The 121,896-nt window shown below is 41.9% G+C and overlaps 5 protein-coding genes across 7 annotated transcripts; 3 read left to right on the forward strand and 2 right to left on the reverse strand.

Annotated features, from left to right (window-relative positions):
• The first annotated feature begins 56,103 nt into the window (after positions 1-56,103).
• grap2b (GRB2 related adaptor protein 2b) lies at positions 56,104-61,331 on the forward strand. Of its 3 annotated transcripts, none has more exons than XM_084366187.1 (7): positions 56,104-56,221; positions 56,828-56,915; positions 57,732-57,823; positions 58,360-58,482; positions 59,411-59,573; positions 59,700-59,780; positions 60,537-61,331. In XM_084366187.1, the coding sequence occupies exons 2-7, from the start codon at positions 56,838-56,840 to the stop codon at positions 60,720-60,722; spliced, it is 723 nt and encodes a 240-aa protein (XP_084222313.1). In that variant the 5' UTR covers positions 56,104-56,221; positions 56,828-56,837; the 3' UTR covers positions 60,723-61,331. The 3 variants fall into 3 exon arrangements, with proteins under 3 accessions (XP_084222313.1, XP_084222315.1, XP_084222314.1); XM_084366189.1 differs by having other exon boundaries at positions 59,703-59,780; XM_084366188.1 differs by lacking the exon at positions 56,104-56,221 and adding an exon at positions 56,301-56,368.
• A 1,487-nt stretch (positions 61,332-62,818) lies between these two features.
• On the forward strand, positions 62,819-73,515 carry fam83fb (family with sequence similarity 83 member Fb). The gene is made up of 5 exons (XM_084343436.1): positions 62,819-63,385; positions 69,793-69,960; positions 71,103-71,224; positions 71,367-72,115; positions 72,354-73,515. Exons 1-5 carry the CDS (start codon positions 62,870-62,872, stop codon positions 72,398-72,400), a joined length of 1,602 nt encoding a protein of 533 aa, XP_084199562.1. The 5' UTR covers positions 62,819-62,869; the 3' UTR covers positions 72,401-73,515.
• A 2,408-nt stretch (positions 73,516-75,923) lies between these two features.
• cyth4b (cytohesin 4b) lies at positions 75,924-88,093 on the reverse strand. Its single transcript, XM_084376398.1, has 13 exons — positions 87,994-88,093; positions 85,029-85,111; positions 84,849-84,913; positions 83,572-83,638; positions 82,678-82,796; positions 82,199-82,279; positions 80,952-81,064; positions 80,564-80,712; positions 79,474-79,585; positions 79,020-79,096; positions 78,422-78,493; positions 78,113-78,267; positions 75,924-76,954 (listed from the first exon to the last, which is right to left on the reverse strand). The coding sequence occupies exons 1-13, from the start codon at positions 88,010-88,012 to the stop codon at positions 76,873-76,875; spliced, it is 1,194 nt and encodes a 397-aa protein (XP_084232524.1). The 5' UTR covers positions 88,013-88,093; the 3' UTR covers positions 75,924-76,872.
• A 2,527-nt stretch (positions 88,094-90,620) lies between these two features.
• On the forward strand, positions 90,621-106,952 carry rac2 (Rac family small GTPase 2). Its single transcript, XM_084342771.1, has 7 exons — positions 90,621-90,700; positions 99,315-99,386; positions 101,083-101,200; positions 101,659-101,721; positions 104,471-104,630; positions 105,457-105,590; positions 106,334-106,952. The coding sequence occupies exons 1-6, from the start codon at positions 90,666-90,668 to the stop codon at positions 105,585-105,587; spliced, it is 579 nt and encodes a 192-aa protein (XP_084198897.1). The 5' UTR covers positions 90,621-90,665; the 3' UTR covers positions 105,588-105,590; positions 106,334-106,952.
• Positions 106,953-110,507: 3,555 nt separating this feature from the next.
• On the reverse strand, positions 110,508-118,098 carry LOC311272802 (kallikrein-6-like; the record flags this gene model as incomplete). The annotated part of the gene is made up of 9 exons (XM_084379488.1): positions 110,508-110,678; positions 110,770-110,927; positions 111,778-111,830; positions 112,265-112,459; positions 112,619-112,796; positions 115,512-115,626; positions 116,681-116,702; positions 116,811-116,867; positions 118,073-118,098. The coding sequence occupies 9 exons, from the start codon at positions 118,096-118,098 to the stop codon at positions 110,508-110,510; spliced, it is 975 nt and encodes a 324-aa protein (XP_084235614.1).
• Between the last annotated feature and the right edge of the window lie 3,798 nt (positions 118,099-121,896).

A 121,896-nucleotide genomic window follows, 5' to 3' on the forward strand; every position in this document is an offset into this window, starting at 1 on the left:
TCATGAAAAATGGCCCCCTTTCACTAAAATATTCACCAAAAATACAAATTCCACCCGAATTCAATGCGGACTGCTGTGTCTCGTTCAGCCAGTATAGGGCCACGTTTGGGAGAAATTTTGAGTCAATCGGACCAAAGACCTGGAAGCTATTGAAAAAATCGGCCGAGGACCACGTTTGGGAGAAATTTTGAGTCAATCGGTCCAAAGACCTGGAAGCTATTGAAAAAATCGGCAGAGGTTTTCATGAAAAATGCCCCCCTTTCACTAAAATATTCACCAGAAATACAAATTCCACCCGAATTCAATGCGGACTGCTGTGTCTCGTTCAGCCAGTATAGGGGCATGTTTGGGAGAAATTTTGAGTCAATCGGTCCAAAGACCTGGAAGCTATTGAAAAAATCGGCAGAGGTTTTCATGAAAAATGGCCCCCTTTCACTAAAATATTCACCAAAAATACAAATTCCACCCGAATTCAATGCGGACTGCTGTGTCTCGTTCAGCCAGTATAGGGCCACGTTTGGGAGAAATTTTGAGTCAATCGGTCCAAAGACCTGGAAGCTATTGAAAAAATCGGCAGAGGTTTTCATGAAAAATGGCCCCCTTTCACTAAAATATTCACCAAAAATACAAATTCCACCAGAATTCAATGCGGACTGCTGTGTCTCGTTCAGCCAGTATAGGGCCACGTTTGGGAGAAATTTTGAGTCAATCGGTCCAAAGACCTGGAAGCTATTGAAAAAATCGGCCGAGGTTTTCATGACAAATGGCCCCCTTTCACTAAAATATTCACCAAAAATACAAATTCCACCCGAATTCAATGCGGACTGCTGTGTCTCGTTCAGCCAGTATAGGGGCATGTTTGGGAGAAATTTTGAGTCAATCGGTCCAAAGACCTGGAAGCTATTGAAAAAATCGGCAGGGGTTTTCATGAAAAATGGCCCCCTTTCACTAAAATATTCACCAAAAATACAAATTCCACCAGAATTCAATGCGGACTGCTGTGTCTCGTTCAGCCAGTATAGGGCCACGTTTGGGAGAAATTTTGAGTCAATCGGTCCAAAGACCTGGAAGCTATTGAAAAAATCGGCCGAGGTTTTCATGAAGAATGGCCCCCTTTCACTAAAATATTCACCAAAAATACAAATTCCACCAGAATTCAATGCGGACTGCTGTGTCTCGTTCAGCCAGTATAGGGCCACGTTTGGGAGAAATTTTGAGTCAATCGGTCCAAAGACCTGGAAGCTATTGAAAAAATCGGCCGAGGACCACGTTTGGGAGAAATTTTCAGTCAATCGGTCCAAAGTCCTGGAAGCTATTGAAAAAATCGGCCGAGCTTTTCATGAAAACCGGACTGCTGTGTCTCTTTCAGCCAGTATAGGGCCATGTTTGGGAGAAATTTCGAGTCAATCGGTCCAAAGACCTGGAAGCTATTGAAAACATCAGCCAAGGTTTTCATGAAAAATGGCCCTTTTTCACTAAAATATTCACCAAAAATACAAATTCCACCCGAATCCAACGGGGACTGCTGTGTCTCGTTCAGCCAGTATAGGACCACGTTTGGGAGAAATTTCGAGTCAATCGGTCCAAAGACTTGGAAGCTATTGAAAAACTCGGCCGAGGACCACGTTTGGGAGAAATGTTGAGTCAATCGGTCCAAAGACCTGGAAGCTATTGAAAAAATCGGCAGAGGTTTTCATGAAAAATGCCCCCCTTTCACTAAAATATTCACCAGAAATACAAATTCCACCCGAATTCAATGCGGACTGCTGTGTCTCGTTCAGCCAGTATAGGGCCACGTTTGGGAGAAATTTTGAGTCAATCGGTCCAAAGACCTGGAAGCTATTGAAAAAATCGGCCGAGGACCACGTTTGGGAGAAATTTTCAGTCAATCGGTCCAAAGACCTGGAAGCTATTGAAAAAATCGGCCGAGCTTTTCATGAAAAATGGCCCCCTTTCACTAAAATATTCACCAAAAACACAAATTCCACCCGAATTCAATGCGGACTGCTGTGTCTCGTTCAGCCAGTATAGGGGCATGTTTGGGAGAAATTTTGAGTCAATCGGTCCAAAGACCTGGAAGCTATTGAAAAAATCGGCAGAGGTTTTCATGAAAAATGGCCCCCTTTCACTAAAATATTCACCAAAAATACAAATTCCACCCGAATTCAATGCGGACTGCTGTGTCTCGTTCAGCCAGTATAGGGCCACGTTTGGGAGAAATTTTGAGTCAATCGGTCCAAAGACCTGGAAGCTATTGAAAAAATCGGCCGAGGTTTTCATGAAGAATGGCCCCCTTTCACTAAAATATTCACCAAAAATACAAATTCCACCAGAATTCAATGCGGACTGCTGTGTCTCGTTCAGCCAGTATAGGGCCACGTTTGGGAGAAATTTTGAGTCAATCGGTCCAAAGACCTGGAAGCTATTGAAAAAAAAGGCCGAGGACCACGTTTGGGAGAAATTTTCAGTCAATCGGTCCAAAGTCCTGGAAGCTATTGAAAAAATCGGCCGAGCTTTTCATGAAAAATGGCCCCCTTTCACTAAAATATTCACCAAAAACACAAATTCCACCCGAATTCAATGCGGACTGCTGTGTCTCGTTCAGCCAGTATAGGGGCATGTTTGGGAGAAATTTTGAGTCAATCGGTCCAAAGACCTGGAAGCTATTGAAAAAATCGGCAGAGGTTTTCATGAAAAATGGCCCCCTTTCACTAAAATATTCACCAAAAATACAAATTCCACCCGAATTCAATGCGGACTGCTGTGTCTCGTTCAGCCAGTATAGGGCCACGTTTGGGAGAAATTTTGAGTCAATCGGTCCAAAGACCTGGAAGCTATTGAAAAAATCGGCCGAGGTTTTCATGAAGAATGGCCCCCTTTCACTAAAATATTCACCAAAAATACAAATTCCACCAGAATTCAATGCGGACTGCTGTGTCTCGTTCAGCCAGTATAGGGCCACGTTTGGGAGAAATTTCGAGTCAATCGGTCCAAAGACTTGGAAGCTATTGAAAAACTCGGCCGAGGACCACGTTTGGGAGAAATGTTGAGTCAATCGGTCCAAAGACCTGGAAGCTATTGAAAAAATTGGCCGAGGTTTTCATGAAAAATGGCCCCCTTTCACTAAAATATTCACCAAAAATACAAATTCCACCCGAATTCAATGCGGACTGCTGTGTCTCGTTCAGCCAGTATGAGGCCACGTTTGGGAGAAATTTTGAGTCCTGGAAGCTATTGAAAAAATCGGCAGGGGTTTTCATGAAAAATGGCCCCCTTTCACTAAAATATTCACCAAAAATACAAATTCCACCCGAATCCAACGGGGACTGCTGTGTCTCGTTCAGCCAGTATAGGACCACGTTTGGGAGAAATTTCGAGTCAATCGGTCCAAAGACTTGGAAGCTATTGAAAAACTCGGCCGAGGACCACGTTTGGGAGAAATGTTGAGTCAATCGGTCCAAAGACCTGGAAGCTATTGAAAAAATTGGCCGAGGTTTTCATGAAAAATGGCCCCCTTTCACTAAAATATTCACCAAAAATACAAATTCCACCCGAATTCAATGCGGACTGCTGTGTCTCGTTCAGCCAGTATGAGGCCACGTTTGGGAGAAATTTTGAGTCCTGGAAGCTATTGAAAAAATCGGCAGGGGTTTTCATGAAAAATGGCCCCCTTTCACTAAAATATTCACCAAAAATACAAATTCCACCCAAATTCAATGCGGACTGCTGTGTCTCGTTCAGCCAGTATAGGGCCACGTTTGGGAGAAATTTTGAGTCAATCGGTCCAAAGACCTGGAAGATATTGAAAAAATCGGCAGAGGTTTTCATGAAAAATGGCCCCCTTTCACTAAAATATTCACCAAAAATACAAATTCCACCCGAATTCAATGCGGACTGCTGTGTCTCGTTCAGCCAGTATAGGGCCACGTTTGGGAGAAATTTTGAGTCAATCGGTCCAAAGACCTGGAAGCTATTGAAAAAATTGGCCGAGGTTTTCATGAAAAATGGCCCCCTTTCACTAAAATATTCACCAAAAATACAAATTCCACCCGAATTCAATGCGGACTGCTGTGTCTCGTTCAGCCAGTATAGGGGCATGTTTGGGAGAAATTTTGAGCCAATCGGTCCAAAGACCTGGAAGCTATTGAAAAAATCGGCAGAGGTTTTCATGAAAAATGGCCCCCTTTCACTAAAATATTCACCAAAAATACAAATTCCACCCGAATTCAATGCGGACTGCTGTGTCTCGTTCAGCCAGTATAGGGCCACGTTTGGGAGAAATTTTGAGTCAATCGGTCCAAAGACCTGGAAGCTATTGAAAAAATCGGCAGAGGTTTTCATGAAAAATGGCCCCCTTTCACTAAAATATTCACCAAAAATACAAATTCCACCCGAATTCAATGCGGACTGCTGTGTCTCGTTCAGCCAGTATAGGGCCACGTTTGGGAGAAATTTTGAGTCAATCGGTCCAAAGACCTGGAAGCTATTGAAAAAATCGGCCGAGGTTTTCATGAAGAATGGCCCCCTTTCACTAAAATATTCACCAAAAATACAAATTCCACCAGAATTCAATGCGGACTGCTGTGTCTCGTTCAGCCAGTATAGGGCCACGTTTGGGAGAAATTTTGAGTCAATCGGTCCAAAGACCTGGAAGCTATTGAAAAAATCGGCCGAGGACCACGTTTGGGAGAAATTTTCAGTCAATCGGTCCAAAGTCCTGGAAGCTATTGAAAAAATCGGCCGAGCTTTTCATGAAAACCGGACTGCTGTGTCTCTTTCAGCCAGTATAGGGCCATGTTTGGGAGAAATTTCGAGTCAATCGGTCCAAAGACCTGGAAGCTATTGAAAACATCAGCCAAGGTTTTCATGAAAAATGGCCCTTTTTCACTAAAATATTCACCAAAAATACAAATTCCACCCGAATCCAACGGGGACTGCTGTGTCTCGTTCAGCCAGTATAGGACCACGTTTGGGAGAAATTTCGAGTCAATCGGTCCAAAGACTTGGAAGCTATTGAAAAACTCGGCCGAGGACCACGTTTGGGAGAAATGTTGAGTCAATCGGTCCAAAGACCTGGAAGCTATTGAAAAAATCGGCAGAGGTTTTCATGAAAAATGCCCCCCTTTCACTAAAATATTCACCAGAAATACAAATTCCACCCGAATTCAATGCGGACTGCTGTGTCTCGTTCAGCCAGTATAGGGCCACGTTTGGGAGAAATTTTGAGTCAATCGGTCCAAAGACCTGGAAGCTATTGAAAAAATCGGCCGAGGTTTTCATGAAGAATGGCCCCCTTTCACTAAAATATTCACCAAAAATACAAATTCCACCAGAATTCAATGCGGACTGCTGTGTCTCGTTCAGCCAGTATAGGGCCACGTTTGGGAGAAATTTTGAGTCAATCGGTCCAAAGACCTGGAAGCTATTGAAAAAATCGGCCGAGGACCACGTTTGGGAGAAATTTTCAGTCAATCGGTCCAAAGTCCTGGAAGCTATTGAAAAAATCGGCCGAGCTTTTCATGAAAACCGGACTGCTGTGTCTCTTTCAGCCAGTATAGGGCCATGTTTGGGAGAAATTTCGAGTCAATCGGTCCAAAGACCTGGAAGCTATTGAAAACATCAGCCAAGGTTTTCATGAAAAATGGCCCTTTTTCACTAAAATATTCACCAAAAATACAAATTCCACCCGAATCCAACGGGGACTGCTGTGTCTCGTTCAGCCAGTATAGGACCACGTTTGGGAGAAATTTCGAGTCAATCGGTCCAAAGACTTGGAAGCTATTGAAAAACTCGGCCGAGGACCACGTTTGGGAGAAATGTTGAGTCAATCGGTCCAAAGACCTGGAAGCTATTGAAAAAATTGGCCGAGGTTTTCATGAAAAATGGCCCCCTTTCACTAAAATATTCACCAAAAATACAAATTCCACCCGAATTCAATGCGGACTGCTGTGTCTCGTTCAGCCAGTATGAGGCCACGTTTGGGAGAAATTTTGAGTCCTGGAAGCTATTGAAAAAATCGGCAGGGGTTTTCATGAAAAATGGCCCCCTTTCACTAAAATATTCACCAAAAATACAAATTCCACCCAAATTCAATGCGGACTGCTGTGTCTCTTTCAGCCAGTATAGGGCCATGTTTGGGAGAAATTTCGAGTCAATCGGTCCAAAGACCTGGAAGCTATTGAAAAAATTGGCCGAGGACCACGTTTGGGAGAAATTTTGAGTCAATCGGTCCAAAGACCTGGAAGCTATTGAAAAAATTGGCCGAGGACCACGTTTGGGAGAAATTTTGAGTCAATCGGTCCAAAGACCTGGAAGCTATTGAAAAAATCGGCAGAGGTTTTCATGAAAAATGCCCCCCTTTCACTAAAATATTCACCAAAAATACAAATTCCACCCGAATTCAATGCGGACTGCTGTGTCTCGTTCAGCCAGTATAGGGCCACGTTTGGGAGAAATTTTGAGTCAATCGGTCCAAAGACCTGGAAGCTATTGAAAAAATCGGCAGGGGTTTTCATGAAAAATGGCCCTCTTTCACTAAAATATTCACCAAAAATACAAATTCCACCCAAATTCAATGAAGACTGCTGTGTCTCGTTCAGCCAGTATAGGGCCATGTTTGGGAGAAATTTTGAGTCAATCGGTCCAAAGACCTGGAAGATATTGAAAAAATCGGCAGGGGTTTTCATGAAAAATGGCCCCCTTTCACTAAAATATTCACCAAAAATACAAATTCCACCCGAATTCAATGCGGACTGCTGTGTCTCGTTCAGCCAGTATAGGGCCACGTTTGGGAGAAATTTTGAGTCAATCGGACCAAAGACCTGGAAGCTATTGAAAAAATCGGCCGAGGACCACGTTTGGGAGAAATTTTGAGTCAATCGGTCCAAAGACCTGGAAGCTATTGAAAAAATCGGCAGAGGTTTTCATGAAAAATGCCCCCCTTTCACTAAAATATTCACCAGAAATACAAATTCCACCCGAATTCAATGCGGACTGCTGTGTCTCGTTCAGCCAGTATAGGGGCATGTTTGGGAGAAATTTTGAGTCAATCGGTCCAAAGACCTGGAAGCTATTGAAAAAATCGGCAGAGGTTTTCATGAAAAATGGCCCCCTTTCACTAAAATATTCACCAAAAATACAAATTCCACCCGAATTCAATGCGGACTGCTGTGTCTCGTTCAGCCAGTATAGGGCCACGTTTGGGAGAAATTTTGAGTCAATCGGTCCAAAGACCTGGAAGCTATTGAAAAAATCGGCAGAGGTTTTCATGAAAAATGGCCCCCTTTCACTAAAATATTCACCAAAAATACAAATTCCACCAGAATTCAATGCGGACTGCTGTGTCTCGTTCAGCCAGTATAGGGCCACGTTTGGGAGAAATTTTGAGTCAATCGGTCCAAAGACCTGGAAGCTATTGAAAAAATCGGCCGAGGTTTTCATGACAAATGGCCCCCTTTCACTAAAATATTCACCAAAAATACAAATTCCACCCGAATTCAATGCGGACTGCTGTGTCTCGTTCAGCCAGTATAGGGGCATGTTTGGGAGAAATTTTGAGTCAATCGGTCCAAAGACCTGGAAGCTATTGAAAAAATCGGCAGGGGTTTTCATGAAAAATGGCCCCCTTTCACTAAAATATTCACCAAAAATACAAATTCCACCAGAATTCAATGCGGACTGCTGTGTCTCGTTCAGCCAGTATAGGGCCACGTTTGGGAGAAATTTTGAGTCAATCGGTCCAAAGACCTGGAAGCTATTGAAAAAATCGGCCGAGGTTTTCATGAAGAATGGCCCCCTTTCACTAAAATATTCACCAAAAATACAAATTCCACCAGAATTCAATGCGGACTGCTGTGTCTCGTTCAGCCAGTATAGGGCCACGTTTGGGAGAAATTTTGAGTCAATCGGTCCAAAGACCTGGAAGCTATTGAAAAAATCGGCCGAGGACCACGTTTGGGAGAAATTTTCAGTCAATCGGTCCAAAGTCCTGGAAGCTATTGAAAAAATCGGCCGAGCTTTTCATGAAAACCGGACTGCTGTGTCTCTTTCAGCCAGTATAGGGCCATGTTTGGGAGAAATTTCGAGTCAATCGGTCCAAAGACCTGGAAGCTATTGAAAACATCAGCCAAGGTTTTCATGAAAAATGGCCCTTTTTCACTAAAATATTCACCAAAAATACAAATTCCACCCGAATCCAACGGGGACTGCTGTGTCTCGTTCAGCCAGTATAGGACCACGTTTGGGAGAAATTTCGAGTCAATCGGTCCAAAGACTTGGAAGCTATTGAAAAACTCGGCCGAGGACCACGTTTGGGAGAAATGTTGAGTCAATCGGTCCAAAGACCTGGAAGCTATTGAAAAAATCGGCAGAGGTTTTCATGAAAAATGCCCCCCTTTCACTAAAATATTCACCAGAAATACAAATTCCACCCGAATTCAATGCGGACTGCTGTGTCTCGTTCAGCCAGTATAGGGCCACGTTTGGGAGAAATTTTGAGTCAATCGGTCCAAAGACCTGGAAGCTATTGAAAAAATCGGCCGAGGACCACGTTTGGGAGAAATTTTCAGTCAATCGGTCCAAAGACCTGGAAGCTATTGAAAAAATCGGCCGAGCTTTTCATGAAAAATGGCCCCCTTTCACTAAAATATTCACCAAAAACACAAATTCCACCCGAATTCAATGCGGACTGCTGTGTCTCGTTCAGCCAGTATAGGGGCATGTTTGGGAGAAATTTTGAGTCAATCGGTCCAAAGACCTGGAAGCTATTGAAAAAATCGGCAGAGGTTTTCATGAAAAATGGCCCCCTTTCACTAAAATATTCACCAAAAATACAAATTCCACCCGAATTCAATGCGGACTGCTGTGTCTCGTTCAGCCAGTATAGGGCCACGTTTGGGAGAAATTTTGAGTCAATCGGTCCAAAGACCTGGAAGCTATTGAAAAAATCGGCCGAGGTTTTCATGAAGAATGGCCCCCTTTCACTAAAATATTCACCAAAAATACAAATTCCACCAGAATTCAATGCGGACTGCTGTGTCTCGTTCAGCCAGTATAGGGCCACGTTTGGGAGAAATTTTGAGTCAATCGGTCCAAAGACCTGGAAGCTATTGAAAAAAAAGGCCGAGGACCACGTTTGGGAGAAATTTTCAGTCAATCGGTCCAAAGTCCTGGAAGCTATTGAAAAAATCGGCCGAGCTTTTCATGAAAAATGGCCCCCTTTCACTAAAATATTCACCAAAAACACAAATTCCACCCGAATTCAATGCGGACTGCTGTGTCTCGTTCAGCCAGTATAGGGGCATGTTTGGGAGAAATTTTGAGTCAATCGGTCCAAAGACCTGGAAGCTATTGAAAAAATCGGCAGAGGTTTTCATGAAAAATGGCCCCCTTTCACTAAAATATTCACCAAAAATACAAATTCCACCCGAATTCAATGCGGACTGCTGTGTCTCGTTCAGCCAGTATAGGGCCACGTTTGGGAGAAATTTTGAGTCAATCGGTCCAAAGACCTGGAAGCTATTGAAAAAATCGGCAGAGGTTTTCATGAAAAATGGCCCCCTTTCACTAAAATATTCACCAAAAATACAAATTCCACCCGAATTCAATGCGGACTGCTGTGTCTCGTTCAGCCAGTATAGGGGCATGTTTGGGAGAAATTTTGAGTCAATCGGTCCAAAGACCTGGAAGCTATTGAAAAAATCGGCAGGGGTTTTCATGAAAAATGGCCCCCTTTCACTAAAATATTCACCAAAAATACAAATTCCACCAGAATTCAATGCGGACTGCTGTGTCTCGTTCAGCCAGTATAGGGCCACGTTTGGGAGAAATTTTGAGTCAATCGGTCCAAAGACCTGGAAGCTATTGAAAAAATCGGCCGAGGTTTTCATGAAGAATGGCCCCCTTTCACTAAAATATTCACCAAAAATACAAATTCCACCAGAATTCAATGCGGACTGCTGTGTCTCGTTCAGCCAGTATAGGGCCACGTTTGGGAGAAATTTTGAGTCAATCGGTCCAAAGACCTGGAAGCTATTGAAAAAATCGGCCGAGGACCACGTTTGGGAGAAATTTTCAGTCAATCGGTCCAAAGTCCTGGAAGCTATTGAAAAAATCGGCCGAGCTTTTCATGAAAACCGGACTGCTGTGTCTCTTTCAGCCAGTATAGGGCCATGTTTGGGAGAAATTTCGAGTCAATCGGTCCAAAGACCTGGAAGCTATTGAAAACATCAGCCAAGGTTTTCATGAAAAATGGCCCTTTTTCACTAAAATATTCACCAAAAATACAAATTCCACCCGAATCCAACGGGGACTGCTGTGTCTCGTTCAGCCAGTATAGGACCACGTTTGGGAGAAATTTCGAGTCAATCGGTCCAAAGACTTGGAAGCTATTGAAAAACTCGGCCGAGGACCACGTTTGGGAGAAATGTTGAGTCAATCGGTCCAAAGACCTGGAAGCTATTGAAAAAATCGGCAGAGGTTTTCATGAAAAATGCCCCCCTTTCACTAAAATATTCACCAGAAATACAAATTCCACCCGAATTCAATGCGGACTGCTGTGTCTCGTTCAGCCAGTATAGGGCCACGTTTGGGAGAAATTTTGAGTCAATCGGTCCAAAGACCTGGAAGCTATTGAAAAAATCGGCCGAGGACCACGTTTGGGAGAAATTTTCAGTCAATCGGTCCAAAGACCTGGAAGCTATTGAAAAAATCGGCCGAGCTTTTCATGAAAAATGGCCCCCTTTCACTAAAATATTCACCAAAAACACAAATTCCACCGGAATTCAATGCGGACTGCTGTGTCTCGTTCAGCCAGTATAGGGGCATGTTTGGGAGAAATTTTGAGTCAATCGGTCCAAAGACCTGGAAGCTATTGAAAAAATCGGCAGAGGTTTTCATGAAAAATGGCCCCCTTTCACTAAAATATTCACCAAAAATACAAATTCCACCCGAATTCAATGCGGACTGCTGTGTCTCGTTCAGCCAGTATAGGGCCACGTTTGGGAGAAATTTTGAGTCAATCGGTCCAAAGACCTGGAAGCTATTGAAAAAATCGGCAGAGGTTTTCATGAAAAATGGCCCCCTTTCACTAAAATATTCACCAAAAATACAAATTCCACCCGAATTCAATGCGGACTGCTGTGTCTCGTTCAGCCAGTATAGGGCCACGTTTGGGAGAAATTTTGAGTCAATCGGTCCAAAGACCTGGAAGCTATTGAAAAATTCGGCAGGGGTTTTCATGAAAAATGGCCCCCTTTCACTAAAATATTCACCAAAAATACAAATTCCACCAGAATTCAATGCGGACTGCTGTGTCTCGTTCAGCCAGTATAGGGCCACGTTTGGGAGAAATTTTGAGTCAATCGGTCCAAAGACCTGGAAGCTATTGAAAAAATCGGCCGAGGACCACGTTTGGGAGAAATTTTCAGTCAATCGGTCAAAAGACCGGGAAGCTATTGAAAAAATCGGCAGAGGTTTTCATGAAAAATGGCCCCCTTTCACTAAAATATTCACCAAAAATACAAATTCCACCCGAATTCAATGCGGACTGCTGTGTCTCGTTCAGCCAGTATAGGGCCACGTTTGGGAGAAATTTTGAGTCAATCGGTCCAAAGACCTGGAAGCTATTGAAAAAATCGGCAGGGGTTTTCATGAAAAATGGCCCCCTTTCACTAAAATATTCACCAAAAATACAAATTCCACCAGAATTCAATGCGGACTGCTGTGTCTCGTTCAGCCAGTATAGGGCCACGTTTGGGAGAAATTTTGAGTCAATCGGTCCAAAGACCTGGAAGCTATTGAAAAAATCGGCCGAGGACCACGTTTGGGAGAAATTTTCAGTCAATCGGTCAAAAGACCGGGAAGCTATTGAAAAAATCGGCAGAGGTTTTCATGAAAAATGGCCCCCTTTCACTAAAATATTCACCAAAAATACAAATTCCACCTGAATTCAATGCGGACTGCTGTGTCTCGTTCAGCCAGTATAGGGCCACGTTTGGGAGAAATTTTGAGTCAATCGGTCCAAAGACCTGGAAGCTATTGAAAAAATCGGCCGAGGTTTTCATGAAGAATGGCCCCCTTTCACTAAAATATTCACCAAAAATACAAATTCCACCCGAATCCAACGGGGACTGCTGTGTCTCGTTCAGCCAGTATAGGACCACGTTTGGGAGAAATTTCGAGTCAATCGGTCCAAAGACTTGGAAGCTATTGAAAAACTCGGCCGAGGACCACGTTTGGGAGAAATGTTGAGTCAATCGGTCCAAAGACCTGGAAGCTATTGAAAAAATTGGCCGAGGTTTTCATGAAAAATGGCCCCCTTTCACTAAAATATTCACCAAAAATACAAATTCCACCCGAATTCAATGCGGACTGCTGTGTCTCGTTCAGCCAGTATAGGGCCACGTTTGGGAGAAATTTTGAGTCAATCGGTCCAAAGACCTGGAAGCTATTGAAAAAATCGGCAGAGGTTTTCATGAAAAATGGCCCCCTTTCACTAAAATATTCACCAAAAATACAAATTCCACCAGAATTCAATGCGGACTGCTGTGTCTCGTTCAGCCAGTATAGGGCCACGTTTGGGAGAAATTTTGAGTCAATCGGTCCAAAGACCTGGAAGCTATTGAAAAAATCGGCCGAGGTTTTCATGACAAATGGCCCCCTTTCACTAAAATATTCACCAAAAATACAAATTCAACCCGAATTCAATGCGGACTGCTGTGTCTCGTTCAGCCAGTATAGGGGCATGTTTGGGAGAAATTTTGAGTCAATCGGTCCAAAGACCTGGAAGCTATTGAAAAAATCGGCAGGGGTTTTCATGAAAAATGGCCCCCTTTCACTAAAATATTCACCAAAAATACAAATTCCACCAGAATTCAATGCGGACTGCTGTGTCTCGTTCAGCCAGTATAGGGCCACGTTTGGGAGAAATTTTGAGTCAATCGGTCCAAAGACCTGGAAGCTATTGAAAAAATCGGCCGAGGTTTTCATGAAGAATGGCCCCCTTTCACTAAAATATTCACCAAAAATACAAATTCCACCAGAATTCAATGCGGACTGCTGTGTCTCGTTCAGCCAGTATAGGGCCACGTTTGGGAGAAATTTTGAGTCAATCGGTCCAAAGACCTGGAAGCTATTGAAAAAATCGGCCGAGGACCACGTTTGGGAGAAATTTTCAGTCAATCGGTCCAAAGTCCTGGAAGCTATTGAAAAAATCGGCCGAGCTTTTCATGAAAACCGGACTGCTGTGTCTCTTTCAGCCAGTATAGGGCCATGTTTGGGAGAAATTTCGAGTCAATCGGTCCAAAGACCTGGAAGCTATTGAAAACATCAGCCAAGGTTTTCATGAAAAATGGCCCTTTTTCACTAAAATATTCACCAAAAATACAAATTCCACCCGAATCCAACGGGGACTGCTGTGTCTCGTTCAGCCAGTATAGGACCACGTTTGGGAGAAATTTCGAGTCAATCGGTCCAAAGACTTGGAAGCTATTGAAAAACTCGGCCGAGGACCACGTTTGGGAGAAATGTTGAGTCAATCGGTCCAAAGACCTGGAAGCTATTGAAAAAATCGGCAGAGGTTTTCATGAAAAATGCCCCCCTTTCACTAAAATATTCACCAGAAATACAAATTCCACCCGAATTCAATGCGGACTGCTGTGTCTCGTTCAGCCAGTATAGGGCCACGTTTGGGAGAAATTTTGAGTCAATCGGTCCAAAGACCTGGAAGCTATTGAAAAAATCGGCCGAGGACCACGTTTGGGAGAAATTTTCAGTCAATCGGTCCAAAGACCTGGAAGCTATTGAAAAAATCGGCCGAGCTTTTCATGAAAAATGGCCCCCTTTCACTAAAATATTCACCAAAAACACAAATTCCACCGGAATTCAATGCGGACTGCTGTGTCTCGTTCAGCCAGTATAGGGGCATGTTTGGGAGAAATTTTGAGTCAATCGGTCCAAAGACCTGGAAGCTATTGAAAAAATCGGCAGAGGTTTTCATGAAAAATGGCCCCCTTTCACTAAAATATTCACCAAAAATACAAATTCCACCCGAATTCAATGCGGACTGCTGTGTCTCGTTCAGCCAGTATAGGGCCACGTTTGGGAGAAATTTTGAGTCAATCGGTCCAAAGACCTGGAAGCTATTGAAAAAATCGGCCGAGGACCACGTTTGGGAGAAATTTTCAGTCAATCGGTCAAAAGACCGGGAAGCTATTGAAAAAATCGGCAGAGGTTTTCATGAAAAATGGCCCCCTTTCACTAAAATATTCACCAAAAATACAAATTCCACCCGAATTCAATGCGGACTGCTGTGTCTCGTTCAGCCAGTATAGGGCCACGTTTGGGAGAAATTTTGAGTCAATCGGTCCAAAGACCTGGAAGCTATTGAAAAAATCGGCAGGGGTTTTCATGAAAAATGGCCCCCTTTCACTAAAATATTCACCAAAAATACAAATTCCACCAGAATTCAATGCGGACTGCTGTGTCTCGTTCAGCCAGTATAGGGCCACGTTTGGGAGAAATTTTGAGTCAATCGGTCCAAAGACCTGGAAGCTATTGAAAAAATCGGCCGAGGACCACGTTTGGGAGAAATTTTCAGTCAATCGGTCAAAAGACCGGGAAGCTATTGAAAAAATCGGCAGAGGTTTTCATGAAAAATGGCCCCCTTTCACTAAAATATTCACCAAAAATACAAATTCCACCTGAATTCAATGCGGACTGCTGTGTCTCGTTCAGCCAGTATAGGGCCACGTTTGGGAGAAATTTTGAGTCAATCGGTCCAAAGACCTGGAAGCTATTGAAAAAATCGGCCGAGGTTTTCATGAAGAATGGCCCCCTTTCACTAAAATATTCACCAAAAATACAAATTCCACCAGAATTCAATGCGGACTGCTGTGTCTCGTTCAGCCAGTATAGGGCCACGTTTGGGAGAAATTTTGAGTCAATCGGTCCAAAGACCTGGAAGCTATTGAAAAAATCGGCCGAGGACCACGTTTGGGAGAAATTTTCAGTCAATCGGTCCAAAGTCCTGGAAGCTATTGAAAAAATCGGCCGAGCTTTTCATGAAAACCGGACTGCTGTGTCTCTTTCAGCCAGTATAGTGCCATGTTTGGGAGAAATTTCGAGTCAATCGGTCCAAAGACCTGGAAGCTATTGAAAACATCAGCCAAGGTTTTCATGAAAAATGGCCCTTTTTCACTAAAATATTCACCAAAAATACAAATTCCACCCGAATCCAACGGGGACTGCTGTGTCTCGTTCAGCCAGTATAGGACCACGTTTGGGAGAAATTTCGAGTCAATCGGTCCAAAGACTTGGAAGCTATTGAAAAACTCGGCCGAGGACCACGTTTGGGAGAAATGTTGAGTCAATCGGTCCAAAGACCTGGAAGCTATTGAAAACATCAGCCAAGGTTTTCATGAAAAATGGCCCTTTTTCACTAAAATATTCACCAAAAATACAAATTCCACCCGAATCCAACGGGGACTGCTGTGTCTCGTTCAGCCAGTATAGGACCACGTTTGGGAGAAATTTCGAGTCAATCGGTCCAAAGACTTGGAAGCTATTGAAAAACTCGGCCGAGGACCACGTTTGGGAGAAATGTTGAGTCAATCGGTCCAAAGACCTGGAAGCTATTGAAAAAATTGGCCGAGGTTTTCATGAAAAATGGCCCCCTTTCACTAAAATATTCACCAAAAATACAAATTCCACCCGAATTCAATGCGGACTGCTGTGTCTCGTTCAGCCAGTATAGGGCCACGTTTGGGAGAAATTTTGAGTCAATCGGTCCAAAGACCTGGAAGCTATTGAAAAAATCGGCAGAGGTTTTCATGAAAAATGGCCCCCTTTCACTAAAATATTCACCAAAAATACAAATTCCACCAGAATTCAATGCGGACTGCTGTGTCTCGTTCAGCCAGTATAGGGCCACGTTTGGGAGAAATTTTGAGTCAATCGGTCCAAAGACCTGGAAGCTATTGAAAAAATCGGCCGAGGTTTTCATGACAAATGGCCCCCTTTCACTAAAATATTCACCAAAAATACAAATTCCACCCGAATTCAATGCGGACTGCTGTGTCTCGTTCAGCCAGTATAGGGGCATGTTTGGGAGAAATTTTGAGTCAATCGGTCCAAAGACCTGGAAGCTATTGAAAAAATCGGCAGGGGTTTTCATGAAAAATGGCCCCCTTTCACTAAAATATTCACCAAAAATACAAATTCCACCAGAATTCAATGCGGACTGCTGTGTCTCGTTCAGCCAGTATAGGGCCACGTTTGGGAGAAATTTTGAGTCAATCGGTCCAAAGACCTGGAAGCTATTGAAAAAATCGGCCGAGGTTTTCATGAAGAATGGCCCCCTTTCACTAAAATATTCACCAAAAATACAAATTCCACCAGAATTCAATGCGGACTGCTGTGTCTCGTTCAGCCAGTATAGGGCCACGTTTGGGAGAAATTTTGAGTCAATCGGTCCAAAGACCTGGAAGCTATTGAAAAAATCGGCCGAGGACCACGTTTGGGAGAAATTTTCAGTCAATCGGTCCAAAGTCCTGGAAGCTATTGAAAAAATCGGCCGAGCTTTTCATGAAAACCGGACTGCTGTGTCTCTTTCAGCCAGTATAGGGCCATGTTTGGGAGAAATTTCGAGTCAATCGGTCCAAAGACCTGGAAGCTATTGAAAACATCAGCCAAGGTTTTCATGAAAAATGGCCCTTTTTCACTAAAATATTCACCAAAAATACAAATTCCACCCGAATCCAACGGGGACTGCTGTGTCTCGTTCAGCCAGTATAGGACCACGTTTGGGAGAAATTTCGAGTCAATCGGTCCAAAGACTTGGAAGCTATTGAAAAACTCGGCCGAGGACCACGTTTGGGAGAAATGTTGAGTCAATCGGTCCAAAGACCTGGAAGCTATTGAAAAAATCGGCAGAGGTTTTCATGAAAAATGCCCCCCTTTCACTAAAATATTCACCAGAAATACAAATTCCACCCGAATTCAATGCGGACTGCTGTGTCTCGTTCAGCCAGTATAGGGCCACGTTTGGGAGAAATTTTGAGTCAATCGGTCCAAAGACCTGGAAGCTATTGAAAAAATCGGCCGAGGTTTTCATGAAAAATGGCCCCCTTTCACTAAAATATTCACCAAAAACACAAATTCCACCGGAATTCAATGCGGACTGCTGTGTCTCGTTCAGCCAGTATAGGGGCATGTTTGGGAGAAATTTTGAGTCAATCGGTCCAAAGACCTGGAAGCTATTGAAAAAATCGGCCGAGCTTTTCATGAAAAATGGCCCCCTTTCACTAAAATATTCACCAAAAACACAAATTCCACCGGAATTCAATGCGGACTGCTGTGTCTCGTTCAGCCAGTATAGGGGCATGTTTGGGAGAAATTTTGAGTCAATCGGTCCAAAGACCTGGAAGCTATTGAAAAAATCGGCAGAGGTTTTCATGAAAAATGGCCCCCTTTCACTAAAATATTCACCAAAAATACAAATTCCACCCGAATTCAATGCGGACTGCTGTGTCTCGTTCAGCCAGTATAGGGCCACGTTTGGGAGAAATTTTGAGTCAATCGGTCCAAAGACCTGGAAGCTATTGAAAAAATCGGCAGAGGTTTTCATGAAAAATGGCCCCCTTTCACTAAAATATTCACCAAAAATACAAATTCCACCCGAATTCAATGCGGACTGCTGTGTCTCGTTCAGCCAGTATAGGGCCACGTTTGGGAGAAATTTTGAGTCAATCGGTCCAAAGACCTGGAAGCTATTGAAAAATTCGGCAGGGGTTTTCATGAAAAATGGCCCCCTTTCACTAAAATATTCACCAAAAATACAAATTCCACCAGAATTCAATACGGACTGCTGTGTCTCGTTCAGCCAGTATAGGGCCACGTTTGGGAGAAATTTTGAGTCAATCGGTCCAAAGACCTGGAAGCTATTGAAAAAATCGGCCGAGGACCACGTTTGGGAGAAATTTTCAGTCAATCGGTCAAAAGACCGGGAAGCTATTGAAAAAATCGGCAGAGGTTTTCATGAAAAATGGCCCCCTTTCACTAAAATATTCACCAAAAATACAAATTCCACCTGAATTCAATGCGGACTGCTGTGTCTCGTTCAGCCAGTATAGGGCCACGTTTGGGAGAAATTTTGAGTCAATCGGTCCAAAGACCTGGAAGCTATTGAAAAAATCGGCCGAGGTTTTCATGAAGAATGGCCCCCTTTCACTAAAATATTCACCAAAAATACAAATTCCACCAGAATTCAATGCGGACTGCTGTGTCTCGTTCAGCCAGTATAGGGCCACGTTTGGGAGAAATTTTGAGTCAATCGGTCCAAAGACCTGGAAGCTATTGAAAAAATCGGCCGAGGACCACGTTTGGGAGAAATTTTCAGTCAATCGGTCCAAAGTCCTGGAAGCTATTGAAAAAATCGGCCGAGCTTTTCATGAAAACCGGACTGCTGTGTCTCTTTCAGCCAGTATAGGGCCATGTTTGGGAGAAATTTCGAGTCAATCGGTCCAAAGACCTGGAAGCTATTGAAAACATCAGCCAAGGTTTTCATGAAAAATGGCCCTTTTTCACTAAAATATTCACCAAAAATACAAATTCCACCCGAATCCAACGGGGACTGCTGTGTCTCGTTCAGCCAGTATAGGACCACGTTTGGGAGAAATTTCGAGTCAATCGGTCCAAAGACTTGGAAGCTATTGAAAAACTCGGCCGAGGACCACGTTTGGGAGAAATGTTGAGTCAATCGGTCCAAAGACCTGGAAGCTATTGAAAAAATCGGCAGAGGTTTTCATGAAAAATGCCCCCCTTTCACTAAAATATTCACCAGAAATACAAATTCCACCCGAATTCAATGCGGACTGCTGTGTCTCGTTCAGCCAGTATAGGGCCACGTTTGGGAGAAATTTTGAGTCAATCGGTCCAAAGACCTGGAAGCTATTGAAAAAATCGGCCGAGGACCACGTTTGGGAGAAATTTTCAGTCAATCGGTCCAAAGACCTGGAAGCTATTGAAAAAATCGGCCGAGCTTTTCATGAAAAATGGCCCCCTTTCACTAAAATATTCACCAAAAACACAAATTCCACCCGAATTCAATGCGGACTGCTGTGTCTCGTTCAGCCAGTATAGGGGCATGTTTGGGAGAAATTTTGAGTCAATCGGTCCAAAGACCTGGAAGCTATTGAAAAAATCGGCAGAGGTTTTCATGAAAAATGGCCCCCTTTCACTAAAATATTCACCAAAAATACAAATTCCACCCGAATTCAATGCGGACTGCTGTGTCTCGTTCAGCCAGTATAGGGCCACGTTTGGGAGAAATTTTGAGTCAATCGGTCCAAAGACCTGGAAGCTATTGAAAAAATCGGCAAAGGTTTTCATGAAAAATGGCCCCCTTTCACTAAAATATTCACCAAAAATACAAATTCCACCAGAATTCAATGCGGACTGCTGTGTCTCGTTCAGCCAGTATAGGGCCACGTTTGGGAGAAATTTTGAGTCAATCGGTCCAAAGACCTGGAAGCTATTGAAAAAATCGGCCGAGGACCACGTTTGGGAGAAATTTTCAGTCAATCGGTCAAAAGACCGGGAAGCTATTGAAAAAATCGGCAGAGGTTTTCATGAAAAATGGCCCCCTTTCACTAAAATATTCACCAAAAATACAAATTCCACCTGAATTCAATGCGGACTGCTGTGTCTCGTTCAGCCAGTATAGGGCCACGTTTGGGAGAAATTTTGAGTCAATCGGTCCAAAGACCTGGAAGCTATTGAAAAAATCGGCCGAGGTTTTCATGAAGAATGGCCCCCTTTCACTAAAATATTCACCAAAAATACAAATTCCACCAGAATTCAATGCGGACTGCTGTGTCTCGTTCAGCCAGTATAGGGCCACGTTTGGGAGAAATTTTGAGTCAATCGGTCCAAAGACCTGGAAGCTATTGAAAAAAAAGGCCGAGGACCACGTTTGGGAGAAATTTTCAGTCAATCGGTCCAAAGTCCTGGAAGCTATTGAAAAAATCGGCCGAGCTTTTCATGAAAAATGGCCCCCTTTCACTAAAATATTCACCAAAAACACAAATTCCACCCGAATTCAATGCGGACTGCTGTGTCTCGTTCAGCCAGTATAGGGGCATGTTTGGGAGAAATTTTGAGTCAATCGGTCCAAAGACCTGGAAGCTATTGAAAAAATCGGCAGAGGTTTTCATGAAAAATGGCCCCCTTTCACTAAAATATTCACCAAAAATACAAATTCCACCCGAATTCAATGCGGACTGCTGTGTCTCGTTCAGCCAGTATAGGGCCACGTTTGGGAGAAATTTTGAGTCAATCGGTCCAAAGACCTGGAAGCTATTGAAAAAATCGGCAGAGGTTTTCATGAAAAATGGCCCCCTTTCACTAAAATATTCACCAAAAATACAAATTCCACCCGAATTCAATGCGGACTGCTGTGTCTCGTTCAGCCAGTATAGGGGCATGTTTGGGAGAAATTTTGAGTCAATCGGTCCAAAGACCTGGAAGCTATTGAAAAAATCGGCAGGGGTTTTCATGAAAAATGGCCCCCTTTCACTAAAATATTCACCAAAAATACAAATTCCACCAGAATTCAATGCGGACTGCTGTGTCTCGTTCAGCCAGTATAGGGCCACGTTTGGGAGAAATTTTGAGTCAATCGGTCCAAAGACCTGGAAGCTATTGAAAAAATCGGCCGAGGTTTTCATGAAGAATGGCCCCCTTTCACTAAAATATTCACCAAAAATACAAATTCCACCAGAATTCAATGCGGACTGCTGTGTCTCGTTCAGCCAGTATAGGGCCACGTTTGGGAGAAATTTTGAGTCAATCGGTCCAAAGACCTGGAAGCTATTGAAAAAATCGGCCGAGGACCACGTTTGGGAGAAATTTTCAGTCAATCGGTCCAAAGTCCTGGAAGCTATTGAAAAAATCGGCCGAGCTTTTCATGAAAACCGGACTGCTGTGTCTCTTTCAGCCAGTATAGGGCCATGTTTGGGAGAAATTTCGAGTCAATCGGTCCAAAGACCTGGAAGCTATTGAAAACATCAGCCAAGGTTTTCATGAAAAATGGCCCTTTTTCACTAAAATATTCACCAAAAATACAAATTCCACCCGAATCCAACGGGGACTGCTGTGTCTCGTTCAGCCAGTATAGGACCACGTTTGGGAGAAATTTCGAGTCAATCGGTCCAAAGACTTGGAAGCTATTGAAAAACTCGGCCGAGGACCACGTTTGGGAGAAATGTTGAGTCAATCGGTCCAAAGACCTGGAAGCTATTGAAAAAATCGGCAGAGGTTTTCATGAAAAATGCCCCCCTTTCACTAAAATATTCACCAGAAATACAAATTCCACCCGAATTCAATGCGGACTGCTGTGTCTCGTTCAGCCAGTATAGGGCCACGTTTGGGAGAAATTTTGAGTCAATCGGTCCAAAGACCTGGAAGCTATTGAAAAAATCGGCCGAGGACCACGTTTGGGAGAAATTTTCAGTCAATCGGTCCAAAGACCTGGAAGCTATTGAAAAAATCGGCCGAGCTTTTCATGAAAAATGGCCCCCTTTCACTAAAATATTCACCAAAAACACAAATTCCACCGGAATTCAATGCGGACTGCTGTGTCTCGTTCAGCCAGTATAGGGGCATGTTTGGGAGAAATTTTGAGTCAATCGGTCCAAAGACCTGGAAGCTATTGAAAAAATCGGCAGAGGTTTTCATGAAAAATGGCCCCCTTTCACTAAAATATTCACCAAAAATACAAATTCCACCCGAATTCAATGCGGACTGCTGTGTCTCGTTCAGCCAGTATAGGGCCACGTTTGGGAGAAATTTTGAGTCAATCGGTCCAAAGACCTGGAAGCTATTGAAAAAATCGGCCGAGGACCACGTTTGGGAGAAATTTTCAGTCAATCGGTCAAAAGACCGGGAAGCTATTGAAAAAATCGGCAGAGGTTTTCATGAAAAATGGCCCCCTTTCACTAAAATATTCACCAAAAATACAAATTCCACCCGAATTCAATGCGGACTGCTGTGTCTCGTTCAGCCAGTATAGGGCCACGTTTGGGAGAAATTTTGAGTCAATCGGTCCAAAGACCTGGAAGCTATTGAAAAAATCGGCAGGGGTTTTCATGAAAAATGGCCCCCTTTCACTAAAATATTCACCAAAAATACAAATTCCACCAGAATTCAATGCGGACGGCTGTGTCTCGTTCAGCCAGTATAGGGCCACGTTTGGGAGAAATTTTGAGTCAATCGGTCCAAAGACCTGGAAGCTATTGAAAAAATCGGCCGAGGACCACGTTTGGGAGAAATTTTCAGTCAATCGGTCAAAAGACCGGGAAGCTATTGAAAAAATCGGCAGAGGTTTTCATGAAAAATGGCCCCCTTTCACTAAAATATTCACCAAAAATACAAATTCCACCTGAATTCAATGCGGACTGCTGTGTCTCGTTCAGCCAGTATAGGGCCACGTTTGGGAGAAATTTTGAGTCAATCGGTCCAAAGACCTGGAAGCTATTGAAAAAATCGGCCGAGGACCACGTTTGGGAGAAATTTTCAGTCAATCGGTCCAAAGTCCTGGAAGCTATTGAAAAAATCGGCCGAGCTTTTCATGAAAACCGGACTGCTGTGTCTCTTTCAGCCAGTATAGGGCCATGTTTGGGAGAAATTTCGAGTCAATCGGTCCAAAGACCTGGAAGCTATTGAAAACATCAGCCAAGGTTTTCATGAAAAATGGCCCTTTTTCACTAAAATATTCACCAAAAATACAAATTCCACCCGAATCCAACGGGGACTGCTGTGTCTCGTTCAGCCAGTATAGGACCACGTTTGGGAGAAATTTCGAGTCAATCGGTCCAAAGACTTGGAAGCTATTGAAAAACTCGGCCGAGGACCACGTTTGGGAGAAATGTTGAGTCAATCGGTCCAAAGACCTGGAAGCTATTGAAAAAATTGGCCGAGGTTTTCATGAAAAATGGCCCCCTTTCACTAAAATATTCACCAAAAATACAAATTCCACCCGAATTCAATGCGGACTGCTGTGTCTCGTTCAGCCAGTATAGGGCCACGTTTGGGAGAAATTTTGAGTCAATCGGTCCAAAGACCTGGAAGCTATTGAAAAAATCGGCAGAGGTTTTCATGAAAAATGGCCCCCTTTCACTAAAATATTCACCAAAAATACAAATTCCACCAGAATTCAATGCGGACTGCTGTGTCTCGTTCAGCCAGTATAGGGCCACGTTTGGGAGAAATTTTGAGTCAATCGGTCCAAAGACCTGGAAGCTATTGAAAAAATCGGCCGAGGTTTTCATGACAAATGGCCCCCTTTCACTAAAATATTCACCAAAAATACAAATTCCACCCGAATTCAATGCGGACTGCTGTGTCTCGTTCAGCCAGTATAGGGGCATGTTTGGGAGAAATTTTGAGTCAATCGGTCCAAAGACCTGGAAGCTATTGAAAAAATCGGCAGGGGTTTTCATGAAAAATGGCCCCCTTTCACTAAAATATTCACCAAAAATACAAATTCCACCAGAATTCAATGCGGACTGCTGTGTCTCGTTCAGCCAGTATAGGGCCACGTTTGGGAGAAATTTTGAGTCAATCGGTCCAAAGACCTGGAAGCTATTGAAAAAATCGGCCGAGGTTTTCATGAAGAATGGCCCCCTTTCACTAAAATATTCACCAAAAATACAAATTCCACCAGAATTCAATGCGGACTGCTGTGTCTCGTTCAGCCAGTATAGGGCCACGTTTGGGAGAAATTTTGAGTCAATCGGTCCAAAGACCTGGAAGCTATTGAAAAAATCGGCCGAGGACCACGTTTGGGAGAAATTTTCAGTCAATCGGTCCAAAGTCCTGGAAGCTATTGAAAAAATCGGCCGAGCTTTTCATGAAAACCGGACTGCTGTGTCTCTTTCAGCCAGTATAGGGCCATGTTTGGGAGAAATTTCGAGTCAATCGGTCCAAAGACCTGGAAGCTATTGAAAACATCAGCCAAGGTTTTCATGAAAAATGGCCCTTTTTCACTAAAATATTCACCAAAAATACAAATTCCACCCGAATCCAACGGGGACTGCTGTGTCTCGTTCAGCCAGTATAGGACCACGTTTGGGAGAAATTTCGAGTCAATCGGTCCAAAGACTTGGAAGCTATTGAAAAACTCGGCCGAGGACCACGTTTGGGAGAAATGTTGAGTCAATCGGTCCAAAGACCTGGAAGCTATTGAAAAAATCGGCAGAGGTTTTCATGAAAAATGCCCCCCTTTCACTAAAATATTCACCAGAAATACAAATTCCACCCGAATTCAATGCGGACTGCTGTGTCTCGTTCAGCCAGTATAGGGCCACGTTTGGGAGAAATTTTGAGTCAATCGGTCCAAAGACCTGGAAGCTATTGAAAAAATCGGCCGAGGTTTTCATGAAAAATGGCCCCCTTTCACTAAAATATTCACCAAAAACACAAATTCCACCGGAATTCAATGCGGACTGCTGTGTCTCGTTCAGCCAGTATAGGGGCATGTTTGGGAGAAATTTTGAGTCAATCGGTCCAAAGACCTGGAAGCTATTGAAAAAATCGGCCGAGCTTTTCATGAAAAATGGCCCCCTTTCACTAAAATATTCACCAAAAACACAAATTCCACCGGAATTCAATGCGGACTGCTGTGTCTCGTTCAGCCAGTATAGGGGCATGTTTGGGAGAAATTTTGAGTCAATCGGTCCAAAGACCTGGAAGCTATTGAAAAAATCGGCAGAGGTTTTCATGAAAAATGGCCCCCTTTCACTAAAATATTCACCAAAAATACAAATTCCACCCGAATTCAATGCGGACTGCTGTGTCTCGTTCAGCCAGTATAGGGCCACGTTTGGGAGAAATTTTGAGTCAATCGGTCCAAAGACCTGGAAGCTATTGAAAAAATCGGCAGAGGTTTTCATGAAAAATGGCCCCCTTTCACTAAAATATTCACCAAAAATACAAATTCCACCCGAATTCAATGCGGACTGCTGTGTCTCGTTCAGCCAGTATAGGGCCACGTTTGGGAGAAATTTTGAGTCAATCGGTCCAAAGACCTGGAAGCTATTGAAAAATTCGGCAGGGGTTTTCATGAAAAATGGCCCCCTTTCACTAAAATATTCACCAAAAATACAAATTCCACCAGAATTCAATGCGGACTGCTGTGTCTCGTTCAGCCAGTATAGGGCCACGTTTGGGAGAAATTTTGAGTCAATCGGTCCAAAGACCTGGAAGCTATTGAAAAAATCGGCCGAGGACCACGTTTGGGAGAAATTTTCAGTCAATCGGTCAAAAGACCGGGAAGCTATTGAAAAAATCGGCAGAGGTTTTCATGAAAAATGGCCCCCTTTCACTAAAATATTCACCAAAAATACAAATTCCACCTGAATTCAATGCGGACTGCTGTGTCTCGTTCAGCCAGTATAGGGCCACGTTTGGGAGAAATTTTGAGTCAATCGGTCCAAAGACCTGGAAGCTATTGAAAAAATCGGCCGAGGTTTTCATGAAGAATGGCCCCCTTTCACTAAAATATTCACCAAAAATACAAATTCCACCAGAATTCAATGCGGACTGCTGTGTCTCGTTCAGCCAGTATAGGGCCACGTTTGGGAGAAATTTTGAGTCAATCGGTCCAAAGACCTGGAAGCTATTGAAAAAATCGGCCGAGGACCACGTTTGGGAGAAATTTTCAGTCAATCGGTCCAAAGTCCTGGAAGCTATTGAAAAAATCGGCCGAGCTTTTCATGAAAACCGGACTGCTGTGTCTCTTTCAGCCAGTATAGGGCCATGTTTGGGAGAAATTTCGAGTCAATCGGTCCAAAGACCTGGAAGCTATTGAAAACATCAGCCAAGGTTTTCATGAAAAATGGCCCTTTTTCACTAAAATATTCACCAAAAATACAAATTCCACCCGAATCCAACGGGGACTGCTGTGTCTCGTTCAGCCAGTATAGGACCACGTTTGGGAGAAATTTCGAGTCAATCGGTCCAAAGACTTGGAAGCTATTGAAAAACTCGGCCGAGGACCACGTTTGGGAGAAATGTTGAGTCAATCGGTCCAAAGACCTGGAAGCTATTGAAAAAATTGGCCGAGGTTTTCATGAAAAATGGCCCCCTTTCACTAAAATATTCACCAAAAATACAAATTCCACCCGAATTCAATGCGGACTGCTGTGTCTCGTTCAGCCAGTATGAGGCCACGTTTGGGAGAAATTTTGAGTCCTGGAAGCTATTGAAAAAATCGGCAGGGGTTTTCATGAAAAATGGCCCCCTTTCACTAAAATATTCACCAAAAATACAAATTCCACCCAAATTCAATGCGGACTGCTGTGTCTCGTTCAGCCAGTATAGGGCCACGTTTGGGAGAAATTTTGAGTCAATCGGTCCAAAGACCTGGAAGATATTGAAAAAATCGGCAGAGGTTTTCATGAAAAATGGCCCCCTTTCACTAAAATATTCACCAAAAATACAAATTCCACCCGAATTCAATGCGGACTGCTGTGTCTCGTTCAGCCAGTATAGGGCCACGTTTGGGAGAAATTTTGAGTCAATCGGTCCAAAGACCTGGAAGCTATTGAAAAAATTGGCCGAGGTTTTCATGAAAAATGGCCCCCTTTCACTAAAATATTCACCAAAAATACAAATTCCACCCGAATTCAATGCGGACTGCTGTGTCTCGTTCAGCCAGTATAGGGGCATGTTTGGGAGAAATTTTGAGCCAATCGGTCCAAAGACCTGGAAGCTATTGAAAAAATCGGCAGAGGTTTTCATGAAAAATGGCCCCCTTTCACTAAAATATTCACCAAAAATACAAATTCCACCCGAATTCAATGCGGACTGCTGTGTCTCGTTCAGCCAGTATAGGGCCACGTTTGGGAGAAATTTTGAGTCAATCGGTCCAAAGACCTGGAAGCTATTGAAAAAATCGGCAGAGGTTTTCATGAAAAATGGCCCCCTTTCACTAAAATATTCACCAAAAATACAAATTCCACCAGAATTCAATGCGGACTGCTGTGTCTCGTTCAGCCAGTATAGGGCCACGTTTGGGAGAAATTTTGAGTCAATCGGTCCAAAGACCTGGAAGCTATTGAAAAAATCGGCCGAGGTTTTCATGAAGAATGGCCCCCTTTCACTAAAATATTCACCAAAAATACAAATTCCACCAGAATTCAATGCGGACTGCTGTGTCTCGTTCAGCCAGTATAGGGCCACGTTTGGGAGAAATTTTGAGTCAATCGGTCCAAAGACCTGGAAGCTATTGAAAAAATCGGCCGAGGACCACGTTTGGGAGAAATTTTCAGTCAATCGGTCCAAAGTCCTGGAAGCTATTGAAAAAATCGGCCGAGCTTTTCATGAAAACCGGACTGCTGTGTCTCTTTCAGCCAGTATAGGGCCATGTTTGGGAGAAATTTCGAGTCAATCGGTCCAAAGACCTGGAAGCTATTGAAAACATCAGCCAAGGTTTTCATGAAAAATGGCCCTTTTTCACTAAAATATTCACCAAAAATACAAATTCCACCCGAATCCAACGGGGACTGCTGTGTCTCGTTCAGCCAGTATAGGACCACGTTTGGGAGAAATTTCGAGTCAATCGGTCCAAAGACTTGGAAGCTATTGAAAAACTCGGCCGAGGACCACGTTTGGGAGAAATGTTGAGTCAATCGGTCCAAAGACCTGGAAGCTATTGAAAAAATCGGCAGAGGTTTTCATGAAAAATGCCCCCCTTTCACTAAAATATTCACCAGAAATACAAATTCCACCCGAATTCAATGCGGACTGCTGTGTCTCGTTCAGCCAGTATAGGGCCACGTTTGGGAGAAATTTTGAGTCAATCGGTCCAAAGACCTGGAAGCTATTGAAAAAATCGGCCGAGGACCACGTTTGGGAGAAATTTTCAGTCAATCGGTCCAAAGACCTGGAAGCTATTGAAAAAATCGGCCGAGCTTTTCATGAAATATGGCCCCCTTTCACTAAAATATTCACCAAAAACACAAATTCCACCCGAATTCAATGCGGACTGCTGTGTCTCGTTCAGCCAGTATAGGGGCATGTTTGGGAGAAATTTTGAGTCAATCGGTCCAAAGACCTGGAAGCTATTGAAAAAATCGGCAGAGGTTTTCATGAAAAATGGCCCCCTTTCACTAAAATATTCACCAAAAATACAAATTCCACCCGAATTCAATGCGGACTGCTGTGTCTCGTTCAGCCAGTATAGGGGCACGTTTGGGAGAAATTTTGAGTCAATCGGTCCAAAGACCTGGAAGCTATTGAAAAAATCGGCAGAGGTTTTCATGAAAAATGGCCCCCTTTCACTAAAATATTCACCAAAAATACAAATTCCACCCGAATTCAATGCGGACTGCTGTGTCTCGTTCAGCCAGTATAGGGCCACGTTTGGGAGAAATTTTGAGTCGATCGGTCCAAAGACCTGGAAGCTATTGAAAAAATCGGCAGGGGTTTTCATGAAAAATGGCCCCCTTTCACTAAAATATTCACCAAAAATACAAATTCCACCAGAATTCAATGCGGACTGCTGTGTCTCGTTCAGCCAGTATAGGGCCACGTTTGGGAGAAATTTTGAGTCAATCGGTCCAAAGACCTGGAAGCTAAAGAAAAAATCGGCCGAGGACCACGTTTGGGAGAAATTTTCAGTCAATCGGTCAAAAGACCGGGAAGCTATTGAAAAAATCGGCAGAGGTTTTCATGAAAAATGGCCCCCTTTCACTAAAATATTCACCAAAAATACAAATTCCACCCGAATTCAATGCGGACTGCTGTGTCTCGTTCAGCCAGTATAGGGCCACGTTTGGGAGAAATTTTGAGTCAATCGGTCCAAAGACCTGGAAGCTATTGAAAAAATCGGCCGAGGTTTTCATGAAGAATGGCCCCCTTTCACTAAAATATTCACCAAAAATACAAATTCCACCCGAATTCAATGCGGACTGCTGTGTCTCGTTCAGCCAGTATAGGGCCACGTTTGGGAGAAATTTTGAGTCAATCGGTCCAAAGACCTGGAAGCTATTGAAAAAATTGGCCGAGGTTTTCATGAAAAATGGCCCCCTTTCACTAAAATATTCACCAAAAATACAAATTCCACCCGAATTCAATGCGGACTGCTGTGTCTCGTTCAGCCAGTATAGGGCCACGTTTGGGAGAAATTTTGAGTCAATCGGTCCAAAGACCTGGAAGCTATTGAAAAAATCGGCAGAGGTTTTCATGAAAAATGGCCCCCTTTCACTAAAATATTCACCAAAAATACAAATTCCACCCGAATTCAATGCGGACTGCTGTGTCTCGTTCAGCCAGTATAGGGCCACGTTTGGGAGAAATTTTGAGTCAATCGGTCCAAAGACCTGGAAGCTATTGAAAAAATCGGCCGAGGTTTTCATGAAGAATGGCCCCCTTTCACTAAAATATTCACCAAAAATACAAATTCCACCAGAATTCAATGCGGACTGCTGTGTCTCGTTCAGCCAGTATAGGGCCACGTTTGGGAGAAATTTTGAGTCAATCGGTCCAAAGACCTGGAAGCTATTGAAAAAATCGGCAGAGGTTTTCATGAAAAATGGCCCCCTTTCACTAAAATATTCACCAAAAATACAAATTCTACCCGAATTCAATGCAGACTGCTGTGTCTCGTTCAGCCAGTATAGGGCCACGTTTGGGAGACATTTTGAGCCAATCGGTCCAAAGACCTAGAAGCTGTTGAAAAAATCGGCAGAGGTTTTCATGAAAAATGGCCTCCTTTCACTAAAATATTCACCAAAAATACAAATTCCACCCGAATTCAATGCGGACTGCTGTGTCTCGTTCAGCCAGTATAGGGGCATGTTTGGGAGAAATTTTGAGTCAATCGGTCCAAAGACCTGGAAGCTATTGAAAAAATCGGCCGAGGTTTTCATGAAAAATGGCCCCCTTTCACTAAAATATTCACCAAAAATACAAATTCTACCCGAATTCAATGCAGACTGCTGTGTCTCGTTCAGCCAGTATAGGGGCATGTTTGGGAGAAATTTTGAGCCAATCGGTCCAAAGACCTGGAAGCTATTGAAAAAATCGGCAGAGGTTTTCATGAAAAATGGCCCCCTTTCACTAAAATATTCACCAAAAATACAAATTCCACCCGAATTCAATGCGGACTGCTGTGTCTCGTTCAGCCAGTATAGGGGCATGTTTGGGAGAAATTTTGAGTCAATCGGTCCAAAGACCTGGAAGCTATTGAAAAAATCGGCAGAGGTTTTCATGAAAAATGGCCCCCTTTCACTAAAATATTCACCAAAAATACAAATTCCACCCGAATTCAATGCGAACTGCTGTGTCTCGTTCAGCCAGTATAGGGCCACGTTTGGGAGAAATTTTGAGTCAATCGGTCCAAAGACCTGGAAGCTATTGAAAAAATCGGCCGAGGTTTTCATGAAGAATGGCCCCCTTTCACTAAAATATTCACCAAAAATACAAATTCCACCCGAATTCAATGCGGACTGCTGTGTCTCGTTCAGCCAGTATAGGGCCACGTTTGGGAGAAATTTTGAGTCAATCGGTCCAAAGACCTGGAAGCTATTGAAAAAATCGGCAGGGGTTTTCATGAAAAATGGCCCCCTTTCACTAAAATATTCACCAAAAATACAAATTCCACCAGAATTCAATGCGGACTGCTGTGTCTCGTTCAGCCAGTATAGGGCCACGTTTGGGAGAAATTTTGAGTCAATCGGTCCAAAGACCTGGAAGCTATTGAAAAAATCGGCCGAGGTTTTCATGAAGAATGGCCCCCTTTCACTAAAATATTCACCAAAAATATAAATTCCACCAGAGTTCAATGCGGACTGCTGTGTCTCGTTCAGCCAGTATAGGGCCACGTTTGGGAGAAATTTTGAGTCAATCGGTCCAAAGACCTGGAAGCTATTGAAAAAATCGGCCGAGGACCACGTTTGGGAGAAATTTTCAGTCAATCGGTCCAAAGACCTGGAAGCTATTGAAAAAATCGGCCGAGCTTTTCATGAAAAATGGCCCCCTTTCACTAAAATATTCACCAAAAACACAAATTCCACCCGAATTCAATGCGGACTGCTGTGTCTCGTTCAGCCAGTATAGGGGCATGTTTGGGAGAAATTTTGAGTCAATCGGTCCAAAGACCTGGAAGCTATTGAAAAAATTGGCCGAGGTTTTCATGAAAAATGGCCCCCTTTCACTAAAATATTCACCAAAAATACAAATTCCACCCGAATTCAATGCGGACTGCTGTGTCTCGTTCAGCCAGTATAGGGCCACGTTTGGGAGAAATTTTGAGTCAATCGGTCCAAAGACCTGGAAGCTATTGAAAAAATCGGCCGAGGTTTTCATGAAGAATGGCCCCCTTTCACTAAAATATTCACCAAAAATACAAATTCCACCAGAATTCAATGCGGACTGCTGTGTCTCGTTCAGCCAGTATAGGGGCATGTTTGGGAGAAATTTTGAGTCAATCGGTCCAAAGACCTGGAAGCTATTGAAAAAATCGGCAGAGGTTTTCATGAAAAATGGCCCCCTTTCACTAAAATATTCACCAAAAATACAAATTCTACCCGAATTCAATGCAGACTGCTGTGTCTCGTTCAGCCAGTATAGGGCCACGTTTGGGAGACATTTTGAGCCAATCGGTCCAAAGACCTAGAAGCTGTTGAAAAAATCGGCAGAGGTTTTCATGAAAAATGGCCTCCTTTCACTAAAATATTCACCAAAAATACAAATTCCACCCGAATTCAATGCGGACTGCTGTGTCTCGTTCAGCCAGTATAGGGGCATGTTTGGGAGAAATTTTGAGTCAATCGGTCCAAAGACCTGGAAGCTATTGAAAAAATCGGCAGAGGTTTTCATGAAAAATGGCCCCCTTTCACTAAAATATTCACCAAAAATACAAATTCTACCCGAATTCAATGCAGACTGCTGTGTCTCGTTCAGCCAGTATAGGGGCATGTTTGGGAGAAATTTTGAGCCAATCGGTCCAAAGACCTGGAAGCTATTGAAAAAATCGGCAGAGGTTTTCATGAAAAATGGCCCCCTTTCACTAAAATATTCACCAAAAATACAAATTCCACCCGAATTCAATGCGGACTGCTGTGTCTCGTTCAGCCAGTATAGGGGCATGTTTGGGAGAAATTTTGAGTCAATCGGTCCAAAGACCTGGAAGCTATTGAAAAAATCGGCAGAGGTTTTCATGAAAAATGGCCCCCTTTCACTAAAATATTCACCAAAAATACAAATTCCACCCGAATTCAATGCGGACTGCTGTGTCTCGTTCAGCCAGTATAGGGCCACGTTTGGGAGAAATTTTGAGTCAATCGGTCCAAAGACCTGGAAGCTATTGAAAAAATCGGCCGAGGTTTTCATGAAGAATGGCCCCCTTTCACTAAAATATTCACCAAAAATACAAATTCCACCCGAATTCAATGCGGACTGCTGTGTCTCGTTCAGCCAGTATAGGGCCACGTTTGGGAGAAATTTTGAGTCAATCGGTCCAAAGACCTGGAAGCTATTGAAAAAATCGGCAGGGGTTTTCATGAAAAATGGCCCCCTTTCACTAAAATATTCACCAAAAATATAAATTCCACCAGAGTTCAATGCGGACTGCTGTGTCTCGTTCAGCCAGTATAGGGCCACGTTTGGGAGAAATTTTGAGTCAATCGGTCCAAAGACCTGGAAGCTATTGAAAAAATCGGCCGAGGACCACGTTTGGGAGAAATTTTCAGTCAATCGGTCCAAAGACCTGGAAGCTATTGAAAAAATCGGCCGAGCTTTTCATGAAAAATGGCCCCCTTTCACTAAAATATTCACCAAAAACACAAATTCCACCCGAATTCAATGCGGACTGCTGTGTCTCGTTCAGCCAGTATAGGGGCATGTTTGGGAGAAATTTTGAGTCAATCGGTCCAAAGACCTGGAAGCTATTGAAAAAATCGGCAGAGGTTTTCATGAAAAATGGCCCCCTTTCACTAAAATATTCACCAAAAATACAAATTCCACCCGAATTCAATGCGGACTGCTGTGTCTCGTTCAGCCAGTATAGGGCCACGTTTGGGAGAAATTTTGAGTCAATCGGTCCAAAGACCTGGAAGCTATTGAAAAAATCGGCAGAGGTTTTCATGAAAAATGGCCCCCTTTCACTAAAATATTCACCAAAAATACAAATTCCACCCGAATTCAATGCGGACTGCTGTGTCTCGTTCAGCCAGTATAGGGCCACGTTTGGGAGAAATTTTGAGTCAATCGGTCCAAAGACCTGGAAGCTATTGAAAAAATCGGCCGAGGTTTTCATGACAAATGGCCCCCTTTCACTAAAATATTCACCAAAAATACAAATTCCACCCGAATCCAACGGGGACTGCTGTGTCTCGTTCAGCCAGTATAGGGCCATGTTTGGGAGAAATTTCGAGCTAATCGGTCTAAAGACCTGGAAGCTATTGAAAAAATCAGCCGAGGTTTTCATGAAAAATGGGCCCCTTTCACTAAAATATTCACCAAAAATACAAATTCCACCCAAATCCAACGGGGACTGCTGTGTCTCGTTCAGCCAGTATAGGGCCATGATTTTGAGAAATTTCGTGTCAATCGGTCCAAAGACCTGGAAGCTATTGAAAAAAATCGCCCCAGGTTTTCATGAAAAATGGCCCCCTTTCACTAAAATATTCACCAAAAATACAAATTCCACCCTAATCAAATGGGGACTGCTGTGCCTCGTTCAGCCAGTATAGGACCACGTTTTGGAGAAATTTTGAGTCAATCGGTCCAAAGACCTGGAAGCTATTGAAAAAATCGGCCGAGGACCACGTTTGGGAGAAATTTTCAGTCAATCGGTCCAAAGACCTGGAAGCTATTGAAAAAATCGGCCGAGCTTTTCATGAAAAATGGCCCCCTTTCACTAAAATATTCACCAAAAATACAAATTCCACCCGAATTCAATGCGGACTGCTGTGTCTCGTTCAGCCAGTATAGGGCCACGTTTGGGAGAAATTTTGAGTCAATCGGTCCAAAGACCTGGAAGCTATTGAAAAAATCGGCAGAGGTTTTCATGAAAAATGGCCCCCTTTCACTAAAATATTCACCAAAAATACAAATTCCACCCGAATTCAATGCGGACTGCTGTGTCTCGTTCAGCCAGTATAGGGCCACGTTTGGGAGAAATTTTGAGTCAATCGGTCCAAAGACCTGGAAGCTATTGAAAAAATCGGCCGAGGTTTTCATGACAAATGGCCCCCTTTCACTAAAATATTCACCAAAAATACAAATTCCACCCGAATTCAATGCAGACTGCTGTGTCTCGTTCAGCCAGTATAGGGGCATGTTTGGGAGAAATTTTGAGTCAATCGGTCCAAAGACCTGGAAGCTATTGAAAAAATCGGCCGAGGTTTTCATGAAAAATGGCGCCCTTTCACTAAAATATTCACCAAAAATACAAATTCTACCCGAATTCAATGCAGACTGCTGTGTCTCGTTCAGCCAGTATAGGGGCATGTTTGGGAGAAATTTTGAGCCAATCGGTCCAAAGACCTGGAAGCTATTGAAAAAATCGGCAGAGGTTTTCATGAAAAATGGCCCCCTTTCACTAAAATATTCACCAAAAATACAAATTCCACCCGAATTCAATGCGGACTGCTGTGTCTCGTTCAGCCAGTATAGGGGCATGTTTGGGAGAAATTTTGAGTCAATCGGTCCAAAGACCTGGAAGCTATTGAAAAAATCGGCAGAGGTTTTCATGAAAAATGGCCCCCTTTCACTAAAATATTCACCAAAAATACAAATTCCACCCGAATTCAATGCGGACTGCTGTGTCTCGTTCAGCCAGTATAGGGCCACGTTTGGGAGAAATTTTGAGTCAATCGGTCCAAAGACCTGGAAGCTATTGAAAAAATCGGCCGAGGTTTTCATGAAGAATGGCCCCCTTTCACTAAAATATTCACCAAAAATACAAATTCCACCCGAATTCAATGCGGACTGCTGTGTCTCGTTCAGCCAGTATAGGGCCACGTTTGGGAGAAATTTTGAGTCAATCGGTCCAAAGACCTGGAAGCTATTGAAAAAATCGGCAGGGGTTTTCATGAAAAATGGCCCCCTTTCACTAAAATATTCACCAAAAATATAAATTCCACCAGAGTTCAATGCGGACTGCTGTGTCTCGTTCAGCCAGTATAGGGCCACGTTTGGGAGAAATTTTGAGTCAATCGGTCCAAAGACCTGGAAGCTATTGAAAAAATCGGCCGAGGACCACGTTTGGGAGAAATTTTCAGTCAATCGGTCCAAAGACCTGGAAGCTATTGAAAAAATCGGCCGAGCTTTTCATGAAAAATGGCCCCCTTTCACTAAAATATTCACCAAAAACACAAATTCCACCCGAATTCAATGCGGACTGCTGTGTCTCGTTCAGCCAGTATAGGGGCATGTTTGGGAGAAATTTTGAGTCAATCGGTCCAAAGACCTGGAAGCTATTGAAAAAATCGGCAGAGGTTTTCATGAAAAATGGCCCCCTTTCACTAAAATATTCACCAAAAATACAAATTCCACCCGAATTCAATGCGGACTGCTGTGTCTCGTTCAGCCAGTATAGGGCCACGTTTGGGAGAAATTTTGAGTCAATCGGTCCAAAGACCTGGAAGCTATTGAAAAAATCGGCAGAGGTTTTCATGAAAAATGGCCCCCTTTCACTAAAATATTCACCAAAAATACAAATTCCACCCGAATTCAATGCGGACTGCTGTGTCTCGTTCAGCCAGTATAGGGCCACGTTTGGGAGAAATTTTGAGTCAATCGGTCCAAAGACCTGGAAGCTATTGAAAAAATCGGCCGAGGTTTTCATGACAAATGGCCCCCTTTCACTAAAATATTCACCAAAAATACAAATTCCACCCGAATTCAATGCAGACTGCTGTGTCTCGTTCAGCCAGTATAGGGGCATGTTTGGGAGAAATTTTGAGTCAATCGGTCCAAAGACCTGGAAGCTATTGAAAAAATCGGCCGAGGTTTTCATGTAAAATGGCGCCCTTTCACTAAAATATTCACCAAAAATACAAATTCCACCCGAATCCAACGGGGACTGCTGTGTCTCGTTCAGCCAGTATAGGGCCATGTTTGGGAGAAATTTCGAGTCAATCGGTCCAAAGACCTGGAAGCTATTGAAAAAATCGGCCGAGTTTTTCATGAAAAATGGCGCCCTTTCACTAAAATATTCACCAAAAATACAAATTCCACCCGAATCCAACGGGGACTGCTGTGTCTCGTTCAGCCAGTATAGGGCCATGTTTGGGAGAAATTTCGAGTCAATCGGTCCAAAGACCTGGAAGCTATTGAAAAAAATCGGCCGAGGACCACGTTTGGGAGAAATTTTGAGTCAATCGGTCCAAAGACCTGGAAGCTATTGAAAAAAATTTGCCAAGGTTTCCATGAAAAATGGCCCTTTTTCACTAAAATATTCACCAAAAATACAAATTCCACCCGAATCCAACGGGGACTGCTGTGTCTCGTTCAGCCAGTATAGGGCCATGTTTGGGAGAAATTTCGAGTTAATCGGTCTAAAGACCTGGAAGCTATTGAAAAAATCAGCCGAGGTTTTCATGAAAAATGGGCCCCTTTCACTAAAATATTCACCAAAAATACAAATTCCACCCAAATCCAACGGGGACTGCTGTGTCTCGTTCAGCCAGTATAGGGCCATGATTTTGAGAAATTTCGTGTCAATCGGTCCAAAGACCTGGAAGCTATTGAAAAAAATCGCCCCAGGTTTTCATGAAAAATGGCCCCCTTTCACTAAAATATTCACCAAAAATACAAATTCCACCCTAATCAAATGGGGACTGCTGTGCCTCGTTCAGCCAGTATAGGACCACGTTTTGGAGAAATTTTGAGTCAATCGGTCCAAAGACCTGGAAGCTATTGAAAAAATCGGCCGAGGACCACGTTTGGGAGAAATTTTCAGTCAATCGGTCCAAAGACCTGGAAGCTATTGAAAAAATCGGCCGAGCTTTTCATGAAAAATGGCCCCCTTTCACTAAAATATTCACCAAAAATACAAATTCCACCCGAATTCAATGCGGACTGCTGTGTCTCGTTCAGCCAGTATAGGGGCATGTTTGGGAGAAATTTTGAGTCAATCGGTCCAAAGACCTGGAAGCTATTGAAAAAATCGGCAGAGGTTTTCATGAAAAATGGCCCCCTTTCACTAAAATATTCACCAAAAATACAAATTCCACCCGAATTCAATGCGGACTGCTGTGTCTCGTTCAGCCAGTATAGGGCCACGTTTGGGAGAAATTTTGAGTCAATCGGTCCAAAGACCTGGAAGCTATTGAAAAAATCGGCCGAGGTTTTCATGAAGAATGGCCCCCTTTCACTAAAATATTCACCAAAAATACAAATTCCACCCGAATTCAATGCGGACTGCTGTGTCTCGTTCAGCCAGTATAGGGCCACGTTTGGGAGAAATTTTGAGTCAATCGGTCCAAAGACCTGGAAGCTATTGAAAAAATCGGCAGGGGTTTTCATGAAAAATGGCCCCCTTTCACTAAAATATTCACCAAAAATATAAATTCCACCAGAGTTCAATGCGGACTGCTGTGTCTCGTTCAGCCAGTATAGGGCCACGTTTGGGAGAAATTTTGAGTCAATCGGTCCAAAGACCTGGAAGCTATTGAAAAAATCGGCCGAGGACCACGTTTGGGAGAAATTTTCAGTCAATCGGTCCAAAGACCTGGAAGCTATTGAAAAAATCGGCCGAGCTTTTCATGAAAAATGGCCCCCTTTCACTAAAATATTCACCAAAAACACAAATTCCACCCGAATTCAATGCGGACTGCTGTGTCTCGTTCAGCCAGTATAGGGGCATGTTTGGGAGAAATTTTGAGTCAATCGGTCCAAAGACCTGGAAGCTATTGAAAAAATCGGCAGAGGTTTTCATGAAAAATGGCCCCCTTTCACTAAAATATTCACCAAAAATACAAATTCCACCCGAATTCAATGCGGACTGCTGTGTCTCGTTCAGCCAGTATAGGGCCACGTTTGGGAGAAATTTTGAGTCAATCGGTCCAAAGACCTGGAAGCTATTGAAAAAATCGGCAGAGGTTTTCATGAAAAATGGCCCCCTTTCACTAAAATATTCACCAAAAATACAAATTCCACCCGAATTCAATGCGGACTGCTGTGTCTCGTTCAGCCAGTATAGGGCCACGTTTGGGAGAAATTTTGAGTCAATCGGTCCAAAGACCTGGAAGCTATTGAAAAAATCGGCCGAGGTTTTCATGACAAATGGCCCCCTTTCACTAAAATATTCACCAAAAATACAAATTCCACCCGAATTCAATGCAGACTGCTGTGTCTCGTTCAGCCAGTATAGGGGCATGTTTGGGAGAAATTTTGAGTCAATCGGTCCAAAGACCTGGAAGCTATTGAAAAAATCGGCCGAGGTTTTCATGTAAAATGGCGCCCTTTCACTAAAATATTCACCAAAAATACAAATTCCACCCGAATCCAACGGGGACTGCTGTGTCTCGTTCAGCCAGTATAGGGCCATGTTTGGGAGAAATTTCGAGTCAATCGGTCCAAAGACCTGGAAGCTATTGAAAAAATCGGCCGAGTTTTTCATGAAAAATGGCGCCCTTTCACTAAAATATTCACCAAAAATACAAATTCCACCCGAATCCAACGGGGACTGCTGTGTCTCGTTCAGCCAGTATAGGGCCATGTTTGGGAGAAATTTCGAGTCAATCGGTCCAAAGACCTGGAAGCTATTGAAAAAAATCGGCCGAGGACCACGTTTGGGAGAAATTTTGAGTCAATCGGTCCAAAGACCTGGAAGCTATTGAAAAAAATTTGCCAAGGTTTCCATGAAAAATGGCCCTTTTTCACTAAAATATTCACCAAAAATACAAATTCCACCCGAATCCAACGGGGACTGCTGTGTCTCGTTCAGCCAGTATAGGGCCATGTTTGGGAGAAATTTCGAGTTAATCGGTCTAAAGACCTGGAAGCTATTGAAAAAATCAGCCGAGGTTTTCATGAAAAATGGGCCCCTTTCACTAAAATATTCACCAAAAATACAAATTCCACCCAAATCCAACGGGGACTGCTGTGTCTCGTTCAGCCAGTATAGGGCCATGATTTTGAGAAATTTCGTGTCAATCGGTCCAAAGACCTGGAAGCTATTGAAAAAAATCGCCCCAGGTTTTCATGAAAAATGGCCCCCTTTCACTAAAATATTCACCAAAAATACAAATTCCACCCTAATCAAATGGGGACTGCTGTGCCTCGTTCAGCCAGTATAGGACCACGTTTTGGAGAAATTTTGAGTCAATCGGTCCAAAGACCTGGAAGCTATTGAAAAAATCGGCCGAGGACCACGTTTGGGAGAAATTTTCAGTCAATCGGTCCAAAGACCTGGAAGCTATTGAAAAAATCGGCCGAGCTTTTCATGAAAAATGGCCCCCTTTCACTAAAATATTCACCAAAAATACAAATTCCACCCGAATTCAATGCGGACTGCTGTGTCTCGTTCAGCCAGTATAGGGCCACGTTTGGGAGAAATTTTGAGTCAATCGGTCCAAAGACCTGGAAGCTATTGAAAAAATCGGCAGAGGTTTTCATGAAAAATGGCCCCCTTTCACTAAAATATTCACCAAAAATACAAATTCCACCCGAATTCAATGCGGACTGCTGTGTCTCGTTCAGCCAGTATAGGGGCATGTTTGGGAGAAATTTTGAGTCAATCGGTCCAAAGACCTGGAAGCTATTGAAAAAATCGGCCGAGGTTTTCATGACAAATGGCCCCCTTTCACTAAAATATTCACCAAAAATACAAATTCCACCCGAATTCAATGCAGACTGCTGTGTCTCGTTCAGCCAGTATAGGGGCATGTTTGGGAGAAATTTTGAGTCAATCGGTCCAAAGACCTGGAAGCTATTGAAAAAATCGGCCGAGGTTTTCATGAAAAATGGCGCCCTTTCACTAAAATATTCACCAAAAATACAAATTCCACCCGAATCCAACGGGGACTGCTGTGTCTCGTTCAGCCAGTATAGGGCCATGTTTGGGAGAAATTTCGAGTCAATCGGTCCAAAGACCTGGAAGCTATTGAAAAAATCGGCCGAGGTTTTCATGAAAAATGGCGCCCTTTCACTAAAATATTCACCAAAAATACAAATTCCACCCGAATCCAACGGGGACTGCTGTGTCTCGTTCAGCCAGTATAGGGCCATGTTTGGGAGAAATTTCGAGTCAATCGGTCCAAAGACCTGGAAGCTATTGAAAAAAATCGGCCGAGGACCACGTTTGGGAGAAATTTTGAGTCAATCGGTCCAAAGACCTGGAAGCTATTGAAAAAAATTAGCCAAGGTTTCCATGAAAAATGGCCCTTTTTCACTAAAATATTCACCAAAAATACAAATTCCACCCGAATCCAATGAGGACTGCTGTGTCTCGTTCAGCCAGTATAGGGCCATGTTTGGGAGAAATTTCGAGTCAATCGGTACAAAGACCTGGAAGCTATTGAAAAAATCGGCCGAGGTTTTCATGAAAAATGGCCCCCTTTCACTAAAATATTCACCAAAAATACAAATTCCACCCGAATCCAACGGGGACTGCTGTGTCTCGTTCAGCCAGTATAGGGCCATGTTTGGGAGAAATTTCGAGTTAATCGGTCTAAAGACCTGGAAGCTATTGAAAAAATCAGCCGAGGTTTTCATGAAAAATGGGCCCCTTTCACTAAAATATTCACCAAAAATACAAATTCCACCCAAATCCAACGGGGACTGCTGTGTCTCGTTCAGCCAGTATAGGGCCATGATTTTGAGAAATTTCGTGTCAATCGGTCCAAAGACCTGGAAGCTATTGAAAAAAATCGCCCCAGGTTTTCATGAAAAATGGCCCCCTTTCACTAAAATATTCACCAAAAATACAAATTCCACCCTAATCAAATGGGGACTGCTGTGCCTCGTTCAGCCAGTATAGGACCACGTTTTGGAGAAATTTTGAGTCAATCGGTCCAAAGACCTGGAAGCTATTGAAAAAATCAGCCGAGGTTTTCATGAAAAATGGCCCTCTTTCACTAATATATTCACCAAAAATACAAATTCCACCTGAATCCAATGGGGACTGCTGTGTCTCGTTCAGCCAGTATAGGACCACGTTTGGGAGAAATGTTCAGTCAGTCAATCGGTCCAAAGAGCTGGAAGCTATTGAAAAAATCGGCCGAGGTTTTCATGAAAAATGGCCCCCTTTCACTAAAATATTCACCAAAAATACAAATTCCACCCGAATCCAACGGGGACTGCTGTGTCTCGTTCAGCCAGTATAGGGCCATGTTTGGGAGAAATTTTGAGTCAATCGGTCCAAAGACCTGGAAGCTATTGAAAAAAATCGTTCAAGGTTTTTATGAAAAATGGCCCGGGGGGAGGTTTTTTTTAACTCTTGTGCGGTCTTAACTTCCTGTATACACTGGTTGTCTTAGGGGTCAAAAATGACCCGCCTCCATTAAACCCACAATATTGAGGAGCTTTATTGTATTTTCAACCCAAAATCTTTTTTGCATGAAGAAACAACTTGTTACCCATCATACACTAAATAAATGTCTGAGTTTTCTCTTTTCACAGTGTAGAAAGACTGCATTTAGTCTGAATACCATTCATTTTTATTTCAACATACCTGTTATAATTGTTTTCTTTAGTGTAGTAGAGGTTAACATTGTTATTATTATTACTAAAGGCATGGTACAGGTGTACAGATAATATTTTAGCAAAAGATTATAGTATAGTAGAAATGGGCAGAAAGTAGTTTTGAATGCACTTTATTGAAGGGAAACAACATTCTTGCAAACAGTGATATAATCTTGGATAGGAATCCAACTTCAAAAATCTTCTCAAATATGTTTAACCATTGCTCAAACAATAGCAGATAACACAGAATAGATCAATGTGTGTGCGTGTGTGTGTGCACGCGTGTGTGTGTTTCTGTGTGCCTGTGTATGTTTTGTCTGTGAATGACTCGTAGGGTCTTGGAGAGGTGACCTTACTTCCACTGGATGCATGTCCGCTGCGTTACAGCTCCGATATGATTTTGCTCCATTGTCCTCGTCCAGCAACCGCCACCAGATGCGTTTTGAGTCCACCACGGCGTGGCTCCACCGAACAACTGTAGTTACGAAACTGAAGAATTCCCAAGATAATTGCATAATCACGCACGACCGCAGTTAAACGTAGCCTGTGTGTTATGAACACAACAACACGAAGTGTTCCCGACCAAATGATTAGAAGAAGAGCTTGTATTTGTCTCTTTTGAGGTTTTTGTGCTTGTATCAACACGGAGTGTTTTATTTAGAAAATTAACCGGATGTCTTGTTGTTTCGTGTCTGACTTCCTGTCTGCTCTGTGTTGAATTGCTGCGTTGTGCTGCGGCATCCGCCAGTATAGAAGTCCTGCGTATCTGCTCCACAGGGCTGCGGACTGCCGGAGCTGGGACGCAGCAGACACGCAGCGCAGCGGACCTGGTGGAAGTTAACACATAGACTAGAGTTCAACCAATCAGCTCCGCTGCCGTGGCGAAGCCGTAACGTACCCGGTGGAATCTGCGGGTTACACCTGCACCTGAGATCAAACAGTGGCACAGAATCTCAATGTGTGTGTGCGCGTTTGTGTGTGTGTGTGTCACTGAACATCTGTCAACGTCTGCATTATACAGCAAACGTGAGCTGACAGCCTTAACATCTATGTGTTGGCACATGCGTTATTCATCGTGCCACATGTACAGTACGTGGACACCTGCATTAGTATGGACACATAATGCTTTGTCCAATCTGGAGGAGAGCTGGACCTTCTCCAGGGCTGGCTCCCCGGCTGCGTTGCCCAGATTAGTGGCCCCTGACTGGGCTGCGATGGCCGAGAGAGCTGCCTCATCATCCGGGAGCTCCGGGGAAGCTGCCGGCCTCTGAGCTCTCCTGAAAAAACTAGCGTTGTGTGGCGAAAGTGTCTCTCTCTCTATCGGCAAGCGAGGAGACTTATGCTCCTTTGTGCTTTGCGATGATACTTTAATGGCCAATTATAATGAGCACACAGGGCTTCTGCCTGATTGGCTGAGACATCTTGACAGCTGACAGTGTGCTCAAGACAAGGCCACGGAGTCTCATATGCACTGTGTTTACCTTTCTGCTGTTCTACTGGAGCCAGAATACGGTCTGATGGTCTGAGGGATGTACCAGAATTCATGGCAGGATGTTGGCAGCAACTTCACTTTTGGTTGAAGATGTGATTTTTTTTTTTTTTTTTCTATTAATGATCCTCTGCAAAGTGAAATTGCATGATCCTGAAATCTGTTCCTTGCAAGATAAGAAAATCTGTACTTGATTAAACAAATTGTGAAATTAATGAAGATAAAAAATAAAAGTTACAATCCTTAAAAACTTCATTTAATTGAACTCTAGTCCTTTTTTCAGCATCAACCTTTCGACGTAATTGCATCCATTTACACATACAATTATGAAAGAAGCACCGATTGCAGACGCTGATGTCTTCTGTTGTTGCTTATTTATTCCACCTTTTTTTACCGGGGAAACAAAGAAATCTTCACTAGAGCACAGATTCGATCACAAATGTATGAAACAACCTTTATTTAAACCCTTTCACGTGTAAAGGAACAGTTTCAACTGCTTCAAAAGCCATTTTAGTTCGCTGAACAGCTGCTTAATCAGTGATAAGAATTTTTCAGCGCTGGCACAGCCTTTCAAAGTGATGGCAGGGATGTCACGAGACAATAGCTCATCCGTGTGCCGGCACAAGATTGATGTGACACATCAGATAAACATCAGCCACTGCTATTGGTTAATGTCATGTAATTTGCCAGTAGGAAGATGGCAAACAACAAGGCGGATATCAGCGGATACATCGGTATCAGCTGATATTTGCAGATACCAGTGTAACAATAACCTCTTCATTAAGCCTAGATTGCATCTTTAGTGGTCTGACATTCCTACACAAGACTGTAATTGCCTCTCATTCTCCAGTTACTAATGACATTAAAGACAGAGGCTAATAATTGCAGTAAACAGATACACCACAGAGCTCTTCTGTAGATAACAGTAACCACCTGTGGACTGGACTGAAATCTCAAGGATAAGAACTTCAGGCTAAACATTTTAATCTTCCAAACAGGACCGATTGAACCCAGATTCACCAGTGTTAGATCCTCTGCCTCCCCTCAACACTTAGGGAAGCATTTAGCATAAATGATCGCAGAACAGCTGGACCGAGCGTGAGCCTGCTGCGGGCAGTTTACTGGTTGCACATCAGAAGATTGTTCATGCGGCATTCTCATTTTCATATTAAAAAGGCCAGTACTGTCTTTCAAGTTCAACAGCAATCCTTCAGCTGCATCCAAAAGCCCTGGTGTTTTTGTTTGCACAATTTAGATTTACCTCTTTTTATATCTTCTCTCTCACTTTTAAAGAAGCAGCTGGAATGAACTAAACTTTTTCCAGCTGAACTAAATTCCCTCCTCTCTTATCTACTTTAACCTTTTTTGTTACTCTTTTTTACTTTCAGCTTCCTCGCCCTTCTCTTTCTCCGGTCTCTCAGGGCTGTAAATGAGCTGACAACGAGCCCGAAGCGAATGGACCGCTCTCCAAAACACCAATCTGGTCCCAGCTCAAATGTCAGCCACTCTTAAAACAAACACACACACACACACACACACACACACACACACACACACTTTCTCCTCTCACCCACACACTTTCTCCTCTCACCCACCTATCTTCCACCCCACCTCCCTCTTTCTCCCTTCCCCTCTCACCGCTCTTCTTCTCTCTCTCTTGACATTTAACAGCCTGCACTCATCTGCTCTGTAATTTCTTGTCATCTCCGCCAATCTAGCTATCTAAAGGGAGGTTAAGGACGGAGTTAAAAAAGACAGGAGGGGGTCAAGAGAGACAAGGGATGCTGATGTCTGCCGGTTGTGTTCGCAGAAGCTGCGGTCATAAACAGAGCCGCTTGTTTGACAGAGCTGAGCGCTCGTTATGGGACTGTACTTTAGAGCCAGCTGTGATCGCATTACCTCGGCGTGATGCTGTCACAGTCTGGGAGAGTCACAAAAAATCTGTGTGTAAATTATACTGGGATCATGAACAGGGCGAGGCATTGTTTGTCGTTTTTCCAGGACCATCGCCTGATTGCTGGTGACAAAATCAAAATGATAGCCTGTTGGGATACCTTACTAGGACTATACCAAAAGTTTTAACGCTTCATTCATAACATTCAGATTCTAGATGAAAATTTGATTGCTGTGCAGTTTCTCTTTTGTTTGTATGATAGTCGGTTGTTGAGTCTCATCTCCAGACACCAGACCGTCAGTATTTGACAACCTGTGAATGAGACTCAACAATCAGTGCTGTAACCTAAGCCCTTTAACGAGCTGGTCTAGCAGCAATCTAACAGCACCATAAATTATAGATGACAACAACAGACAAACAAGCGCTTTATTCGTAAACCTCAGAGGCTTCGAATGTGGAAAAGACATTTGGGAACAGCCCCGGTCCTTACTCATCTTTTTTCCTGGAAAGAAGTCGGACAAATGTCAGAGCAACTTCAGCAGAAGTTTGGCTCAAGAAAATTGTCAAGAACAACAAGGTCATAACTCTGATGCCTCATTTAACGCCAGCTTTCAGCAGCATCATTTTTAAGGAGAAGACAAACTTAGGAATTTACCTTGTTTATGATGGAACAGCTGATTGCAGTTATTCTGCTGTTTTACCTTCAAATAGTAATATGTTTTAAAGCTTGAAAATGGACAGTAGCAAGTTTTTAATTTACATGTGTATGCAGTTTGGGTCTTGGGGTGGGCACTGGAGCTGTATGATGGGGGGATGGAGGCCCCGTGGGCAGGCCCAGCTCCTGTGGACGCACCATCTGTTGCCACTGGCAAACAAGGGCACCGGTATGACCTGGACTGTACAAACCAACGTACAAAGCATGGCCGAACACATACAGAGGAGGGTAATGGGCACAGGAGTGAGAGGATCTAATGAATGGAGAGAGAGATCAAACATGCAGATGGAAAGGACCAACACTGAACATTTCCAATATGCGTCTTTAGCTGGGGGGATTACCGTGGCAATCCTGGTATGATGACCATGCCATTTCCCATTTATCTGATGGGGATAGGAAAGCATGGACGCCTACATTTCATCCACAAATTCATGCTATCAGTCAAGTCATCAAATAAAAAAGGATACCGTTTCATTACCTGGTCGCTCGCAGCGCTTTGAAGGCTAACATAAGCAGCCCCTTGGTCCAACCCTTTCAGTCTGCACTGATATCAGCAGAGCGGTAAATACGCAAGAAGGAGGATCAGTGCTAAGTGGAAGAGGCAAGGGGTGCACTGGGATTGTGCCTTAGCATATAAGGGATGATGCTGACTCCAAAAATTATTATTGTTATTCTTATTTTTATTTATGTTGTCCATCTCTGAGGACCTCGACTCGTTGTGATCTGTGAAAATAGTACAAATAGTTCAGTCCAGAGCAGAGTGTAAAACCAAACATGGTGGCACTGAACTTTCCACTCCTCTGACAACCATTAAATCTGTAATGGATTGAAAGTTTAGCTCAGTGAGAACATCTTGACCTGCTCGCTGGTGGTTTTTCATTCGACGCATCCATCAACAACCACGAGTGAACAAACACTGAGTGAGTGAGACAGTGAAAAATGTTTGTGTGTTCGTCTGAGACTCAGGGAGGAGGGAGGTATACTGTAGAGGATCAAAGTGTGAGTGAGTGAGTGAGTGAGTGAGTGAGTGAGTGAGTGAGTGTGTGTGTGTGTGTGTGTGTCTTTGACACAGAAGCACACCATCAAGGCTGATGACTGTCAGGTTCAGAGCAGCGTGCCCACGGTGTGACATCATTACACTGTGGAGGATGTCTCTGATAGACATGCTGGCTTGTGCGTGTGCATGTGTGTGGTCCTGTACGTCTCTCTCACTCTGTCCTGCTGCTGATTGAAAGTCAGCATATTTAATCAGGCTGCAGCGCTCCACTGACCCCTGCTGACCACCATCAGTAGTGTCACAAATCTTTGGCGCCCCCCCCTCTGTATTCAGTGCATGTACACAGTATTTGATATTAATCATCTTTATATTCAATCCCATTTGTTGAATCCACATCCCAATTAGATCAGCAGATTGTTAAACTGTCTCTCCATATCTTCAGCTGTCTTTTTTTATCTAGATGTTCTCCTCTATGATTGGCAGAGACTTAATGAAGAAACTCAAACGGAGGTTTTTACCTGGATTCACCCCTGTGAGTCTCTGTTATGTTGTTCATTGAGTTTATATGCACTTTCATTCAAATTGCCTCATGGGCAAGTGCATGAATTTCCATTTTCTTTTAAAAAAAAAAAAAAAAAAAAAAGGGTGATGGTTTCCACTGGGTCCCCCAGTGGAAACCATCACCCTTTTCACTGCTGTGCTTCACATACTGTTCCTATCATCCTGCAAATCAACACGACTGAGTTTGACTCACTCTAGAAATGGAGGAAAACTGAATCTTTGAAGGACTTTGTTGCCTCAAAATCTGGTAATGTAATGTCATCAGACAGTTCTGTGGGCACTTCTTTGATGATTGCGATCTCATTTCAACACCTCCAGCCCTACCAGACACTCAAGAGGAATAAATGAATGTCAGAGTGTGTCACTGTTCCTGCATGATGTGCTCTCTTTGCTGCCATTTACTGCTCGGAGTCTCAAATTTAGGAAAATGGGAGTTCTCCTCTGTAGCGCTGTGTTTTTTATCTAGACTGAGAATGTGTGCTTTAAGCTCGCATAGTGGAATTTTAACCTATAAGCAAACCATGTGTTATAGGACTGGGAAATGTGGCCATAAAATAATATTGCAATATATTTATGCTCTATCATGATTGTTACGTTTCCCCAGAAAACAAAACCTGAAGGACAGGGGGGTCCGCAGGTTGGGAAACTAACAAAGCACTGCACAAATCACAAAAAGGGTCAAAGCAAACTGGTCCCTCTGTGTCTAAAAGGTGGCGTTGGGAATAAAAAACACACAACCGCCTACTGAGTCTATCAAAATGATGGACTGAAAAACCAAAGGTGAAGAGTCTCACTCAAACAGAAAATGCAGCGAGCCAACTGATGGTGTCAACTCCCTGAAGACACACCACCAACTGAGCAGAGGAACTGCAACCCCCTGATATAGTCCCCCAGCTGACTGATTGCAGCCAGCTGAGGGAGAACATCACAGGTGAACCCAATAGCTCCTGATTACCTGTGACCTAGATCTGGAGAAATCTCTGTTCACATCAGGACCTTGGGGGATCTCTGATCTCTGTCCATAACATGATGCACAATATATTCTCTCTGAAATCTCCTCAAAAGCACTTCATATATGTGCTGAGACTGGGTGGCAAAGTCAATCAGTAATGTGGATGTAATGACTAAGTGGATAAAGGCAAGTGTTAGAACAAGTAGAACAGACTGATAAGTTCAGAAAATTAGATCAATTTATTGTCATGCGAGCTGTAGAACCAGAAAAAGACAAAACTACAAGCCTGAGATCAGCTCAGAGGGGCGTGTACAGCCGACATCAGCAAGAGGTCCCGTAAAAATGGATCCTCATTCAGCTGATAGCCACTTTAGTTTATTTCCAAGAACTCATACTTTTTCCTTCCTGTCTTTTAACACAGTGGTGGAGGTTTTTTTTATCACCACTGGATGAAGAATGCATTTTGGAAAAAGGTTCAGCAGGACTTCTTGGCTGCTGGTGGGGGACTTTGAAAATTGGTGTGCTGTGCAAAAGTGCTGTGTTCGACCCAAAGCAGACACATCCTGTCATTTTTTTGGTGATCACTTTTTTCTAAAGCCTAAGGTGACCCTCAAACGTCTTCTTCTGTCCACAACCCAAAGATTTTACATTTATTTTTGCTTAAAGGACTAAAGAAACCAGAAAATATTCACATTTGAGAAGCTGGAATCAGATAATTTAGACATTTCTTCTTAAAAAAAAAGACTCATTAATCATTGGGAATTAATCTAAAAGTGTGTCGTCTTCCCTGTGCTCCACATGCACCAACATTTTGTTCTCATTTTGTTGTCTGTGTTCGTAGAAGAGCCGCTGTTTCCCTTTGATCACACTCTCCAAGCCAGTCTCCTCTGTCCCCGTCTGTATGGAATTACATGTGTAACTGCATTTGACAGTGAGGACCGGTTTGTTTGTGCTTGTTCTGGCTCTTGCTCTGAATGATTTGAGAGGTGCAGACTGACTCTTAATGAGAGCTCATCTGTCAGGCATGGTGGCTTGGATTGTTTGACGGCTCGGTGAAATGTTTATGCCCACTTCATGAAAAAAAGTGAGATCGATTACACAAATTTCGCTTTTGCTCTCGAGAGCCAGACACTCATTAGCCTTCCTCTCTCATCCCCCCATCATCCTCCTGTCACTCCGATTTTCTGCTTCAGTTTTTGTGCTTTTTCTCCAAACGATCTCTCTCTGCTCCTTGTCATTCTCCCCATCTCCCATTTTATGGACCAACAGTTACTCTAACAAGTGTTCAGATCACCCAAATAAATCACTGGCACACAGTCAAACAGATGGGTATTTATACAGATTCAGTGGTTTTGCACACGGAGCGAAACGCTTACAAAACGGTGAGGTTGTCTTTCTTTGTTGATACAAGCTGAAAAATGAAAGTGACAGTAAAGAGAAGTGTTTGTACGCAGAGACGGAGCAGAGGCCAAATTAAACTCACACAAATAAGCAATTATTCTATCCGGTGGATTTTCATTCAGATGCAAATTAAAGAATGGGGTTATGGGATATTTTTCTTATCGCTGACGGATCCAATTAAAAACCAACATTGCATTAATCCTACCATCAAGCACCTCCCTGTGTATTCAAACCCCGGTGTAGCTTATTCCCCTGAGCCACGAAGCTTCATCGTTCCAAAAACTATTAAAAACTACATCAGTGAGCTCCACCGTGTTCCTTCATTACCATGAAGACAGGCAAGGTAGTTTATTTTGACTGGCGTACACCCTCCTGCTGCAGGAGACAAACCAAATGTGTAATGATACACAGCTGAAAATAGTCCTAATAATGCACTATTTACTCTGAGCTTACTCTCAACAGCTTTTTAAAGATACAGTTGTCACCAAGACTCACAATAAGCTGGACATTTAACAGCTGAAAATTCAACTTCAAACTCAGTTCTCTCTTTGAGACAAAAACAATCTACTGGTACCATCTTTCTTTTGCTTCTCTTTGCTGCAATTTTTTGGCACTTACCAGCTGACACATATATATTGATACTGATGTGTCTGCAGTAAGCTAACATGGGTCTAGCTCTATGGCTCTAGCTCTACTCTGAGGTGTCTGTCCAACTGCTTTAACCTGAATGTAATAATATCAATTTAAATCACATATAGTAAATGTATGCTACATTATCTTACCACGCTATTGTTCAGTGCAAATGATTGTGTTACTGCGAGACATGAGGCCGAACTCGTGTTCTCTTCTTCAACACTTCTGTCACTCAGTTTATCATAGATTATATAATATAGTTTGCCTATAGGTCCAATACACAGTAACACCTGATAACTGCCCGACCATGAGCCCACACAGATCATCAGTGTTGTGTATGAAAGCACAAACTGATTAAGGAACTCTGCTCTCCTGAATTATTCAACCCTCAGGCCTGGCAGGGGGTCTCGTATCTCGTGTGTATGTGTGTGTGTGTGCGCGTCACCTGTGATGTACCTGCAATTCTTCTTTCCTCCATCATCCATCTTCTCTCTTCATCTCCACCTCCACCTCCACTCTGACCCAGCCTCTGTCTGTCTGTGTGCCATCCTGATGAGATGAATATGCATGCTATTGAAATGAGGGGTCATTTCACCGCCGTTTGCAGTTGCAGAACACACATGGGACCTGTTGCCATGGTGACAAGCATTTTTATGCTGACTGACCCATCAAGTGAAACTGACATGGGTTTCAGATAGCAGAAGTCGAATCGAGAATGACAACAACAGCGTTCTTTCTTGTATTTGCATCTGTTCGTGTTGGGGAGTTTGATCCGGTTTATTGAGGGTAACCTTAAGGTTCTGGCTGTAAAGAGCCGGGCCTGTGTTTGTGATTGTGTTAACTCACTGACGAGCAGCGGCTCTCGATCGCTCTTTGAGGCACACCATGACAAAACGGCAAAAATTGGCAGAAGAAGAAAAAAAAACCAGCCTGGACTCAGAGCTGATGCATTTGTCCGACCTGACAGACCCTCTTCAAGCCTTCCGGCTTCTTCATTAAGCTCCGAGTCCACTCTCAACCCACCAGGTACAGCCGTTCATTTCACAGCCAAAGGCACCATCAGCGTTATTATGCATGGATATGAGCCGGTGATGTACGAGTCCAGAGGATGAAGGTGAGGTATGGACTCTCACTGACAGAGACAGACAGGCTCTTATCCATCATTATGTCCAGAATGCAGCTCGGACACTGAATGGCAAAAAGGGGGTTGAGCTACTGATACATGATGTTTTATTGATTTTAAGTGATGGCTTCACTTAGGCCCATTTCGCAGGGGAGGTCATGGTCAGCCGCCAGCGTAGCGGGAGTCAAATCAGATTTTATTCGAGGATGCTTCAACGAGGGGTCGATGGAGGAATCTTCAGGTTGAGTGCTGGTGAGTCTGCTCTCAAACATCAATACTGTGTGGAGGCTGGTGAAGACCTGGATGCTTTTGTGATAGCCGACCTACAATTGAGGCAGTTTAGTGTCATTTTTCTGAAATAGCATATTTATGTTGCCCAAAATACAGTTGTGCAGAGTATGCTTTGCAATCTGTACAGCATACGACACTTTATATCTTTACATCCTTGTTTCTTGAGCCGCGAGAGTCAGACGACCAAATTAATCAGCAACTCCTTTGTTAATCAATTAATCGTTTCAGTCATTCTTCAAGCAAAAAGTCAAAACATTTGCTGGTTCCAGCTTCTGAAATATGAGGACTCACTGCTTTTCTCTGTCATTTATGACAGAAACTGAAGAGTCTTTAGATTTTTGACTGTTAGTTGGATAAAAGAAGCAATTTGAAGACGTCGCTTTGGTAACTGGGTAACGGTGCTGAGCATTTTTCACAAGATTAAACAATTAATTGTGAAAATAATCAGCAGATTAATTGAAAATAATTATTAGCTGCAGTCCTGCTTGATTCAGATGAGACAAATCGTCACAAAAAAGGGGGAAAAGATGAAACATCAGGAAGCGCATCATGTTCCTGAAGACTCTATCTTTACACAATTTGTCAATTAAACGCAACTATTTTGACAATCAATTTCTCATTTCAGTCATTTATCACTCAAAAATATCAAACATTAGCTTCTTAAATATGAGGACTCGCTACTTTTCTCTGTCATTTATGATGGTAAAAGAGGAGACTTTAGTTTTGGACTGTTGGCTGGACAAAAGAAGCAATATGAATATGTCACTTTGGGCTCTAGGAATTTGAGATAAGCGTACAGAAGGTTTTGACATTTTATAGACTAAAGGATTCATTTTGAGGATAATCAGCGGATTAATTGATATGAATAAGCTTCTTGATATAAATAAAGCTTCACACAAAAAGTGGAAAACTGAGATTTGTCGGGAAGAGCAACAAATACTGAGGCTAAGACAAGTCTGAACATGTTCGGAATAATTTTACTGCAAACCTCGCAGCCCATCCTGAACTGCATTGTATAATAGACACCCTGGTGTTGGTCTTACTGTTTAGAAATCCTGATATTTTTTCTTTACTTTTTAGATTTTCAGAGAGCTGTTTTGTCGGAGAACTTCAAAAGTCAAACTCTTCTCTTTCTTCCTCGCTTCCCTTTTCTCTGCCTCAGCCTCTTCAGACTTGGACAGGGGCTGCTGGGAGGTGAGCGGAGTGAGGTAAGGTAAACTCGATGAAATGTGATGTTTGCTCACAGACTATTTTTCATATATCTCTGCCTCTCAGTTGTCAGATGCATCCATCTCGCGCTCAGTCTCTCCCTCTCTTCCATTCGCGCTCACTCAGTCTCAGGAGTCCTGAAGTCCCCTCGACGCTTAAAAGCCGCAACTGTCGCCGAGCGTTAACAACCTCAGACGTGCACCAAACAAACTTAACGGGCCCTTTAATCGTCAATGGCAGCTCTGCATTGAGTCTGGTCCACCTGTTAAAACAGGAGTTTTATGAGCTCTGTCGTGAAGCTAGATGGGATATTTCACGAGCTCTGGCCATTAAACACAGTCAGTGTCGTATCATCACAGTATCTTACTTGAATAGTTACACCTGGACCTGTTTTTGTATTTAGTGATGCTGCATAACAATAGATGCAAATACAGCTGTGGGTCACCTTGGCAACAGCTATCAAGAGGCAGATGATTCTTGTGGCACTGTAAAAAAAAAAAAAAAAGAAACAGCAACACACACTCATAAACATCTATGAGCCATTCATCAAACCTCTCTCAGGGGGGATCTGATTGCTCGGCGACTGCTTCGCTTTGTTAAAAAAAAGAAAATCACTTTGCTTTTCAGCCCCGTCACAGGATCAGATCCCCCACCGAGCACCACGCGGGGGATCTGAGCATTCGCAGCAGTTCGACCACTCAGACCGGCTGTGGATATCAGGAGGTTGGTGGCGGCAACATTTGCTTGCATTGCTACAGGCTGCACCTCTGCGCCCTCTCAACTCCCAACACTTTCTGACTCCGTCTCTCACTTTCTAGTCCGTCTTCTTTTTCCTGTTCTTAGCCGACTCTTGCTCCCACATTGACCCCCTTCTGGCGCATTTCTTTGGCACTATATCTCCTCCTCCTCCTCCTCTTGCATATTGGTAACAGCAGAGTTGAATTGCTGGCACAAGGGGAATCAAAACGTATCATCTGATATACACCCTGATCTCCTAAAAGTTTGGATGTGGATATGTTAAATCTTTGCATTCCTTAATGTGCCTGAGCAGTCACTTTAAATTGTGTCACTTTAATACCAGGCTGTCTGAGCATCACTACGGGCTAATTGTCTCTCTATATACTATAATCTTTGGCTTTGGCTCTGCAGTATATCACACCGTATTGTCACTCTTCCAAGTCAGCACTGCGGTGCTCTTAAAAATGGGTCGGGACAAATCACTGTCCCCATCAGCGCAGTGATTTCATGCTGCCTGAGTTTGGTGTCATTGCTCTCACCTGCCAAACCAACCGAAGTAAAAAGGCCAGTCGGATTAACTCACAAAAACTCTTAAAGTGACAGAACAGTAGGTATCTTTTAGCCACAGCAAACTGATTTGAGTCTTCAAGTGTACAGAGGAAAACGTCAAAGCAGTCAGCGTGAATTCAGGTGTCAAGATCTATCCTAATAAAGGTTATTCTAGGTGGGCTGATACACAACACATCACTTTCATCCCACCTCCTGGAGTCTTTCCTTGTCTTGTGGTCAGACGTGGGCCTATAATGTCCATTCAAAACAGTATTTGTGATGTTTAAGACGGTCTTGCCAATAAATAGACATAATTTCTTTTGGTCTGCAGAAGAGGACATGGAAAAAGAACCATTATTCACATCCTGCATGAATTACCTCCTTTTTTCTCTTGCAGTCTGCTGCCATCATGTGGCAAACATAATCACTACAGCGAGACTTAACCCTTTAATTCAACATCCAAACACCCACCTGTTTCACTTTCACCATTTTGTCACATTTAACGGTAGTGAATGACCGAGAAAGAAACTGTTTCAGAGTTGTGCAACAGCTCCTGCTGCAGATACATAATGGCGGGTATTCCTGGAAGAATTTAAGTAACGCTTTCGTCTGTCACACCAAAGTACAGGTAAAACAGACTGACCGGCACACAGCAGGAGCTCCACCCGGGCAAACAAGTTCAGCAAACCACAAATAAAAACACCTGTGACCTACTGAAGAAATGTTTCATGTGAATTATTGCCACATCGTCGTCACAAGGTAAAGTCTGTGTTGACAGGAACTAAACTTCCTGTTTTGAACACCAATGAGCTGAAGCAGATCGATGTCACTTCAGTGTTTGTGATGCCGTCCTCGGCATGTTTAAAAAGGAAAGTGAATTGTTTCCCTGTTTCATCTATTGATCATTGATTGCACATTGCATCTCTTGTTTTTGGTGAATATATTACAAATTACCAGCAGCCTGTTTGACCAATGGGAGTTAACGATTTTAACATTAGCAGACTTGGCTCAGCTTTAGTTTTGTGAGTAGTTAATTAAGTTAGCATACGCTGTACTTTGTAGATACTTGTGCAATGCCAATGTTATCATTGCATCTTAAGCATACAGCTCCATAAGCACAAATGTTAGTGGTCAAAAGGGCCTAACGTGCCTATTGGTATGTTACGCGTGTTAAGAGTTATTGGAAGCTAGGCTACATGCTGATTTTTAGCTTGTGCGAATGTCTTGTTAGCTTGCTGGTGACTGCACAGCTAATCAAAAGTTGATTATTATTTACTAGATTTTTATGGAGGACCACAGCTACAGCAGCATGAGTCAACACCACTCTTACCCCAATGTGGGTTGATCAGCGATCCAACCCCCCAGAAACATCCTGTGAACGCTTGAATACTAACCATGGTTAACCATGTGTCCACAATAACACAGGGTATTGATAGCTAGGCTAGCCAGTTAGCTTAACACTCAGCAAAGCCAATTTCAGTACAGTAAATGCACTTAACGTTGACTAGGTGGCGCAAAGTCATGAAATATAAAGCAGTATTATTACAATCTTCATTATAAGTGACTTATGCACTGTAATGATGGTGGAATACAGCAGAGAGGACGAGCAGGAAGTGTGAGAAAGCAGAAACAAACCTTTAATTTTCTAATGAAAATTTCAAAATAAAGCTCTGTGAACATAAATGACTGCACTGTAAAGTTAACAGCTGGATAAAAAGATCCAGCTGCCTCTCATGCAGTCACTTTAAACCTAAACTTTGCTTTCACACAGTGTTTGGTTTCACACACATGTGCATGCCTCTGCACCTGTGTCTATTTCAGTGTGAGTTCCTGTGACTGTGTGCAAGTGGTCAGCAGTGACACAGAGTGAGTCTCAGTAGCAGACTGCGCTTCCTGTGAACTGACAGCAGGAGCTCGTCACTTCTCTTTGTAAGCCGTGTGATCTCAGCTCTGCGGGGAGAACGACACATACATGGTGAGTAGCTCAATGTTTCTGTCTCACATGAGGTGCTAACAGTCACAGGTTGTCATTTTGAATTAGGGTTTGTTGACGTGTTGCCAATACAGACTTTGCTCTCACTGCACTGGTGGTAAAACATACAGAATCAGCTTCAAAGTCCAGGTGAAGCTGGAGATAGCTCGTTGGTTTCATCTGTCAAATCCATTTCTTTAATGTGTGTAAGAGAAAAGTGAAGGAGAGAGGACAGGTCGGAGCACTTTTTGTGGTGCTTTTGGACTGAAAATATCAGAAATGTGTTCCTGTTGATAAGACAGATGAAGTAAAATAGACGTGTGAAAGATTTTAAGATGTCTGGGTTCAGATAGAACAGCTGTTCCCTTTGATGTCTGTATTTCAACATGTAGTCAGGGCCTGCATTGTATTGAGCAATAGTTGCATATATGCAGTATAAAACAGCCCAGAAACCATTTCTACATCTACATTTCTAGCATTGTCAGCTAATTGGCAACATTACAAGTTGTATAAAAACAAGAAAAATGTACTGTTGAGCTAAAATACCAATGTTTGTACACGCCTTTACGCCTTTTAATCTTAATCTTTTTTTTTTAACATCTCATCCAGATTCTTGACCATGGAGGCTACGGCCAAGTACGACTACGAAGCAACAGTTGATGACGAACTCAGCTTCAGAAAGGGAGAGCTATTAAAAGTAAGGCAAAGTACACACACATGCTGTACAACACGCTCAAATTAAACATTAACCTTCCATGTCATAAATAGCTCCAAATATGAAGAACATTCAAATTGGGGACTGTTATTACATTCATGCAAATCAACGCTACCTGGACATTCAGTACGTTCACACACAGAGTAAAGACCAGGAGCATTTGCATCATCTCACTGCCCATTAGTCTGTGCAGCAGGTTATGAAAATGTGTTGTGAAACTCCATCCTGTTGCTCAGAAACATTTTTTTATTTCCTATTTGCACAGTCATTGCAGTGGCATCGTTATGCCTGTTAACGACATTTAAAAAACTATAATAACTAAACAGCAAAAACAGCCCAGAAAGGACGAATAAAACGCTGAGCTCCAAATTGGGCTTTTTGTGGGTTTTTTAACACAAGGTTGTTGGGTTTTATTCCTGGTGGGAGCGTTCGAAGAGAGGTGTTCATTTAGTTGCAATGTACAACATGCCCACAGGATGTCACCAGATCCTACACACTGGACCTTTAAGTTACAGTGACGTGTATAGACTTGATCTTTCAGCATTAAGTGCAATTGATTAACAGTTTAATAGGACTTATATTAAAAACAATAAGAAAAATTCAAATTGCTTTAGTTCTAGTCTCATTGTCGCTCACGGTGCCTTACATTCTACAAAATGTCTGTACTTAATGTACTCACAACACTGATTTAATGTCTGTCGAACCTCCAAACCTCCAAGTATTATGTAAAAAGAATGCTTTGCAGCGTATTCATCTCGATATGAAAGCATGTTCTGTGATTGTGTCCCACCATGTCAGATCCTGCAGACCACAGGGAACTGGTACAAAGCAGAAGTCAAAGGGGCCGAGGGGGTCGTACCCCAAAACTTCATCGACATTCATCTGCCGAGGTAAAAGTCACCGAAGACAAAACAGAAAATGGAAGACGAACAGAGACAGTCAAACATGAGCTATTTATTGAAATGACACTGAATAGAGGATGACGTCATTTTCACAGGAAAGGAAAAAACATGAAGTGTAATGAGGAAACTAGTTTTTCAACAGAATATTGCTTAAAGTTTTTTTTTTTCTGTGGTTGCCTATATTTGCATATTTTAGTGTGTCAATGAGTCATACTTACCAAAAGTGTTGGAATTGGTCCAGTAGATCCGCTCGCAGCCACAACATGGCTGCTATAGATGCAATGTAATCCTAATGGATCCTAAGATCCTTTTATGAATCAGATACACAAGTCTTGCTCTGGAATCTCATACTTAATATAGGGCCCTGAATACCCGATTTTAAAATCGGAGATGAGATAGGCCTACTAAGATTGAGACAGTGAGCACGTCACACTCAAAAAAATGAAATGAATGTTCACTCAGCAGGGTTTCTTACACTTTATACCTGTGCAACCTGTCATTTCCTGCTTCCTCCGTGACTCCAGCTGGTACCAGGAGGACTGCACCCGCACCGACGCCCAGGAGAAGCTGATGTCCGAGCCCGCGGGAGCCTTTCTCATACGGGGCAGCCGAAATTCAGCCCCGGGTGACTTCTCCATCTCTGTCAGGTGCATTTACAGTGTGTCACAATTTATTGTCCAACATGGTGCAGTTTTACAGTACAGTAACCAGGTGTAGGCAAGGCGGACCTTTACATCTGATGTGCTCACATCATTGCTAAAGCAAGCAACAAGACTCAAAAGATTACTTCTTTACGCTTCAAAATAAAGCATTTCCTGTTAACATGGTAGAAATACTGACTTATTACTATTAAACAATTCACATTTTTAGTATATTGGGTGCAAATTTGATGTTGTGCTGCTACTCCAAAGATAGGCCCGCTAGCGTTAGCATATGCCAGGCCTTCTAGTATCCAGCCTGAAAGTCAGATTTATATATTTAGTTTTTCCAGCTTGTAATAAAACTTTTAAAATGATTTATTACATTTGCCATCAGTGGAAAGTAACCTTTATAAGATCTCCCACTATTTTCACTTTTCCAGCATATTTTGGTTTTGTTTTGTGCTGGATGCCCGTCAGTGATCTCATTGTCCTTCTTCTCAACCGGCATGTCTCGCTCATACTGCGTCACCGTCCCATCACTGTGGGCTATATCAGCACAGTTACTTCTCATATTTGCGCTTTCAATTTTATGTATTTTCTGTGTATAGCCGTCTGACCTCATCACTTCCCAAAGCAGATGCACTCTCTCTTTCTGGAGAAACTTTCAGTTTGCAACCACGTGAATGTTTGTAGGATGTCGTAGACGAGGTTTAACCAAGTCACCTTCTCACTGAAATTAATAACGTAGAACACGCAGCTTCCAGACTTCCAACAAAACCTGCCTATTCACACGTTACCACTTTATCCAGTGGTTATACAGGTTTCATTCTTTCCACCATCTCAGAGAGACAGCTATAGAACTGATAAGTTCTGTTCTGGGCCCGTTATGACACAAGTAAGATGAAGCATCCTCTGTGTTTTTACTCCACTGCAGACATGCAAAAGATGTCCAACACTTCAAGGTGTTGCGAGACAGCAGGGGGCAGTATTATCTGTGGACGGAGAAGTTCCCCTCTCTCAACCAGCTGGTGGAGCATTACAAAGTCAACTCTATCTCCAGACGGAGTCAGATATTCCTACAAGACACGCAACAACAGGTAGGAAAACTACTAATGACCACTCATTGTAATGCACTGTAGAAGGATTTAAGTAGAAAATTGTAGTATTTTACTTTAAAAACATCAAACAAAAATCAGAAATTTCTACTTCTGGTGTCCGACCAGCAGAGAGGAGGCTCGGACAAATTTTCATCTCCTGCTCCTCCTCCACACTCCCACTGCCCACCTCTACCTGCACCACGACAGGTACTCAACAGTGCTGTGTGTCTGCATGTGTGTGTTTGTTTTTCTGTGCATGCCGTTTGTTTGAATGATGCGTTTGTGTCTGTCCATATATAGGAACAAATCCCATTCTCTTAAGCTGTAACCTTGTTATGTGTTATCGTAGTTCAGTGACTTCAACTTTAAATTTGATTTGCTGTCAGTTTCTAAATAGCCCAGAAAAACCTTTCTAAAGCACGTTAATGACATAATATAATATAAAATAAATCGTCGTTACGTGAGCATCACAAATTAAATATCTTCCTCATCTCATAAAGAAGCATGTACTTTTTCAACTTATCTAGAAACCCTGAAAAAAGGGCCGGAGTAGGAACTGTAATCGGGCAAGACATTGAACCTCACATTGCTCCTGATGGTCAGACCGGCACTTTGCATGGTTGTTCGCCGCCATTTTATTTACCCAGCAGCGACAATATATAATCACTTTTGACACAAAGAGGATTCAATAAATGTTTTTGACTGACCTGCTATGAGAAAGTGTCAGTTCGTACACAGCTTAAAAAAGGGCTGCAACAAAGAAAATCCCACCATTCTTATTACTTTCTGCCAGATTCAAAGTGTTTTCACATAGTCTAGAAATTGCAGCACACAAGAAAAAGGGAAGTTGAAACTAAATGCAGATATTGTACCCAAAAAAGATTTTAATGACCCTGTAAAGTTCATTGACATGTCTGTCTCATGCCGTACCTCCTCCTCCTCCTCCTCCTCTCCTGTGCACAGCACACAGCCTCCCCCGAGCTGCAGGTCAGAGCTCTGTACAGCTTCCACGCTGAAGAGGCGGACGAACTGGAGTTCAACGTCGGCGACATCATCGAGGTCCTGGAGTGCTCCGACCAGACCTGGTGGAAAGGCCAGCTGAGGGGCAGAACCGGCCTGTTCCCCTCCAGCTACACCACACCCATCTGAGAGGAACACGCACAAACACCTGTAATGACACAGTAACTACTGTGTCATGTGGCTTATGCTAATTCTCAACTTTACCCTAGTTCACAGGAGGTCATGACCCTAAACTATCAGCACAAAGCTCAGCGTCTGGTGACAGCGGTGTAGAATAAAAATGAAGACGAACTTGTTGGTTGAGGATCTCACACACACACACACACACACACACACACACACAGGGCCTGTTTCTTATCATGGCAAACACACTGTTGGTGTCTCGTTAAAAGGTGCTATTTGTAAGAAAAGTTGCTATCTCATTGGCTGCCATCCCAAAGCGCCAGCTTTTGACGAGTCGGGAGTGAGACTCAAAAATCAATTCTCCTACAAATAGCACCTTTAAAGACATGAAACAGAGCAGATGTTTGGTTGTAAAACAGATTTTTTTTCACATAAATCGCCACTTAGAGTTAAATTGAAGGTCGATCATAGTAAGTGTATTTATACGACATTAATAATTAAGATACTAAATTGATGAAAGTACTGATAACACAACTCTTTACAGAATTTGGTCTGAGTATTTGACATAAATATAACCTACATTATATAAGATATGAATGTGTCAGGCATATTTATTTTCACAAACAATTTTATTTTTTAATAAAAAACTACGATGAGCATTAATGTTGAGTGTTGATTTTATTGAGTTTGCTTTTTTTCAAACATTATCCAGCTATCATGATGTCACTGGTCCCATATACAAGACTTTGAGATGTTTACATTACGAACTCGTTATATACAGTGTCATAAATGCTTATACACGTCCATCAGTTTATATGGACACCCTGAGGAGTAAATAATAAAAATGTACATACCAGGATTCAGTAGTGGACCCGTCAGTGTTCAGTGAACACAGACGGGTCGTAAACCTTTTCTCAAATCAAACCTATGATGTCATTGACTCTGTGAAGGCACGTGACATAACCTTGTTTGACGTACACGAGGATAAACAGTTGTCTCAGTTTATTACCTGGGCTGGTCTGGTTTTTGTTTACAGCATGAACAAAGGAGTAGACTAGCAGGGAGTTCTGCACAGTCCCTCAAGTTTCCACAGAACCAGCCCATTCCTGGGAAACTTCTGCTGCGTTCAGGTCCCATCTGTAAATCAGTCAATCCGACCTATCTGCTTTGAAAAATCAATTACAGACTGAATGTATATTAGAAGAGTCTGGTAATTGTACATTTAAACAATGTGGCTGAATTAACTTAATGTTAACTAGGCTTCATTTAGGCTTATACTTCATTTGAAATAATAATTGTCAAAAAAAGACTAATGAGTGCATTTACTGTGCTTAAGTACAGTTTTGAGGTATTTGTACTTTACTTGAGTTTTTCCATTTCCTGGTACTTTACACTTCCACTACAGTTTGGAGACAAATATTGTACTCCACTCACTACATTAATTTAGAAACTCAAGTTACTGCTGCGTTGGAGTCAAACGAGTGCATGTTGCACAAGTGTCCAGGCCGATAATCGATCAGCCAATAGAATACATTATATTCTACAGGTAACTTATTTTTAAATCACCTAAAACCCACTTTTATAGACTTGATCTTATGTTTCTTTTCCTTGACCTGAGGAGTTGACCCTACGGTGTTGTGCCATTCAATAAACATCATATCCTGGTTCACTTCAAACCCACCAACACACTGAGGCACCAGGCATACGCAGAGTAATGCAGTTTATGCTGCACATATGTAAATATGTGTATAACTTAATTTTACTTGTACTTTTCATACTTAAGTACATTTATTGTCAGATATTTTAGACTTTTACTCAAATACTATTTGGTAAAAATGAAAGTCACACATACAAAGTAGTATTTTATTACTTTAAATCAACTTTGACGGCTTTTGGGTAGTTACTACTACACTGTTCGAAACCAAACAACGACAGAAAACTCACTAAAAGTCACTCACAGTAATCCCGTGCTCTTTATTCCGTTTGCATTTGAATGCAACATGTGTTTCTGCCCCGGGCCCCGCCCCTCTCCCCCCCGGACAGGTGAGAAAACACACACACACACACACACAAACACAGGTGAGTTTCACTAACAGGCAGCTCAGTCTGTGTCCGAGAGTCAGAGCTCCAGGAGGGTGACCGCCGCCGCAGCCATGGCCGAATCCCAGCTCGTGTGCATGGAGGACGGCCACATCGGAGCCAACGTCCCGGAGTCCAGACCGGAGTTCTACTACAGCGAGCAGCAGCGGGCGGCCGTCGAGGAGCTGCTGAAGAACGGCGACAGCGCCTTCAAGATGCGCCTCAAAGAGGACGACACCAAGGACTTCTTATCGGCCAGAGAAGTCAAACTGTTGGTGAACACTTTCCAAAAGTACGACTCGAGTGAGGACAGCAGCACCGGCACCAGCACCAGCACCAGCAAGGCGTCACCGTCCAAGTCCCAGAAGGGAGCCGCCGCCGCCGCCGCAGGGACCGACGCGGATTCGGGGGTCCACTCCACCTACTGGCCCCAGATGTCGGACACCGAGGTGCCGCCGCTGGACATCGGCTGGCCCAGCGGGGCCATGTTCAAAGGGGTGACCCGGGTGGCCGTGCACACACACCCGCCCAAAGACAACGGACCACACATCAAGGAGGTGGTCCGGCGGTTGATCCAGGAGGCCAACAAGGTGAGCAGGACAGGGGGCATCAGCAGATGACTTATGACATTTATATTTAATTATAGTGTTATTAAGCATGATAAACTTCATCATCCTGCCTCAGTTTAATCAAGAGTAGACTTTGATTTTGATTTTTTTTCTAAGATTATAACTATGAACAAATACCAAACTTAAAACCTAACGATACAGAAAAAAATCAAATGTTTTAACCAATTAACAGCGACTATAGTGAAACCAGATGTGATGCTGTCAGGTTAAAAAAACTAAAGATGCTGGTAGCCCATAGAGCATCATTGTGGTAGACGATTACAGATATTTTTTCAAAGTTTAACATTTGTAGAGAATATTACAAGAACAAAATGTGTTAGGTAAACTGCTACAGAGGAAAAATACAGTGTCATGAAGATCAACAGTGTGAGAGACTGAAGCAGTTTACAGGAAGTTATTATGCTTTTATGACCTGCTTGTTTCCAGGAGTTTCCTTTTGCACGGCTTACTTCAGGAGCTGTACATTCATAAACACTTGTAGACTAGTTTGCTTAAACCACATATAAAACAAAATCTGATATGTAGATGTTTAAACCTCAGCAGGCGGCATGGAGTTTAATTAGTGTGCATAAGCAAACCACAAACTAACTGAAAACTAATTAGGACAGTTGGTAAAAGTATACACCGACCTGCAAAGCAAAACTATTAAGTCTGATTCCGATTAATGGTTTTCGTTCAGTTAACAAACCTGCCAAACCTGCAGAGCTTGGTTCATCTAATCACGGGAGGTCAGTTATTTTTGTTTCACCAGTGCTGCACTGTGTGACCGCAAGTATGAGGACATGAGAACATCATGCGTCAATCCAAAACTGCTGGCACTTAATGGGACTGCAACTAGCAGTGATGATTGTCTCAGATTGGTTCCTTGATTAATTGTTTGGTCTCCACAAGTCTCTGTTTTCCACGTAAATACCTCATGCTTCCAAACCAATGGTCCCATACAAAAGTCTGAAAAGTTTTATGACGAGTTTTCACGTTTGAGAAGCTGGAAGCGGTAAATTTTTGGCAAATTCTCTCTTAAGAAAAGCTTAATTGCTTATCAAAATTGTCCGTTTGATCAATAATGGAAGGGACCTTCACAGCAAACAGTCGTCTAAAAATTGCATTTACTGTTGCAGCATTAAAAAGGGGCACTGTTGGACTCCATTACTAAGCTAACGTAAGCTGCTGTTGCTCTCTGTTAGCGGAGCGGAGACGGGCACTGAGACGAGGCATCCGACCCGAGTCCTTCACAAAGAAATCCACAGTCCAGCAGCATTAAACGACAGGCTTGTGTAGATAACTGGGAGAGAAGGGGAAGTTCTCGTTTGCACCTCACGTTACAACCAAGGGCAATAAAATTGTGGTTGTACATGGAAATTACTATAAATTAAACAGAGCCCTTTCAGAATGGCCAAGCCATGAAAACCAGATCTAGAGGACAGGAAACAGTATGTGGACAGTGGTGTCCGTATACTTTTGGCCATGTTTTGTACATGCCTTTACTATTGCAGCCCACACACACAGAGTTTCCTTGCCTTCATGTACCAATCTGCCCTTTTCCTGCATCATATTTAGTTTCATAAGTCCCAGGTGGGGTGAATTAAAGTTGGAGTGATTAATACCTCCACACACACACACACACACACACACACACACACACACACACACAAAAGTGGGTCCGTGTGTGTTTGAGTTGTCCGTCGTAATGTTTGCTCATTGAGTGCCGGAGCTCAGCTGAGTCATCTGTTCCGCCTGCTCGCAGCCACACAGGGACGGCCTCTCCTCGACTCGCCCTGCCTCATTTATGGCTCTTTAAAAACTGGGTCATGGAAAGATGACAGATAAACGCGACACATGCTCACTCAGCGCCTGTTGATTGACTTTGTTATGCGACACATGTATGCATTTCCCTTGGATTTTTTGGGGAAATCCTGCCTTACATCCTCCCATTCTCTTTTTCTTTTGTGTCCTTTTTCTATTATTATTTTGTTTGATCATAGCTTACCCTTCCTTCCTTTCCTCCTGGTTTCAAACAAGTTCATTCCCTTCCCAGTTTAAGCACCAAGAAGCATTGCAAGTGGTGAAACAAGTGATTTATGGTACACAATTATCTTGTCTGTTGCTCCACCTTCTGATGTTTGGAGTTCAGCTGAGTGTCTGTTTACTCGTTCACTCGTCCTTCTGATATTTTCCTAGTTAAACCAGGAATTTGATCCGGCAACCCAGCTCTCTATATTCAGGCTTAACTTCATGTTTACCCCTTTTTTTAAGTGTTTTTTCTGTCTTTTTGGGTGGTTCCTAAAGATGTCAGAGAAATATGTTGAATTCAGTAGTTTGTTTATCATGCGTGTTCATGCGAGGAATGTAACAAACATACAAGCTTTGTCATCGCTTATCATAAAAGAGAAGGAACTGCTCTACAAAATAACACACTCACAAAACAAGCTCGAGATAATTCATGTTGAGCAACCAGTTCTCCGGGCTTCCACACGAGCGTCTTAGACGCACATATCGAATGACTTCTCGCAGGTCGATTTTTTTTGTTTTTGCTCATTTAACTCGATGCTGATCCCGTCAAGGCTTCGCAGCAGCAAGGCTGCCGTCGACACTTGTCCCAGCTTGCATCTCCGTTTGTCAGCCTCGCAGGTCCACTCAGCATTTTTCCTCAGTGAGACACTTGGTGGAAACAACAGGGCTTTTATGCCTCACAGAGGAACATTTGTTGCGGATTTAAAGAGATTTTTTTCCATGACTTTGCTTTTCAGGGAACAGTGGAGCAGATGAACACTATCATCCTCTGCCAGCAGTGAACATGTCCCTACATGTCTGAAATGACCATCGCTCTCGGTTTTTGCCCTCCTGCACATCTCTATCACACATGATTACTCTATTGACCTAACATGCAACTTCTTTCTGAAGTACTGTGGCTTTGACTTTTAGTTTCACTATCTACAGACTTTGCCTTGTCAGCTGCAGGGTTCATCGGGTCCCTACAGTCCAAACCAAAATCAAAGAACTAGTGGCGACAAAGGAAGGCCGACTGTTGGGTGGTCTCACGCCTCCTGTGTCTGGGACAAAGAGCTGCACTTGAACACACCGCAAAGTCTGCGGCTGACGGCCAACTAGCTCACATGTTCTGCACCTGTGAGAGAAACTCAGGATTGCAGCTCTTTAAACCATTGTTATGATAAAGCAGCATTTTCATACCAGTTTTGCTGACATGGCCACTTCATTATCGAGAATAAGTGTGATAAGAAGTTGCAAATGGTACAGGCATTGTCAGCCCACGGTCTCTTGGTTGTGGAAGAAGAAAGAGGTGGAGGCGAGAACCGCAGTGGGCGAAATCATGGACACTACAGCGACAATCTGAAGGGGCTTTCCCTTTCTTTTTCTGTTGCTCATCTCGTGATTTACTTAGCTGAACAGCCAATCAGCGTCTTCCTTTCCCCGACAGGCTCCACCACGGGTTCAGACTGAGCATGAGCAGCAAAAGCGAGGGCCATAGACGCCTCCTGACAGCCTCAGCGTCGGCTGACGTATGACTGGTCTGGTGTTCAGATTCTCCTAATCCAATTTCTGATTCAAACATTTTTTCAGACAGCCATGCCTTTGATACATTATTGAGTCTTGATACGGTCAAATTCAGGTAATTTATTTAAAATGGATTTCGCCGGTCAATTGGGAACAAACTGTTCGCACAAGGGCAGTTTACAACAACAGCGTGAGTTTGCTCATCTGCAAAACCCGCAGCACATCGCAGCTTGTTAAACTAAAGCGATTTTATAAGAATCAAAAGAATTTAGATAATAAAATTGCCAGCTGTACTTAAATTAGTTTTCATGAAACAAATATTTCTATTGTTGGCCGTTACCGAGTTTCAGTTAGAGGCAGAAAAGGTCAGTGGACATCTGTTTGGTTTACTCTACTGGCTCCTTCCTCTTAAACAACTTTAATTACTGTCTCTTGAATCCTTATTTGGTAAAAAGCAAAGTGCAAACTCGTACTAATTCCAGCGCTCTGACAGAGGGAGGAAAGCGAAAGTTGTATGGAAGCATTTCTTAAAGGCAGTGACGGATCTGAGTGCTAAATTCCTCATCTGATCTCCTTTTGTTGTTGCAAAGCTGTATCTCCATGATCCGTCAGCCTGACTGGAGCTCAGCGGGCAGATAATAGACTGGTGGTGTTCTCCGCTGTTGCGAGACCAGCAGCTCAGACTCCTTCATGTGGCCTCACTGTGGCCCTCGGGGTGAATGTATCACCGGTGCTGCACTTTGACGGATTAGCCTCCTCTGCTGGCGTCTTTGTTAGCCGTCAAGAAGACATTCGGCCCATAAACATTTTATTGATTCTCTCCCCCTCGGCTTCAGAAAGGTAACATGGGAAACAGAGTGTGAGTGTGAGTCATGCCTAGTCACTGGTTACAATGTGTTTTTTTCTTCTTCCTTCTGCAGCACGATCAAAGAACTGACCCAACAGAATGAAATCTCAAACGTTTACATTTTTAAAATACACTGTAAAGATTTGTCACATAGTTTTGTGGGAAAAGGTTTTTCAACAAAAAGGATTAACATAACATGAAGCATGAAGGGAAGCCAGTCATGGGCGAGTCATAAAGCCGTGAGTCATTAAGTTGTTTGGAAAAGGTTTTGCAGTGCCATGTAGGATCACCCAGTGGTGGAAGAAGTGTACAGAGCCCTTACTGAAGTAAAAGTACCGATACCATGCTGTAAAAATACTTGATAATGTACACAAGTAACAGTATGTAAGTATAAATCAGGAAAATGTACTTAAATGTTAAAAGTTATAGCAGAAAATTAGGTGCAGCTCATTTGAACTGTTTTGTATCGGACTGAAGTTAATAACAATTTTAAATATGGATTTAAATGCTCATTTTCTCAATAAACCTGTGGCAGTACTGGCAGGAAAACGCCTACAACCAGCGCCCAACCACATCAAAATATAAATCTGTGGGACCGCCAATGCTCACCAATACTTGGATTATGATCAAAACATGTCTCTTCAGGGGATAATGAAACTGAAATATATATTTTACCACCTCTTAAGTCCAAAATGAAATGAAATTGGAAAGACTGATGGTGAATAGAGGGGTTCGGATATCAAGGAGCACTTTCCGCTCCTAAACTCCCATCCACCCCTGCCCCCTCACACTGGACAATACCGAAACGGACAATAAGTATCCTGTTGATGGTCACTGCATTTCCCACTTCCCCTCCCTCTATTGCATTTTTCACATTTGCACCAACTTACTGCTGCTTCTTCATGCACAACCCAACCTACCTCAGTGCTACTTTGCACCGCATGTAAATACTGTAAATTATCTTTATTTGATTCGTATTTCACTTCTTTTAAACATGCTTACTTGTTTTGTGTCTGTGTACAACTACTCCACGTGCCTAACATTGTGGGGACAAATAAAGTTTTTTGAATTGAATTGGAAGGAGTTCAGTTCAGACAAACAACAAAAGAAGGCGCCAGGCTATTGAAAGGCAAACAACCCTCTGAGCCCTGATGCAGGCAGCCGAGCTGAGCGGTGACTAGGTTGCAGAACGCTCGCAGTTTCCCTCAACAAGGAGGCCAAAGAAATGTCAGTAGGCCCCAAACAGATCAGCGTTTCTGTTTCTGTCTGTTTGGGTGACGTCTGCAGTGTGTCAAGGACAAACTCAGAATGACACTCAGTCTGACCTGTGTGCCCCTCCCCACCTCTCTGAAGCCTTCACAAAAGGGCATCGTCACGCCCTGATTGGCGATGAGGGGAATGCCTCAAGCTGCTCTCAGTCATTAATTAGGAGCCGGTCTCCACACCCTGCACATCAGGTGATCTGAATCTACTGCAATCAGTCCACGTGATTCTGACATTCAGTTAAAATAAAAATAAATAAGATAACAAGTGCTGCATGATGGGACTGCTACACCTTTCATTAGTGATTGTTTGGTTTGTAACACTGAAGGAAATAGTGAGAAATGTGGTCATAATTACCCAAAGTGGTCCAAAGGGACACCTTCACAACAGTCCAAACCCTTAAATTACATTAAAGTGTATCAAAAGAAAGTCAGCAAATCTTCACATTTTTAAGCTGGAACAATTTTCATGTCTTTGTTTGCAAAAATCTTCATTTTTAAAGCTCAGTCACATGCAGCAGAGTAAAAAGGGCAATATGTCCCTCTTAAATGTAGTGAAGTAGAAGCCAAATGTACCAGAAAATGGAAATACAGAAGTAAAAAGTACCTCAAATTACAGTTTGTACCTCAAAACACACATTGTGCTTCTATCAGTCACTATCCGGTCTCCCTACACCTTCCTGTCAGAGCATATCATAAATTGTTGTTGCCTTTAAAATAAAACTATTGAACTGTTTCTCTTGCAGGTGATAGCGATAGTGATGGACATGGTTACAGACCAACACATCCTGCAGGATCTGATGGATGCAGCGAGCCGTCGCTCCGTCCCCGTTTACATTCTGCTGGATAACCAAGGTGTGCCGCACTTCCTGGATATGTGCTGCAGGCTGCAGATCGGCCAACAGCACCTTCGGGTAAGACACGAATGTTGCTCAGACACGCAGCGAGAGCATGATGTAATCAACTCGGTGATCTTTTATTGTTGTGTTTATCATATGTGTTAATCCATTCACCCAGTGTTACCTGGAAAGCCGTTAAAACGTGTCGGTTCTAGGAAAATGAAGTGCATTACATTGAATTGGACTCATGTCACAACCTGTAGATGAATCTCAGTCATGCCTCAACATTTATGTGACCTTACTGAGAGTGATACAGATTGCCTACACAGCACTGCCTCTGATCAGACAGACATACAGCACAGCAAAGTCATTACCAGGGTGATAACGTTTGCCAGTTTTCGTCAGGTTTGATCACTGTTAACTGCTGTGCATATTAGTAGATTAGTAAAAGACCTCCGGAGCCACAGTCACCCTGATTTGGGAAAATAATAGATATGGATTTGAGTCCATTTCAGGAATATAACAGCATGTACAGGGAGTCAAACAAAGTAGCTTGACAGGAAAATAGACATTAAAGTAATGGGATACTGGTGAAGGTTGGTAGCGGAGGCCAAAAGATAACAGATAAGATCTAGAAAACAGATCAAGGCATCAGGGCCATCACACAGGAGGTATTTGTGTTCAGACGAAAAACAAATAATTGTGATGTCAACACCAAAATCCCCAAATGCCTTCAACGTAGCACTTTGTGTGAGACTTTTGTGAGATTCTCTGTCAGGCTGCCTACTGTCTCAACCTTTGTCCTCATCCTTGAAGAGAACGAAGAGCCTTATTTTTTTTTTACATTACATTCCCATATAAACTACAGTTCAAACCCCACTGCGGTTGGTCAGCATTTGTGTGGCTGCAAGTGATGCAAGCCAGACTGCAGGACTTGTTTATAACCAGCGAGGAATTTAATTTTAAATGTCCTTATGAAGTTTATGACGTTCACATTCTGATAAAATTGCATCAACAGGCCATTTTGTGACGGCCCCGGATGAATTCCTTCTGTACGCAGCCCAAAACAAGGCTGTGGTGCTCTGAACCGTGGTGAACTTTAGGGGTGGGGTCCTGACAATTGTCTCCTGTTTGCAACTTTGGTCTAATATCACCCTGCTGACATTATTGGCTGCATTGATTTCATACTAACTGTCTGTGACCCTCTTTGGCTGCAGAACATCCGAGCCAGATCACTTCAGGGAGTCGGCTTCCCCTTGTCGTTCGGCAAGCTGCCTGGCTCACAGTGTTATAAATACATGCTGGTGGACGGGGACAAAGTCATGTTCGGCTCGTACAGGTGAGGCCCGTGTGTGGACAGACAGCACATGTTTTATGTTTATGTTGGTCTTGGGGTTTGATGATGCGTGTTGCACTTATCTAATGGACCACTCAGAATTGGATGAAGTTGTTCACTGTTGTTGTCCTTGTCTCTGTCCCAGTTTCTCCTGGTGTACGTCCCGTATGGACCGGAACATGATCACTGTGATGACGGGGCAGGTGGTCGACTTCTTTGACCGGGACTTCCGTGAGCTTTACGCCGTCTCTGAGAAGCTGGACCTCTACAAGGAGTTCCACGTCAGCCCGCCGGCTCCGAACAAGACGGACACGTTACGCTGCAGAGCGGGGAGCAAGCGGCCGCCTTTACCGGCGACCACATCCCGCTTCCAGGTTACCTTGGGGGAATCAAAGAAGGCTGACATCCAGGTGCCTGCACACAAATACCACAACCCCAAATACCTCCTGGCAATGGGGGAACTTCCTCGTCCATCGGGATCTCTGCATGAGTTCAAACCCAAAAGAGGGCCAACGCTGCTTGGAGGTCCCGAGGAGGCCGCCGAGGGAAGGCCTCGATTGGCCAGCAGTGAAAAGTTGGAGCGGCTCAGTCCGCTGCCCGCAGAAGCCCCAAGCAAAATCTTCGACGGACCAAATGGAGTCAAGCCGGAGAAGAAGGGCTGGCAGGCGTGGAAAAAGAAACTCTCCAGAGGAAAATCACCCAGCAAGCTTTCAGTTAACAGCCGTGCGGGGAGTACGTGCCCTTCAAACACAGAAACCAATCGGACTGATGAGAACGAGGACAACTTTGAAGTCGTTGTGAGAACTCCATCCAAACTGAAGAGCAAGAAGCCGTTAAAACTGAGCAAGAAGGCCGAATCTGAGCAGGCTGTCAACACGGCACTGGACAATCAGAGTAAGTCAGAATTGAAGGGACACCGTGTAGTTTTGGATCAGAAATTCAAACTCAGAATTTTAATATTTACAGTATTAATGAGGTACAATACAGACTCAGAAATATATTTTTTTTCCATAACTGAATAAACCAGCTGTTCTCAGGGGAAAATAAGGTCCAGAACACTGTTTGGAGCCAGAAAGGTGGCAATCTCGTTTTATAACCATGTCACTGTTGTCTTTTTGTTTTGTTCTCACAGGTATTAACAGTCGGCGTCGTGGAAAAGAGGGTTGTACAGTGTCCTGAAGACCGCAGAGCGAAGCAACACATTCTCAAGATGGATTAAAAGTAACTTCCTTAAAAACTACCTTCACCTTTGATTGTGCAATATCGGAAGTACTTTATCCAGTGCCTTACTGAGAGACCGAATGAATGTACAGTCCTTCAGGTACTACACATGCAGTTTTTGTACATTTGGTGCCAAATGTAAAATCGATAATCAAAGTGTTGTGGGATGTTTTTTTTACCCTTGTGGGGTGCGTACCGGTCTGATGAGATATTTCCTGGTGATCACTTGTATCTTGATTGCTTTGAACCTTGTTGGGGTTTGAGGGATGTAGAGGTGACTCCCCTGCAGGACATTGAGCTCAAAGTCAAAAATGTTGGTCACATTAATGCAAACCGTTCCCATTACATGCACATGAGCTGACTGTCGTGTCAGGAGGCGAGGGCAATGTTTGAGACGCATTTCAACATTTGTAAGTAGGAAACCACTGGATATTTTTAACGAGATGTTGGGACATTTTTCAGCCGCATTAGTGGCGACAAAATCATGTATTTTTAAGCCAGAACATAATCTTTTCCAACCCTAACCAAGAGGTTTTTATGCTTAAACCTAACCAGATCATAACACACAAAACTGCAAATCAAACTTGAAGTTGCATGAAAAAGAAACATTGTCAACATTTATCCTCCCAGTTGGGTTGATGGTTGTATAGATTATTTATGAAAGTCTTCCTTGGCTGCAAAGCGAGTACAAGAAAGCAGTAGTCTGAGGCTACAGATGAAACATCGTCCAAATGGTAGTGAGATGTACAGGCAGATTTATTCGTTACCCCGGCTGCACCTTTCCTTTAAAGAGCACTGCTACAAGATCCAAAATACGGTGGGAAGGAAGCTGAAGCAGGACGTTGTCAGACCATCGATGATTCTTACTTTTGCACAGAGACGTTATGTTTTGTTTTTATTAAAAAGTAAAGGAGAGTAAATATCACCTTGTGTTACCCTGTCAGTAAGGTGTTATAAATGTGTGCAGGATAAAACTGCGGACGCTTTTTATTTTTCCGTTTTGTTCATCTGTGAAAGAATTTTACTAAGAACTGTGTTGATGTCTGTTTGATGCACTAAGAAGTTGTGGGACCTTTTGTTCACTGTGCTCAATAAATGGTTTCAGATAAAGGTCATTAAGGTTTTTCTTTACATATTGGGATTGTTCAATATTTTTACCTATTTAAAACATTCTTAGTTTTGTGTTATATTTTTAGAACAAAACCATCCTTTCACTCAAATTTTGAGGAAGGTTTTGCCTTTAAAAAAAAAAATGTCGGTGAGGAATCCACATTGTGTAAAATTTGTGCTGCAAGTAACAGTTATTTCCTCACATAACTGATGAGTTGTCTGGTCTGAAAAATGTCAATCAGTGTTTCCCAAAGTCCAAGATGACGTCCTCGAACGTCTTGCTTTGTCCACAACCCCAAAATATCAGTTTACTGTCGTAGAGGAGGAAATAAATCAGAAACTTTTTCTTTTTTTTACTTTTTCTTTTTTCTTTAAAAAAATGCATAAATGGATTAATGGATTATCAGTTATAGTTGGTGACTATTTGATTAATTGTTGCAGCTCGACCAATAACGCATGATTTGATGAAGAAAAACACCAGGATCACAATATCACAAGACAAAATCTTTGAAAACATAAATACATAAAATGAAATGGGAGAAGGGCCAGATGTTTGTGGACACCAGAGACAGCTGTCTGCATGTCTGTTCAAACATGAGGCATCACTTTGACTGCAGCTCCACCTGCTGGTGTCACACAGTACTACTCCAACACTTCAGATGGAGAACCGATGACTGCACCGCCCGAACCTCCCGCTAGCTGCCTCCCTCGTCCCCCCTCTGCTCGTCCTCTCTGGGTGTATGCTAACAGCTCAGACCTCAGAGAGGAACCACAGGCCTGTCAGGAGCTCAAGGCTGAGCTGAAGGGAGGGGGGTGGGTAGATGAAGAGATGTGGTGCAACAGTGAAACAGGAAGTCAGAGATGCAGCAGGAAGGGGCGTTCTCGCACCACTTGACAGAATAATTTTTACTGACACACAGGCATTAAAAAAAAGTTGTTTTCTGTGAGCATCACATATTGTTTAGCCTAATAACACTTCCTGAGAGTGGGAGTGAGCATCAGATATTGACAGCATGAGCTAATTTCATCACCAAGATAAATTATATTTAATTAAACTTTACTTGTATGTAGTCAAATTTCTCAACTTGCAGACGAAAGTTTGATTAAAACACATATAATGCAGTATGTGACAGGTAACCCTCAACTGGACACTGTTAATAATGTCTTTTTACTTTCAGTTGTTTCAATATTACACTGATCTCTGACCCTGTTTTGTGTTTTAGGACGCTTCATGTGTGGTATAATGAAAAGATGGTTGGTCACCATTCTGATAAGCATCACAGAGGGAATGACTCAGTTGAGCTGGTTTTAACTTGTGACTGTGACAAACTAAATAACATGTTAAACAAGTAACAGTACCTCTAATTAAATGGAATATATTGGGACCTTAAAAGCACCAAATTGAAATTCTTGTAAAGTTTTTGACCACTAGCCGAGTTCGATTGCAGTGTGTTAATTAGCGGCTCCCCATTTCTATTTTTGTGTTATGCAGATGTCCACAATAAGCTCAGTGATGATATAAGACATATATATATATATATACATATGACTGTTGGGGGGGAGGGGGTCATTTTATTTAGTCATTTTTGTTTTGTTTTCTGTTCAATGTTTAGTTTGGACCTACTACACACTGAAATAATATAATGCTGTTAAAACAGTGGTAATGTAAACTAGATGTCTCATGAAACTTAACCGTTTCAATCAAATTTTCCCTTTCAACATCAAGAAAACGGTGTTAAACATGTTTACAGTATGGCTGTAACTAATGATTTTTTTTTTCATTGTTACTTAATCATATTTTCTCAATTAATACGTTTTTTTTTTGTCTTTGAAACGTCAGAAAATGGTGAAAAATGTTGATGAGTGGTCCCCAAAGCCTAAGATGACATCCTCTAATGTCTTGTATTGCCCACAACCTAAAGATATTTAGTTTACTGTCATAGAGGAGGAAAGAAAACACAAAATATTCACATTTAAGAAGCCGTAATCAAAACAATAAATCGATGAACAAAATATCTGGCTATTGATTTAATAGCTGACAACTGATAAATTAACTATTGTGGCTCTAATTTGTATGTCAGTTTATAAAGGAAGCCAGAGGAGGCTATACTAGATAAATAAGTTGCTTTCTAAACGTCTATATGCAATATTGATTTAAACCACAAAGGTGGTTTCGGTGCCCACCCTTCAAGAAGCACATTTAAGGATGTGAAGCGAGCATGTCAACATTCACATATGAAAAAAACACAACACAGAGACAGTCAATATGAGGAAGTGAGTCGTCACCTGGTGGTTTCAGAGTGCGTTCAGCTGAAAACGCAGGTGTCGGTTTGCTCCCAAAGCCATAAACAGGATCCAGGCTGACATGTCAACAGGTACCTGAATACTTTTTTTTTATTAAATAATTAATCATTGAGAACATAACAAATACAACAATAACAGTGAAAAGATTTCATTCATATTCAGTGTACGCGTTGCAGTTGAATCAAAGCAGACAGAATGGATATTGCACTTATTGAACTGTGCTAATAAAGGTGGGTGAGATATAAAGAAAAGCAGGCTTCACTCTATAAAGTACTAAAAATTTCAACAACAAAAATGAATTCCTCAAAATGTTTGAAAATGTACAGCATCAATATTTACAAAAATCAAGTATTAACAATCTTAACCGTAACAGTATGGTGTAAAGCTTTCTACATGCAAGATATAACAACCCACTGGACCAAAGTAAAGCATTTTACTGTTGCTGTACTTGTACTTAATGTCCATTTTTGAGCCTTAAGGAATTGGAGCAATGTCTTGCCTTTTTTTTTAAAGCATGCATAAATCTGCTTGGACATCACAAACATCATTTGCCTTCCTGGTCAGAATAACAAAATCTTCAAGGAGCAGACAGGCATCGACCACAAATCAACTTCTCTCGGTAGAAGACACAAGAAAGTTTGTTGACTAAACAGACACTTTTAAAAAAAAATCTGTACAAATATCCACACACAGCTTCTGTCCACAACATGCACGGACAGCGATCCGGTTCCTACAACACTGACGCCGTTTTCTCGATAAATTCTTTGTGGCTTGTCAGACTGACAATGGGAGCGACAAAAACGCGTCAACATGTTTAACCTTTGACACTGTTAAGTCTAGTCTGTAAAAAGAGAAGTGGAAAGAGAAGTTCTTCTTTTAGCCTGGATGACCACTGTCAGTGTCTAGGCCCAGTGTATCTGCTCAGTTGTGTTGCAGGGTGTTTAATACAACGTAAAGGGGGACTGAATCCACCCATGATGCAGTACCATGAACGTCCACGGAGGGCGCTGGACAGCTCAGTCCTGAGGAGCCTGGTTTATCACCTTCTTCTTACGGACTGAGACCAGGTCGTAGAATGGATCCTTGGTGATGCTCGCTCTGTTTGAAGGAAAGAAGATCATCGTTATAGAAACAGGAGGGCAGCAGTGTTGGTGTGTGTATGTGTGGGCTTGTCATGATATCTTCGTGTGGACCAGCTTCCGTTTCTAACCATCGTAGTGAGGACATCGGTGCATTGTGAGGACAATTTGGCCAGTTCTCACGGGACTTGGTTTGAAGGTTATGGAGGATAAAAATAGGGTCAGGGAAAGGCTAGAAATGAGGCATGCAGTTGTGGTGGTGAAGGTTAGGCAAACAGCATTTTTACTTACTGGTTACAGCTATCACTATCACTTTTAGCCACAGCAGGCAGCTGTTTTCAGGGAAGAGCTCTTCAAAACTGACTGTTACTTTTTTTGGAAGAAACTTTTCCAAAATATTAAGCTGCTATAGAGCCAGAAAATGTGCCTCAGGAGTTGGTTTGAGACCAGACCTTGATGTGTAAATAGGCTGATGTCTTTGTAATAACCTCTTCATAAAGTTAATCTTGTGTTTACGGCTTGCTGCACCGCCTCTGAGTGGCCAGAAAAATCAAATAATGCAAGCATATGGATCGTTATATGTCATTAATGGATTTTAGGTAGTTTTTACTAAGCGAGTGAGACTACAGACAGATTTTCCAAGTTTAACCTGATTTCCTAAATGCTTTTGGACCTTTCATTACGATCTTTCATTGCAATTCGTCCATGTTAGGACAGTTCACAAATTTCTAGCCACTAAGTTAACGAGTAAAATGTAATGATCAAAACATGAAGAAGTAATGGCTAATTACAGAAATAACAGGTAGGTTGTAGGTTTTCATTAAAACACCCAGCAAGCAGCAATAATCTCACTCGCACTGCCAAGTTGTTGTGAGACACAGGATGTGGAAAGAAAATGTAGTCACAACACTTCATAGTACATTAAAATACAATCACAACTGGATGTGGTCTCAAGCATAACAGATCACACCTGACTTCACCCAGCTGTGCTGTTGGGTGTGGACAGATGTTTAACAGACTTAAACCTTTCACCCCACAGAGGTTCGTGCAGCAGCGTGCAGGTTGCGAAATGTATTTTCATGTGTCTGGTTATGAACATGTTGCTGTTTGTGCAGACGTAAGCACAATCACGTACATACACATATATATATGTATGTACTCGTGTGTGTGGTCTGACCTGATGGCCTCAATCCAGGAGTCTCTCTCCTCTGCGCTGGCAGCACAGATGGTGTAGGACTGGTGCTTCCCCTCCACCACTCTGCCGTCCGTCTCCGTTTTGCATGCTTTGATTTTCTGCCCTCGACTGTTGGGGTTGTACAGCTCCAGACAGTACTAGACGACACCAGAACCACATGAAAATCAATCTATTAATCCATCTGCCGACCTAACGTGAGTGCTTCATCCACAGACCGCCGTTAATCAATACAATACGGTTTGATTTTAACACGCTACTGTTGAAAGACTTCACAGCTGACAGGATTCTTACCGGTTTGCGAGCGTACGGCACTTCTCTCACACAGAGGTTCTCTAGAGGGATGATGCCTCTGGGCTCCTTATCCTGCAGTCAGATTTAAAAAGAGAGAGAGAGTGAGTCATGTGATGTATCGGAAGGGTTGAGCATGAGAATCAGAACAAACAGAGAGCCACATATCGTAAGAATTTGTGACAAACCCAACAGTAAAAAAAACAAGACCAACAAACAAAAAAACTTGTGGTGGGTTTGGTGAGTTTCACTTTTTTCTGTCAAGCTTGAATGTAATCTCTAATTGAGTCTGGTGGCTTTGGCGAGCGTGTTTCTGGTTGCACAAGATCTTATTTGTTAACAAAAAGTCCTATCTGTAGCAATCCTTTCCATTTCGTTGTCTTAGAAACTTTTTGAGCCTGTCGGTGGCAAAAACAAGCACTTTTTAGTGGACGTACTGCGATGGGCAGCACTCGCCTACAGCGGCTACACTGCAACCAGTTTCTCGGCTGCCAGTTGCCGTGGTCTCGCTCAAAACTGGACCAAAATATGGGCATAGGCTGGGAAATACTAGACTACCCCTTTCTTAGAGCTGAGAAAAAATATATATACTGAGCCTTACAGTGGTGAACTCAAAGTAGTAGAGGCAGTTGTCAGTCAGGATGAACCATCGCCTCTTCCATGTCTTAACTCGTCCTCCTGAAGTACAGAGAAAGCAAAATATTAAGACGTGCCAGTTGTCAGTGGAAGCTAAACAGTTGAAACTAACAAAGTCGTCTAAGGTAACTTCACAAGCCTCTGAAAATAAAAAATGTTTGGGGATATCATAAGTTAAACTTCTGCAAAGCCGAACACTGACGTGATGTGGTTTTGCATGCAAACGCACACGTGTTAACTCCACTATTGGGTCATTTTTTTTGGCTGTTTCCTCTGCAATTTCCTGTTTTTCACCTTGTTTAGCAACTTAGATATAATGTAGGTCAGCACGTGAACCTCTTCTCGTTTTGGGTTTAAACAACAGGGGTTTATCAAACAGCCCAAATTATTCATAAAAACAAACTTTTGGGGTATTTTACCAAGTTTAAGGAGCCAGCCTTCTCTGTCAGGGTTGAAGAAGGTGTGAGTCAGATCGTTCCCATCATCCTCTGGGATTTTGAAAGGCTCATTGCGAATGCTCTCGTACAGTTTCTGAGGAGAAAGGAAGTGAGGGGGAAACAAAGGAGACATTTAGATGATAAAATTCATTATTCACATAAAATCCCATTCGCTCAAACTAAGACAAATATGTCTGTGTGTGATTTCAGTCCAGAGTGACTCACTTGGTGGGAATGAGACACTGGGGTGTTCACACATTTTTACTCTACCACCTGCCCACAGGCTGGGACACTGTTTAACACCACCTCCTTCAGATTCCTGTCACTTGTGACTGAGAACAACCTGGATGTGGTCACTTGTGTGTGTTTCTGTTCCACATGATGTGGTCATCGTGAGACCAACGCAGAGAAAGTACTGCATGGTATCATGAAGTATAGCATTTTTTGTATTAAAATCAATGCAAGCAATTTTACTTAATTTTGATTTTCATATCGGCCTCAGATTGAGTAACTTATATTGTATGTGACATCTCATTTTGTGGTTCCCTCCACTCTATAAAAATAAAATTGTGTTCTTGGAAAATGAAAAATGAAATTGCATTCAGAAGTGAAACCGGCACTTTCTGTTTGCTAAATCAAGCAGAGATTTACACGAATATCCTAAAAAAGTCTGATCACATTATCTTTTATTCTAAAACGTACACACCTGACACTATATACAGGTGCAGGGCATGAAAAGTCTCAATTCCAGTTACTCCACATATATAAACTTGCACTTACACTCTATGACAGAAAAGCCATTATGGCCGTAGAGTGATTTGAGTCAACAAAATATTTATTTGTGTATGCCTGCTAACTGGAAGGTGCAATTTTTGCTAATGGGCATCCGATTTCTCCTCTTGAGATAGATGCTAACCCCTTCAGTTTTTTTTTGCTCACAAATAACCTATTCTTGAAATTCCATTAGGGAAAAATTTAGATGGTCAGAACTTGAAATTTCAGCCATATTAGCACTTGTGTTGTTACTTCCTGGTGTCTATTTTGGCCGCTGTGATTGCCCGGCGGTTCTCACCGAGAGAAGCTCATCAGGTAGATTCTCTCCGTTGTTGATGCCTCTGTTCATGGAGATGAAACGCTCCAGAGTGGTCTTGTCCTTCACGCAGGGGTTGTGGAGGCTGGTGTTGAGCATGATGATGGCGAATGACAGGATGTAGCACGTGTCTGGTGTCACAGAGGAACACGCATATGCACAGAGAATAAGAGGAAGCAACACGATGTTCGTAGAATTGGGGTGAAGTAATGTAATTAACATAAATGCATAGTCAGTGAGAAAGAGAAAGATCTGCGGGAGAAAAAAGAAGAAACAAAAGCCAGAAAGGCAAATGGAGAGGTGATTTCACATGCACACACACACGCAGTCCAGACAGGAAGTGGACAGAGGTATATTTAGTGAAGCTCACCGGTCGACTGGAAGACATGAGTGTTGCAGTCACAGTAGCGCGTGGCGAAGGTCTCCATCATGCGGTCGATCTTCTGGGCTTCGCCGGGCAGACGGAAACTCCACAGGAACTGTCTGTCGCACGCACACACACCACAAAAACATGAACCTCTATCTGTGATGTGTAAATGTCATTTAGGTTTGTGCGCAGGATGTGGATCCCAGATGCACCGCACATCTTGAGAGTGAATGTGTGTTGGCAGCAGGTGTACAGCTTCCAAGTAACATGTATGACAGATTATCAGTCATGTGTGACGTCATAATGCTCACTAAGACATAATAATAGCAGCGGTGATCCAAATGATGCACCTTCTTTGTCTTTCCATCATGCAACTAAATACTCCACAAGTACTGTACTACTTGCACACATGTACTTTACTTAAACACATCTGTAATGCTAAAGCTAAATGCAGAAATGTTACATTTAGCATGTATAATATTAACTATGTTGACCATCTTAGTTCAGCGCGTTAGCATGCTAAAAGAGGCAAAAAAAAAAAGATATCGCTACTTAGTTTTACTAGGCAAGATTAAAAAACCTAGGAACACTACATTTCCCATAATGCAACTATGAGTCACTTTTCATTGTACTTCTCCTGCCAACATGTTTCAAATTCCAAACCCTGTTCGTGATGCAGACTTTCTGTTATCAGTTAGCAGCCACCAATCCACATTCAGCATAACCCTGATCACATCACTATCATCATCATCATCATCATCATCATCGGGAGCCGTTATCGCAGACCTGACAAAGCCCCTCCACGGCCACACACAGTCTATCTAACTCTGCCGGTGCCACTGACGCAGGTACCAGATTGTTTTCCACTGGTGATGTGATATTTCTATGCTAACAGCAGCCCCCCTCTCATACCCTGTGTGGAAACTCAGTGAAGTCTGTGGCTACTGTTGTGGCGTGTGACAAATAACAAAGACTATGATCAGTGTAGGTGGCTAACTGACTGCTATCTGGATTTTGCAGTCATGTTACACACAATTGTGATTCTGGAAGGAGGTTTGCCATTAAAAAAATATGATACAATGACATCAAGTCAAAGAAAAGATCAGGACGAGACGGAAATCATGTTATTAAATTCAGCACCTTAACCTATTAAAGTTGGTGAACTTATTCTACTGAAGCTCTTATTGTAAGAGAATCATGATAAGATCTGTTCATGATGTTCATCATGATGGTGACGACTGTAGACTGACCTGAGGGCCTGGACCAGGTTGAGGTCTGAGAACTCGTGCAGCTCCACAAAGGCCTTCAGGGTCTTCAGGTGGAGCTCCTCCCTGTGGGACAGATGGAGGCAGGAGGACACATGAAACCAGAGGAAGTTGTTCACTTTCCCTGTTGCGACATGCCCTCACATCTCACTGTTTCCTCTCCTTTCTTCTGTCTCCTCTCCCTCATTTTCTCGCTCCACCCTTCCTTTTTTCCTGACTTTGTCATGACTTTGACCTGCTTTGACTTCATCCCATCATAAATCTATTCCTCCTTCTTCTACCATATCGACCAAAATCCTCATTATCCTCCTAATCCTTTTTCCTTTTCTTCCTACTAGCTAATCTCTGCCATTGTCCTTATCGTCCTTATCACTTCTATACATCTTCAACCCTCTTATCGTCCATCCTTATCCTCCTTTTCCGTTACTGTTACTCCAACCCACCCCTCTCCTTCTCTTCCTCACCTTTCTCCAAGAAACTCTCCAATGGCTGTCTTGTTGAGTCCCTCCTCCTTGTAGAGGAACTCAGCGATGGATGGAGCACCTCCATCCAGCAGCTTATTCTCCACCAGGTAATTGATGCCCTGCAGACAAAGTACACCGTTTACTGGATGTAAAGATGTTATACTGCCACATTGTGTTGGGTGGGTTTAGTTTATGACATACATTCACTAACACAAACTCTGCCTACTGCGCTGTGGTCAAATGTGCTGAGTTTCACTATGAGCTCATCTCCGGTTGATACGACAGAGTGAGATCGCAGCTTCTGTTATCCCAATTCCTTAAAACTAATTTCTCTTCCTCTTTCCGTCACCGGGTTTGGAGAGGAGAAGGATGGTTATAAATAGGGTTTGCTATGGACATGGAGAAAATGAAAATGATCTCTAAAAGTAGCAAACCTCTAATACCGCATCGTTGCCAAATAAAAACAAACATCTGCAGCAGTAAAGAAATTAGAGTTCTTCAGAATCGCCTCTAATTCAGTCTGTCTGAAGGTTCAGGTATCTCATAACAGCAGCTACGGTTCAGATTAGATCTATTCCAGTAAGTAAATGTCATGAAAGCATCGACTTTGTTTTGTTGTTGCGAACACTTGTGTCCATAGCAGAAAAAAAGGTTGATGTGTCACTGCGACCGCAGAAAGTGAGCTGACGAGCTGTAGCAGCGTCACTTCACAGACTGACAGCAGCTCAGTGTGGTTAGGTGAGAGGAAGTCCAGGCAGATGCTTTACTGATGGTGCTCAGAGACACACAGAGATGCACAGGGTATTTTCAAACCATCCGAGAATAGTAAGCAGTCGTCTCTTATTATAACATTATTCTGATCGAGATACAACACATAGACACATGGCGCCTAACCTTTTTAGGGTCCATGTTGAATTTCTTCTTCCCCATTGAGAACCGTTTGCTCTTCTCGATGGTCTTACTGCAGGAAAAGCAACATTTAAGAAAGAAGAACAATAGTGTTTAGGGATAATTACAATAATGCTGTAGCTTGTGTACATCTTAGTAAGTAATATGCAACAGGGCGACAGCATAAACTTAATGTAACGCTTTTCTTTCCTTTGCTCAACTTACATCGCAGCACATATATATCACTAGGTCATATATTACAGCTTGCTACGCCTCATATTTATGTTTTTTATTAGGTGGCAACTTCTAGTGACCGTAGAATTCAGTATTAAGAGCGTCAAGTCAGGTATTTGGTCGGGGACGGAGGGCATAACTGAAGGTACGTACGTAATGTAGTTATTTTAAGCCAAACCACCATGTTTTCCTAAACCTAACCAGGTACTTTTCTTGCCTTAACCCAACCAAACACAGATGGATGATGGATGATGGACGTCTGGTATGCCTGTTGCTGGTTAACTGACAATGGTATATGTCATTTTGGGAGTCACTGGTAATCAACCTATTCAGTTGTTTGGGTCTGAGGATGTGTGGTTTGACTGAACTTCTTGGACCAAGATTAATGGGATGTGTGAATCCGAACAAAGTCACAGTTGTTCTGTCTTGGCTAAAATGTCGAGCAGCTCAAGTCCAGGTGATAATTCAGGCTGTATTTAGCATCAAGGAGCAGTCTACATTTTGAGAAATATACTTATTTGCTTTTATTTTTTGGGGATACAGCCAGCAGCGGCTTAACTTAGTTTAGCTTAGCGTATGTGCTGGAAACAGGTGTGAACAGCTAGCTTAAATCTGTAGCAACCATCACCTATTAAGCTCACTAATTAATATGTTGTTCATTTAATCTGCATAAAAAAGTGTAAAAACAACAATTTATGTTCAGACAATGAGGTATTAATCTTAAAGTAACTTTAAACCCAGAGGTCATTGGATATGAGAGGCCAGGCAGGGAGGTGGGATCACGCAAACAAACACTGTTTCCGACAATAAAAAAAAATAGAAATTTGAACTGTTTCTTTAAAATCCTCAAAGGTTAAATACATTGAGAGCTACAATTTTGTGGCACAGCAGGTTAAAAATTGTCAGAAAGCAACTGTGAAACTGAAACATTCGTGACAATGAAAAAATATGTAGGAGTATCTAGTAGGAGTAATGAAGACTGGAGTTATATAAAGACGATGACTGGTTTTTGAGGTAGATGTGGGTTTTTTCCCCAGATGAATACTCACTTTTCCTCTGCAGACTCAAAGCTGAGTATTTCCGCCATGACATTGTCTATCTCCGTCTTTAACTTCTGGAGTGGTTAGATAGAAAGATAAGGCTTTAATATTAGTTTCCACAACACCTAAAGCGGGAAAGGTCACTAACAAAACAACATGTTTTTTTTTTTTTTTTTTATCAGTATGTACCTGGATATCGTCCAGAAGATCTTCCTTATACGTCTTGATGCTCTCAATCTCCATCTTCTCATCCGCTGTAAAATCTGAGGAAACTACAGAAAAGAAGAACAAAAACGTCATGGAGATTCTCAGGAATTTCGATTCAGTTCTTCAAATTTAATAATGAGCCATCCAGTTGAAATGATGATGCAATCGACTTTGTCATCCGTGGGGAAACGCTCTCGCCCTGTCACCGGTCAAGACTTGACTTTAGCTCTTTATTCACAAGTTTTGACATGTTGGGAACCAAAGGCAAAGCGTTAAAAGTTGTAAAAGCCACCTTTCTGTCACTTCACACACACATCTATTCTGCTACAACAATTTGAATACATTTTACATAGTCTCAACACGCTGTGTATTTAAAGGCTTAACCACAGCAGAAGGAAGAGATGTTTCTCTATGAGACATGTCAGACAGGTGGGGCGGTTTTTCATGTGAAATATATGTGTCACCGCAAAATAGGAACATAAATACATTTCTTGAAAAACACAAAGCACAAGCATGCAAATACATGGATAGACACTCAAACACAGCTAACAGGCTCTGTGGTCGCCTGTTTCATTGCCAACCACCATCCCTTCCCCACTCCCACACTGGAGAAGCTAAGTGACAGACAGAAGTGGTGTACAGTATGAATCATGAAAACTTCCACAGTCATACTTAGAGAAGGTTTTTATCCAGGGTTGGCGGTTGCTTATGAAGTTAGACGAAGAAGAAGAAGAAGAAGAAGAAGAAGAAGAAGATGTTGCTAGGTATCTTATTACCCACAAAAACCATTTGTGTTCTATAATTTACTAGAAATGACAGTCTGAGGTCATTGTATCACGAGTTATTGTCTTTCCACAACCTGATTACTGTAATAGTGTTCGCCACTTTCACACAGGCAACCCACTATAATGCACGGTCTAATTATCCAGGTATCTTAAGTGTGACTCAGTGATGGTGCTAGATAAAAAGTTACGGTATTTCATTAATATTTCGTAAGTCGTAAGGGTAAAAGTAATGGGAACGGAGAAATTTAGGATTCATCCTCTGGGAACCATGAGATGATTGAACCAAACTTTCACGGCAATCCACCCAATACCTGTGGATTTTTCACCAGAAGCCAAAAATGTCAACCTGCTGGTGTTTGTAAAGTTAAGTCAGGGATCGCTACAGTCAGTAGGATTCATTTTTGGGGGGACCATGAATGTCTGGTCAAAGCAATTAAAGAGAAAACCCATCCAATAGAAACCCAATCGCCCGAATAAATGTTGGCAATGTACCATTCTGCAAACCACATGTTGTTACTTTACATTTCTTTAGGTTAAATTTTAAATGTTATGCCTTGACATGCTGTGCTTATGGTCTGGCTAGATTAAGGTACAAAAAACAATTGTTTACGCTGAGGAGAAGATTACGTTTTGGTTCAAAATACCTGCTTTGGTCACCACAAATTAGGCAGCAGATGTCCACACGTCTTGTTAAAAACGTTGTTATTTTCGCCACAAACACAGCTGGAAATTGTCCAGAGGTCTCCTTAAAAATCTCCAGCAGTTTCACACTTATAAATGTTGAAGCTTAATCTCAAACTGTGGTCATTGGCCTGGCGCCCTTCCATAGCTGCCAACTCTCACGATTTTGCCGTGCGAAAAGTGCGCGTGAGAACAGGCAAAACCATGTGTCACACGGCGAAAGCGTGAGAGTTTCTGGTCTTCTCACGGGTCACTCCACAAAACCACAATAACAAAGTCATAACCCTGTCGTCGATTTACTTGCTTACTGCATTTGCCCCTTCTGGAGCAGAGGATTTTCAAGGTAGCAAATGACATTCTTGCAACTTTCCTCTCACTGTTGCTGCAGCAAGTAGAGAAGAAGCTTCAGGCAAAGTTGGAAGGCTCATTTGAAGCAGAGAGCGGTTTCCACAAGACAAAAACAGAAGTAATATAAATGGCCATCTCATCTGCATAGAAGACGCCACAGTAAACACAGCAGAGTTGTTTTGTCTGGCAGTGAAAAACGACCCGAGACCTGAGCTCTGCGGTGCCTCCGCCAGCAGAGAGGCATTTATTTAGTGACTGCAGCAGTTGTTCAGTGAGAAACAACCATTGCAGAATTTAAATTTAACCAAATGGTTAACTGCCAACACTTCCCGTTGAGATCAGTGAACTGTTGTGCTAATGATGTGAACACAGGACTTCCACTTCCCCACCCTTCCTTTACATATCTGGTGTAACACAGCTGACAGGAATGAGTCATTTAACTCGTCCATTACATTAATTAGATTCTGCATTTAATCTGAAAGATAACAGTTGACGTGTAGTAAATATCCTAGCGCTATGACTTTAAAGGTGAACTGTTTAAAGATCGCAACTTCTGTTTTTCTAGATTAGTATCAGCGGTGTGTGGTCCTGTGAGATCTCAGCGTGACGGCCTCTTCCCCATTTCAGATGAGACCAGCACTGAGCATCAGTTTCACCGCAGGGTTCAGATGGTGATATAGCAAGAACTGAGCATCGATAAGTTCAATATCTAAGTCACACCACGAAGAGTTACATCAATTTATAATGTATTTTTATGTGTTTCTAAATGACAGTGAAAGGAATCAGAAGTTGTTATACCAAACAGCTTGGACACTATTTAGCAGTCGTTAAGAGTAAAAGTCTTGTCTGAATCCTGATGTGATGGTCAACATTTTAAGTTCATCAACATTGACAGGGTAGTCAAACACCCCATCATATGTAGGAATAATACACATTCAATTTATGCAGGAAAATCGAACAACACAGTTGATTATGTCATGAAACAAGGCCCTATTTCTCAATGCAAAATATTAAATGACACATTTTTTTGACCACACACTGAAATTAAAAGTCTTTGTGGATATCTAAAAATAAAATATAATCCATGACAATCATCATTAAAAACAGATGAAGGGCAGTAAAACAGGTCTTACCCATTTGGCAATCAGTCATTTATATCCAAGAAAAAAGAAAAAAAAAAAAACGACACCAGAAGAGTTATGAGCAGTCGAGATGTCACGATATGCAGACTGCCTCAGCTCTCAGTGCAGCAACACTTGAATGAAGTTGATGTTGGTTTTCGACCCCACCTCTTCCCCATCCCTTTCAAGCACACATCAGCGTGACGACAGGAAGAAGACAAACAGAATCTGCTTCAAAATAAAACCCTCACTGAGTGGATTCATCCATAAAATGAAGCCAGGCCTTTTTAAAAATACTTTTTCAAGGGACTGTTAGACCTCTACAACGTGAACAGAACTTGTGACTGACAATAAAATGATTAAACAATTATTATTGTTTTATTAAAACAGAGACGTCTAGAGAAGTGGAGGCAGCACTCCAGCATGAAGAAACAATGACAGCACAGCTCTGAAATTTGCTTTTGTAGCTTGAATATGACATTTTCTAGACGTGAGGATTCACACAACACCGGCAGCACATCCGTCACTGCATTGAGAAAGTGACGGTGTTTTGAAATTTAGTTGAACAATAAAACCTAGTTGCAAAACACACATTCAGGCAAGGAGGGAAGTGACTGTTGAAAGCCACGAACATCAGATGAGCGTCACACTGACGCTCATCAAGGCTCTTGTTAGTATCCGCACTGCTAATTGTTAAGTGGTCATCGACTCCAATTTATTCTCTTCTAACTGCACATTAGACACTTTTACTTTGAAGATGAGATCGTGTTCCCGCTCGGTGTACTAAGTCAGGTTGGCTTAACAGTTAAAAAAACCTTCCTTTAGAGCAGAAGTCATAGTGGTTAACAGGGTGGTTTTGCACACAGCATCCTGACCAGTATCTGTCAGTAAACTGCTGCTGGTTCGTGAAAATGATGCGCAACATCTGCAAAACTACCAAAACATTTACACAACCTCAATAAAACTGAATACTTGTAATCTTACCAAACAATTTTGGACATTAAATGCACGTTTCATGATACAAAAAGGGTTTAGGAAGGCGACATTATACACAGTGTTAAGTCATTGCTGGATTAACTAAGGTTGTTTTAAGAGTTTCTGTTGATGTGACAAATGCATCAGCTGTTTGTCTAAAAACTAAATCACATCTTCCTTCTTTTCAAACATGTAGAAGCCAAATGTGATGTATGTCTAAAGGTTGAAGGAGGCCGCTCCTCTGCTGTACATGTTCAGAGTGATGATCTCTGATAAAAAAAAAAAATGAAGCAGAAGTGCCATCTAGTGGAATATCACAGGTATTGTTGTCTTTAGTGTGTGTGATCATGAGTGTGTGCAGATGTGTTTGAGTACTGCTGTGGCTTGTTAATTAATGAATTTCCAATTTTTAGCACGTTATACATTAAAATCAAACTGAAGCTACATAAACTGAATTTAAACCGCATGTGGGTATTCAAGACTCAACCCTCTTCCTTTCGTTTCCTTGTTCCTTTATTTCTCTCCATAATTTAAATTTACCGTATTTCATTTAATTATAAGTTCCTTCTTCCCTCTTTCTCCTTCCCATTTCCATTGTGGTTGTTTTACTGATTTCCAAACCTCTCCCCCTTATGGCTCCACAACACACACACACACACTCTCACACCTACACACAGACGATCATACAACTTCTCCATCATACATTTGTTTTTGTTTTGTCTTGTTGTTGTGTTTCACTGTTGCTGTCGTCTGCACTAAAAGTGTGTTTTCCCTCGACATGCTGATCCTGTCATCCACCGTGTCGTGTGTGTTGCCTTGTCTCACTTGTTATGTTCTGTTTTGTTTCGTCTTGTTGTTGTGTTTCGCTGTTGCTGTTGTCTGCACTAAAATACGCTTTTCCCTCGACATGCTGATCCTGTCATCTGTTGTGTTGTGTGTTGTCTTGTCTCACTTGTCATGTTCTGCTTCACTGTATTAAAAATGGAGAAGGTAAAATTTTTAAATTTTTTGTCACCCAGCATACTGAAATCAAACTATGACTACAACTACTTTAACTAAATTAAACCATATAATGAATGTGTTTGATTGTATAGTGTGTGTGTGTGTGTGTATTTTCTTTTTTCTGTGCATCATGCTTGTGATTGTGCGTGTATGTATGTACACTCTGTTTTGATATGTGCATTTTCAAATTTGTGTCACTTTACAAATGAAGCTTAAACTCTAACTAAATTTAGGCTGTGTGTGTGTCTGTGTCGTTCTATTTCTATATCAGCGTGTGCGTGCGTGTGCGCGCACGCATGACTGCAAATCAGCAAGCGAACAAAAGAGGAAGTTTTAAATAAAGCCCGGTGTTATTGTCACTGCATCTTCCCCCTTTTCAAAACCCTCCACAGCCATTTTTTTTACAGCTCTCATCTGTCACAACCGCGTCTTAATCCACATCTTTCATCACACGTATTCTGTGTTTTGTACCTTTTTGCTCACTTCTTGCATAAAAACACACAACAAAACCGGAAGGAGAGAGAATGGTGCAAAAATGAAGGAAGAGAGACTGAGAAAGAAAAAAAAAGAGAGTCAGTGAAGGGAGGGGAGTGAGGGAGGTGTGTAACAATTTCCTGTAGTTGCATGCTGATCTGCGTCTCTCAACCTTCCTCTCTGAGTCTGTTTCTGTCAGAGTGAAGAGCACAGACGAAGCGCAGCGGAACAGGATGCAGGCTATCAAATGTGTGGTCGTGGGAGATGGGTACGCCATTATTTCTACTTTACCTTCACTGTTATAACTAAAGCTTTAAGCCTTCAGGTATTGAATAGAGAAGTTTTTTACTCAGCTGGTGTGTGATGGGGGCGGTTGGGCTTGGGATCATAATTCAAGGTTATTTGACAGAAATGATTTTCACATGGCCTGAAGAGCCCTCAGTAACAGTTTCTACCAGCTTCCGCAGTGATGTGTTTGTGTGGTACGGTTGTTATAAACTTCAGGTAGCTGTGCTCTTAAACTTGCTGAAGAACGCAGTCCGTCCAGTGCTGAAGTGTGAATCTCTAGGCGTGTGTTTGACAGCGCTGATTCAGAGTGAGGGTGCTGGATGGTGCAGGCCACGACATGCAGGGAAATGCCGCTATGCTGCGAGCTCAGAGCACAGACTCCTGTACTGGAGATGAAAATATGAGAAATGTTCAGAGGAGCTGCTCGTAAGACGCAGAGAAGAAAAAACAGACAAGATCAGAACAAGAAGACGCATAAAAGCTCTTTTTTTGGTTAAAGTTGGGCATTTTTTACAGTCCTCGCTATTAGAAAACCTGTCTTAAGGCTCAATTGCACTCTCTCAGAACAAGTTTGGACAATGTGTCATCCACCACATCAGAAAACTTAACTTGTACACGCTTCTTAATCTTGAAGGTGGGGCAATAAGGCCGGTTGTCATGATGGAGGAAGCTGTGAAGCGGAAGTTCTGTAGTTGTTGCAGCAAGAGATCACCAAACAGTTAGAGAAAGTTGAAGATTTACAGGTAGCACACACCTTCTGCTGCTCCATTTCCTTGTGTGTTGAGCTTCCTGGTGTGTGTGTTTTGAATGTGGCACTGTGATTTAAAATTGTAGAGTGGAGGAAGCAGGGGAGACTGAAGTCTGTGAATACTTGAGACGGTTTGTTATGGTTTACTTCAGCACACTGCAGTTAAAGTCAAACAGCGTCTATGATGGGATGGTGTGGACGCTCAGCTATGATTTTGAGGTGAAAACACTTAAATATGAGACTGTATTGTGTCCTCCTGGAGTGAAGGAGAAAAGTGTCAGATTTGTTTTAGAGTCACGTTGAGGAGGGAGCAGAGGTGGATCAAGGGGTCGAGAAAATGTGGGACTTTAAAGGAGACCTGTTATACTGTCAGTGTTTTTTATTCTTGTGCATGTAAAACGTCTTAAAAGTTAAAAAGCGCACAGAAAACACTGCTCCTGAAGTGTTTGAACCGCCTCGTCAGCAGTGCAGCCATTAATTCCTCCTTCTTGACGTCAAACTATGTCACCGTGTTGCACACTTGCCCCATTTCTGTCCAGAACTTGACCCACATTGCACTAAGCAAGAACAGAACATGAACAGAACCGGTGACAGCTCGGACACCTGTGGACATCCGGTCGATCAGGCAGAGAGTTTTGAAAAAATTGCATTAATGTGGCAAACTCCTGTTTAAATGTTTGAACTGAGCTCCACAGATTGTCAAACAGCACAAGTTTTGGCGTATTGATCTCATGAGAGACGAGAGGCCGTTGAAGCAGGTGGTAGTGTGAGTAATTTCTACCACGACTGGGTTTTTTTCACTTGACTCCAGTCGAGGCTAATGTGGCATCATGCTGCAAACGGCGCAGACATCCTTGTGTTTGCAGTTTCCTTTGCAGTTTGTGGCCAGTTTCACACGAACACTAGAACCCAGCGCAGGTGGACCCTTCGCGGAGGCCGTCTTATTAAAGAATCGCAGCAGCTGCAGTGTCTGTGTGATTTGTGAACACGTGCTCGTTCGTCTATTTATGTGACTAAACTGAGGTGTCAAAAATGTGTTTTAAAGCTTCCAGTAACAGGGAGAGAAGAGGAAGTCGGACTCACGTTGTAGGGAAGTCGGCCGTCTCTCAGAGAGCTACTGTGTACATACAGGCTAACGCGCTGTTGATATACGGCTGTGTTATAGTGCGGCTTGTTGGATGGATGCGATGATGGATGGCTTGTTGGTTTCATCAACAATTTATCATTGTCAATTGAAATTCAGAAAATACACAAATGTCCATCCTTAATGTACAATTTAACAGCATTAAACACACATTTTAAACCTCTTAAAGGGGCAGTATGAAGTTTTCTTGTAAGTTATGTTCACATTAAGTGGTATTTACCAAATCTATCTTAATGCCTAATCTTTTAAGCATTTTAAATCCTACACTCTTTATGTCTGTGTTTACTTACTTCCTGTCTTCTTCTTCTTCTCTGGCTTTACGGTCATATTTCAGCACATCTTTGGGGTGTTATACTACCTCCAGTTGATCAGTGGAAAAGTGAAATGGTGTGAGGGCAGTGCTAGGATTGTGTACCACGTAATCTGTGTGAGCGCCCAGAGGAGTGCATCCGCAACATGGATCTGATAAGAGAAAATCTGGATAGGCAGAGCCCTGCTCATTCATCTGACAGCTGCTCACTGGCCCATGAAGCCAAAGAGAGTTTGACTTCCTTGGCCGTCTGTGTAGCTTTGGCATTGTGGGGCCCATAGAGCATGCGCACTAGAGACTTTTGCTGACCGAGCAGCTATCTTCTGGTTTTGCTGATTTGAATGGTATCAAAACAGTTAAATGGTGCGGCTCTTCTACACTTTCCAAATGTTATCAATCAAAACTGGTCACATTCTGATTGTGAAAAGTGTCGTTTCATTGGTGGCGACGCTCAAAACATTGTATCCAGCGTTTTACAACTGTTTCTATCACAATGTAAGCTTATGATGATAAAAAAAAGATCTGTTCGGGCCCCAGTGCATCACATGGTGTTGTAATTACATGGTTTGGCCACAGTGTAAAATTGGCTTCGATGCCTGGTGCTGTTCTTGGAGATGAACAAAAAGGGGACCCTCGCATTGAACGAGGTCTATAACTCCAAAGGGAGCCTTTAACAAGAAGCGGCCTGTTGGTTGAAAAAGTGTCTTGGGTTTTAATATTTCACACACTGTTTATATCACAGAGATTTAATAAAGAGTTTAGCCACCTTTTGACAACCTTCGCTTGGAGTATAAACTGCTCCACAAGATATAGAAAATGGTTTGAAAATAGTTTTTGACATAACCTTTAGTCAGTACAGTAAATAGAAAGATATTTTGAGAGCTACTGTGACTGAAGTTCCAGACAAGCTTGTTAGCACTTAGCTTGCCAGCTATAGTAGTTTACCAACTGGCCGTGCGGGTCGTCACTACATCTCCAAGCCAAACATTGTATATTTGAGGTTACAAAACCGAATGTACTTGTAGAGCTAACACCTTTTTTTTGCTTCGAGCCATGTGATAATTTACAGTGGCTTGTGGTTTTTGGACTGAACCAAGTAGAGGGCAACATGAGTGTGTCAAACACAGATGGAAGAAATGAGAAAAGAGTATGTTGTTGTAATAACAGGCTAACAAAGAGAGAGAGAAAAAGATTAAGTGGAGCAAATAAAAGTTAGATAGTTGGAAAAAAGAATGAGGGTGAAGAGTAGAAAGACAGAGACCGAGTGAGAGTGAATCTGCTTTGAAGAGTTTGCCAAGCTAGATGCAGATAATGTTGGATGGTGTCAGCAGGGGACAGACAAGTCGATGGAAAACCAGATTAAGTACAAAGACGCAGAGCGAGATCAGAGGTCGAAGCTTTCTTGATAGCCGACTTTGGCTGGTTCCTGTTTTTATAGCGCTAACTGATGCTACTGAAACAAACCAGTTCCTATTTGACTCACACACAACCGCACAACACACACAAGCTCACACTTCTATACTTCTGAGAACCTTCAGTGACATAACACACTCTTTACACACTCATAATCCTCAACCTCAGCCATTACGGATACATGCAAGAAACCCCAGCCTGTATATTTCACCTAAAACCTTATTCTGCACTGTAACAACCAAATCTGAATCTTCTTAAGTCCTTTGACACCCTGATCTCAAACTCAAACTGGTCCTCACAAAGATAGAGGAACCCCCCCACACACACACACAGCTTTTCTTAGTTGACAGCTGGGCTGATATAACCAGGACTGAGTCATCTGGTTCATGAGCTGGCCTTTTTAAAATGCCAACTTATAGGATAAGAACCATTTTTGAACCCTGCTCAGTTTTTCTTTTTCTTTAAATCAGAACACATGTTGGTTTTATGATTATTTAGATTTTAGCATCTCCAAAACACAGTTAATCTAATAATGCTACTTGTTTAACATTGCGGACATTTTTGAGGGCAATGTTAAACAATTTCCCCCCGGGGATTAATAAAGTATTCTTATTCTGATTCTGATAAAAGTGTAATATGTACAGAGTGCAGATTTTGCACACCTTAAGGTCGACAGGTGCGTAGGATACCGGGTTTAGCCCTAACCCTTACCCCATCTTCATACCAAGATAACCTGATGAAGGTCTAAGTACCGAAACATTGTTGTCAATAAACTTAATTAATATAACATAACAAAAACCTTTGTTATATATTTCATGCAGTTACATTATACAGAATGTTTCCAACAATGTTCAAACCCAGAGAAAGTCCACTCAGGACAAACGCTAGCAATTTGGTCACATGTTGCTAAAACTTCCAGCAGCAAGTAGAGTAGATATTCAACGGTAATGACAACAACTCCCATGATGCTGTGCGACTTAACATTGTTCGTTGTGTTTTAATTGAGAGACCCAAAGCAGCAGAAGTTACAAACTATGTGTTTGAGTTAATACATTTTTACTCATAGTTAAATAAATATATAGTGCACCAGGGACTGGCTCTGGATGCAGCCAAATCACACAAAGATATTCCTCTTTTGCGTTTTACTTTGAAAATCCTTTTTTTTAGAAAACTCAACTGTCGTATTACTTTTCTACTACATTCTCAGAAAATGCACGGATCATCCTGTTTTCAAAAAAAGGCCAAATAAGCACGACATAGACGCAATTCCAACCACCTCCAGTGCCTAGAAGTGGAAGCAGAAGTTGTCAGATACTTTATTTTTCCCATGATTGTGAACCCTGGAAAATAAAACTGAAACTATCTGCGTGGTTAAATGCCAGAAAGGATCATTTTTGGTCTGTGTCGGTGGTACGGCCGAACGAACACTTAAACAAAGCAGGTGAAGTCCCGGCCTCCAACTTTCTCTACAAAGGTCACACCATTTAAATCAGCTGGGAACAGAAACACTGACACATGGCGTCAATTTTGAATTATCTACTTTTTAAAAATGTTTTTGTCTTTTATATAAACTTTCTGAATGTGTTACACCCCAGATAAGTCATACACAGATATCATCCGTCTAATGGTACTCTATCATCGACTCAGTACATTTTTTTAACATTTTCCCATACTGCTGCTAACTTCAGCTGTTTATGTGTAAAGCAGATTTCCTGTACCACTGATTAAGTGATGTGTTATAAACCATGAACTTTTAAAACCACCTTTGTAGGAAATTTGATTTTTGAGTCCCATTCCCAACTCATCAAATACTGACACTTTGGGATGGCGACTGACCCGACCTACAATCCCAAAGTGTCACAAATCAGCCCTCTCACAGATGAACTTTAAGCTATATTTATTATTTAAGCTGTTAATTCATTTAAGCCATTTCTGACCTTATGTGATATTACTGGGTCGTTCTTGTTCTTGTTTTGTGAAAAAAAAAAAAGAAAAAAGTGCTTTAACAGTGGAAAACCCCTTTTGCCTCATTTCTATATGTACACTGATGATGATGTCTGAGTCATGCAACAATAATAGCTGTGATGCTGAACAGACTACTATCTTTTGAATCAACCTTTCATAAGCTTCTAGATGCGACTGTATAAAAGCACTTGAAAACTTGGTTTAAAAACTTTGGCATTTGTTTGAGAAAATAGCCCGACTCAAGGTCCTACTGACGAGACTTATCTGGAGCATCTCAGTGTCCCCATCTGTGTGGGACAACCAAAGACGATTCATCGACTTGAACACTGCATTAACAACTTTCTGTTAAAGTAACAACTGAGCAAACTATAGTTGACAGCTGTAGAAAAAGCAAATAATGGACTGTGACCTAAGAGATACTTCAAAATTATTTGTCTTTAAAACCAAATATTTGTGAGCAAGTAAGCAACAGTTAATTGTGAAGTTAGAAAAAAAAAAAAACTTCAATCAAATGTTGACCTGGGGGGTATTCCAGAAAGCGGGTTTTGTGAAAACTCTGAGTTTGTTAACCCTGAGATGAGAGAAACTCTGAGTTTTCAGTTCCAGAAAGAGAGATAACTTAAACTCTGGGTCTGTTACCGCGGTAACTTACTCTGTGAACATAACCTGCTCACTGGCAGGTTCACCTGAAGAAACCCTGAGTCTGACGGAGCTGTCTGACAGCGGCTGTCCTTTCCTTCAGTCCGATCATGTTGAAGCAGAAATAATTCACACAGTTTTACACCAGGAGGAGAATTTAGATTAATTTAGATGAGCTCTCGCTCCCTGACGAGGACTGGACCGAACAGTAGACCGCTCCTCATCAGTCCGTCATTTATATTCTCCGGCCGCACAGCGAATATCAGGCTACACGTCATCGCTGACGTGCTCTCAGATCTGAACCATCCTCTGCGTTTTCTTTTTTGTTTTTTTGTTTTTTTAATCACTTCGCAGGTTAATCAATCACCTTCAGCAGCAAGAAGGAGGAGGAGCCACCGTGAGACTGTTTTTATAGGTAGGCTATTTCATTTTCAGCCGATTTAAATGAAATAAAATAGCCTAAAATAAAACACTGAACAACATTCAACCACTTCCCCAAAGGCTAATATGAAAGAAACTGATGTTAAATTCCAAATGAAAAGACGACCGCATCTAAAACTCTGTCAGTGATTTTACGGCCGCAGCCGTGTTGCTTTTTTTTTTTTTTTTCCCAGAAAATGTCTGCTTCCTGTTTTCTCCCCTGTTGCCATGGTGAATCACAGTATCGGAGCTCCATTGATGATGGCTTTTTACTAGTCGTCAGGCACGAGCTCAACTCAGAATTAACATACTCAGAGTCGACTTACCTGACTCAGATCAGCTGTTCTGGAACTGAAAACTCAGAGTTTCACTTCACAGGGTAAGTCAACTCGGAGTTCATGGATAGACTCAGAGTTTGTTGAACCTCCTTTCTGGAATACCCCCCTGGTTCAATCAGACTTGATTGATGGTGGCGTCTCCTTGCAACCAGACATATATAACCCATGAACTGTCTTGTCCTGAGTTCTGATTGGTGGGAATATGTGACATGATCTGTCCAACAAACCCCCTTCAAACAGCACAGAAACGAAACAGAAACCTCTCATGATATATGCCGGATTGTTCTTACTTTCTTTAAAGGGCGCTGGTGGTGAACTGGTGATGGTGATGTTGGGCGATGGGCTGGATTTGCTAGCGCATTTCTGCTTACAGCCCATTACGTGAGCTTAAGAGTGAGATTTACCTGAAATTGTAAGATCATAACAGACACAGAGAAGCCGTTCACGCCAAGCCTAAATATAACCCTTGAGGGCAAACCACAGGTTAGATATCTTGGCCGTGATCATCTGGTTACACGACGGGCTTGCTCGCTGCTTTGTGACGTCAGGTCGACTAAGAAAACAAGACCGAAGCAGCTCCTCATAACTTCCAACCAATCAGATGTATCCAGAATGTTATCTGCTCCGTGTATCAGTGCCACGGTGAGGACAGGGCACGAGCTGTGGAGTGTGTTGTTGAAATACTGACAGAAAAGCTCTGGAACAACATAAGAACAGGGCCAGCTGATACATGCTCAGTCATCTCCTGCATGCAGCCGTGAAGTTTCATCACAGTGGATGTTGAGACAAGCTGCTTCGTCTCAATGTGATATTAAAACTAATGCTGTATAGAATGAACTTGTGCAATGTGTGATGACTGCACGGAGATCAGTCTGCCAGCTCACGTCCTTCTTCTTTCCTGTGTCCTGACTCCATTATACAGACAAAGTCGAACCAGGTTTTGAGTTTGCACTGAATTAAGCACAATTATTTTTTGATGTGTGATTTTAGGACAGTTGCTCCTCAATGCAATACACAAAGAAAGAAATCATTATATATGAAAAGCACCAAATGTTAAGGTACTGTTTGTGCAACAACCATTGCCAGAGTAAATATATGTTTCTATTGCAACTTTGTGTTTTTTAGGTTTAATTTTCAATTTTACCTTGAAATAAAACACAGTGTTTATGCTCTTATTTTAGGCACACAACCACCGGGTTAGGGTTAGGAAAAGATCATGTTTTGGCTTAAAATACCACTTTCGGTCAGCACAAACATGCCTTGAAATGTCACGACTAACCATCAGGAATGTTTTTTAACAACGCTGGATATTGTTGCAGTGTCTCGTTAAAGGCTGAAGATGTCCCAACTTAGTGTCAAAGCATAGAAAAGTATAATATTCTCCTCCTAAATATCGTGGAGTAGAAGTATAAAGCAGCATAAAATGTAAAAAACTCAAAAAGGTACCTCAAAATCGTACTTATATGCACTTATGTAATCTGTTACATTTCTCCTCTGGAACTGGGACGAAGCTGAAGCGCCGCCCACCTCCACTCGCCTCTGTTTTCATAGCCTGAAACATTGTTTTCTGTGTGTTGTTAATGTCTCACTGAATGTGTCTTTACTTGTGTGATACAGAGCTGTGGGAAAAACATGTCTTCTCATCAGCTACACAACCAATGCCTTCCCCGGGGAGTACATTCCTACTGTGTGAGTATGACGCACACACCTACACACCCTCTCTCTCTCTCTCTCATACAGTACAATACATACATACAAACATGTGACATATATTTGCATGAGCACCAATTAAACCAAATATGTATTTGTGTGCACGCATACACAAACATTACGACAGTCAAATACGGCTGATACATGTGTGACGGTTCAACTTCAGTTATCTGATGGTGTTAACACTGACAGGTTCAGGCTGGCAGCAGCCTCCATGTTATCAAAACACACTTCTTATAAAAACTTCTGAGAAAAGAATGTGAAAAGTAAATGGAGACTTTAAAAAATGTCAATGATGAAACAAAAACATTGAAACATATTTAAGCTAAAGGACAAGTACAATCAGGCAATAACTGTGTAAAAATTGAGACTAACAACATTAAGATATCTTAAAAATAAGAGAGTAGAACTTGCTAACATTAATAAAAGCCATTTTCCAAGTGAGAGATGATTTAGATGCTAACTTCAGATGTGAGATGACGGTGAATAGACATAAACACATAAAAAAGGAGGCAGGATGTTGATAAAACAGAACTGAGTGTGTCAATAGTTGCATTAGGGAAAACTGAAAGGATCAATAAGATGATCCCGGCTGGAAAAGTCTGTGTGTTGCTTTAGCAACAAGTGTACATAGAGGAAGTTTAGGCAAGCAACTCACAAAGCTGATAGAGGAGACCGTAGTGTCTCTAAGTGACCACACGGGGGCAGTGCTGCTTAAATACTACAACCTGACACATTGCACTGGTTAGTTGCTCCTATTAAGTGCTTGAAGAATCAAAAAAGGAAAAGGGCTTGGCAATAAATGCACTTAAATATCAAAATCAAATTAAACATATATTTACATGTGTACATACTGTAAACTATGGGTCGACTGCAAAGTAACTCGCAACTGTAGTTATCAAATGAATGTAGCGGAGTAGGAAGTGCAATACTGGTGAACTGTGGTGGAGTAGAAATACTTACATCACTTGAGTAAATCTACTTAGCTACATTCAACCACTGGTTATTTCCTTAAACACACCGGTGTTTAACCGACAGAGGACAAAGACTTGATGTATTTTATGGCAATAAAGGCACAACAGAGGAATAAAAATGCCTTGAATTGTTCCAGTCTCTGCTCATTAACTGCACAAGAAACAGTCAGTTGAGATTTAATGAGCTTCTTTCTGTGTTAGACAACATTTACTGACCGCAAAGCACTTTTCAAAGCCACATAAACAAAGGTATTTATATCATTATTAAAGCCTTATTACAGGTTATCCCAGACTCTGTTCACTATGCAATAATTAACTTCATTTTTCTGCTTCTCCATTCAGATCTCAGTCTAATTATGAGACCTTAGGTCACTGGGTCTGGGGTCGGGACCCCCGAGGGAGTCACAAGTTAATTAACAGGGGTCGCCAGATGGTTGTGGAAAAAAAATGATCAAATAAAACAGAGTGGAGAATAGTTTTTCTTTCTAACATTACCAGTTATATAATTACCTCTTGTCTTGAACACCAATCTATTATTTTCTGGGGGATCGCGTCTCAAAAAGGCTGAGAACCACTGCCTTAGATTTCCATTTAAACAAACTGATTATTGATTATTTAATGAATCAATTAAATGAAATGAAAGACTGGCCTGAGGATGACTTGACTGATCGCTGACTACTCCCTCCTCACTCTCCCCACAGATTTGACAACTACTCGGCTAATGTGATGGTGGACAGCAAGCCAGTCAACCTGGGCCTCTGGGATACAGCTGGACAGGAAGACTACGACAGGCTCCGCCCACTGTCCTACCCACAGACGGTAGATATCATCTGACACACACACACTCACACACACAGTTCATTAGAAAAGATAAAATCCACTTTATCTCCTGTGGTGAAACCCGGGGGAGTTGAGATTGCAACTGCCAGATCCATACACGACACTGCAGCCCGACTGAGCTACAGCTCGTTAAATTAAAAGGCACAAGAGGAAGGAAAAAAGACGGGAGATGTGGCTGAGGAAGTTGCTTCATGAAAGCCACCTGACTATTATTAGACAGGAGTACGGTACGCAGTTCCTGGTGCTTTGGGCTCTTTTGGATCAAGTATTAGTCATTTGTTAAAGCAAGCTCCTCTATTAATGCCTATTGCAATTAGACACGTCAAGCCATTTTCATTCTGTCACAGGTGTAAAATAATAAATAATAAATACATATTTTACTGTAAGTGTGGTCAAATCTGTCTAATGTTCTCTCATCTCGCTGTCTGTCCATCCAGGATGTTTTCCTGATCTGTTTCTCCCTGGTGAGCCCAGCGTCCTATGAGAACGTCAGAGCCAAGGTGAGTCTAGCCTCTGTGGTACATGATTACCTGCAACATTTATACATGTCACATAAGTAACCAGTTCCACTTTATTCTTAGCTTATTAGGCGGTTATATTGTATAATAATAGAAACAAACAATGATGAAGTTGCAGCCGCTTCTACTTAACTTGGTGTGCTGACTCAGATGGGTGGGAGGTGGGGAAACAATCAGCACATCCTCACATTGGAGAAGCGGAAACCAAACTCGTTCTCGTGCTTTTGCTTCATAAATGACTTAATGCTTCACCAAATTTAAGTCGATAATCAATTAATCAACTTGTTGTGGCAGCTCTATATTTTTAGATTTCACATCCGTCACTCCATTCCTCCATTCATTTTCCATTCCTGCTCATTTCTATTCAGGGTCAGGAGGGATAAATTATTCAGTCCTTCAATTTCAACACATTGTAAAGAGGTCCAGGAAGCATTGTGAGATGAAAACCTTTCATGTACAGCACTCTCATGTCAAGGGCTTCCTCAGTTTTTGCATGCATTCTCCATTTACCGGGACGAGTGGCGCAACAAAAGCAGAGCCTCTGTGAGAGCTTTTCTGAATGTGACCTCTCGCCAAAACCACTCAGTTGCTCTTCAACCCATGAGCATCCTACGAGAGCATCAAAACACCACAATAAAGGCAATAACAGCAGGGATATTGATTAGATTCGTTTTAGTACGATTCATCTCGGCTTCTTCGATTTGAATCCGATGTGAGTCACCACAGTAACAAGGGACTGGAGTGGTGCCGTAAGTGCTTTCCCACTGGATCTGTTGGTATGGAGGGAAAATGAAAATGGACGACCAGTTGACGGCACAAATGTGATTTATATAAAGTGAATTTTCATCAGCGGAAAGAGGGCTTGAGTTATAATTTGATTACAACAGATCTGTGTTCAGCCAATACAAGTACAAGAATTACCAAATATCTGTTAAGATGGTATGATCACGCATGACTGGCACTGTTTGCTTAAGCATACAGACATTATTATAGATATAAACTGTCGCTCCACCTTCACTTCTTCCTTTATCAGTTTTAGAAAGAGTTTTTTTTCCCATGTAAAGGTTGGCAACAATTGACAGCAAGGCCCCTGAGAAAGTAAATGTCAAGCAAATCAAAGCCTAATGACACAGCGGAGTATAGATTGACCAGCATCCTGTTCAGTCAATGTCCATCCATCACCAGTCAGACATCATTCAGCCTGTGCTTCATTACACATCTCACAATTAACTGGAGAGACAGGTCTTTAGGACTGGCATAGAGGTTAACTGACTGAAATTAGATCTTTCGTCTCATTAACATCTCACCGACAACCTTGTGATCAGTGCTGACTGGTGCGGGGTAGCTTCTCAGTGGCTAACGATGAAATACACGAGTGAGTTTACTGCAGTGTCAGAGGTGTGGTCTTTTGGGGCAAGTCCAAGTCAAGTCAAGAGTCATGACTTAAGTCTTGACTTAATTGATACAAGTTAAATTCAATTGTGCAGTCTTTCAGAGCAAGTCTCAAAACTCAAGTCATTTAAGACTATCCACCACCAGACAGTGTCAAATCTTAAATAGACCCGAGTCCAAGTAAAATCAGAGGTCTTTCAGATCAAGTATCAAAACCGAGCCGTGTCTCAAGTCATTCGAGACAGGTTCAACGCAAATATTTCACAAGTCCACGTCAAATCTGAGGTCTTTCAGGGCAAGTCTCAAAACTCATTGATCCCAATCACAAGTCATGTTTCAAACCATTCACAAAATAATCTAAGGCAAGTGCAGTCCTGAGGGAGTCCATTCTCAAGTAAGTCTCATGGCATTTAAGTTTAAGTTAAGACTGAAGCCCTTTGTTTTTCTTAACTTTGAACTTGAATTTAAAGTCTGAACTCTGCTATAATATGAGTAGAAACCCTCACTAGATCGATGAAGTTTATACATTTCCACAAGTGTTTTCCTATATAGCATGCTAGAATTTATTTTAAACGTATTTCAATGAGACTTCAGGAGAAGATAAAGCTGGCGACTGGATTTTGTGTGACACAGTTGTTTAAAATTTCAGCTCCACACGGTACGACATTTCGATAGAATTGACTCAAAGAAGCAGCGGTATGATTCATCAGGCATTACCCATAATCCCCACATGTCAATCGGCTGCCTTGTTAGCAGCCTACTCCACTAAGAAGGTTGGATTTGCCAATCAATAAACTCCAGCTATCACCGACCTGTGAACAGAACCTGTTTAATTCTTTGAGCAGATAGCATCTCTCATTTCCTCACTAAGGGAAATGGATGAAGAGAGGATAAAAGAGGCAGCGAGTCGAGGGAGACAGCGAGAGGAAGAGGGAAAGAGATGTGAGGTGAGAAGAGAGAAGCAAATGAGAGATCAGAGGTCGAGGAATGAGGAAAATAAGGGAAAATAATGGCTGAGAGAAGGAGAAAAGAAGTGAGTGGAGGCAGGTCTGAAAATGAAAACCTCGCTCACGACAGGAAGATATTCTGAAGTTGGGGCTGAAACTTGCTTGATTAGAAAAGCGAATGGTGCGCCAACTCTTTACCACATTTTCATCCTATTCTCCATCCCCACAGAGTGTGATTTTGCATTTTAAAATGTATTTCAATACAATTTAAGAAGCCAGACTGACTCCTCCATCCAGCTTTTTGCAACTCCTGGCTTCCAGCTGTCCACTTCATCCCATTCACATACCATCACTACTCACTTTTTTTGCTTTTTGACTCTGTCCCTTGCCAGTGGTACCCAGAGGTCCGCCACCACTGCCCCTCCACACCTATCATCCTGGTGGGCACCAAGCTGGATCTGAGGGACGAGAAGGAAACCATTGAGAAGCTGAAGGAAAAGAAGCTGGCGCCGATCACCTACCCCCAGGGCCTGGCTCTGGCTAAGGAGATCGGTGAGTGATGGATGGAGGTCCTATGGGATATCCTGCATAGTATGGTTAAAACGTGTTGTTTAGCTACATACACCGGATACGACACTGATAATGCTTAATGCCAGACATTAAAGTATATTGTTTAAGTGTTTTGCGATCAAAATATGAAGTTTTTTTCACAAGCAGTAACATCCTCTGACAACACCTACGCCTTCTCTAGTTATGATAGACAGTTCAGCTGGCTGACCTACTTTATACTTTAGCCCTGAGTGTTGCAGCTTGTGTGTTACAAGCGCCACCCTGTGGTGTTCAGAGAATGATGCATTGAAAGACTACATTTTGTGCTGTAAATAAGATATTCAGATTTTTTAATTTTTTTTAATTTAACTAGCTCAAATTATTTCAAACGTCAGGGTTTCTGCAGCCATCTGATGCCAATGCTGCTTATTCTAGAAAATGGTGAACAGACAGTTTTACTGGAACTAGCCAAAGTCACGAAGTGGGTGTGTAGTCTTTATAACTACGTATTTTCATTGTGTTATATTTCATTAGTTTTATGACTTTCTCAAGTTGAAAAATCATCTTTTAAATCGTTGAACATTACATGTGTAGTTCATGGCGCAATTCAAATGGGATAAAAAAATAATTTGTCTCTCTCTATCCACTAAAATACATATTTCTGGCTCTCTGTATCAAAAGTTAATTGACTGAGGGGCTCCAGCCAATCAGAATTGAGTACTCGCCCAGAGGTGTTAAAGCACAGACACCTCATTTCAGCTTGTTTAATTCCCGCTTCTTTCTATATGTAGTTTCACTGATGTGTTTTTCTGCGTCTCCTCGCTTGCAGACGCAGTGAAGTACCTGGAGTGCTCAGCCTTGACCCAGCGTGGCCTGAAGACCGTGTTCGACGAGGCCATCCGGGCCGTGCTCTGCCCTCAGCCCACCAAGGTCAAGAAGAAGCCGTGCTCACTGCTGTAAATGGTAAGACCGAAGTAAACACAGAGCGAGAGGAGGAGAAGAAAAGAGCGACTGTGAGATGTAATGAACGAGAGAGGGAGAGTCGGAGAGGTCACGAAGAATCGTTAATTTGCTTTTTGTGGATCTTTTGAGGAAACTTGATTACAAACAGTGCAGTGCGGCGAGAGTTGGCTGATCAATAATTGGACGATTCAAAGGCAGAAAAACAGGAAGGGAGAAGCTGCAAAGAGACCAGAAGAACTAGAAACATATGAGAATGAAGGACGATTTTCCACAAATGGGTGTATAGCATGTGAAAAGTTCCAATCACGATGGTTGGGTAATTATTTCCAAAGCCTTCGGTCAGGTTTTCAATTTGCCAAGAGGAGGACAGACACGTAATTTAGTGAGCTTTGACGATACCGCAATAACCTGAGAGACGGCAATCCAAACCTTTTCTCCTCAGGCGGTTACATTAGCGGCTGACAAACACTGAGTCCACAGAAAATGAGGAGCTAATTTTCTGCTCTTGTCTCTTGTAGAATTACCATAATAATAGCTTAAGTGAAAACACCCCGCTGGCATTTCAATATGCCAAGGTACAGAGAGGATTTATAGACACGTCACAGGGAAACGATCTTTTCAAAATTGTCACGTCTTCGCTGAGAGAAATAAATGTTTATGTCCTCAATGTTGAAGCAGAAATGACTTGTGACTGTGCGTGTTAATGACGTTGACGCAGATCTGTGTCGTCTTCATCGTTTCAGATTCTTGCAAGACGAAGACGACGACGAGAGAAAGCGATTGCGACTGATGACCCCGGGGCGACAAGAAGACGATTTGAAAGTTCTGTTATGTTTAAATGTTTGTGAAAGAAAACTGCAACTAGATTTCCACTAGTTTAGAAAAAAACAATGCTTGTACAGTGATGATAAAAATGGTAGCACACCCTTTCTGTACAGCATACTCTGAGACTGATTATTCAAGTGCATTATAGACCAGGCAGGCGTTTCTCTGTAAAATTGAACAAAGTGTATCGCTAAATGTGGATGCGGCAGACCGCCCCAGCTGACGCACTGTAGATTCATCCTGTTGGCTTAAATTGTCAGATAAAGAGCAGCAAAGCACCTGCACACTGGATTCTGCTGTCGCTGACAGCATGTACACAGGAGTCTTGTGCGGCTTCACATATTTTGTTACGGAGTAAAAACATAGTGGTGCTTCATAATGTCTTCTTTGGAGAGTGATGACCAGTGATGAAACATGCAGATGAGGAATGTTGTGAGAGCAGGAAGATGAACAATGTTGTGTTTGAATAAAAGTAATTAACAACTGTATTATTTGTTGGGATATTAAAATAAAAGACATCTGATGGAGGTAAATGTCCGCGAAGAATACGTTTTTTTTCACAAATGACGCCATTTTCCAGACCTGGTTTTGTGCAGGCAGCCTCAGACACACAGCAGCAGCATCATCTACACAAAATAAATCAGCGTGACAGTGTTGGCGGCTCTGTCTGAGGTAACGCTGATATATCTGACTGCGTTTCTACCATCTGCCGCATCATCATCCGTCTCTCTTTGCCTTCCTGGAGGGCGAGACATCAGGACGGTGACATCAATCTGACTTATTTGTTCGCTCTGATTAACGGTGGCTAGCTGATTAATGTTCAATATGGCGGGGGAGACGTTATAATTCTCTTCACCAGGTGAGGAACATCGCTCATCATGTGTTTAAATGTGCACGTGTGTGTCAACGTGTGTTTATAAGGAAACAAAGGGACTCACATCGCACCAGGACTACCAGGGTTAAAGGTTCAGCCCGTTAATCATTTATTTCTATTATGATGCACGTTAAACTTCTTCTGTCACTCAGGATGTAAAATTACAGCTGTTAGAGTTAAGGTGTTTTCAATACAAGCAGGAGTTTGGGAGGTATTTTTCCTATGAAATCAATGACAGTCAAACACAAACACACACACACACACGCACACACACACACACACACACACACACACACACACACTAAGTAAGTATTTTGTAGTAAATAAAATAAGTACTACTAAATGCTACTAAGTGTCAGTATTATATCCATGGCTGGTAACTCATTGAGCCATCCTTTTGTTGGCCATTTTGTCCCCCTCCCTCTCTCACAGGCATATACAGCGATCTCTATTTATACTTACTTACCGAGCATCAGGCACACACAAAATTTCTTGAGAAATTTTCTCGTTAAAACTACTTTTTAAGCCTAAGGAAAGAAGCTGCTCTGTAGTAAAAACGAGGATTGCTTTGTTGAAGCCTCTACAGGAGGAGCCAGAGTTGACAAAAAACAAATGTTCCTTGGAGCTGCTTTAACCAAGACCCCAAATTTTCCTTTCCTTAACCAAAAACCAAATGCGTGAGTTGCACTGGAAAAGGAAGAAGAATGTGTGTAATAAGAAATGTGATATTTCTGACCCTATGTACAGTGATAGATTCAGATACAGCAATGTCCATTTCTTAAAGGAGCACAGTGGACATCAGTAGTCTGCTTTTCAAAACCTGGTGTCCACATTACCCACAATCCAACTTGGCCACTCAGTGACATCACTGGATTCATCAGATTACAAGCAGCTTCTTCTGGAGCCACAAACTTTTTTTTCACACACGCGTTACGACTCCCCGAACCCTGTAAACACACATAGATGTGTCAGATTGTTGGACGTGCCCTTTAAAGTAAACACTTCACTCACACAGTCTCAGTCATTTTGTGCACAAACTGCAAGCTGACTGTCATACAGTAGGTGTGAATGGATCGCTTTCTGTGCATCGGAGGAACGCGTCTCTGCATTAAATCAATCTGTCGTTCTTTTCACCCGAAAGCCTCTCGAGGGGCTTAAAGATTTGTCAAACAGCAGCCGGTCGACAAAAGGCGTTTGGTCTGCAGCGGCGAGGGAGGCTGCCTTTTCAAAACAGATTATCCCCGACTTGATGATTACAGAGAACTTGGGCCCGACAGCTCAGATTAGGATCGATGGGGACACTCGTCACTTGACAAGGTAATGATGTGTTCCACCACGGCACGCTTCCCTTTAAACGTGCGGTCGCGTTGAGCGCTTTTTTAAACAACAGTGAGTGCTCTGGACAAAAGCTGACAGAGTGCACGGAGACGGATTAAAAATGGGTTTTACAACATGACTTTCACAACAAACTGCGCAGAAAACTGCACATGAGAGGAAAGGGACAAGAAAATGACATGATTTGCTCTCTGAATGATCAATCTCAGCCGTGCATCAGAGCGAGTCTCGTGTCTTTAGCTTTCTTCAATGATTCAGATTTACAGACCTTTGTCACTGCAGATAGTTGCTTGTCTTAGCAGGGAAAACACAGATGAAACATTTAATAATGACGGCAATTCATATCAGTTATCTTCTGTGAAAAAGGTTTAATAAGGTCCAACAACTACAATATTTATGTTACACTCTTTCTAGTTTGGAAACCACACAATGTACCTATTAAATTAGCATAAACATGTAGATGTAATGTAAACTGTTGAAGGAACAACCCCCATAAAATGTACAACACTGATTTTAGTGCACTCCATACGATGGAAATGTGATCCCAGGATTTGGGTTTATGGGATTCTTCATTCTGGTTCAAGTTACAAAGGGTCTTCTGATTTGATTTAAATTGAACTCTCATTTAGCAGCTAGGCTACTTTTAACTGATGATTGTCATTACCTTCATATGTTATGTTATTGGCAAAAATATCATGTACCACAAAAGAGTTGTGTGTTACAGAGGTCAGATTGTGCTTCTTTAGTCAAAAAAGATATAACTGACAACGGTTTCTAACTTTTCAAGACACAATGATCTGTCAAGATATATAATAAATAACATAAAAAATCCTTTACGAGGGGGATTTAAGGTTATTAACATACATTCTGCAGTTTAAATCTTTAATCTGATTAGATGACGCTGACTCATGACCTCGGTGTTTCTATAATCCTGTATCACTTGTGTCGTGGCGACTGAAAAGTCACTTGTCTAGTGCAGACGAGAGTCGGTCAAAACACCAAGTTCGACACAATATTTCTTTTCTAGAAGTTCTTTATTGCTTGTGCAACCCTGGTTTCTGGATGGGTAGCGTGCCAGGGCCGTGGGTATTGCAGGTTATAAGGGGCTAAATACTTCTCAATGAAAAGGCACCGTTACGGCAGAACAGGAAGACTTTTATTTTACTCTTCACTTACAGGTCAGGTTCAACGACGAGGCAACGCACACTCAGGCAGAGCTAGCACTCTCTCTCGTGCGTCTGTATTATCTGTCCCCACCAAAACAAGGGCACACGGAACCAACATCATACAACACATACTTTCTCTCTATCTTTAAAACATCTCTGAAGGGAAACACAGAGTGATAACAAAATATTATGGACTAACTTAAATAATTAATTAAATGAATAATACTTCATAATTTAAACCCAAAATAAAACCAATGACATCCTGTAATATAGTAAAAGGGTAACGACTTAAAGTTTATATTAAAATAATTAACACATAATAATATACACAGTTACACAAAAGTCGCTCATCAGCAGCGCATAGATGATGACTGAAGAGAGGCAGTCCCTCCTCATCCTTTATAATAGTAGAAACCATGCAGGAGGCCCACATGTAAGTGTTCACCCTACACATTTGCATCTATATTTGTCAGTTTGCAAGAATAACATAACAGAATTATAAAAGGACATTGGAGAATTTCCCTCACACTTGTCATAGCTGACACAAAGTATAGCAGCAGATAACTGATTGATGATCTGATAACTTTTATTTCAAGTGTAAAAACAGATTGTTACAAACGTTGCTTCTAATTTGTATGACACATTTTCTGAGTTTAAAAGGAAAGAAACACAGAAACCACTAAAAGTTTTTTTTGTTTATCTTTACACTTAACCTCATCATACAGGAGACATTTTGATTTCAATAGTTTCACGGACCCATGTTGCGTATTCTTGATTGCAGAGGTCCATGAACGCAGCTGCTTTTCTACACACGTTGTCAGGATCACCAAGAAAAGAAATGACGCCATAAATCTTCCCTTGGTTCACGACTCCTCCACCAGAATCTCCCTGTGAGAGAGAAAGATATTTTTTTTAAATATCAGCCTCATTTAAATACTTAACAACAGGTGATTTACAATTTAGGGCCATGCCAACCCACATAACAAACGTCCTTTCGAGCTGATTGGCCACATAACCAGTGCTGATACACCTTGACTTGGTAGACCTGAGGGAAATTTGTCTTCACGCTGTTTTCGAGGTCGTCACAGCTGACAACGTCAACTTCTGCACACTGGAGAGTCGGTGATACACCACGTTCTAGAGAAGAGGAAGGACAAGTTTCTACAAAACACGTGAACTTGTTTGAACATTTAATGATTAAAAAAAGTATTTTGTCTTTATATTTAATTTTATGCAGAACTGCAGCAGAATAGAAATGAAACATCAGCCCTTTGGCTAGTGCTTTTTCATCTGTATCATAGTTGTATAAGGGCGGCTGTGGCTCAGGGGTAAATCCAGCGTGTGTCCTTGGGCAAGATACTGAACCCTAAACTGCTCCTGATGTGCTGGTCAGCACCTTGCATGGCAGCCACCGCCATCAGTGTATGTATGAATTACTGTAAGTCGCTTTGGACAAAAAGCATCTCCAAAATGTATATTATTAGTAGTTTACTGTTTGTTTTTTTATATAGTGTTTCAACATTTCTGTTCCTATAGATAGGACAGTTTGCTACATCAGCTGGCCACACGCTAATGTTAGGTCGCTATGGCTCTTTCTCACGCTTGGTGCTTGGAAGAGCTGCCAAAAATGAAAGTGACTGACGTACATCGTCTCGTATCATTGCTGGATACGGGATTTAAATCACAAATCAGAGAGGAGGTTGACTGACTCTGCTATTACGTGGATATGCAAAGCTTTTTAGGAAGCCAGCTCTGCTAGCTGACAGGCTAATCTCGCTAGTTAAAAACACCTGCATGATTATCTAGAAATGATAAAAGCAGTATATGAAAAACAAGTAAACTATTGACAATATGCACAAAGCAAACCGTGAAAAGTAACACATTTTATCTAAGTTACAGATTCAAAAAAGCAGTGAGCTAACTAAAGCCATATACTGTAGAGCTGCCGACGGCAGCAACTTTACTTTATCATCAAAAATCGTCTCACTCCTTTCATCTTTAGGGCCTCCGGTCGTGGCAGCGTGACCTGCGACCTCGACTCTGGAAAACAGCAACAACCACATCACACAGAACACATGGTTATGTTATATCAACAATAAGAATTTAATGCAATCACTCATTCTGCTACAGCAAATATTACTGTAATTATTGATGTCTTTTAACTCTGAAAATTACAAAGACATGAGCCTCAAAACAACAGAAATATCGATACTTGGAATACTTGGAGTTGCCGACATTAACGGCAAAAAGCAGCTCTTTCATTTTACTGACTCTAAATTTAAAAGTTTTTACAGTTATTTGCGCTGCTTAATTCTGTTATACAAACAATCAAATCTCAGTGTGTAATGTGAAAAGTTGGCCCTCAAACCTGTGATGTAATTGAGGCTCTGTGGTGGTATTTAAAAATAGATCTGAACTTGGTTAATTTAAGCTACTTTTAGTTGCTATGACAGTTGTGACGAATGACATCTCACTTTTTAGGATGATCTCCACAGTCAGGAAGAGCCACAGGCTGAACGTTAGAGGGGCTGGGTAGCTGCAGCAGCATGAGATCATGAGACCTGCTGTTGTTGCTCTTGTCTTTGTCGGTGTAGATTACTGGTTCTGCTGTGATTTGCACTTCTTGTGCTGGACCCTCTGGATGCACACTAACATTTGCAAACATAGTCCTACAGAGAGGAAGAGGTTAAAGATGAATATTGCACAAAAACTGTCGGACTTAAGATCAGTCAGATTCTCATTAATTTAACATTAACCATTTCTTCACAAGAATATCAAAAACACGTGTGTAAATGTTCATAGTGTTTAGATTCAGATCATTCTCTCACCTTCGTGGCTTCAAGCAGTGAGCTGCGGTCAAAATCCAGCGGTCACTGATCAGAGAGCCGCCGCACAAGCTGGAAGATCGACCAGCAGCTACTCTTAGTTTCACATGGTACTGACGCTCACATGGTTGACCTCCGATGATTCTCTTCTGTAGATCCACCGTCGTGCTCGCTGTGACGCCTGAAAGAGAAAAGATGCCCCGCCAGGTGACCACAGGTTAAAACAAATGTGGACTTTTCTTTTGTGTAGGCATCTCCATCCAAGCCTTATATACTGCACTGTTGGCTGGGCATCGCACAGAGGTCAACTGTGGAAAGAACAGAAAATTCTGAATGCACAGGTCCAAAGTGTTGTGTAATTTTGGCTCGCTTGACCATTCAGGAAAAGATGAAGAAGACTCAGAGACATGGCTGTCCTGTATGCACAGTGCATTGTCAAGTTAATCCTGCCCATCCTTCTCTAGTGTCTCATTATATCCTTCAAGCTCAGGAAACGTTGGAGACAGTTAGTCTGCTTACAGCAGATAGATCGAAGACCATCCTACGAGTTCACAGAAACAACAGCTTTGGTTTGTCAGAGATCTGTTTCTACAGCAGCTTCAATCTGCTAACTCTGCAAAGACCATGAGAGATATAAACTCATAGATCAGACGTCACTATGCCCTCATCAACACCTTACTGGGCCTAACGTTGATACAGGGTATGTACGACACCTTATCATGTGAGGCCAGAGTGTTCTGGGCCGTAGACACACGTCAATACCGGCCTAATTATCAAACTTAAAGAATCGAGTTAACTTTATGCTGTAATATTACATTAAACTGTCATGTGTGGTTTGCTTTGACAATGGCTGTCATTAGACCATTTCATTTTATATAATTTCATGTATGTGATGGCGTCTTGTCCCTTCTAACAATGTGTTACCAGCCAAGTGCACATATTCATAGCACAATATTTAGACTAATGAATCAGCTAGACATAAAATTCACTACACAGACATATATTAACGTACTGTATCATCAAAGAAGGCATCACACATGTAGATGTAAATAAGATGTTTGAATACTCACCGACACACAGCAGAAGCATCAGAGCATCAGCCAGCGCTGCCATCCACCGTCTAATGACTGTCTTTCTGTTACAACAGCGGCAGCAACCAGAGGCTTATCAACACAACCCCATTGGCTGCAAAGCTCCACACGTTTATGCAAAGTTTGAACTTATCATCAGTTTTTGCCCTCGCCCTCCGTCAAGTGACAGCAGGAAAATGACACTGAAATGAAACTATACTCTATCAAGTTCACTGACTCTATGCTCTGCAAAACTGTTTACTGTATTTCATTCTGAGGACTTTTAAAATATGTACTGAACTGTTGATTCATAAATTGTAAATAAAACCATGTCCCGACAACCCGACAATGGAAAGGTGTCGTATGGAGTTATATAAGTGCAAAATCTAAAATTATAAATAAAATGTATTTATTTTATGTAATTTATTCATTTTTGCAAGGAGGTCTCTGAAGCTAATCGACATCTCTGAGGCAGTGTGGAGATCGTCCTGTCATTTCAATTTTTTGTTTTATGTATGTTCTATGTTGTTTCTTGGTTTTTGTGGTGTCATTTGCTCTGTTTCTCTCCTGTGTTTTTGTGCCCCTCCCCAGTCTTTTTTCCCTCCACACCTGCACTGCATCTCCTTCATTTGCCCCGCCCTGTTCCCCAGGTGTTTTGCAGCCTGTCAGTTCCTATTTTTTTGGCCCTGCCGTACAGTAGGAGTCCGTCTTTGTATCTGTGCACTTCAAAGCAAGTGCAGTGACGCGCTAAAAGGCTTATTTGTTAACTTATGGTAGGCTAATGCTCAGGCCGATAATGTCCTCAACTCCATTACATAAATATTCAGGCTGATAAAGAAAATAGCAGAGCGGGAGTTCACTTTGCTTTAATACTATATGAATATCAGAATCACTCAGTCAGCAAACCCCTGCAGAAGGCAGCCTTAGACTTTGTTAAAGCTGTAATTGTATTGTTGTTGTAAAGATTGTGTAGAGGACAAGGCCAGGGCACATTAGGAAGTGTGAACACTGGCCTGATGACACTGACACACCTGATCACATCGTAACTTCTAACTTCTTTTAGAGACAATAAATATTATACTATACTGTTGATACTTTAACTCTTAAATCAGGATAGTCTCCAAATAAATAAGTGAGTTTGCATTATGCAAAGAAAGTACAGCTGTGATTGAGATGAAGAAATATCCCAGTTGAAAGTTTCTGCCTGCCTCAGCAAAACCAACAACCTCCACCTCACAGCTGGATTTTAAAAAGGAGATCATCTTTAATCAGTAGTTACAGTCATGGTGCTCTCGTGTGGACTTCAATGGTTTTATATTTGTTTAAATTGACCAAATTTAAGGCCAAGATCATTTTTTTATTGTCTTGGATGTGGCATAATGATGAAAACACACCTTGGTGAATCCATGGAACATAAAACTTTTTAATGTAACTATTTGATCTTTCCTCCAACACACATCTCACTGGGAGGACTGAACTTTGACTGTGATAAATTTTATTTTAACTGACACAACTTTGTAAAAGAAGAGTGATAACTGTGTATCATTGTGCCGTGCTGTACTGTGTGATTGATAAAAAGTGTATAAGTATGTTTTTAAGTCATAACAGCAGAATAACAACAAGAATTTGTAAACATTTCTGAAAGAATCACATTTATTGTTTGTCTTCAGTGGTTTTACAAATGTTAATTGAACATTTAATGTAAATCAATTAATTGTAAATGCATCAATTTCAAATTTAGAGAAACTCATCAGTTTTCTTATTAACTGTGAAATGAGTGTTAAATGACATAGTTCAGTGTATGCCAGTAATCCTCTGGATCCAACCCATGTATTCACAGACGTCCATGAATCCAGATATTCGAGGACAGGTGTCGTTGAAAGAGCCCTTATGGACACCATAAATCTGGCCATTGTACTCCACTCCTCCACCAGAGTCCCCCTGTGAGAGAGATGCATTGTTCGTTTCAGAGTATTGAACCATTTATTGAAATACTTATACACTGTATATTAAAGTGGTAAAACTTGCATTGACTGTAGAAAGATGTGAGGTTAGAAGCCATGCCTACTTACACCACATGTTCTCACTCCAGGAGTTCTATTATTACCACAGAACACATGTTCATATGGTACCATCAAAGGACAGTCGACCCTGGTGAGGTCTACACATTGTAGAGTATCTGAAACTACAAGAACAGAAAAGGTGTTTTACAAAACCAGTCTGCTGGCAGATTTATGTTTTATCTATTTACATAATGAAAAACAAACTTTAAGACAAGAAACCCAGAAAGACATACAGACAAAAATAAACACACTGGAAACATGGATGATAATAAAATAAATACAATTCATCTCACATTCTGCGTCTTCAGCTGTTGGTCCATGACCTGCAACCTGAACTATATCACGTCTGTAAAACATTAAAAAGAATAAAAGTAAGATTTCTGAAGCAACAGTTTTCTACTTAAAAAGTCTACATTAGCTCAAAAACTACTTTCACCACTAATGACTAACTTTTAAACAACATTTCATGGGAATTTCTGATTTTTGTGCTCAGCAAAAGTTGAGCTTTCAGACCTATGAAAAGAGAAAGAGCACAACTTACACAGTAGGTCTTAGCCCAGGTGCGCAGTTAGGGAGTGGTATTATATGATTAATCGGAGCAGGGTTTGTTAGCCTCAGCAGCATGATGTCATGGATCCTGTTTTGGTCACCAATGAATTTCACAGGGCGTTCTGTGATTGGCACAGCTGGTTGTGCTGGACCTGGATGCACACCTACTTCTGCACTGATAGTCCTAAAAATAAGTAGAGGTCAAAGAGGAACATCACTGAATTACATTATATTTTAATATCAATAACAGCTGAACATGAACATAAGCAATGATATTTATATTTTATTTTAACCATTACTGATTGTTGCTCCAGGATGTTCACATTGAAGAGTGTGACAAACATATTGTTTCTAGTTTTTAGGTAAAACTGTTAGTTTCTCACCATCCCTCCTCCCAGCAGTGACCTGCAGTCAGAATCCAATGATCACTGATCAGAGAGCCACCACACAGCCAATCATCGGTCCCGTCATTTGATGTCAATCTCACATGGTACTGACGCGTATCATTTTCACATCTTCGACCTCGCCAGATCCTCTTCTGCAGATCCAACACTGCGCTCAATGTGACACCTGAAAAAGAAAAGTCATCAGTCACCAGGTTAATGTGAGTTAGAGCAGTGGTCTTTGTAGACAATGTGTTGCATGGTGAAATATTTAAAAGTTGTTTGAGTGTTTCCATTAAAGTCCAATATTACAGGTTATTTTATAACTTCATGCACTTCACAAACATGACGCTCAGTACAACAGTTAATATCACTCATCACACAATGACACCACACTAACCATCAGTACCATTAAAATCTGTATCACTACTGTCTTTAAAGCAGCCGATCTTTCTACATTCATTCATTTAGTATAAACAAAGATACAATTAGAAAAAAAAGTCATTGCAAAGTCATTTCAACTTCACAAAAACAAATTAAAGTGATTCCGGTGAGACAATACACAACTACATAATCACTATACAAAGATGTAGAGGACAGCGACTGATATAGAAATACAACACGTGTCTTCTGCATTTAGCCTCAAGTTATCATTGACATCACACCTTGTGTTCTCTGTTGTAATGCACCTGGGAAATAATATTGTCTGATCTGTCCCTGACAGTCTTCTGCAGATATGCCTGACATCCAGTATTCACTGTGTCCAAGAGGGACATGTGACCATGTGTGGCTGGTGGTCATGAACTTTACACCTCAACAAGGAAGATGATTCCTCGGGTGGGTCCAGGAATGGAGAGTAAAGTTAGATCAGGTGATAACATCTTTGGATGGACTGTAACTGGAAGAGAACGGTGAGAAGCCACATTCTCCCAAACATACTTGACCCAAAGTGTGAATGTGAGTGTGAATTGTTCTCCATCTCTGTGTGTCAGCCCTTTAACTGACTGGCGACCTGTCGAGGCTGTAGCCAGCCTCTTGTCAGCTGCATGGCTCCACTGGATACTGTTATCGCCTGTGATTCAGAAAACAACCCTACAATATCCTCACTAAGTGCTGTCTGAGCCTGCATAACTTCCTCTCTTAGTTGTGGACTTCTTCATCTGTTTTCCCTACACTGGTGATGCAGTGTGAGACTTCACAGGTAATTACAGAACGTACAGTAGTTAAAGTAGGTAACAGACATGTGAAGCATAGTGATCTACTCACCGACGCACAGCAACAGGAGAAGACTTGTCAAGCCCCCCATCTCTGACTCTGACTCTGACTCTGACTCTGACTCTGACTGCCCTCCTGGTGCAACAGTGGTCCCTTTTTAAACCTGTTCACACTGACCTGTTGGCCTTCCAGCCACCAATCATCTTGTGAAGGTTTATCAAATCAACCTCATTGGCTACAAAGTTCTGAACTGATGCAAATTACCGATGACGGGCTCGTTGCACTTGTCTCACATTAAGTGATGACAGGAAAATTACAAAGAAAAAAACATATATATATTGTTTAAGTTTAGTTTAAAAGATGAGTCAAAATATCGTGAACAACTGTGGACTGTGAGAAAAGTAAAGAAGGGTGGTGGTCCATCAGCAAGAGGAAGGTTTTCTGGCATGTAGAGCAGCCTGCACTGATGCAGCAACTCATGAGCTGAAAATGTTTCAAAGCTTTAGTGATGAATTCACACAGATTCCTGGACCTTCATGAATCTGCTTCAAAAGGTACAGAGATGACAGTTTCTAGGAGGAAACACACACACTGTGAGGGGGATGACAGACATGTGACAGCTTCTTGTTGCCCTTCTGTTTAGATTTCATGGTATTTTTTCTAACCCTCTGTATACACATGTTATTATCTTATTTTATTTTAGTGGAGAGGACTTTTTTATATACTGTATGAAACAGGACATTCAAAAATATGTTTTTGAATCAGGAGTTGGAATATAACGAACCTTTAATGAATAATGGTGATCTGTAGAGACAGGAAGTGTTAAACTATTTGAATTCCTATTTACTTTTACTGATGAAGTCAATTTAAAAAATGAAAACTGGTTGTAAAACATTAACTCACAAGTCGATTACATCATAACTGCAACTCCGTGTGTGTGTGTGTGTGTGTGTGTGTGTGTGTGTGAGTGTGTGTGTAGAGAGAGAGGAGAGGTTTGGAGGTGGAGGCTGTCCATAGAAGGAGCTGTGCAACGGGACATTTTACAAGCCTGTGTTTAACCGTCTGACTGTCCATTAAGGCTTTGATAAGTTCATGTCAGTTACTTAGTAAAATGTTTCCTCTCATCTTATCGAAAACAAAGGAGCTCAGGTGAGGAAATAACAGTTCTTCTTAAATTCACACACGCTGAGTTTTTATTGGCCTGATTGTGCATCGTATTTTAATAAATGAACGTCGGCACAATACGGCCTCTCTTGTCCGTGTAGTGAATGTATCCAAATGTCAATTTAAATCTCACTATCTCAGTGCAATTACACATGCTTTCTGGTGTTTTAGTTTAACTTTTCCCTGACCTCATTTGTACTTTGTTCTTATGAAATACTGGATACTTTAACTCTGTACATGCCTCCAAAAATCCTTCAAATGAAACAATCTTGAAACTCTTGAGTTGAACATTTGTGACTTTTACATATGAAGGCCTCAATAATATTAATCACTTAATGTATTGTGTTTTATTCTGAAAATGGCCATTCAGCAAAATCAGTGTTTTTACTCCAGGCACAATATGTTTTAATGCTAATCTAATTTTACTTAAGTAAAGATGCAACTTTTGCTTTCATTAAGTAAAGGATCAGAGTCATTCTTCCACTACTGCTTGTGAGTTTATATTAGTTTGTTTGAGGGTTGAGCACTGGAGTAGAAGACCAGAGGAAGGAAAGTAGTGATGGAGATGAGATAACAAAGGAAAATGGTAAACATTTTCAAAAAAGACAAGTATGAAAAGAAGGAGAAAGACAAGGGGTCTGATAGATTGCCAACAGCACAGGCAAAAGATTTTCATCACAGCAAAACAAATGTAACCTTGTCTACTTCTGTGTGTCTACAGTGTACACTGTGAGGGGGGAGGACAGATGTGTGACAGCTTCTTGTTGCCCTTCGGTTCAGGTTTTACGGTATTTTTGCTAACCCCACTATATAATATTATAATCACCTTTTATTTGAGTGAAGAGAATTTTTATTGTTTATTAAACAGGACATTCTAAAGTTTTCCAATCAGGAGGTGGAATATAATGAACCTTTAATAAACAACTTGATCTGTAGTTAAAAACTATGTGAATTCTTATTTACTGTTACTAAAAAGTTAACTGGTTGTAAAGCATCAACTTACAAGTCGATAATATGAATAACTGCACTGTGTGTGTGTGTGTGTGTGTGTGTGTGTGTGTGTGTGTGTGTGTGTGTGTGTGTGTGTGTGTGTAGAGAGAGAGAGAGACGTTTGGAGGTGGAGGCTGTCCATAGAAGGAGCTGTGTAACGTGACATTTGACACGTCTGTCTCTGTGTTTTTTGTCTTCGGTGCTCAGAGTATTTTCATGTTTAACCGTCTGACTGTCCACTAAGGCTTTGATAAGTTCATGTCATTTACTTAGTAAAATGTTTCCTCTCATCTTATCGAAAACAAAGGAGTTCAGGTGAGGCAGTACCAGTTCTCCTTAAATTCACACTTGCTGAGTTTTTATTAGCCTGATTGTGCATCGTATTTTAATAAATGAACATCGGCACAATACGGCCTCTCTTGTCCGTGTAGTGAATGTATCCAGATGTCAATTTAAATCTCTATCTCAGTGTAATGACACACACGCTCTGTTGTTTTAGTTTAACTTTGCCCTGACCTCATTTTTACTTTGTTCTTGTGAAATACTGGACACTTTAACTCTGTACATGCCTCCAAAAATCCTTCAAATGAAACAATCAACTCTTAAGATGAACTGCTCCCAGCTCTTGTGACCAGGGGCCACAAGCTGGATACAACGAAGTACATGATTAAGCATATTTTGAGCAACTTGTACTTTACTTTAGTATTTCTGTTTTATGATACTCCACTACATTTATTTAACAGCTGTAACCATTACTTTGTATAGTCAGATTATATAAACCGAAAATTCATCCATCCATCATCTGAAACTGCTTATCCTTTTCAGAGTAAGGGGGGGCTGGAGCTGATCCCAGCTGACATCGGGGTACACCCTGGATAAGTGGCCAGTTCATCACAGGGCTGACGTGTATTAGGCCATTTGGCAGCACATGAATTAATTCAAAGCTCTGACTTTTACATATGAAGGCCTCAATAATATTAAATCACTTAATATATTGCGTTTTATTCTGAAATTGGCCATTCAGCAAAATCAGTATTTTTACTGTGGACACTTCAAGTATGTTTTAATGCTAATGTTATTTTACTTAAGTAAAGATTTGAAGGTGCAACTTTTACTTTCATTAAGTAAAGGATCAGAGTCATTCTTCCACTACTGCTGTGAGTTTACATTGATTTGTTTGAGGGTTAGAAGAGCAGAGGAAGGAAAGTAGTGATGGAGATGAGATAATAAAAGGAAAGTGGTAAAAATGGAAATAAAGACAAGTATAAAAAGAAGGAGAAAGATAATGGGTAGGATAGACTGCCAACGGTCCAGCCGTCAAATTTGGCAAAAGATTTTCATCATAGCAAAACAAATGTAAACTTATCAACTTCTGTGTGTCTACAGTGTACACTGTGAGGGGGAGGACAGATGTGTGACAGCTTCTTGTTGCCCTTCTGTTCAGGTTTTACGGTATCGTAACGTCTGTCTCTTTTTTTTGTCTTCGGTGCTCAGAGTATTTTCATATTTAACTGTCTAACTGTCTAACTGCAGACTTCTGATAAGTTTATGCCAGCTACTTAGTAAAATGTTTCCTCTCACCGTTGGGTTATCCAAACAGAGGAGCTCAGGTGAGACAATAACAGGTTGTAAATTCACACATGCTGAGTTTTTATTGGCCTGATTGTACATTGTATTTTAATAAACGAACATGGCAGAATACGGCCTCTCTAGTCGGTGTAGTGAATGTATCCAAATGTCAATTTAAATCTCACTATCTCAGGGTAATTACACAAATTTTCTGTTGCACAACTTTGTTTTAGTTTGACTTTTCTTGACCTAATTTTCCTTAACTTTGTTCTGTGAAA

This window comes from Pagrus pagrus, assembly GCF_965226575.1.
Source record: "Pagrus pagrus genome assembly, chromosome: 2".
Classification (NCBI taxonomy): Eukaryota; Metazoa; Chordata; class Actinopteri; order Spariformes; family Sparidae; genus Pagrus; species Pagrus pagrus.

Bases quoted from the DNA above. Each gene is read 5' to 3' on its own strand.
- grap2b (XM_084366187.1), top strand. From the start codon at position 56,838: ATGGAGGCTACGGCCAAGTACGACTACGAAGCAACAGTTGATGACGAA. The intron at 56,916-57,731 runs GTAAGGCAAAGT...CCACCATGTCAG, and splicing joins GAAAGGGAGAGCTATTAAAA to ATCCTGCAGACCACAGGGAA. The intron at 59,781-60,536 runs GTACTCAACAGT...TCCTGTGCACAG, and splicing joins CTCTACCTGCACCACGACAG to CACACAGCCTCCCCCGAGCT.
- fam83fb (XM_084343436.1), top strand. From the start codon at position 62,870: ATGGCCGAATCCCAGCTCGTGTGCATGGAGGACGGCCACATCGGAGCC. The intron at 71,225-71,366 runs GTGAGGCCCGTG...TCTCTGTCCCAG, and splicing joins GTCATGTTCGGCTCGTACAG to TTTCTCCTGGTGTACGTCCC. The intron at 72,116-72,353 runs GTAAGTCAGAAT...TTGTTCTCACAG, and splicing joins CACGGCACTGGACAATCAGA to GTATTAACAGTCGGCGTCGT.
- cyth4b (XM_084376398.1), bottom strand. The intron at 79,097-79,473 runs GTAAAATACCCC...TCTGTACTTCAG, and splicing joins AGGCTGGCTCCTTAAACTTG to GAGGACGAGTTAAGACATGG. The intron at 76,955-78,112 runs GTCAGACCACAC...TCCTTCAAACAG, and splicing joins TCCTGGATTGAGGCCATCAG to AGCGAGCATCACCAAGGATC.
- rac2 (XM_084342771.1), top strand. From the start codon at position 90,666: ATGCAGGCTATCAAATGTGTGGTCGTGGGAGATGG. The intron at 101,201-101,658 runs GTAGATATCATC...CTGTCCATCCAG, and splicing joins CACTGTCCTACCCACAGACG to GATGTTTTCCTGATCTGTTT. The intron at 101,722-104,470 runs GTGAGTCTAGCC...GTCCCTTGCCAG, and splicing joins ATGAGAACGTCAGAGCCAAG to TGGTACCCAGAGGTCCGCCA.